This window comes from Elgaria multicarinata, chromosome 1, assembly GCF_023053635.1.
Source record: "Elgaria multicarinata webbii isolate HBS135686 ecotype San Diego chromosome 1, rElgMul1.1.pri, whole genome shotgun sequence".
In the NCBI taxonomy this organism is placed as follows: domain Eukaryota; kingdom Metazoa; phylum Chordata; class Lepidosauria; order Squamata; family Anguidae; genus Elgaria; species Elgaria multicarinata.
In genome coordinates this window covers 190,825,728-190,930,969 of record NC_086171.1, presented here as the reverse complement: position 1 = coordinate 190,930,969, position 105,242 = coordinate 190,825,728, and the positions used below count along the sequence as shown (strand labels likewise).

Here is a 105,242-nt window from a genome sequence, read left to right as displayed (position 1 = left end):
GGTTTGTTGTGATGTGTGAACCAAGTAGAGAGACGTAACATTTCTGGAAATTTTGAGACCAGGGAGAGAAAAACGGATTTTTCCATTTTTTTTTCTTTGTGGAAAAATTGAAAAGTGAGCAATACTTTTTGGGGGAGTGGGAGTGCTTTTTACAGATCTAAAGTAACTTTGTTGCTTTAAGACAGCCTTCCCCAACCTGGCACCCCCTAGGTATTTTGGATGTCAGCTCCCATCAGCCTCAAGCAGCATGGCCAATGGTCAGGAATGTTGGCTACAGATCTGGAGGGCATCAGGTTGAGGAGGACTGCTTTGGGAATATAAAGCAGCCTTTCTGTTCATAAAGTTATTTTATGTATAACTTACCTTGCTCATAAAATCATAAGATTTTAAAACATTTAAAAGTAAATTCAGTATATTTGTAATTATCTGAATAGATTAGAACTACATTCAGTGACTGCTACAGCATCAGAAAAACAGGACTCTATATAAAAAAACAGCCAAACTGTCAGGAATGTGCAATGGTGACTCTTGTGTTGGGAAACTGAGCATAAATGTCTTATCAGTAAAAAAAAAAAAGGGGGGGGAAAGAATTTTTAACAGTGTATACTATGTTTTTAATAGTATTTTATGCTTGCTGTTGTTACCTGCCTCGATCCAATCAGAGGCGAGTAAGAAATTTATTATTATTATTCTTTAGATCAATAATTTTAATAAGGAATGGGAATCTTACAGAGGATTAAAAAATATTTTCCCCCGTGGCTTCATTATTTCCAGGCAATTTATATCTCTAGACTTTCTATAAAAATGTTATGACCTAGTTTTTAGATTTTTTTTTTGTTTATGGAGTGGGGGAGCAACATATAAATACTTTATCTTAAATGCTAAGAAAATCTTTCATAATCCAAAGCTATTCGATTTTTCAAAGAAAAACAAAAACAATCATCAGGGAAAGTACTTTCCCCCATTTTTTTCTGGGGCTTTGTATTTCTAGAAGCAAGCCATATAGAAGTATAACATTCATGGAGGACTAAACTACTGCATCCACCATTTTCTAGGGAATAATACCTTTGCTCTGGAACAGGCCTGATGAAAATATCCCTGGACACCTGCCAGGACCCTGTCACCTCAACAAGGCCCACCATTGCCAAGACCTGTCCTCCCACCTCCTCCACGATGGATCTGAGACCATTTAATTTACCACTATGACCCTGATGCAGTGTTTCCCTGAAGCGTTGTGATAAATGTAAATGGCAGCTGTCATTGATGAGAGTATTGCTGCAACTGGGTAAGGGTAAAAGGGGTTCACATATGTAGGAGGGGGTCCAATGGAGGGCACTTTAATGAGTGAGGACTCCTTCAAACCTGAAACCAGCCCTGCTCTGGAATGTGCACAGAGCCATATAAAATGGACAAGATAAAACTGTCTACCATCATGAGTTGTCCAGTAGTAGAACCAAACACGTTTATTTTAAAACTTCAAAACAGTATCAGGAGCATAGAGTGACTTATAGTGTAAGAATCCAGCTTTGCGACTGGAGCCTGAGGACAGAGATCTTAAATAAAGGTTCTGTGGCCAGCTGTTCTTCTCTATTCAAAATCTCCAAAGGGAGGAGCAGTTACTAGTAGATCTGTCTTGTATCTCTCAGTGCAACAATAACAGCAGTCATTTTCTAAGGTACATGCTCGTAGCCTCCACAACACAGGTCTGTGTGAAGAGGCTGCATGCAGAGCTCCCCACACCCCCAAATCCAACTTTAAAGGCAGGAGCTTTCAGGCAATAAAGAAAACTGAGGAAGCTCCAGAGTGTTTTTGTTCACCACATGGAGAAAACTACTATGGTAGGAAGAATGCTAGGCTAAAATCCTCTCCCCTCTTACTATCCAGTTCTCTAAATCTTTCTGAACAATCAGTCAAACTGATCCTTTATACTGCACGAACTTATCTGCTGTTTGTGAGAAGCAGGGCTAAAAAAGCTACTTGTTGCAGGCAGTTACACATATCCTTGCACATGCAGGCTCCTCCAGCTGAGTACTTCCTCCTCACTATGCCCTACAACTACTACTTTGATATGTGTTCAGGAGAGGGGGTGGGGAGGAAATGTCCAACTGTAGTAAAAGGCATGTACAACATCTCCTAAGAGGTATTTAACCTAAGAATATGTAAACTGGGCCTAATCAACAAAAACTCCATTTTGAAAAGGTACACACATTATAAGGGCAACACAATGTACCAAGCTCTTTGGTAAAAGACAAAAGCAGCATTAGAGTCATAAGTAACATTCTGAAGACCAAACACTCCCTTGGAGCCTAGTGCATAAAAGTTAAGGCAAAGCAGACTATGTTTGAAACTCTTACTTCCATCTGCCACTCTATTAACTCAAGGCTTCTGTTTGCACTGTCCTGGTATCTAAATGAACAGGCAGCCACTAGCAGAGGCTTTGAGTAATGTTCTCTCTGCAGACACACACCAGAAATATCTTATTTGACAAATGCTGCTCCTAGAATCTTTAAGTGCTTAAAATCTGTAGTTCTGCTAGCACAAAGATTTACAGCACAGCTACCTCTCTAGAATTTTGCTGGGAAGTTGCGAATCTCAAGAGGTCACACTAAACATTCGGAAGGCTTTAGGAGGAAGAATGAACAACTTTTATAAAGCAAGGAACCGGAGAGATGACAGCAAGCCTTGAAGGTGAATTTTGCACCTGCATTCAAGCTGGTCCCTGTGATTTTTTAAAAAACAAAAAACTTATCAGGAGAGCATAAGGCTGTCTTTAGCCTCTCTTATTTTAAGATTTTGTTTAAGTCTTGCAGTAGTTTCTTAGCAGCACTGTTTTCTGGTTCAATTCTCAAGAGGCTGTTGATATCTGCTTTGCTGGATTTGTAGTCCTAGAAGTAAAATAAAATTTAAAAATTACATATTTGGTTTGGGGGGGTGGTTGATAGAAGTATTTGTTAGGGCTGTGCATTGCTTTGGATCCGAATCCAAAATCCAAGGCGAATCATGGTTATTTGGATGGCTTTGAAACAGATCCGAAGCAAATCAAAACAGGTCCGAATCAGTCCGAAGCGATTGGCATGATCCGAATCGATTTGGACCCTTTTCCAAGCACGGTTAGACATGAAAATTGGTACCATAATAGGGCATCAGTAGGGTTTCATCTCTGCCAAGTTTGAAGTATATTGGTTCATCCCCTGATTTTTAGGAATTTTTTAAAATTTGAGGTTTTAAAATTAAGTTTTTGAAAATACACAGTCATTTTTAATGATAAAGAGGGGAAACTTAGCACCATGATAGCTCCTAAATAGGGCTTTAGGCATGCCAAGGTTGGAGCATATCGGTTCATCCCTTGTTTTTTTTTGGGGGGGGGGGAATTTTTAAAGTTTTAGGAGAGGCATTTCAACCTCTTGGAATTGGGAAAAAATTGCACAAAGCAGGGAAACTACCAAATAATTAGCAGTTTTGGGAAAGGTGTGTGACATTCCACGGAATCCTGGAGAGTCAGATTTGGCCTGAGGTTCTGCACCCCTGCTTTAAAGCCCTAAATGGCTTGTGGCCATGTTGCTTGAAGGATTGCTTCCTCCTGTGAATACTCATCTTATCCTTAAAATTTTCAGAGATCCTCCTCCAGGTGCTCCTGCCCAATGATGTGAGGTAGAGAGAGGTCCTGTTCATGAGCTGTGCTCTAGTTATGGAATTATCTTCCTGGAGAGGCTCACCTAGTGCCCATTATGGTATTTCTGGCACCAGGTGAAGCCTCTCTAGGAAGGGCATTCCTGTTATAATAACCTTTCTATTTTCCCAGGCTTGTTAGTTTCATGTCACTAGTGCATTTCTAGATTTTGGCAGTAATTCCTCCCCTTTGCTGTTTTTAGACTGATTTTATGCTGATTTCTGAGAGTTATGTTGATGACATTGATACTGTTTTGATGTTATATTGTGATTACATTTCATTTCTATCAATTAACTATTTCTTGTAAACTGTCCTGAGGACCTTGTTGATGGGCAGTATAAACATCTCACAAACAGATAAAGTTCCTCTAGCAGATAAAATAATAAAAATAAAATCATCGTCATCCCATGCCCCTGCTCTTAATTTTCCTTAGTGACAATCCAACACTCAGCATATTTTGTGTCTGCCTTTAGCTGCTATCCAAAGTTTGACACCTTCTAGAAGCAGCTCCTTTGCAAACTTCTGGAGCAAAGGGAGTGGGACTGGAAATAATAATAATAATTAAAACAAAACAAAACAGCAAAGCCCTCAAAATCAACAAGTCATCCCCTGGCCAGCAGAAGTGAGCACACCAGGATTCAGTTGGTTTTCTGAAAAGGCCTGAGGCCCACCCCAAACAGGATATAGCACTATGAAAGCGGTATATGGTATGTGTCAATGGGCCCCAACAGTTGTCAGTGCACTTCAATACCGCTATAAAGCAGTAGTGTGGCTCCTGCCTTTTATATATGGCATTCACACTGCAATATCCTGCTTGGTGTAGATTAGGCCTGAGAGTTGGAAGCACAGGCAGACAGAAATGCAAGGTATAATCCTTTTTCTGTCTAAACATGCATAGGATTATTCTTCTTTTCCTACTTCCTAACCACAACACTGCTTTAAGGGAAAGTCTAGTTAAAAGGAACAACCAACGAACATGTCAGGGAGAGAGGGAAAGGTGGCTTTGCCACTGCCCTACCCAAATTCTGCAAGTAGAGTAAATCCTGGGGCAGACATAGGAGTTTACAAAATCATTATTTTTCAGACTCAGTTTTCTGTCTGTAAAGTAAATGGCTTACCTCTTATGAGTGTAAAAAAAAGTACTGCTAATAAAGTGCTCTGCACGCTAAAACTCTATTTAAAGTGATAAAATAGAGCTTAGAGAACAGGATGTTTCCTATACTGTACCTCAGTTACCTACAATTCCAGGAAGTTTCTTACCTTGAGCTCCTTGTATGCTTGCGCTCGTCTGTAAAATGCCTTGACACTCTTTGGGTCTATCTGAAGGGCTTCTGAGCAATCTTGAATTGCTTCTTTGTACTGCTTAAGGTTCAGGTAGCAAAGAGCCCTGGAATGTAGACAATGACCTATAAATGTATTTGAAAACAGCCGGTACAACGATCTTCGGTTTGAAATTATCTAATTCATGTAATAAAGAGTGGTGATGCAAATGTTCCATTTTTATTTTGAAACATGTTTTTTTCTTATATTTCAACACTATGCAAGTGTTAAGTTCAAAATCACATAGTATCTTTAAAGAACTCCTCTTACACCTAGGAAGGCTGTGCATTTGGAATACATCCTGCAACGTATCTACATTTCTTCTAAAAAATCTTGTCTTTCGCATCTCGCCCAAAAGCTGACATGGCTGTAATTTGCCTGTGTTAGCTGAACTACCAGGGTCTATGAAGATTGTATGTTCTTTTTCAACTTATAAATATAAGCAGCAATGTGTGTCTGAATAATAATAGTAACAACAACCCAATGCTGCACCGAGGCAATTCAAGAGCCAGTGTGGTGTAGTGGTTGGGCTGGGACTCAGGAGATCTGGATTCCAGTCCCAATTCAGCTATGAAGCTCACCAGGTGACTTTGGGCCATTCACAGACTTACAGCCTCACCTGCCTCACAGGGCTGTTGTGAGGATAAAATGGAGAGGAGGGTCATGTAAGCTGCCTTGGGTTCCTTGCAAGAGGAAGAAAGGCAGAATATAAATGTAACAAATAAATCCAAATTCTGCAACAAGAAACATTGGATTGTGCAAGTTATGTCAACAGAGAAAACCAGCACAATTTCCTATAATTTGTTTTGAAATCCCTACCATTTTGCATAACCTTTCCTAGTCTATTCTTTTAAACCAAGTGCTTCGTGTTCAAGATTTTTTGCCAGGTTTGTGCAGATGTTTACAAGACATCCAGTTTAAGGTTTGGCTTTGATGTTATCTCATGTGGACAGAAACTGGGGATTCCCAAATTGCTGAAGCAGTGTGAGGCAGCCACGCTACAGCAGCTCTGCTGAAGAACTACACTAGTTCTAAGTCAAGGGTGGGAACATCCAGGGCCTCCATCTATCTCCAAAAGGCTCTTTGCAATTTCTCACATGCCCTCTATTGATATGGCTCCCATCCTGTTGCTGGCCTGATCCAATCCAATCTCCTTGAATGTTGTGAATGAGGAGTTTGTCTTTTTACGAGCATGGCTTAGCTTAAAGAGGAAAAAATAGAAGCATGTAGAGACAGATAAATGCAGTATAAGTAGTAAGAGAGAGCTGTCATGTTTTCTTGGAGGCTCTCATCAGTCCCAACCAAACAGGCATAACTACAGGACAAGGAAAGGGGGACATGCAGGTACATGTTGCATATCAGTGAAATGTGCATGAACACAAGACTCTTGCTGTTGTTTCCTGCCCACAGGAGAATTTAAAACTGGCAAACATAAACATTCTCCAATACCCCTACACAATTGTTCAGCAACTTGATCCGATTTTTTTTAGGAGGTTGGGGGAGGGTAGAGTTACTTGTCACAGTTACATGAGCATTACCTGTTAGTGTATGTTGCACATTCCAGCTTATGGAGTTTTAAGCTCTCTGTGTACTTTTCAATAGCTTTCTTATAGTTGCCCTTCTTTACAAATTCATTTCCTTCTTGCTTCAAAGCATTTGCTCGTTCAGTTGCGGCAGCTAAGAGCAGCAGCATATAAAAATGAAAGTAGCAAGTTACTTTTTATTGTTATTATTGTTTTAAGGGGCCATGCTAGAATGAAAACCCAGCCCTGGATGTTTTGGGCTGTGGAACTTCAGCAGTTACAATCCACTTATATTACTTTAAAAACAACAACACAAGTTTCTTTCAGTGGTCGTTCAGCAGGACTTGAGGACATAAATTTAATAGCTACTTGAACCAACCTATACATAAATTTAATAGCTACTTGAACCAACCTATACAATGTAGTAGTACCAGAATACATCAGCGAGTTCTTGTGATAACTGCTTTAAAAAAGTCTTTCCTCTAGTATTCCCTCTGGCAATACTAGGTTTTGCCCTCAGCGCAAAAAGATTGCGTACTCCTGCCTTAAAGTAAAGTCTGAGAAGAATTCTAGCATAAAGCTTTTCCCGATATTCTATAGTTTTGAATACGCAGGTAGGTTTTGGAGAGAGAAATATTCAATCATGCAGATCCCACACCTGCAGTAAGAGGTGGTAAGTCTTTGAAACCTTTTGCCGCTTCCGCGGATGTTTTTAAGAATTAAAGCCTCGGACACACAATTTTCACTAAATATCAGCAGAACTGTGTGCATAAAGCTGTAATCCTAAGCATGCTTTCCAAGTAAATTTCCAATGAACTCAATGGAACCTATTTTTTGCTTATATTTAGAATTAGGTTATGTCTTTTTTTTTTCTTGCCTCTAAACATCCTTCCTCAAGTAATTTGCCCAATTTCACAAAGGGAGCCTGAGACAAAGATAGTTTAATGTAGACCTCTTTTAGTTGCTTTAGGTAACACACTATGTGCCTCCTAGTAAAAAAAATATCTCAAGATTATCAATAGCATAAGTATTTGCAGTATGTGCTCTGTCATATTTATTATAGTCATTTGTCACCCGCGTATGAATCCCCACATGGCATTCCAGAATGCACTTGGTGGCTCCCAAGGAACACAAGACAATGACAATGAAACTGTACAACACTGTTTGGAAATCTTTGTGCACAACTCCATAAAGTATGATAAAATGCCTGAACTGAGGTACATCTGCCAGCATTTACCACATCTACAAAGAATTAGGGAAATGATTTTCACGTTTTCTAGATTGATAACAGTGTATCAGAGCTAGGTTAATACTATAAGAATACAGCATTTATCTTGTGACAACAACTAGTAACACAACAATATGAGTTATCTGCCTCCATCTTTAACAGATACTATGGTTACTTAGGTAAGGCTCTGGGTGCTCTGTTCATAGCCATTAAAGAAAGGGAACTATTCACCTTGCTTTGATACAGGTGCAATATCCTTTGCTTTACTTCTTGAAGCTTCTTGGCTTCCTGGTGGAGGAGGCTCCCACCTTCTCTGAGCAGAAGCAGGAACAGATGGGATGGGTGGCAGCTTCTGACGCCATTGAAGACCATCCTTTTCCAATAAAGCCTTAGTCATTCTGGAAGAGAAAAGCTATTCATTTAGCTATCTCCTGAAACTGTTTCAGAAACAGGTGGCTAGCTGGTGTGGTTTATATGGTCCTGTTTCACGACTGATGCACACATTTTTTTGATCTGGCAACTGCATGAAATCACAAAGAGCTTCTACCCTTCTTCCGTGCCTGGACACCAGATGCAGAGGAGAATTGCAGGGGATCCCCTAGGTGCTGCACTGAATGTTGGAAATACTTGGAAAGCCATGGGATGTCTTGCTGCTTTCTGAGTATTTGAGGCTTAGCGCCTCAATTTGTCAAAGCCAGTGGAGACAAGAACAAATTTTGGCTGACTTCCAAGGCCATCTGAGATTTGTTGACCCCTGAATGGAGTGATGTAGTTCCCAATCTTCCATTGATTCAACTGAAACTTTTCTATTCCTTGACCCACCCACAGGTGGGCTATTAGACATATTGCCAAGAAATTTTCTTGGTTGCTAGGTGTCTAAAGATGATGGTGTTGCATTTGTATACTTTGTTCCGGGCTTGAGGCAAGCTCATTCTGTTGCCATGGTACAGTTGTTATATAACTGAAAACTGAATTGTGTCAACTACTTGACCCAAGGCAAGATTTTTGGCCTTGCATTTCAGATGGGTGAACTAGGTGATGCTACCAAGAAGGAAACTTTAGTCCATGGATTTCAGAGATGTCCATTATCATCATCATCTCTATACCATCCCATAGCCAAAGCTCTCTGGGTGGTTTATAAAGATTAAAAATCATTAAAGATACAGTATGCAAAGTTTAAAAAATAAATTACATAAAAATTCAACAAACAGACAGTAAACACAGGGACAGCATTTATCTAAAAACAACTTTAAGCATCAACCATAAAACAAATCCGGGACCTGATTAGAACTGATTATTTACGTTGCCAAATGCCTGAGAAAAGGGAAAGGTCTTAACTTGATGCAGAAAAGATAACAATGTTGGTGCCAGGCGGGCTTTGTCAGGGAGAACACTCCATAGTTGGGGGGGCCACCACCGAGAAGGCCTCTTCCCTTGTTGCCACCTTCCAAGCCTCCCTCAGAGGCAGTATCCAGAGGAGGGCCTCAGATGCTGAACGCAGTGTACAGGAAGGTTCAAGTACCCAAACCACATGGATAGTGAACCTACATCAAAGAAAATACTGTGCAGTACAAGTGTAGATAGAAACTGCTGCCACTGAGACATTTTGAAGATTTTCAATGATTGCTGTGAAGTCTGATAAATAATACCAAGAGGAAGACTAAAATTAATGGTGCATGGAGTGGAATATTTAGTGGGTCAGGAAAACCAAAACTGTGCCTATTTATTTTCAAATACAGAGTCCAAAATGCCCAGGACACAAATTATCTCACTTCCCATGCCAAATCTATATAGGTAAAACATCTCCTTTTGTACGCTTATGAATCAAGATCAGTAAATCAAATCCTAACCTAACTTTCAGGGTACTTTTAGCTTACAGCAAGGTTGGTTTCTGGCCAACAGTTGTGCACCAGATTTTTGTGCATTCATTTAAAACACAGCGCAAAGGGTTACCTATTGACTCCATCGTGTGCAGCCTGTACAGTGCAGTCGATCTGTAATACAGTTTTGTAATCCACATAGGCTAACTGGTATCTCTCGAGAGCTTCATAAGCTGCTGCTCGCCTCAGCAGAGGTTTGATCCCAAATGGAACCAGATCCAGGGCACTAAATCAGCAGAAAATAAGGCAAAATGTCACTCTATCAGGAGAATCCACAATGCTCAAATTCAGTGGAAGCGGGTTCATGTACAAAGCACCCATTTATCTAAATTTCTGGTTATCTGAATGGTTTGGATCTCTGTTGGGTCAAGCCAGCCTTCCCCAACCAAGTGCCCACCAGATGTGATGGAATGCAACTCTCATCATTCCAGCCAGAATGGCCCTGGGCTAGGTAGCTAAAATGAACTAGTTCACTGAACCAGAGAATTTTTAATGTAGGAGTTCCTCTGATCTGTTGCAAAATTGTAGCTTTCCATAATAGTTTTTCATATGCAAAATAACACACTTTAGAAAATCTACATATGTATTACAAAATATTTATTTCAAAATATCTTCATGTCCCCTTTCCTTTCAGCAAGGGATTGCAAGGTGCAGATAAGTAAATGAAAACATATTAAGATAACTAAAAGAAATACTGTGCTTGTGGTATTATAGGGATGGCCACTGCATCCAAAAAGTAAACATAGAATGGACTTTTTCCTCTAGTTTTTGTGAAAAACATTTGATAGAATTAGTTTTCTAATTCGCTGATAGTTGCAAATTAGGGCCCTGTTCCTGTCAGTCCACCTGCCCTAGAATAAGGCTTGCAGTGTTATGAAAACATATTTTGCCAAAAGTGTTCAGCTAAACCACTACTTAACATGACAGTCTTGTCCTATAGATTTGCTGTTTCCTTAACATAGGAGTTACAGCTAGGAAGCCAGGTGCTAATCCTATGCACACTTACCTGGGAGTAAGCCCTACAGAACAAAATGAGACTTACTTGTGAGTAAACATGCACAGGATTGTGTTAGAGAGGTAGGGTCCTAGCTTGGTTACCAAGGTCAGCCAAAATTTGTAGACTCCTGAACCTTGGAGAGGAGAGCCACAGTGGGTCAAACCCAGGGCAATAGCTCCTTGCTGGAGGGAAAGATTCATATAGGCTTTGTTGCTGCTGGCTAGGGGTAGTGGGTCACCTTCTGGTGCTATGCTTAACCTGCTAGTGTTCCCTGCTCCTTCCGTAATTTTGATAGTGTAAACATTAGAAGCTAATCCTTCTAGTTTTCCCTGTCCGTAGGGACAGGAGTGGGAGGAAGCCCTTCAGAGTTCTGAACAGGCAGAGCCAGCCACTTTTCACATGAGCAACTGTAGCCAGACTCTGAGAGGCATCAAGTGTTGAGTAATAAATTGGTATGCGGGAGTGATGCGTGAACAAGTCTTTTGTTCTCCTCTCCTTGGGATAGCAGCTACTTACGCAGAACAATCCTTAATACAGAGACTACAGTTCCCATCCTTCAAATAGCAGGCAGCACGATTGGAATAAAGAACACTCTTCTCTTCTGCATTCTTATCTCCTATACATAAAGGCAAGCAATGATCAAGTCAGACTTCTAAATATAATGGAAAGTATTTGGTGGTAGCAAGGTTTGCAGCTATCTCCTCTTCTTTTATAAGATGCTTTGTATTGCCTTCATAAAGCTTCAAGCTCAGTAACTATTATGGGAGTGGAGGTCATAACTAGAAAAATAAAAATGAATGGAGTGGCTCATTTGTGACATTACTAAACCTATGTTCAAATCATACTCTTTCCCATCTCTTTATATACTATCAGGAGAATATTAATTTTCATCCTGCTCCAACAAAAGGACAGACCTTTTCCAAGACCCCCCAACTAATAGGGATGTCTTTATTGGAACCTATTTTTGAGCTGTCCCTCCATGTTCAGTCCCAAATATTTATCCTGTGCTCCTGCTCTTATTTACTTCCTAAATTTTTATGCTAGCCTTCTTCCAAGGAAGTCAAAGAAGTATACATCAGTTAGCAGATACTACTGCTATTGTAAATTACATTGCACTAGTGAAAATGAACTCGGGCGCAAAGACAATAGTGCTGCTGGACTGACAGGTTTCCACAGAAAACCCGCTGCACCAGCAAGCACTATTGCCATTTTGCAAGATGTTGTTCACGATAGTAACATCTTGTAAAATAGTGCAACATAATTTACATTAGCAGTACCATCGCTCTGGATACTGCCCATGGTTAGAGATGTGAAGGCCCAGAAAAAACCCGGAAAAATTCAGAAAAAAATCTGAATGTTTTATTTTAGATGAAGAATAAAATGTTTAAGACAAAATGTTCAGATATTTATTTCTCCAAATGATTTCTAAAAACTGTACAGTATCAGATTATTACAATGTCTGTGCACCAAGGACAAGCAAGTCCTAGGTTGCAAACTGAGACTACAACTCTCACATGCAAGAGCAAGATGCATTTCTCCCTCTAGGAGGCACTGCCATTGAAGCAGAGACTGAAACTAATAGTGATAGCTATAGGTCAGAAAATGAGTCTGATTAAATTTCATGCATATTCACTTTTCTCAGCTCTTTTTATAGGAATGGATGCTTTATGTCTTGACACTAGAGAAATAGCAGACACATAAATAACTTTCTTTGTTACTAATGTTGGTGGTTTCTTCTGTTGTCTTTTTTTTAAATTGTTTTTTGCCTGCTCCTCATAAATTGGCAGAACCAAAGAGGTTCCTTACAGTTCAGATGTTCCTAACAATTCAGGAGCTCGTAGCTCCATTTCTTAACAAACAAACAAAAAATTAAAAACATTTTAAAAAAGTAAATTAAATTTGTAATAATTGTTTGAATACACTGTACTTTTAATATACAAAATGTAATAATTTTATGCCAAGCCAACTTGGTTATAATTACATTTTATGTTCCTAAAGTAGCAAAGTGACTTTCAATCTGTAAAAAGTGCTAATATTGCATTATTTCAATTTTTCTGAAAATTTCAGTTTTCCGGGGAAAAACGGGGGTTTCCATGGCTTCAAAATTTCCGGAAGTTTTACATCTCTACTCATGGTCTCTCACCCCCACCATCCATTTAATCCTTACAGCAGCCCTGTGAAGAAGATTTGACTGTGTGTGTGTGTGTGTGTGTAGGATAGTCCAAGTTTCCCAGTAAATTTAGTGGCAAACCTAGGGGATCTGCACTTGGCATAAAGCCACAGTTCAATGGTAAAGCATGTGCTTTGCATGCAAAAGCTCCAGGTTTAATCTCCGTCATCTCTAGACAGGACTGGGAAAGGTCTGTCTGAAACCATAGAGCACCGCTGCCAGGGTGTTTAGACAACACTGAACTAAGATGAATCAATGGCTTGACTTGGTATGATGCAGGTGCTTACATTTCTACGTCCAGCACTACCCACTGCCACATACTGTCTCTCAAACTTCTTTCTGGATGTTCCTGTAAGCATGACTAATGGCTAGTTTGGACTGAAAGGTTCTTTGTAATTAGGTCTGGGTACTGAAGGACAAAAATGTATGTACCTTCTATGCATGTGTATATAACTTTTGATGTGTTCCATTTAATATATGAGAGGAGGATTTCAATTGTTGTCCATGTATACTTTATAGTGGAACTTGGCAAAAAAAAATAAAAAAAAGAGTGCACACGTCCCTTTTATTCTTGAAAGGCAGCGCATGTACTTCTGTATCCATTATTCCAAACTAAGTGGGGGGGGGGGGGAATCCTGTCAGAAACAGTGTTTGGAGACCATGCGATACCTAAACTAATGAGGACAAATTCAGGTGCCACATACTTATCTGCCCTTTCCTGTGCCCAGTTGTAAGCATTTCAAATTCTTGTCCTGCAGAATAGGCATCCCTAGACTTAAAGGAACAGATATTCTGTGTTCTTCAGAAAATGGCTCCTATTTTATACAAAGGGCCCTCAGCACCACACAATGCTGCTTCCTTTAGTTTCCTATGATAATTCTGAGGCTCTTCGCTGTGTCCCCCATTTCAGGATGTTTTGCCCTTTACTTAGGAAGTCTTTTATCTATCATGTTAAAGAAAGCCTAGAGTATGCAGGAAAATAGGGGACTAGGCCAAAGCCAGAGTACAGTTAAAGTAGTTCTGTCCCTCACCTTAAGTCCAAGAGGAATGCAGGGGACAGAAACAAAACTAAAAGTAAAGTAAGCTTCAGCCTCTCCCATTAGGCTGAGGAAGATAAACAGAGAAGAAAAGAAACAGAAAGTGTTTCAAGCGAGCTGTCCAACTCCTGGCTCCCAGTCAGAGGGGATAATATTTTCTGCTGGTAACCAAAACTCACTCATTGTGACACAACTACTACAGTAGACAGCTTGCTGACATAATAAGTCCAATGCTGTGGAGGAGGCTTCAGGGGCTACTAGTAACTTTAAGACCAGGGCATTATGAAAACTTAAACGTCTTCCACTTGAATGCCCACTTCAACCTGCCACATTTGGTGTATGAACTCCATGGGCTGCCAATTCCAGGAATATGTAGCGTGACAAAGAATGCTGTTCCATAAAAATCCAGAGGACCATACAGCAGCTCTGCTCTACCTAAGAAGTTGGTAAAAAAAAAAAAAAAAAGCCCAGAGCACCCAATACCAGCTAATGGGATGGAGCTTTTATATTCTGCCATCAGGTACTGTTTTAAAATATTTTGGGTACCTAATATATTGAGACTAAAAGGCATCACTGCAGGCAGTACTTGTACATTTGCACTTTAGAATCTTCAAGCCAGGACCTCATATTGTTCTTCACCAACACGCAAGGGTGTTCTGGCATTTGGGAAAGATTAAAATCACCAAGTTAGCATGAACCTTTGTTTATGCTAGACCTCATATGGGAAAACTGAGTTGGGATATAGCAATCTGCCTAGTACCAAGTCAGGTTAGCGCTCCATTCCAGTTCAGAATTATCTGCCATAATTGATCAAAATTTCTCAAGGTTTACCCAGCACTAGCAAAAATCCTTTAACTAAAAATGGTAGGAATTAAAACGAAAACTTCACACTTATCACCGACAAACACAGCCTTTTATACTCTCAGCTTCAAGTCTCATTTCTACCACTCTCACCGTGCTGCTCTCTCAACCTTAGTTTCACCCACCTGTGCAATGGGTGTAGCCACTTAGCACAGATATTTTGAACGTGACTACTATAAAGGCCTTTAGTGACAGTGCAAATTAAAGGTAGTATATACCTATAGACCAGTAGGATACATACGTTTCCCCAGCCCGCTCCGAAGGGTGTGTTGCTGTGAAGCAACCGGGGCTTGGAAGGAAGGCGGTTTGCAAGACAACAGTCAATAATATAACTTGGCTTTGTAGCCTAATGTCAACGTATTTGTATGCAAGATTTTAAATCCAAATACCCCATAGATGTAATTTGTGGCAGGCCATAAATGAGTCAGGCTTTGAGGCTGAAGACTGCATATAGCAAGGTTACAGCTTAGACTGGAGGGGTGAGAGGACACTTCACTTCGTCCATAAACAGCAAATAAAAATTATACTATTGGAGGCACACCTGGGCCGCCAGATATCCGCCCTAGCTCCCCAGCGCAAGACCCCTTGCCTTTCGACTCTCCTCCCAGGATCCCGAGGCCTTGTCGGGGGTTCGCCCTTCGCCGCCAATACCTGCCGCTTCTAGTAACTCCAGCGCCCGGCCGTAGAGCGTAGCCGCCTGGCTGTACTGCCCGTTGCGGAACTGTTCGTTCCCCGCCTGCCTAAGGTCTGCGATCCGCGATGCAGGGGCCATGAGGTCGGCAGGATCCGAAAGAGCCGGTGCCGGCTGCCGGAACAGAAAGTAGTAGCAGCAGCTTCCTTCCTCCGTGCTCGATTAAATTAGGGGCGGGCCCAATCCGGCCGGGGCTCCTCCTCTTTCCTCCAGGGGCGCCTGTGCGCGCCGAGCACCCAACTCTGCGGTCCCGTGCGCAGTGTTTAGCAAAGGGGCGCGCCGCCCGAGCATGCTTACTCGGAAGTAAATCCCAAAGTGTTCACTGGGACTTGCTTTCAAATAATATGCACGTACTTACCTGGGAGGAAGCCTCATTGAATTCGTTTCCGAGTAAACATGCACATAGGATCCCCCTGTCTAACTTTGTATACGATTAGACTGCATTGACGTCCTATGCTCCCCCCCCCCTTGCCGAAGAAGCTCGTTCAAAACGACTTGTCTATTAAGGTGCAATATAGGATATAATTATGGCTTCTGTGGATATGTGCATATGCTTGGGAGCATGCCCCATGGAACTCTTTGGCTGCTTCTGCTGACTAAATATGTTTACAGTGCAATCCTCCCATACGTATCACTCACGAGTATGTTGCATTGGTTTCAGTGGGGCTAACTCTTAATCCCAGGTAAGTGTATATAGGATGGCAGCCTTAGTTAGGGATCGTGCTATTTTCAGATGTGTGGCAAAGGCGGCCATCCTATGCGAATGTCCTTGTGAGCAAATCTCATTTACCTCAGTGGGACTTATTTTGACAGATGATGGCTAAAATCATATGCACGCTTACATGGGAGTAAATCCTATTGAAGTTGCAGTGCAATACTGTACATGCATTGAGTTCAATGACACTCCTACGGACATTTGTGTTTAATTTCCCTGCTCTTTACCTCTTGGTTCCGTTTTTCTTGTGGGCAGTGTCTTTTTATATTCTACGCCTGTAGGCAAGGGCCGTCTTTTTATTAATTAATAGTAAGTTGCCCCAGGAGCAGATTTGGCTGAAGAGAAGGATAAAAAATCCTCTCAAGGGACAATCCTATGTATATTTAGACAGTAAAAGGCTGGGGCATGCTGCGAATTATAGGACTTTTTCTGTCTAAACATTCAGAGGATTGCACCCTAAATAAATAATACATCTTTATAGTATTTTGAACCTAGTTACTTTGGCAGAAGTGAGGGAACACGTTTCAGCCTCTTGACAGACAAATTACATACCACCTGGTCAACAATCACTTTTTCAAAAAGGCCCATTCTGAAGACAGCTCAGAAGCTGAGAGGCTAGCCTCCCCACAACAACCTCTAAAGTGGACTATTGGTAAATTCAGTTGCTACAGCCACCAAAACCTCTCTTGCCTCTGCGTTGAGTAAGGGCTGATTCTCTTCAGGTTAATGATTTGGCCCTGAAACCTCAAGTTGCTTATCCTGAAATTACATAGTCATATGTGGTACAAGCCCTGGAAAATAAAGACCCTTAAAGTTCTGGTCACTGCTCCTCAAAAAGGATACTGTAGACTTTGAAAATGTACCGAAGAGGTTAATGAAAATGATCAATGGCCTGGAATAACTCCCCTATGTGGAACAGTTACAATGGCTGGGACTGCTGAGTTTAGAAAAACGGTAAGGGGAGAAATGTTAGAGGTGTATACAAATTTATGCATGGTGTGGAAATAGCGGATAGTGAAACATTTTTCTTCTCCCATAACACTTGAACCTTGGTATATCTTATGAAGCTGACTCCCTAGCAAGTGGATTTAGGGTTGCAGCCATGGCACTAGAAATGTACTCCTCAGGAAATGTGTTTAGATCAGTTTTACAGTGCAGTCCTATGCACATATACTAGGGTGACCATATGAAAAGGACAGGGCTCCTGTATCTTTAACTGTTGTATTGAAAAGGGAATTTCAGCAGGTGTTATTTAAATATATTGGGAACCTGGTGAAATTCCCTCTTCATCACAACAGTTAAAGGTGCAGGAACTATACTAGAGTGACCAGATTTTAAAGAGAGCAGGGCACCTGCAGCTTTAACTGTTGTGATGAAGCAGAAATTTCACCAGGTTCTCCGTATATACAAATCACCTGCTGAAATTTCCTTTTCAATACAACTCTTAAAGATACAGGAGCCCTGTCCTCCTTTTCATATGGTCACCCTATCATATACTGAGAAATAACCCACCCACACACACACCCTGCCCCACTGTTTCAGTGGAGTGTAGTCCCAGGTAAATGTGCATAGGATTGTATCTATGCAGTGCAATCCTATGCATAAGTACTCAGAAATTAAGCTTATATGTAGTGGTTAGAATATTGGACTAGGACAGAGAATACCAAAGTTCAAATCCCCACTCAGCCTTGAAGCTCACTGAGTGACCTAGGGACAGTTACTATTTCTTTCCATCCAAGGTAAATCATGGGTTGTTGTGAAAATAAAAGGAGGGGGCAAAAAAAGTATCCACCTTTGAGCTCCCTGGACAAAATGCGAAGATATAAGAGAAATAACAAATAAATAAATAAAGCTTAATCCCAAGTAACTGCGCATAGGATTGTAGCCTTACACTGCAACTGTATGCACGTCTAGTTGGAAGTAAGTTCTACTGAGTTCAGTGGAACATTTCCCCAGGTAAGAGTGGATAGGACGGAGCCAGAGGGTTGGATCCAGATTTAGTTGCGCGCACTGAGCTGACAGAAGAAGACTTCCCTGCCCACACCTCCCCACAGAAGCCTCTCTAGCCCCCTGAAAATGCTGCAGAGGGTCCATCCTGCTGAATGGAGGGAGCTATGCTAGATCTGTGGGAGGTGGGGTGTCTCCGAAAATTAGGCAGAAGCACCTTTCATGCCATGAACAGAGACCTTCCATCAGCGGAAGGTGGATCTGTCTTTAGTTGCTACAATACTCACCACCAGCAGCTCCCAAATTTACATTTTAATCCTATGTATATTTGCTGGGTGTAAGCCTGTGTGTTCATTGGGTCTTACGAGACAGGCTGCCTTGGGCAGTTGATTTTGAGTATTGTGAAAAGGCAGGAATTTTTTATTATTATTGCCTTTGGGGGAAGAAGTGCTTGTAGCCCCTCAGTTGCCAAAATAATTTGGCTGGTCTAAAGTAAGAACATAAGAAGAGCCATGCTGGATCAGACCAAGGGTCCATCTAGTCCAGCACTCTATTCAGTGGTCAACCAGCTGTTGACCAGGGACCAACAAAGCAGGTCAACACCCATGTTCCCCAACCTCAAATACTAGAAGTAGCACACAACCATCAGGGCTAGTAGCCATTGATAGCCTTCTCCAGGAATTTATCCAACTCCCCTTTAAAGCCATCACTACATCTTGTGGTAGTAAATTCTATAATTTTACTATGTGCTGTGTGAAGAAGTACTTACTTTATTTATTTCATTTTTATAGCGCCCAATAGCTGAAGCTCTCTGGGCAGTTCACAAAAAAATTATTTATTTATTACATTTTTATACCGCCCAATAGCCGAAGCTCTCTGGGCGGTTCACAAAAATTAAAACCATAATAAAACAACCAACAGGTTAAAAGCACAATTACAAAATACAGTGTAAAAAGCACAACCAGGATAAAACCACGCAGCAAAATTGATATAAGTTTAAAATACAGAGCTAAAACAGTAAAATTTAAGTTAAAATTAAGTGTTAAAATACTGAGAGAATAAAAAGGTCTTCAGCTGGCGACGAAAGGAGTACAGTGTAGGCGCCAGGCGGACCTCTCTGGGGAGCTCATTCCACAACCGGGGTGCCACAGTGGAGAAAGCCCTCCTCCTAGTAGCCACCTGCCTCACTTCCTTTGGCAGGGGCTCACGGAGAAGGGCCCCTGTAGATGATCTTAAGGTCCGGTCCATGAAAAGCATAATAAAACCTTTTATTTGTCCTGAATCTATCTACTATGACTGGGACTAGGGTGTATCCTTTGGTGCTCAGCCTCAGGCAGCCAAAATGCTATGCGCCAGACTTGCTAGAAAGCCTGCTTAGATTACAGCAAAAACAAGAGTTTATGAATTTTTTTAAAGGCGCAATTCTATGCCTGTTTAGACAAGGGGTAAAATCCTACAGCCCCCAGCATACTCCAGCCAGCCATGCTGGGAATTGTAGGGCTTTTTATTCTGCCTAAACACGCATAGGCTCTCGTCCTTAAATGCTGAGGGATTTATTTGTGGTCTCTAGAGCCCACTTCTTCAGAGTCATGAAGAAAAACAGATTCTTTTGTCGTTTGTATGAGGAGAAAGGGAAGGAGGGGGAGGGGAACGGTCAGCCACGTAGCCCCGCCCACCGAAAACACCGGGGGAATTGCCGCCAAGAACTGCGAGACCACGTGGGTCGGGTCGAGAGCTTCCCCTCTACATCCCCCCTCCTCTCTTTGGGTTTCTTGCTGGCAGCCTGGCGGGCGGGTCCCGGATAGGCTGCTGCTGCCGCCGCTTCTGCGAGACGGAAGTGTCCGTGTGGTGTGTGGGAGGCGGGGCCGAGAGCCTCACTCCGGGCTGGTAGAACAGAAGGCGAGCGAGGGAGATGGAGCGCCGGTGATTGCTGGAGTACGCGCCGACCCTCATCGCTTTCCCCAGCCGGCTGGCGGCTCCTCCTCCTCCTGCGGCCATGGAGACGGTGCAGCTACGCCACCCGCGCCGGTGAGGAACTGGACTGTTGGTGCGGGGGAGGCATGCAAGGAAAAGGGGGTGTGATGGGAGTGGTGCGGTGGAAGAGCTGTATGGGGGGTAGCAAAAGGGGAAGGCGACGCGGGTGCACTTCGTTTGCTTTCTTCCTCTTAGGGCCTTCGTTTTGCTCCCTCCTGGAGGACACGTTTATGTCACTCCTTTGCTGGCTTTGTGCGTGTGCGCGCGCTGTTCAGGGTTCCCATGCACGCTGCAGTGTTGGCCGATGCGGCTGGCGCGGTGCAAAAATAAAGGTTTGGCCGCCCGAGGGCAAATGTTTTGCCTTTTTGGAATTCTCTGCCTTCTCTGAACTGGAATCCCGAAGTGATGTCGATGGTAGAATTCTTACTGCCCGAAGGGGATAGTCCGAGTAGCTTACTTGCTTTTGTGATGCTTTTATGTCCCTCTTCTATTTTGCAACTACTTGCTTTTTAAATCAACTGGAAATATGAGTGCTTAAAAGTACTGAAACTGCTTTTAGGGTGGAATAGGAAATGAGTGCTTTGTTGGTAGCTTCTGTATGTGGTGTACAGCGTCCAGTAATTTGCAACTGCTGACTCAAGACCTGATGGTTACCTTTAACCCCAACCTCTTTATGGGGCTAGTTTATAATTGTTATTGCTGTTCATGTGTGCCTGATTTTGTTATGTATGTTTCTCTTAAAACCTGACCAGCAAATAAAAATGTGGTATTAGTGTGCAACTTTGGGAAGTCCATGGGCCATTGTCACCTCCCAGCTCTCCCCCCACCACACAGTCCACAGTCTGTTGGGAAACCTGAAAATGAATATAGTTATGGGGTGGGGGAATGGTGTCCATAACACCAAGGCGCACCAAGGAGGTTGAATTTAGTGTATTTGCTAGCTAAGTTTGGTCCTTTTAGAGCTCTTCCCCCATCTCCAGGGAGTGGGATGGTGGTGGCAGCAGGACTGACAAAATCTTAGAGCACCCTAAATCAGATTATTGATCTTTCTTTGCCAGTATTGATTTCTCTGGTAGCAGCTCTCCAAACTCTTGGTTAGGCGTCTTTCCCCAGCTGTTGAAATGCCAGAGGTTGACTGGGAATTTGTGAATGCAAAATGTGCTCTTCTGCTGAGTTACAGCCCATCCTCCAATTGAAGGCCAAATTAACATACCAGTGTATTCTGTTTACTGAAGTCTTATTTGCAAGTTACATATAGATGCTTTGAGTGCCATGTTCTTGGTAGAAAGACAGGGTAAGCAGCAAATAAATAATAAAAAAATGGCTACATTGAAATGCTAAGTGTGAAGCTAAGAATAAATCATCATGCACAACAGTTACACATGCATGCATTTTGCTGCATGTAGGAAATGTGTTAGGCCCAAATAGGAAGTGTTGATCTCCATTTGCCAAAGTTCATTTATAAGTACAATAAGCAGAAGTGAACAAGGAATGCAGAAGTACATAAGAATGTTCAATTGTAAAACCCCAAAATATTGAAAGCTAGTCTCTTGGTGTTAAGTGAGTTTAAATGCTGAAATAGTATTTTGAGTGTGTAAAGGACTTCGTATATGCATGTCCCACATGATTTGTGAATTTTGTAGTCAGCTTACTGAAATAGAAGAAGCAACAGTTTAGCTTTGACTCTAAAATAGAATTGAAACCAAGGTGAAGTTTATGTTGAAGATAAACGCTTTTAGAACATGATAGCTTGGATACGTGATCTGTCTTCTGTGGACAGAAGGGCCTTCAGTCATAGGTGCCTTCCTCCTGTACCCCATTCAACATGGTCTCTTGACCCTGTGTGTAGCATTTTTAAGGGGCTGTAGGGGGCATCTTTTGGGGGGAGAGTGGGTGGGGAAACCCACTTCTACCTGCCTAGTTGTATATGCCTAAAAATGGATCCAACCCTGCATATTTTATTAGATGCTCAAAGTCAGAGATACCTGAACAGTTAAAATAATGCCCCCAAGCTTTACTAGAGTATTGGTAGCAATACTGATCAGGAAAAACAACAAAAAGCATTGTGGCACTCAAGATACAAATATCAGGTGACAAAATGTACCCGACATTTTAATAAAACCAGTTATTTTTAATATAGAAAAACTTGAGCATATGTAATGCTGATATCTCCCAATAAGATAGTTGGTGGTAGATACTGATGGCGGATGGAGAAGAACATTTTATTTCATTCAACTGTGATGTCTTCCAGCTTTCTTCTCAAGGTGGTTCTGCACGTACATTCAGTGTGATAAAGTCTGTGGTCTTAGCATAATTTCCTCCCGTCCCCCCATGTCTAAAGTGCACATTCATACCAGTCATGCATGATAACATGCTCTGTAGCTGCTTTTCAGTCATGTGGTATCTTTAGGTGTGTTAATATAAAATACTCCTTGGGATGCATCGGTGCAGTGGGGAAGTGCTAGGCTTATGAAAGAGATAACTGAAGATACAGGTTTAACTTTCTCTTAAGTAACTTGGAACAACCTATTAGGGAGTCTTTTTCCTCTTTAACAGTGGTACACTATGGCTGTATATATGCTAGCAACCATGGCTTGGCAACTTGTGGGCCTCTGGCTGTTTTGGCCTACAACTCCAATAATCCCTCACTATGTGTTGTGTTGGTAAGGGCTGGTAGGCCAAAAATCTGAAGAGCCACAAATTGCCTATCCTAGGTTTAGCGTTACAAACCTTGTCTCAGGCTCTCATGTTCCATCTTCCCCTCTGCTCCTCTTGTGCAACTGTGAGGAGATTCAAAGCTTTCACTTTTGTTTTAGATTAACCATAATTTATCATGTCTAAACTCTACACTATTATTATTTTAAAGTATGGCTAAAAAAACAAGCCAGCTTCATAAAGTATTGTTTGAAGTTGCCTTGGTTTTTACTAACTCTGGTTAAGATTAACCATGGTGTGACTGAATTCAGATTACATGGTAAACTATGGTTAATTCCAAATGGAAGTAAAAGTTTCTGTATTTCACTTTGCAGCTGGATTGAGGCACAAATCTGGGAGGCTTATTCGTGTAATGCTGAGCTATAGCTTGCCATTAATGTCTGAACTAGTCATATGTTTGTTTCTGTTTTAGACACAAATATGATAAAAAAATACTCATTATTTGTCTGAGTGCTCCAGTTCAATTAATGTGGTCATTTGCAGACCATAAGTGAATAACCCCAGGTCATATAAACAACTCCAGTCTCTTGAGTAGCTCACTGAAGTTCCTCTTGGGTTAGAATGGCTATTGGAGACATGCAGCTGTTTTTCTTTTTTCTTTTTGGATGGAGTATTGTGTGAGCAAAAAAGGCTGCTTCCTTCGTCTTGTGGTATATAGAGAACCGCACATTTTCTTTCTAACCCCTCTCCTGCAATGGTGACAATTACGTTAGTTTCCTATATATTTGTGTGTATGTTTCTACATGTGTTTTGTGATGACAACATAAATAAAATTGAACTGAAGTTTTTAACTTACTCTTGAACCAGTTTGGGTTGCTGATTATTACAGACGTGCCAGTCACTATTTCAGTCATGTTATCAACTCACTGTTCAGCTTCTGTCTCCATACTTCACATGTTTTCCAACATTCAGATGGCTCTGCTAAATAAACATGGTTAAATTTTGCTGTTTAAAAATGCCCAAGTTTATAATGATGGAGTACAACAATTTTAAGGAGCGAAGGGACACCTGTTGACTGACAATAATTTGACCTGACTCAGTTACTTCATGAAGCCAAGGGCGGTGAACATACAATCTTTGTGTGTGTAGTTGAGGTATAACAGTACTTAAAACTGATTTTGTTTAAGTTGCTCTTCTGGTATATTGTATAAATTGACTTAAAGAAAATTTGTTTAGTGGGATATTAATGGACATTGTCTCAAACATATTTTTTTATTCATATTTTTTGCTACCTGGGAATGGCAATCTATCTGTTGACTTCTGTTTCAAACAAGAACAAATGTTGTGGCCTTAATGCTTATAGCTGAAGCTAGTTTTTGTATTTCACCATTTCCTGAGTTGAGGTCTGCGAAATCTGCATAGTGTAACTCAAATTCTCTTACTTTTGTTTCAGGCAATTAAGGAAGTTAGATGAAGATAGTTTGACGAAACAACCTGAAGAAGTATTCGATGTGCTAGAAAAACTTGGAGAAGGGTAAGTATGTCACAAAAAATACAGTTTCCTTTCACAATATAAGAAATGCACTGAGCAGAAAGGCAGCAGGTACAGGATGACTCTTGCAGGAGATAGAAGCCCTGGTTGTATAGTTTGCAATACAGTGAAGTAACACCACATATAAGTCTGGAGTTTTGCCATGGTTAACTTTGGAAAACAAAATCCCACCTTTGCTATCTGTAACTAGTAGTTCTGCATGCACAGGGCTTTGGATCATAGTCTCTCCAGGTTGCCTGCAACATGCTTTGGTTTCCTTCACGTAGTGATGTGTAGGCCTGAATTGTTATCCCTAAATTTTCTCAAGTGCAGTTTGCGTGGGTGATGATCTTTGAGATAAAAAGACCTAGATTTTCGGAAACTTTGAAAGTGCTGCTGTTTAAGCCTAAACTGGATCCTTAAATCTGACTCATAAAGATGGGGCAGGCAGCAGTTAGTCTATTCCATCCCCCACCCAAGTCGTTATCATACATGGAGAGAGCTGTGCTTCGAGCTGTTATTGCTCCTGCCTCCCTTTAATTTCTCATGGTTCTAAAGATAAGCTTGGCAGTATGCTAGCAATAGGTTCAAAGCGCGAGATGAGAAGGATACTTAAATTGTTCCAAATATACTTCCAAATTTGATTTCTAAGTTGATCTCCTTATTTTTGATGGCTAGATTCATGGTTTTGGTCCCATAGTCATCTCAGCAAGTTGAAAAGCTCAGTTACTGAAAACAGCCTTATTACATTTCACAAAAATTCCCAGCAGTATGTTCTTAATATGACCCTTGAAAGAGTCATATTAAGAACATATTGAAAGAGTTAGCAAGGCTGGTTCCAGATTAAGTTAACATAAGTTCTTCTTTGGGGGGGACTCCCAACATAGAAGTCACGTGTCTTGCCTCTTTGGGTGTTCTATGTCTGTGTTTGTTGTTGCAGGTCCTATGGCAGTGTATTCAAAGCTATCCACAAAGAAACTGGCCAAGTTGTTGCAATTAAGCAAGTTCCTGTTGAGTCTGACTTGCAGGAGATTATTAAAGAGATATCCATAATGCAGCAGTGTGATAGGTAAGTGCCAGGATTCAGTGCTTTCACTCATCAGTGGTGAGGGCTCCTCCCCTCTCTTGTTCCCCTATAGCTCTAGCAATAACCCAGCATGTGGGAGAAAAACCATCCTCCTTTCCATGGCTTCTCTTCTGCGTGCTGAGTTTTTGTAGCAAGGAAGAGGAAATGACTCCTTCCCTTCCACTCCCACATGTCTTTGAAAAAAGGGGGAGGAAGGCATATTGCTCCAGCAGTGCCTTGCTGATGTCACCATCTGCAAAGCTGATAGAAAGAGATGGAAACCATCTCTCCTTTCCTCCAAGGGAGGAAGTTGTTTCTTTTTTTCTAGATTTTCCCAGAGATTATGGCAGTGTAGCACTACTGGCGCTTTCTGCAAGTGCCCAGCCTACAGAAGAAACAGGCTCTTCTTTTTTCTCCATCCTCTGTGGGTGAAATGTGTATGCCTTCTCTCCCTTCTACTGGACTTTTGCAGAAGGCAGCAGAAGTACAGCTTGATAAATGTCTCTCCCTTCCTAACATCTCTGTACCTGCCACAGGTCTTAGGGAAGGCTCACAAATAATGTCTTAGCTGTTACGATGGGAGACAATTTGTGGACCCCTCTTAGGTCATGTTCTATTTGAATTTGTTAAGCTGCCTTGAACCTTTGAGCAAAGGCCCAGTCCAGAGATTACCAAGGTGTGTTTATTCAAAGTATACCATGGACACCATTCTTACTTTGAGGATTATCATTGCTTTTAAAGAAAAAAAAAGCTTAATTTTGCAGGGTTGGGATATCTTTGCCTCCACTTGTGGAATTTGCCATTTCCCTACCAGTAAGTGATAATATGACTTGTAGGCCAGCTGCCAATACAAGTATTCTGAGAGACCCTTGCATAATGGCTCTGTACTGACTGACTTGATCACGTTAATGTTTTGTTTTATGTTCATAACATTTTAACTGATTCATTTTTTAAAAAAATATTCTCAGACTTGCTTACATTTTGTTCACATTGTGCATTTATTTCATCTTTTCAGCTGGCATAATATAGTGGCTAAGCACATGAGGTAGTGATTCAAATCTCAGAGTTTGTTTATAAGGCAAGCAGAATGTGGGGATATTATTAGTAAACCCCCCCCCCCCAAACTTGGAGAAATGGAGGAAGATGATCTTTGTTGATTTCTCTTTCCACTTATGCTGACCCAGAGGGTCCCTTAAATTCTCTGGAGACGATTTTTAGGGCGCTGCAGGGGAAGCGAAATTGCCGCCTCAGCTTTACTCTGCCAGGTGTCCAAGCCATTGTATGCATTCATTGTTACTAACTAATTGTATGGAACAGTGGCTTCTTGGTAATGGATTTTTTCCCCAAAGAAATATATATAAGTGGAACACCTTTATTATGGAACTTTTTTTGCCCCACATCTCCTTTCTAGAGGTATTATGAGGCTTACAATGATGAAATATTGGGAATACTTGGAACACTTCAATTGTGCCATGTGAATATTAAGTAATGTGTGTTTCACATTTGGTGCAAAGCTCCTTTTTGAATAAATTATTTTGATGCGGAAATAAAACGTTCCTAATAAAGACCAGTAATACATTGTAGAGTGCTGCTGCTATCATAACTAAATATTTGAATCTAATGAGAATTACCACACAATTCTCAGCTTTGTCACTGTCTAACTCTTCTTCAAAGGACATAATTCCTATTGAATGGTTTTATTTCCTATTAATAGTATATTACTCATTAGATTATTGGATAATCACTGCAGGCCAGATAAATCAAGTGTTTTCACTCTAAAGAGCAGCCCTTTGTATGTATTTTGTTTGGGTTTCTAAAATGCATTCTTTTGACACGAGTGAAATTGTAGATCTCAAAGAAGGCCAGGAATTCCCTTTTTCTGAGCCTGTGCTTTTAATAGGACCCATAATAATGCACTTGGGATTTAAGTCTGACCCTTGGCTTGCATTTTCATAAAGTGTGTGAAATGTGTATTCAGTAACATATTCTCTTAATTTTCCTTAGTCCTCATGTAGTCAAATATTATGGAAGCTATTTTAAAAACACGGACCTCTGGATAGTCATGGAATATTGCGGTGCCGGATCTGTGTCAGATATCATTCGACTGAGAAATAAAACGGTATGTGCTCCTTCCGCATCTTAACTGCTGCTTGACATTTTACAGATAAAAGTATCAATGGTTAATAGAAATTTTGGCGTGAAGTAACACTAGACTTGATACCAAATTACGTTGTAGTGATGTTTTTCTAGCCTGATTTTTGAGTGGCGTGAGATGTGAAACTACACAAATTATGTATTTCTTCTCTATGTTGCTATTGAGATAGCAACAGCACCTTGGGTCAGTAGCCTCTCTACTGCCTCTTCTCTTGGCTTCCACTGTGTATACAATTGCACAAGGCAGCTCTGCATTTGTTTGCACGTGTACTTGGTAGCATGTGGTATGTGTGTGCATGATTGCTGTTGATTGTATTAGGATGCTGCAGGATATGTTGGCTATCAGTTACTTTAGAACAGCCTTCCCCAACGTAGCGCCCCCCAAATATGTTGGACTGCTGGCTGGGAATGATAGAAGTTGCAGTCCAACGCATCTGCTGGGCACCAAGTTGGGGAAGGCTGATGTAGAAGATCCTCATGGCTTAACTTGCCATAGTCCACAGACTCACCAGCAGTGGAAGTAGCAATGTCTGGGGCAGGGGGGGAGACTTTGAGTCTTCTATGCCCCCCTCCAAATGCTGCTTGTTTTTAGTACCAGTTAATACGACATACTAATTCTTGTAATGAGTCCTAATTACTTTATGAAAATAACATTGGAGATGAAAGTCAGTTGTAACATCCTCTTAATAGGGCAGTCTTTTTACATTTTTATGGGACTGTGGCAGTCCTTCCACAGCAGCTGGGTGTTCGCATCTCCTAATCAGTAAGTTTCTATTTTCAGTTGATGGAAGATGAAATTGCTACGATAATACAATCAACACTCAAAGGACTAGAATACTTGCATTTCATGAGGAAAATACACCGTGACATCAAAGCTGGCAACATATTGCTCAATACAGAAGGGCATGCTAAACTTGCAGATTTTGGAGTAGCAGGCCAACTTACAGTGAGTAGAAATTGCCTGTTTTAATCGATTTTAGAGATTCTGGGGATTGGGTCACCTTTGCTAGGGCCCACCACATGAGTGCCTTGGGAGGGACTTACACAAAATCTGGGATTTGTTTGCAGAGAGCCACCATTTGAACAGCTCCTTTTTCTCCTACGGTGCTGGTTCACTTTCTGGCTGTAAGCTTTGCTGTATGGTCATGGGGCACTCTCATGTAGTGCTACCAGCTGGCATGAGGAAACTGATTTTCTAAGTCTGTGAGCTTCATACCTTCGAAATAATGCCCAGTTTTAATTTGAATCAATTTCTATTGACTTAAATGTGTTATTTAATACACCTTATAGCAGTGGTCTTCAACTCGTCCAGACCAGAGACCCGACTTGGACTTCCAACCTGCAACTCACTTTCACAATTTTCTCCATGCCCAACACGACGGCAACAGCTTTGCTGCAACCCATCTGGACTGATCTGTGACCCACTTTTGGGTCACGACCCTCCAGTTGAAGACCATGGCCTTATAGCATATCTAAAATACTATTCAATCCTGGTCAGCGAATGTTCTGAATAGCATTTAGGAAGATTTCTGCTTGTTACTATGCATATTTGATTAGTAACTAACTTACATTTTGCTTTCCTTTGCTTGTGTTAGGATACCATGGCCAAAAGAAACACTGTGATAGGGACTCCCTTTTGGATGGCGCCAGAAGTGATCCAAGAAATTGGATACAATTGTCTGGCGGACATCTGGTCTCTGGGCATTACTGCCATTGAAATGGCTGAAGGAAAACCACCCTATGCTGATATTCATCCAATGAGGGTAAGTGTTGGGTAACCACTTCACAGTTTTAATGCACTAGGTAAGTTGAAATCCATTTCTCATGACAATGGGTAGATACAGTTCAGTACACACTAGCAACCTGCATACGCACAGTGAAGAAACACACCGTGAACATATTTTATTATGTACATAGAATGTATGGGTGCCTCTGTTGCAACTCCTGCCAGCCTTAGCCAGCATAGCCAATGGTGAGGATGATGGGAATTGTAGGCCAAAACATTTGGAGGGCCACAAGTTGCTCACCCTTGATCTATTGGCTTCTGTTACCTCCTGTTAGGGAATGAAGGGACCATCACTCCTGCTTAGGCAGAGTACAAATTTTGTGAGTTAAGTGGGTATGTTTGAAGGAGGATAGGTTCTTGCTTGGCATGTGGGTGTAGAAAGCAGCATAAATGAGAATTGATGCAGTGCATCACTGGAAGCCACTAAATTTCCTAGTGGACCCTCTGAGGTGAGGAGTTGTTGGGGTGAGTGGGCACAGCTCAGGTTTCATGATTCAGCCTTGGATCCTCCATTTGCCAATCCCTACAGAACAATGCGAGGAGAGCTTTGGCCCTTAAAGCTCTTGCAAGTAACTCCTTGAGTATGCTTATCCTGTCCTTTCCTTTTTTATAAGAACTGCAGAGGATATGTATATTGTTAATTGCAGGCAATTTTCATGATTCCCACAAATCCACCTCCAACGTTCCGAAAGCCAGAATTGTGGTCAGACGAATTCACAGATTTTGTAAAACAATGTCTTGTAAAGTCTCCGGAACAAAGAGCCACTGCCACGCAGCTGCTTCAGGTTAGTATCTGCTCTGTTGTAATGTAAATAAATAAATTGAGAAGCTTGCTCCCCACTTGGCTTTATCAGACAAACTAACACGCATGCAACATTCCTAATGGCACACTTTGGAACACTTGTTTTTTTAAATTTTATTAGTTACATTTATATCCTTCCGTTTTTCCTCTTGCAAAGAACCCAAGGTGGCATTCATGATCCTCCTCCTTACCGTTTTATCCTCACAACAATCCTCTGAGGTAGATAAGGCTGAGAATCAGTGACTGATCCAAAGTCACCCAGTGAGTTTCATGGCTGAATGGGGACTAGAACTCAGGTCTCCTGAATCCCAGTCCAACACTCTAACCACATTTTTGCATTCCTGAAGAGCGCCTTGTACTTCATCAGCTTTCCCACTGCTCCCTTGACATTATGTTTGTTTCCTTATGCTGGTGGTGACATACATGCGCGCGTGTGTGTGTATCGTTTACACATGCATGTGCACGCCCATATATATTTTTATTGTGCAGCTCTTTTGTAAATTTCTTCATGCTGGTACAATTTTCACTGAAACAGTTGGCAACCATTGTGCAAACAAGTGAAGCCTGTTCCTTTGTATGCTTATTCAGAAGTAACTCCCACTTAATTTACTGTGGCCGCCTCCACAATAAACATGTAGAGGATTGTAACTGGCATATGCAGCAGAGATTTTGGAGGTCAGGCATACCTTAGGTATCTGAACTGTAAGCACTGATGCTGCTAAAAAACCCTGAGGTAGACCAGGCCCAAGTCATGCTATTTTCATATTAAAATTCACCCATTTGCAAAATTAGGTACAACTCTGTGTGTCTTCGGCTATTGAAGTATTTTAACATAGTGCTTTGGAATCTCATTTGCCTTACGAATTGCGTAGCTTGGGCAGAACTGACTTGGCTTTGAATAAACCTGTACTAGTTTGCCATTAGCACTACCTACAGGGTCAACAGAAGTAAACGGATTACTGTAGTTCTGGGTTAAGACTTTTTGCTACTACATTTTAGTTTGAAGTTCTTAATTTTAAATATGTGTTTTAGCATCCATTTGTAAAAAATGCCAAAGGAGTTTTCATTCTGCGAGACCTGATTAATGAGGCAATGGATGTTAAACTGAAAATTCAGGAAGCTCAACAGCGCGAGATGTATCACGATGATGAAGAAAATTCAGTGAGTACTACAACTGCTTAAACCACTATGCTAATTGTAGAAGCATTGTTAACCTTTCCCCTCGGTATGAGCTGGCTTGACTTTTTATAATTCTTTCATTAGACCTTTTCTGTCTGCTCCTGATTTTCCTTGAAATAATTTGTTTTGAAGGCATGACAGCAAAGTGAACTGCCAACTTCGCCCTCTCTACTTGCTGCTGTTTCACAAGCTAAGCTGGGCTGGGCTTCTCCTTTCCCCTCACTGAAGCCATTGATTCAGAACCAACTGCCCTGTGAGGTAGAACAGCAGGACCGTCTGCTGTGCAGGTAGTAGGTGTCACCTGGGTCCAACAACCACAAAAGGTATTTTAAAAAGTCAGCTGTACCCATGTATTCCTGTTGAGTTTTTTAAAAAAATCTTCCTGAGGGGAAATTCTTAGACCTTGGGCAGGTCAGAAGTGAAATAATCTTAGTAGCCAATTGGAAATTTTAGAACAGCCTTCCCCAACCTAGTGCCCTCTAGATGTTTTGGACTATAAATACCAGCATTCTTGACCATTGGCCATGCTGACCAGGGCTGATGGGAGTTGAAGTCCAAGATATTTGGAGGGCTTCAGGTTGAATGAAGATGAAACTAATTTTCTTTGATAAAGAGATTTTCTTGAAACACATCAGGAGCAACATGTTGGTGCAGCTCTTTTTTCCTTCTTTTCATTGAGCCCCACTGGGCTACTGCCACAGGGAGTGACAAGATTCTAGCAAGGACTTAGAAGGTTGAGGGCCTACCCTGTAACGCTAACAGTGTCTGGCTGCATTACAACCACTTCCAGCTTGAAACACAAAGCTTGTTCTTGAACTATGAGCAGCAGGTTTCATCTTGTAACAAAGACCTATTGTCTGAGTTTGCTTTTTTCCTCCTCCCTCCTAATTACTTTTCCTCTTGTGTTGTCTTCTGTGTTGTAAGCCTGAGGGGAGTCTTATTATTGACTTTTGTATGCCACTTTGAGAGTCTTTTTCAGCTGAAGAGTGGGATAAAAGGGCTTTAAATGGGTTCTTCAGTTGGTCAAGTAATTTTAGAATCAGCTATAGCAGATGGTCAGGCAAAGTAACTTGAAATAAGGCTGTTTTCTTAGACTGCCCTGATGAGTTACATGGTGGTGAGAACATCTTGGATATTCTCTCTGAAATTAAATGCAGTGCTTGGTATTACTAGACTATGAGCAGACTTATGGACTATTCTTTGAAGCTAGAATTCTGATCAAATGCAAAGTTAAGATGATAGTTTTAAATGAAGTTAAACAAATAGAATTACTTCTTACTATTTATATTTCTACCCTGGCCTTCCTCTAAGGAGTTTGAAGCAGCATACACTTTCCCTTTTGGCAAATATTTCATTAATTCCGGACTTCATTAACCAAATTTGCGGTCTTTGGTGGTGCGTTCTTTGTACATCAGTTAAAATGCTGCCCTCTGCCACAGTCTTAATTTTGGAAGGTAACATAAAACATCAGTTACGCAAAAGTAGGACTTCAGTGGTTTGGTCTACAGTTAAATAAATCCTGTTCAGATGACACCGTAAGCCATGGTGGTTAAGCATCCTGAGCTACACATTATGGCTTAGCAGGGCGTGTGAACCATTCCTAACAATGGTGGCTACATAACCATGGATTAAACACACTAACCATTTGCTGCGAAAGCACTAGCAGTGTAACCATGGCTTAGAGTGTTGTAATCTTTAGCTTTGCTTATGGTTTCATTAATTTGTTCTGCAGTTTATTAGATACATTTTAAAGCTTTCTATCATCCCTTGTTCATCTAACATATATTATTTGCATTGTGACCAAATAGAAGACTTCAGTCCTCGAACCTGCCTGCCCAACATTTTGATATGTATTTGAGAATGAAAGAAGAAAACGCAACAGGTTGTTACTTGGTGATGGACTAGAATCAGATTTGTAAACATAACACACCCCAATTGGAGAGATGCTAATGCCTTGCTTAGATTAACTGATTCAGAAATATATCTCTTGCAGGAAGAAGATGACACTGATTCTAGGACCATGGTGCGAGCAAGGGGACAAGAGACTGGTACAATCAGAGCTGCTTGTGGAATGAGTGACGGCATCAATACCATGATAGAATACAATGACACGTTAGAGTCACAGCTGGGAACAATGGTCATAAATGCAGAAGATGAGGAAGATGAAGGGACAATGAAGAGTAAGTGCTTCAATTTTAGTAATATACAGAGCAATGTAGAGATAAGTGTGCTTCAGGAGTTCTGTGGAGAGAAAGTAGTCTCTAATAGAAGGACACTGGCAAAAAATATAGCAGGGATGTAGGATGTCTTTCTTCCTAAGGGCTGAATTCCATTTCAGAGAGGCTTTTGGGGGTGGGCGTGTCAAAGGGGTGGAGCCAGAATACCAGCATATTTTAGGTTAAAGGCATTCCAGCATTTTAGGATAGTGGGGAAATGCACCCAAGCCAGGCAACCACCAAATGATCAGTAGTTGGGTGAAACTCAGGTTGGGCCAGGGGAGGGGGGATCTAGCCACCTGGGTCACCCTGGAGGACCAGATTGGGATCCTAGGAGAGCTGGATTTGATGCCGAGCCTGAGGTTTTGCTCCCCTGAAATATAGTTATCAACAAAGTCTTTGTGCTGTTGGCCATTGCTCTTGACTTCTTTTCTGCAAGGCCAGGTGGTATTTTTTGGCCTTAACATTGGAAGAGCAGAGCTGCTCTAGGAAACCTGGGATTTTCCCAGACATTGCTCAGCAGACGAGTCCTTAAAGTGTGATTTGTCACAAATGAATTGTAGGTCTAGAACACTTTATGAATGATCTTCCTCTGTAGCAACAAACTAGTAGACATTTCCTTACTGGCCATTGGACTAAAGCCTAAGGATCTGCTACCATTCCATGCAAACAGCCTCTCTCCATTGGTTTTCCTAGCTTGTGTTTTACCATATATTTAAATTACCATTAATACTATCAATTATCATGGTATTCATATAGTTAATGGGTCTTTTAATCCAAAGCAAGTTTGGCTTGCTTGTAATGTAACCCAGGCCTCTAGAAGTGTGTTTACTCTGATATGAAGTTCTGCCTTACCATTAAGAAAATAATCTTTAATTAAAAACTATATTTTAATGTGCATTCTTTGAATGTTCAGCTCCATTTTTCAGTTGGGACATTGCAGTACTATTTCCGCCGCCATAGAAAATGAAAATTCAAAGGCCTGTTTTGTTCCATCATGTTTCTTCATATTCCTGGAAAAAATATTTTTCCATTGTTAGAGGGAAAATAACCCAAGAAAAAACTTGTATTTAGCAGAAAAATCAAATCTTTACAAAAACTGTTGAATTGATGCTTGTAATATGCATTCCAATCTCTCTGTATTTGGCGATCAAGCTCTGGAAATAGAAATCAACTGTTCCCAATTAGCTGTAGTCCTTTAAAGCTATGTAATACATGCTCATGACATAAGTCTATTGAGCAAGGCCAGGCCAATAGAGACCATCAGCTTGTGTTTCATAAATAGCCTTTATACCCCAGTATTAACAACCTAAAATAGATCATAGCATGTTTATAATATATACAACCCTGGTCTGCACATGAGGTGGTGGAATGGACTGCATCAGTTCAGGCTGCAGGTGGGGGTTGCTGTGTTTGTTTATTTAACAATAATTTATTTATTTATTTATTACATTTTTATACCGCCCAATAGCCGAAGCTCTCTGGGCGGTTCACAAAAATTAAAACCACAGTAAAACACCCAACAGTTTAAAACACAATTACGAAATACAGTATAAAAAGCGCAACCAGGATAAAACCACACAGCAAAGTTGATATAAGATTAAAATACAGAGTTAAAACAGTAAAATTTAAATTTAAGTTAAAATTAAGTGTTAAAATACTGAGTGAATAAAAAGGTCTTCAGCTGGCGACGAAAGCAGTACAGTGTAGGCGCCAAGCGGACCTCTCTGGGGAGCTCGTTCCACAACCGGGGTGCCACAGTGGAGATTATGAATTGCTTATATTAAAAGCAGTTTCTAACCGAGAAAGTCTTCACACAGGAGACAAAATGATCTTCCTGGGAATGAATGCCTGTTGCAAAATGCTAAAATACATAGCATTGACAGAATTTAACCAAGAGGTGGAGCCCCAGTACAGTTTTTAATGTAAAACTGAGATTGTGGGACTTTTATATCGCACACACTAGAATGTCCTTCATCTCAATACTTGCTTTCTCCTTTGGTGCTGTTGGTAATGAATGTTGATCAGAATTTCTACCCTACAGTAGCTTTGCACAAGGACCACTTGGCATTTTGTAGAGTGCCCCTAAAATGTAACGTTATGTGAATGAGAGGTGTATTTAAAATATGTGAGTCATATTCTGTGACTACACTCAGCAGAGAAGTTTGTTCTATGGCTTCCTGTTTGCCTTGGTGGAAGACCTAGATTTTCTGCCATGTAATTTGTGAAATTGCTCTAATTGTCATCTGCTGTGCTGGGTAAGAATTTGTCGTACGTTCACTACATGTATGGACATTTACCTGTCCTGTATGATATAAGTTGATCATTTGTTACCTTATTGCAAGGATGGGGAACCCCTGGCCTAAGGGCCAATTTGGCCCATATGGCTTCTTCCTGTTTAGCAGAGAGAGGGATTCCCATTGTTATTTCTGGTGGGGAATCCCCTCAGTTGTCCTGTTCAGACAACATGCTAAACCATGTTTAGAGTTTTTTGCAGCAAATGGTTATTGAGTGTATTTAAACTGTAGTTATGTAGCCACCCTACATAACTTCACATGACATGTGAAGCCATAATGTTTAGCTTAAAATGCTTAAACATGGCTTTGCATGTTGTCTGAACAGGGTCTGTGCCACTCCTCTTCTCTTCTTCAAGTGGCATCTAAGGGTTTTGCCCACCCCATGTCCTTCCCAGTGGGGATGGTGGGGTGCAGGGAAGCCAAAGCCAACTAAGATATCAACTGGAGGAGTTCCAGTTGACTCTTTAGCCAGGGACTGATGGGACCTACAGCTACATGTTGCCATGTGGAGTACTCCAATATAGGGTTTTAACCATCCAACCCTGCTTTCTTCCAGGATATACTCCATTACCCCTCCCCATTTTCCCCATCTTCCATTTTTAAAGACCTTTCTTTTCCAGGATGCCTTTAACCTGACACTCTCGCTTGATCTTATCCCCTTCTATGTCCTTCACATTGTCTTGTTGTATTAAATTGTTTTCATGACCTCTAATGTGATTGATAGCCATCTTTGGGAATGGGTGTTAAAATGGGCAGGTGAGGTATACACATTTCCATAAATATTTGCAGACCTCTGTGAAATTCAAAGTCCTGTTTTTTTTGCAGTCATTTTCCTAGTGCTTTGTGCGGCATGTGTCGTTCATCAAAGCCAATCAAAAGTGTGTTGGGGTTTGGAGAATGCCTGTGTCCTCATGTCTGTATTATTCCAGCTCTTCCTCCTTGGATTCAGAGGGATGTGGTGGCGTTGATTCTATGTTTCCAGGCGGTTAAAGCAGGGCTATATGGTCCAGCTACATCTCAGGCTTCCATCAGTATATGAATTGCTGGGAAAGCGAAAGCCTTGTGCACTGTTCCTGCAAATTCTAGTGAGGAGGATAAGAGTGTGAGACAAAAGAAAATACAAAGACAAGAAAGAGGGATGTAGAGAAACCAATGAACAAGATAAGAAATGACTGAAGGGATAAGATGTGGAAGTGTGTGTGAGAGAGAGACCTGGGCTTTGGAGAGAAGAAAGTGTTATGGGGTACGAAGAGTGGCTTAACAGAATCAGTTAAAAAGGGCATGCATGGTCTACTCTGAGGTGCAGTTGCAGATTCTTCTTGAAGCTGGAGATGCTGTTGATTAAGCCTTAAACCTTCTGTATGTAAAACTGCTGCTTCTGTCATTGAGTTGTAGTCCTCCCATTACTACTTTTCAACAGAATAGTCTCTGTTGATGACCATTACCTGTTAAAATTGCTCTAAACTCCTTGGTCTAGTTCTTACTCAAGCCTCGCACAGCTTGATATCTTTGTTGCGTTAGTTTGTCTTGGTATAATTGCTTTTTGGCAAGGTGACCTGTGCCATAATTGGTCTGTGGAGGCTCTATATGCATATGTCCCTCTAAATTGCTTCAAGTACTCCATTTTTTACCTTATCACTTCTACAGTAATGTTCCTTTCACATTCAGTTTAAATCGATTTAGTTGTAAAAATGTATCAGCCTTGAGTAGGATTCTTCTGAGGAAAGAGTTTTTAATAATCAGCATAGCTGAATTGTATTTTAAATGCAATATAATTGAGGTCATTAATATAATCAAAGTGCTGCCTATTTCATGGCTGGTGTTATAGATGGTAAAAAAAAAAAACCTGGCTAAATCTCAGTTCTTTTTGTGTGTGCATTTCATGTATTACAGAGCAGGATTTTCTACATCTTTTCCCCCCTTTAGACTGGGGTGAAACTGAAGTGCATATATCAGTTTTTGGATTCTGTGTCCCAAAGTGATTCTTTCAGAATATCAGCACAGGAAGTTTCCTGGATCGCTGACCCTTGTTCATACTTTAATGTGCAGGTATGCATTTGGTTCCAGAGAAAAAGTACAGTGTGGCAAGGGATTTTTTGCACCAACATTTCATCATCTGTTTGCATACTGTTGTTTCTGTTCACAGTCTGGGAATTCCTTATGTGTGCTCTCTGGTTAGTCAAGAGATCTGATTGGGCCTGTATGTGGACTTCCTGATCAAATGATGCAGAAGTGCCCTTGGAAACGTTTTGATTTCTGTTTGAACCACTAGGAGTATCCTAGTGCTACAATTCAGAAAATATGTGTCATCTCATACCTAAAAGAGCACCTATTCCTATATCAATTCTGCCCATTCTTGATGATCATCTATTGAGGCTTTTCAGAGATGCCAGTGGGAAAGCTTTCGCAGCAGTGGTACCCTGTTTATGAAATGCCCTCCCCAAAAAGGCTCATCTGGTCTTTTAAAATGCCATCCAGGCATTTTAATAGACCTCACTGATTCAATTGGGGAAGTGTTTGTCTCTTTTCAAGTCTTATATGCTGTTGTCTCATTTCTTTGTTTGTTTTATGCTATAATCAGGGTCAGGCAGAATATAGATCTGAATCTGCTGGTAGATCTCTGGGTGTTTTGTAGAAGATCACGAAGGGTTTCTGGCTCCCAATAGTTTAATAATACTAAGTAAAATTGAAAGTGGAAGGTGCTTCAAACCTTTGCTCACTACAGTTGGTTCTTGAGAACTCCTTCCAGCACTGTAATATCCATTTTGAGATGAGGTGACCAGAACAGTATACAGTAAATGGTAGAGCACTTGCTTTGCATGCAGAAATTCCTGGATTCAGTACTTGGCAGCTACAGTCAGAGCTATGAGGAACTCCCCTTGTCTGAAACACTGCAGAGCCATTGCCAGTCACACCTGCGCCTGCCAAGACCTCCCAGAGCACCTGTCTGATCCCACACAGCCCTCTCCTCACATAAGATTATCTCTCCTCACCCCTGCACAGGTTCTACCATCGCTGGTTGTTTCCAGTAATGGTCCAAGGTGTCATGCCACTGAAGTCATCTTCAGAGCCAGTTGGCCCCTCAGAAGACCCTGGCACTAGCCAAGATGGTCCAAGACCCTCAGGGCTAATGCCTTCATATCTGCCTCTTGGAGAGGCAGAGCATGATGCTGGGCCACCACCTAGCCCCTGAGAACGCCGACGCCTTTAGATCTGTGATAGGCCGATGATCAGGGGAAGGAGTCCTTGCTTACTGAAGAGTTGGGCTCTCGTGGCAAGCATCTAACATAATGCAGCTGAGCACTGTGTAGGGCTCTGGTAGTTGTAGCTATATCAGCTCTCACTTGCAACTTGAGAGCTTCTGGAAACAAACTTGGATCTTTAGCTCTCGTCTCTGCATACTGTTTTCTCCCTGACTTTCCTGTGTGTTTGGACTTACATGCTACTGACTTCTGTACCCCTCTACCTGACTCTGCGTTTGGACTGCATTTTTACTTGATTGATATGCTGGCTTTTGACCTTGGATGTGCCTCAGTCCTTGCTCTGGAAAACTCCTATGTGCCTGGTAAAACTGTGCTTGACCATTTGCGTGATAAATTGACCACTCCATTGTAAACATCCCTGCATTTGCTTAGCAAAGAACCAGGGCTCCATTAAGAGCAGGACAGTTTCCACGGTTCCCAGAAGTTCAGCCTCCCCCCCTTCTATTTTCCTTGGCCAACTATGTCTCTTGCTTGGTTGTGAGTTGTTCCAGGAGCGAGAGATGCACCTTGATGAAGGAGATGCTTCCCCCAGCCTGAGATCTTCTCCTGCTGCCCCCACCACCATGCTCACCTCCTTCTCCTGAGCTACATAGACCAATGGTCTGACTCTGTATAAGCCAGCTTTCTATGTTTCTAATGCCATAATTCATTTTGATATTTTTTAAATAGATTTTAATTTGTAAAAAAACGATAACCTGAGTTTTCTGGGCAGTGTACAACACATTAAAAACATAAAATACCTAACAAAATGAAAATGAATAAAACCAGCGCTTAATAAAACCAAAATAAAGCCATTAGCAAAGAATAATAAACACTACAGCACGTAAAAGCTGTAAAACCAGCAGCAGAATGAAAATGCAATGATATAAAAGCACTAAAAACAGTTCTTAAAATGCTTGGGAGAATGAAAAGATCTTTCCCTGGTGCTGAAAAGACCAGGTGAGCCTCTTCTACAAACAGGGTGCCACCACTGAAAAGGCCCTCTCTCTTGTAGCCACCTGCCTCACTTCATTTGTTGATAGCACCTGGAGAAGGGCCTCAGATGATGACAGTGTTGGAGTAGGTAAGTATGGGGGGAGGAGACACTTCTTCAAGAACCTGCCCCCAAGCCATTTAGTCCTTTAAAGGTTAAAAATGTGTAAGCTGCTGTGAGCCTTTGAAAGAGGCTTAGATAGAAATCTCACTAACTAAATACAATGAACATTTCATGTCCATCTCCTATTGTGAAAGTTTTGGGATAAGAAGAATGGAATGCAGTTCAGAACAAATCAATGTTGATGCTTGTGCTTTATTGTTCGCTGCTCTTTGCAGATCGATCAGAGTGATGCAATCAATTAAGTCATATCTTTTGACAAACTCTTTCCCCTAATTCCCATTTCAGCAGGTCCGTCAGTAGTTACTCAGTGTTAAAGGAAAGGCCCCTCCTAAGATGCACTTTACCTTTCATTACTTCATGTCTCCAGGGGCAGCTTCCATTATTCAAAATAGTATCCTTACTAAGTTCAGGTCCTAGTTCTAACTGAGCCCTTAGTGGGGCTCCTTGCAGCATTTCCCCCCTGAGCTATTGACATAGACAAACTTCTGCATAGAGGTAGCTTTGAGCAGCAAGCTCTAGGATTTTGAAGTGGTGGGCAGGGCAAAAGGCAAAGGAGGCAGGGTTGAAGGCAAAAGGAGGTGGAGCCTAAAATACGGATAAAACATATGAGCATATTTTAGCGTAAAACTCTTACTGCAAGTAACTAAGCCTTAGCAGAGCCATTTTAACCTTTTAAAATGGGGAGGGGGAAAACCCCCAAATGATCAGTAGCTGGCGGAAGTGGTATAGGGCCAGGGCTTGGCCCTCTGGGGAATTCTGGGCAGGGTGGATTTGACTCCCAGGCCTGAGGTTCCTCATCACTTTGCTAATGCAACCTGCTATCTTCTCTGAAATCAAATGCTGGTTAATTGGGGGGGGGGGGGGGGAAAGGTCCTTGTTCTTGTAGTTTCCAATAAATAATGTGTCCAGCAGAACACAGAGATGTAGCTTAGTGACTCCAAAACAGTTCTTTGAAGGAACTGTGGGACCTAATTCTTTGCTTAACTAGAAGTGAAAGTACTTTTGTTTTACATTTGATTCCAACAGCCACTGCTGGATGCCTATTTGAACTAGCAGAACTTTATTTGGAAATAAATCAGTTTATTTACCATGGGAGCCACGTATTCAGTAGTGACAAAGCATTACTAATGAAGGTGAAGCAACGTGTGTGATGTGTGCTATGTGAACATGCTGTGGTCTTGGTAGCGTCATATTGGGTCTTTGCAGTTATTTTACCTGAAGTTTTAGTAGAAAACTTAAGCTACAGTGCTTCAGTTCAATAAACCTTTCACTCTGCAATTTCTCATGTAGAGCAATGGCTGTATTTTCTCAGTAAAATCAGAGATCAGAAACAGAGCGTAATTAAATATAGGCGCCTCAGAAGGAGATCCGTTAAATGTGTAGCTGGGTTACAGTTTCAGACAAAGTATTATTGATCTGTTATTTTATATAAGGAAGAGATTATGGTGGTTTAATAGCAGAAATCTTTCTTTGTCATGGCATTGGTTCTTAGTATTATACATGGTTCTTTGCACTGAAAAGGAGGATGGCTATTGTAGGAAATGGCTATTTGGTATTGCAGTTAGCTTTTTCTGTTCCCTTGGAATAGGATCTCTGGGTATTTAAAAAGTGTACCATTCAAGAATAATTAGAATATTAAGCACTATTGATGTTAACCTTCATGAGTTCAGTACATAACATTAATCTCTCTAGCCATTTACCATTTCTGTCATCACTGCATTTCTTCCATTCGTTCATGGAGAACATGATGGGGAATAAATGAGACTTTGCCGCCTTGTAACAGGCATTCCTCTCTGTGCTAATTATGTTATGATTTTGCTGCATGCAAGGGATAGGCCTACCATACAAAGCTGATCTTTTGGTTTGAGTAAGCACTGTACTGCAAACACCTGCTTAAATTCATTAGCATAGCCACATCTGCAACCCAAGGGGTTCACTGCACTTTTTGTTTGGTTCCAGTAAAACATCATTTTAAAATTTTAATTTTAAATAAAACTGAAACGATTTAATGTGCTTACAGTCTGAGTTAATGTTGAGCATCCAATTGTGTCTTCAAATATGTAATTGTGATGACTTGTGCTGATCTTTCACATGTTTCTTACACCTAGTCAGAGCTGTAAGCATGAGTATTATGTATTCAGAAAGGTAAACTTTTATGTACTCAAAGGTAAACACTTTTATGGAGCAGTGTCCTGCAAGTACGTGTTAAACATTTTTGCAAAGGTGGATTTTTGACCAAACCAGCCTTCAAGATGAGCTTTTGTAGGCCATCTATATTATTATGGTCAGCATTATAACAATTCTTGATTTTCAAACTTCAAACAGTACCATAAACTTGGGAGATTACTCAGCGAAGAACAGTAAGTGCGATTAATCACAGAACACTAGATTCTTAAGTTCCAGCAAAAACAAAGAAGAGAAAGCTGAATGACTTAGTATTGTTTTCACATGACTTGGTCCCCATATATCAAGTAACATTTGTAAGAGGAAGCATATAGGCAATACTTCTTAACAGTAATTATACATTAGCAATGTGGTGTAGGTGGCAGTTTCTGGGACCCAGATGGAATTTTATTGGACCAACATCAGTTGGGATAAGTGTAAGCAAGCATTAGATTTATGCAGAATTCTCCATTAGGTGGAATATATACGTGTCTGTTGTTTGAAAGCTTAATAATTGACCAATTCAAGTTAGGGTTCACCTTGAATAAGTGGCTGTATGGTTTGGCCATTTCAATTAACCGCTATTAGTATTTTAACATCTAGAGCCCAGTTATGAAGGTTGTAGAAGCAAGAGTGGTTTACTCTTCTGAGTGGGCATCATGGCTCATGGCAAGCTCTATTAGCTCCATCTGCATTGCAGCTTGGGATACTTCATCAGACTAGTAACATGAAGTTCAAGTTACTCATACTTCTACAACTCTGCCCAATTTGCCTCTACAATGCAGTCTTGCAGGAGTGTGGACAGCAAGAAGTGCCTTTCTTGTACTACAAAAAATATAAATAAGCAAGAGCCCTCTGTTATGAAGATTAGAAAGAAGCTGGAGTTTAAATTTTGTGTGATGTAGAATCACTACCCTCACTTTCTTTCGATTTAAGTATTCTTTCCCCCAAGAGGTTACAGAGGCCCAACATGGACCTGTTTAAAATATTGGCCTCTATAGCATTAAACACATGCCGTGATTAGTCTTTCTTTATGAAGGAAATATCAGTACCTATTGCCATTAGGATTCTGTGTGTTCACTTTAATAATGCAAGAGATTTGGCTATTGGGCCAAAGTAATGTAATAAATAAATAATACTTTGAATAATTTCTTTCTGATGTTTTAATGACGTGTGGAAATGAGCTTCTACTGTGGTTAGAAATTATGGGCTATTTGGCCAGTGATGGTGTTCTGTTAGACAACAAAGTACTCTGAAAGCTGTCAACTTGAGATATAAGACTGGTTGCCAAAGGACTGCTCTTCCTATTGGCAGACATTGCACATTTGAACCACTATTACTGACTATGTTACTGTGCTGCTACTTTTCATACAGGACCATTTACTGGCAAAAATCTTTTATGAATTTGTAGTAAAAACAACAAAAGAGTCTTGCAGCACCTTAAAGACAAACAAATTTATTATAACATAAGCTTTCGTGGTGACAGCATCTCAAATCTGAAAGGAAGCCGTGCTGGTCACAAAGTTGAGTATTCTACTTTTTTTGTTCCAGTGTTGAAACAATGGGAAAATAGTGTTGCCCTAGCAGAAACTTGGTTCTGAATTATGTACAAGAAGAGAATCCAACTAAAGTTACATTTGTGCAAGCCCGGTTGTGCGATGGAAAGTTTCTGTGGAGCTCCGCTAGTGCTATTTGAGGTTGCAGATTGATACTGTTGGATACTGCCCTGTCAGACACTGAACCTTAAACTGAGTAGAATGCATGTGATACATTTTTAAAGAAGTGTTTTCTTTTACCCATTTCTAATGAATAGGATTTTCTCGTACAGTTGGCCATCTTGAAAAAATGATCAGGTCTGAAAACATTTGTAAAAATCAGCCCCCCATTTTGGCTCAACTCTATTAGATCAGGAGTAACTTTGATTGTTTGAGTCATTTATTGGTTGTTAGATTTATTTTTATTAACTTGTGTTAGTTTTTGTAAGGTACTATCCTAGTAGTTTATCCAATGACATAGGGGTATAATAGACAAATTATCATGTGCTAAATGTAAATACATTAGATCTATGATGGTGGTTTAAGTTTCTGATTAACTGAATCCAATAGTGTGGCAGCATTTTTGTACTTTTAACATATTCAGACCTCTATAGCTTTTCTTGATCTGATTGTGTGCAATGAGAACTGTTGAAAGGGAAAGCAGCAGTCAGCAGCAGAAGAAAATTGCTTCTCTTTGATAATTCAGAAGTTGCTTTATTTTTACACTTGAGTTCTCCTTTAACCCAGGAATGACCATTTACTTTCCACCGTCGTGTTTGAAGGCTTCTATTGATAGTTTAGACTGTGGCAGGAACTACACTACTGCTTTATAATGGTTTATAATGGTAGTGACAATGGTTGGGGCCCATTCCATACCCCATATACTGTTTACAAACCACTTTCAAAGTGTTATATCTTGCTTGGTGTAGCTCTGGCCTGTATGTACACGCTCCCTCACATGCCTGTCCCCCAACTCCACCCCCGTCCCCCACTAGTGTAGTGTGATGACTGGAGTGTGTTACCAAGTGACCATCTCTTACCTTTATCATACTTCACTTTGATGCTTGCCTTGGCCATGCACAGAATTAAAACTCCTTTTAAAACCTACTGAAGATGCATATGAGCACACTAGGGCTGTGTGCTCCACTCCAAAAATCTGAAGGTTTGACAAAGCTTCGAGTTTTTGGAACAGAGAGGGGACAGTTTAAAAACTGTTGAATACCTGCAGAGCGGAGAGGAGCCCTGTCAAAGCACAGCGCTCCATTGTAGTCAATGGAAATTAACAAAAATGCTTACCTCTCCGTCATTCTTAAAAATAAAGAGATGAAACTTGGCGCCATGATAGCTCTTAAATAGCTGGGCAGGGTTGTGTTAATTTACTCCTCTGATGCTGCATTAATTCACCCCAATTTATGTCCAAAGCTGCACATTTGTAGGATCTTTATCCTTTACTTTACCGATGCACAGGTGTGCATCTCCAGTTCATAAAAATAGAGATCTGACTGATGTTTGCTCTAATGGGGCAAAATTAGGGATGGGAGTGCTCTCATAGGGAGAGCACCCCTCCATTTCACCCCTAAATCACACATGCACATTCATAATCAAATAATAAATGGCAAGAATAAAATATTACAGTGGAAGATCTTTGTTCTTTGAGTCAAAATAGTACAATGACTAAAATCTAAAGTTAAAAATTGGGAAGATCTAGGTTCAGGTCCTTGGCCATGCTGTTTAGGGCAGAAATACACACTGGGCTGTATCTGAAGTTTACCTTTTTCCCTTTGAATCCATTATTTCTAGTTCCATTATTCTCTGCCCTGAGCATTTTCTTTTATCTGGTAATGTGATGGGAATGGGGCTGTTGTATTCTCTTCCATTTCATCTGTTTGCTTCAAATGCCCTTCTCCCAGGTGCTTTTCTTCTAGAAAGGGAGAAGATAAAGGGGCTGGTATCTTTTATCACTTGGGGGTGGGGGTGAGTGAGCACCATAGGCACTAAGCAAAGAGATGAGCGATAGTTAAATAGCCTCTCTCACACAGAGAGGCACCCAATGCCCTCCCTGGGCTGGTCCTCTGAAAGAATGATATCTTTACATCTTGTAAGCTCATTTGATTATATCAGAGGGCAAAGTCCTCATTGCCCTTGCTTTGAACAGAAATGGGGGCATGTAGTTATGAAAGGCTGCATGGCTGAGAAATATTTGCCCAATTCCAAACTTAACCTCACATAGGTGTAAGACTAAAATGACACAAGGATATATTATATCCTACCTTGAGGCCTCAAGGTAAGGGCATGAGTGCAACATCAAATGCTGAGATAATTGAGTCGTGTTTTAAGTTTTATTTAACTTTATACTTCTGCATGGCAACCAACATATGAAGCTGCCTTACATGGAGTTGGATGAGTGATCGATCTAGCCCAGTACTGTGTAATCTGCCAGTGAGGCTGTTGTGTAAATGTCTTTGCAGCCTTGCCACCTAAGGTCCTTGAAGTGAAGTCTGCTTAATGAGAACTACAGATGCCGAGGAATCATACTCTTACCAGCTTCATATAAAACATTTAGTTGACCACTGCATTGTGGTCCTTTCCCAAATAGTAGCCAGCACTGGTGGCCATTGAAGCAAGATGGGAGTCTGTGCGGCAGTGTGATTGCAGCATCTCTTTCTTTGATACAAAGCTGTGTGGAAGAGGTTCATTCTGTGAGGTGCTCTGGCAGATAAGTTAAACTTCCTGTTTCTAAATTGCCTACGTAGTCGTACAAAGGAGCCATGATGATGATGATGATGATTATTATTGTATTTATTTGTATCCCGCCTTTTGCTCAATACTGGGCCTCAGTAAAATATGACTAATTCTTGCTGTGTTTATCCTAGTCCTATTATCTGTTGTAACTAATATGTATAATTCACTTCTGATGCATTTTTCTTTTTCCTAAGCTAACATTTTCTGTTGAATAGGTTTAAAAGAGATCTACAGCACTAGGTAAAAACTGTGAAGAGTCTTGTGTCCCCTTAAAATATATTCTGGCATAAACTTTCGTGGATTATAGGTCATGAAAGCTTATGCTAGAATAAATTTGTTAGTCTTTAAGGGGACACAAGACTCTTGACTGATTTTGCTGCAGTAGACTAACATGGCTACCCTCTAGCAACTGCAATTTGTAAAAGACTTTAATTTTAAGAAGTCTTCTCTTTCTTTCCCCACCTATTTAAAATACATTAATTTGATCTTGCAGAAGAAACTCAGTGTGTCTGTATGTTGAAAGTGTGTGTTTGTGTGTAGGTGGAATAATACATGCAGCAATTCATCACACTGGGAAACAATAATTACATTTAGTTATGAGTCATCTTGGTAAATAAGCTTGGAGCATTCATGATTCTAAGATTCATCTTAAGGCTGCTCTTCATGACTCATTTTGCAGACACGTGATGGTCACTTACGTGAATTCCATACATGTGAAAATGTCTTACGAGGACAAGGAATACTTAAATTTGGCTCTCTGCAGACCTGTGAACTAGCCAAAGTACTTCTAGAGTTCCTGAGAGAGGCCCCAGCCCCTCTATTTGACGGGCTGTGCAGTTAAGAATACAACAGAGAAATGTTGACTGTATTATATTCTTCTGAGAACATAAACACTTTGCATCTTTAAGAATTGTACATTTATCAGTTCTTCATTAACACATAATTCGCATTTGTGATAAGCATGCTTGAAATCAGACAGAAGTAGCACCGCTTTTCATATATACATTGCTGGCCACTGAGGTAGGCTAAGGTGGTCTTGATTAAGATTTCCTTCCAGGAATTTTGGTTAATGAGGGGCAGGGGATGACTACACTTTCTCAATGATGTTGTGGAGCATCTAGCTCAGGGAAAGATATTTGGCCACTGCTCTCTCTCCTTCTGGGCAGACAGTGAAAACCTGGCTGTCCTCAGCAGGCTTTTGCATCTGTCCTAGACTGAGATGGGAGTTTCATGTAAACTGTCATTCTGAATGGTGTGCTCGCTGTGTTATGATTGAGTGGGTTTTCATCATTATTTTTAGATTGTTGTATAACGCTTTTGAGTGTTATGCTGTAGGAAATCATTTTATAAATGTTTAATAATATAAAAGAACCAGTACACTGGATGGATGGCAGTTTCTCTCTCCCCCACCCCCCATCTTCCCCAACCTTCCAGGTTGTGCGCATCTTGGCATGCAATATACAATCTTTGTTGCAGAAACTTTGTTTCTAGCTTGTCCCATTATGAAGGAGCTTGGCAACACATTAAATATAATAAATCCAGTGAGAGAAGGTATATCCATTAAGTTATAAAATACTGTGCTCTTAAGATTTCCTGTACCTGCCTAATAGCACAATCCTATACATGTTTGTCTAGAAGTATTTATTACTTACTGTTTTTTATGGTATAATTGTACACTGCCTGGAGAGCCTCAGCTATTGGGCAGTATAAAAAAATGTAATAATGTAAAAAAAAAAAAAGTCCCAACTACATTTAGATTGGGTTCACACGTCACTATAAGCCACAATGGTTGGTTTTTCTGAATAAGCTGTGATGGTTTATCTGCTAGTGGTTTTCCCCAATCATGGTTGCTTATTTAGAGAAAATAAGCCATCCTGATAAGCCATGGTCTACAGTGACGTTTATTTAAACCATCATGGCTTACTGTGTTGTCTGGTGCTCCACAATAACTTAAAGATTGCCTACTGAGTCACTTGGCAAGAGTGGTCAAAACCTCCACCGCTGCTCTGCTTCCAAGATCTGCCTAGCAACAGATTGTGCTCACTGCCCAACTCCACTCTAACCCTTCTCCTGATGGTGCTCTCTACAAACTCCCTAACGGGTTGGCAACTGTGCAGGCTTTTCGCCATGCATTGGATGCATCCCCATGACGACACCTGTGTGTGAGTTTTGGCTCCATCCTGCAAAGTTCTGCAGTGTTACAGCCACTAACTCCTCGGTTCTTGGCTGTTTTTCTCGCGTTGGCCTGTAATCAGTGGAGCAACCTTGAGCGGGCTTCTTTCCCTGTCACATTCAGTGTGTCTGTGACCGATGCTTCTCCAACAACCTCGTTCTGCGTGGTTCCCAAACTTTTTCTTAAACGTGGCAACCAGAACGCAATACAAACTGCACTGAACCCAAAAATAATCTGTCATCAAGGATTGCAATGGTTGCTACTCCAACCTTGTTACCTGTGTGTGATATCATACTTGCCCTGCAAATGAGCAAGGAGGATTACGTGACTCCTGCCTTATAGGTTGAAAGTTCTCATGGGTCAAAACAGGTCCCTAAACTATACTTCCCTGTTGCAGGTTAGCTGTTGTGGGGAAAGTTCCTGAATCTTGGGGCTTGTGCCTATTAACATCCCAGGCGAGTCTGGCAGTGCAAGGAAGATGTTATTCTCTTGGCCTACCGCTGCTCTTGGCCATAGATATCCAGGAGGAGGGTGGTCACAAATACTTGCCCTTTATCTTCTCAGTGGAGCTTTTAATGCAATCATTGCTCGTCACACAACTCCTGCTCCCCACACAACTGGAGGAGGGGAAGGAAAAAAAGAGAAGCTCGAGTTAGGGTGCACCGTTGGAGTGAAAGCGAGGTGGGCACATTCTTTGAACTATGGGGCAGGTTCCTTAAGAGGAGACGACAGAGCAGCCCTGGCCCTGGCAGCCCTACCAATGAAGGCAGCAGTAGGATTGGGTGCAGACATCCGGATGGCCATATGGACTGCTTTCCTGCCATCAATTCACCCAGTAGTGCAGGGCAGCTGAGTGAGAATGAGGAGCAGCTAAAGGCCCAGCACAGCATTCTCAACTTAAACCAGTGCATGATGCAGTCACTGGCACAGACTGGGCACCCCCTGGGGGATTTTGGTGGAGAGCTGGAGCATTCATTCTTCCCCAAGTTCTCTCAGGTGAGGTGGGGGGCTCTCTCCACCCAGCTACAAGTTGCATCACATCTTCACTGAGCCCAACAACTAAACCTCTGTGGGATTCATGAGCTGTGAGGCAGATGAGCCGGTGGAAGGAGGCAGCGGGGTGGTAGAACAGGAAAAAGAACCAGAGGAGGGTACAGTTGCAGCTCCACCTGCAGAGTTCCAGATATTGCTGGAACACGCTCCACCTAGAGAGATTGGTCAATCGGTGCTTCTCCTCCGCTTGCCCAGAGTGCTCGTCACCAATGTGCAATAGGCAGTTCGTCTGAGGAACAAGCGCAAAGCAGACCGGCTCCAGTTTGCATGTGATTTGGTCATTGCCACAGAAGTGTTCGGTGAATGTATATACGGCCTCTTCAAGGAGATGGCTGAGAAAGAGGAAAGATGCTGGGTCAATGAGTGCATCCTTACTCTTTGTCCATGTGCGCAATGGGAGACAGCATCCAGGTGTGTGCACAGGCTATCTGTGAGTCTGGGGAGTCCTGTGCATGCAAGAAACTGGTGAGGCAGTCTGTGTAGGGATGGCCACCTCTGACCTTGTCTTGGAACATTCATTTGGTGAGGGCATGGCAGCACTGGAATGTCAAACTAACAATTTAGTTTTCAAAATAAGCTATAGTGAGCATCTTATAAACCATCATGACTTAAAGTGACATGCAAACTGGCCCTCAGTATGGCTTAGTGCCACATAAGTGTGCATAGGATTGCAGCCTAACTAACTCTGTTTTGCTACTAAAAGTCTTATGCTTCCAGAAGATTATCAGGCTTAGACTTGTCCGGGGATGGAAGTTGCGGGGCAGCTGTGGAGAGCTTCGGAATGTGACCTATGTTGGATTGTTACCGAGTTAGATGTGGCCAGTAATGCACGTTATTGAAATGTGGGTCCTGGGATTTCTTATTGATATACTGTATTGTATTTTTAAGGTTTTAATATTTGTAAACCACACAGAGAGCTTTGGTTATTGGGCAGTATAGAAATGTAATAAACTGTATTTAACAGCATATGTTGAGTTTTAATCGACCCCAGATCTATCTTTAGGTCTGGCTGAGAGCTCAAAGTTGTTTTTAAATGGATGTTGTCTTTGTATGCTGTCTTGTTTTTATGTTTTTAAATTTTGTGTATCGATTTTTAATGTTTAATGTTTTAATCTTTTGTAAACTGCCCAGAGAGCTTTGGCTATGGGGCAGTATAGAAATGTAGTAGTAGTAATAGTAATAATAATAGACAATGAAAGGATCTCTAAACTAGAGTCATGGTGCATGGACTGGTCTTCCCCAGTGGGAAAAGCAAATACTGGACCTTTGCCCAGTCTCTTCCTTTGAATGGGGAATTTGCAACAAGACAAGAGCCAAAGATTAGAACAATTAAATACATTATTTTATTTAACAGTTAAATACATTATTATTACAAAGATGCAATGATTACATGCATAAAACTGGAACAGGACCAGCAACAAATTTAGTCCGTAGAGAGTTCTGGGGATGGGGAAAGAGAGTCAAGGATAAGTAGAGCAGAATGCAAGTGGTTTTAGATGGATAGCAGGGCGCCTGCTTCCTCGTAAGGAGGAGGAGAAGACCAACATGAACTCGATAGACACGCATGGGCTCTAATTAGACTTTGAAAGTGCATGTAAACGCTAGCGGCTATGCAGTTGAAGAGTGAAGAAAAGGTTCAGGCAGAAGAGAGAGAACTAATAAGGAGAGAAGGGTTGAAGCACAGATATTGCCTCCTCCAATATGAGAGGAATAAATGGTGATTCTCAGTCAAGGGTTTGCTGTGGATTATCTAGTAAAACATGACAATGGAATAGTGACTGTAATACCTCACAAATTGTAGATCACTAAGTATCCTAGTGTACGAAGTATACTCTGTCAAAGGCACAGAGGCAATGATGGGGAACCAAAGGCTGGAAAGCCTTGTTAGGTCTCCTTGAGCCCTAACCTTTTGAGTACAAAATAATAGGAATAAACCGGGGAGAGAGACAGAGGGAGGCAAAGTGGAACTAGTTACAGGCAGAGGTTCCTCCATAAGAACAAAGAAGGGAGTTAGTAGGGATGGTCTTTTTTAATACATTTATATCCTGCTTTTTTCTATTTACAAGGAGCCCATGGGGCTTACATAGCCCTCTTCCTCTCCATTGCATCCTCACAACAACCCTGTGAGATAGGTTGGGCTGAGAGTCTGTGACTGGCCCAGAGTCACCCAACGATTATCATGGCCAAGTGGGGATTAGAACCTGGATCTCCAGCACACTAACCGTTATACCACACTGGCTCTCCCTTAAGAATTTGTGCAAAAATGCAGAGTGTAAAAGGGATTCTGTGGGTATACCTGGGTGAAAGTGTCTGACCTTTATGGATGCTGATGAATGTTGATGTGTTTATAGGGGAAGGCTCTTTGGATTGGAGGTTTCCTTCCCCAGAGCTCAGGGACTGCCCAGTTAAATCGTTGTGCTTGAGTTGATGCGATTGCAGTAGGAGCTATACAGAGAGTGAGGCGTTTGCATGTACTTGCACTTCTCACACCTCTTTGCATAATGAGCGTGGGCCATTCCTAGATTACATGATAAAACAGGGGCAGCAGCTACATACTGTTGTGCTATCTTGCCCTTGTTCCTCAAGCCTCCATTTGATTCCTGTTCCCCAGGAGAAATGGAGATAACTGGAAGCTTAAAATGGCAGTGATACAGCTCCTTGGTAATGGGATGATATCTTCAACAAGATCTTAATTTAAAAACTGTGTGATGGAACACAAGGGCAGGGGGAGTGCTCTCTAAAGTATTGTAAAGATTTATAGGTCAAAACCAGCACCTTTGAATGGTGCCAGTTGGAAGACAGCTGGGGCTACTGTTTCAGCATCTGAATCATTGGAAGGGTCAACATTTAGGGTATAGAACCAACGTGTGTCGCCCAGGAATGAAGACTTTCTTAAAGCACCCTTACCTGTCAAAATCATACTATAGGGGCACTGCGGCTCCGATATCTCGTGATCCATTCTTTTCAGGAAGAACTCTGAATCACGTTGTGAGCCTGCTGGCGTAAGTAAGTATAGCTCTGATGTAAAGTGCATTACAGTAGTGTAGTCTTAAAGGTATAAATGTTGATTGCCATGTCATTATGTGAAACAAAGGCTCACCACCTTCTCAGTAGGTAGAGCTGGCAAAACACATCCCTGTTGCTGGAACTTGGGCTTTGAGGTGCAGACATTGATGTGAGAACAGACTAAAGCTTTGGACATGAGTGATTAAAAGAAATAGAACATCATCTATGATATTCTTAATCCTCCTTCCATTTCTAGATTATAAGACCTGCTGGTCCTTTCTGTGTCTCTGATTTCGTTTTCAAAGTGGGAGTTTCTTTTCTCTTAGAGGAATCTTTGAGCATTTATTTCCTGTTCAGAAGTTTTTTAAATTAACAGCTCTATTTATCAAGTGTGGATATTGCTGGGAGCAATGTGTTAGGCAGTTACTATGTTTAATGGGACGTAAAATATCTTGCCTTGAGTTAATGAAAGTGATACTTCTGTCTTTGTAGGGAGAGATGAAACAATGCAGTCCGTCAGACCATCTTTCCTTGAATATTTCGAACAAAAAGAAAAAGAGAATCGGAGAAACAACTATGGGAGGCAGGTGCCTGAAAGATACTCCTCAGATTGGAGAGTACCTCAGGATGGTGATTACGAATTCGTAAGTAAAATACTTTGGGCATATAATTCTAGGATCCTAGTTCGCTTGTCTCTTTTCTCTTAATACAGAAAGAGAAAAGATCCCTGAGCAAAATAAACATGGGCAGGCGAGTCCAGTTGTTTGTTCAGAGCGCTCCAACATTTCCTACGCCCTGCTATGCTACCGCCAGCTGAGCAAAATGGAGTGAGGATTGTGGATTTTCTTTAATAAAAATAAAAAAGGAAGGAAGAAAACAATTTCCCTCCCTTTGTGAGCAGGGTTGGGGACATAGAATCATAGAATAGCAGAGTTGGAAGGGGCCTACAAGGCCATTGAGTCCAACCCCCTGCTCAGTGCAGGAATCTACCCTAAAGCATCCCTGACAGATGCTTGTCCAGCTGCCTCTTGAAGACCTCTAGTGTGGGAGAGCCCACAACCTCCCTAGGTAACTGATTCCATTGTCGTACTGCTCTAACAGTCAGGAAGTTTTTCCTGATGTCCAGCTGGAATCTGGCTTCCTTTGACTTGAGCCCGTTATTCCATGTCCTGCACTCTGGGAGGATCGAGAAGAGCTCCTGGCCCTCCTCTGTGTGACAACCTTTTAAGTATTTGAAGAGTGCCATCATGTCTCCCCTCAATCTTCTCTTCTCCAGGCTAAACATGCCCAGTTGTTTCAGTCTCTCTTCATAGGGCTTTGGATACAGTGTACCCAGACCCTCCCACACGACACCCCTTGAGCCTTACATTTCTGCCACTTTGCACCATCAGTACTACAATGTCAGAGAGGGAAAGAACGTTGAAAGGTCCATGGGGCTGGGGATCAGGAATCAGATGTCCTCTGAGGTTGGAGTGAAAGTTCCAATCTCCTATGGCCCCCGGGGTGCAGCTTTAAACACTGTACAAAATACTTTACTATTACGCACAACAAAATAATCTAAATATAGGGTGAGCAGACAATCGAATTGATAACCCTTGAATTTAGACAAAGAGTAAGTTCAGATTGCCATTGAAAATAGTATACAATAGTTTTGATTGCTAAATTTGTTTCAATCCTATGGCCTTCTTTAGTGGCATATAAAGGTGTTTCTGAATTTAGCTAGCTCCTTTATTACCCTACATACCATTGGGGGATGGGTTGTAAGTCTAGAAGAACTGAAATGCTAATGGACTTGGACTGGCGACATCTAATTTATCTCCCTTCTGAAAACTTCCCTTAAATTTTCTGCACCCTGACAATCACATAGCAGTGACTCTTACCAAGAAACTTGCAAAATCAGAATAATCCTGCGCTTAACTGTTGTCAGTTAGGGAAGAGAAGATGATTTTTAGTGGGTGGCAGCTGTAACATTTTTGGTGGGATGTTTCCCTGGCCTGAGCCATTCCTTCAGGCTGCAACAGGGGCAGAGAAGGTCAACACGGCTGCCATGAGCTATGTTGAGAAGTCATCTTCATTGGGTTTTTCCTCTCCCCATCGTCCAATACTAATTCCATCAGGCTGTAGTAGAGGGAGAGAAAAACAAGCTGAAGGCAGGGGTGGAACCAAGGATATCTTCTGCAAAGTATTGTTTGTATAAAAAGGTTTAATAAAAGTGCCTACGCGTTTTGGATACGAATGCGTCCTTCCTCGGGGCTTATTTTTAAGAAGGTTTTTTGCAGTTGTATGCTCCGTGAAGTCAAGGGCTTAACATCTCTCTGTACCAGTCAAGCCCTTGATTTCACGGAGCATACAACTGCAAAAAACTTTGTTAAAAATAAGCCCTGAGGAAGGACGCATTTGCGTCTGAAACGCGTAGGCACTTTTATTAAACCTTTTTATGCAAACAATACCTTGCAGAAGATATCCTTGGTTCCACCCCTGCCTTCGGCTTGTTTTTCACTCCCTCACAGGGTTTCCTTTTTTTCTGCACCTGTAGTAGAGGGAAAGGCAGGAAGCAGGGCCATTCCATCAGTTTAGCTGAGAGACGAACAATTTTTTGGTTCCTCCTCCTTTATCTGTTTCAGATTGTCGTGATGAGACCAACAATGTCCTGAATTGTATTACATTAAGAATCTGTGTCTGAGTTTTCATATTTTCCCTTTCTCTTTCCATCTCCTTTTTTGTTTTGTGCTTCTGTTTTTAGATTTTATGCCCAGGGGCTTTCTGCAACCTGGTGCCCTCCAGATATTTTGGAATTCAACTCCCATGACCCCAGCCAGCATGGCCAATGGTCAGGAATGCTGGGAGCTGTAGGTCTGGAGGAAACCACTTTGAGAAAGGCTGCCTTAAGTAAACAAATTTACTGATATTTACAGAGCTTTGGAAAGCCTCAACTCTGTGATAGTTGGAAGGATTGTAAGAACTGCTGGATCTGTGTCAATCAAGCCTTCTCCTTTTGATATGGACAGCAGTGCTAGCACTGAGAATCTAAATAAGATGATTGTGATCCCCACTCCAATGTGACCCTAACAACTTTGCCCCTGTAGTGGGTCCACCTGTATGTTCCACAAGGTCTTCTGAAACAGGATAACCCTATTTTCAAAATAGGGTTGCTGACACTCCTCCATTCTTTCTTTTCCAGTATAAGTGGCTTAAAAGATACGTTGACAGATTGGGAGCTATGTTCTATAGCCTAATTAAATGTTGAAGGGATTTTGACAGTTCTTTCATTAACTGTTTTAGATAGATTTTTCCTATGTTTTGGTAAAAATAATCAGTCTTGCAAACCTCGGTGTTAATGGTAACTGGTGTACATGATGAGCAGCTGCTGGTTACTACATGACTCTGCTTGCTGATCCCAACCATTACCTGAGCACATTCGACATATACCCCCCCCACCCCCTTACCACCTCAGAGCTCATATTCCTTGACTGTACAGAATGTAAAAGGTGGAACAGGGATATAGGAGGTGAAGCTCACAGAGGCTTCCCATCCCTCATAATGGCTTGGCGTGCTGCATGGCTATGTTTGCACGTAGGCTGAGGTGGAAGGAGATGGGGGTGGGGGGAAAGTACGGCAGTGTTATGCTCTTTGGAGATCCCACTGCGCATGCACAGGTATCATGCCTTGTTGGTACACCCACTAGTGTTTAATACCGCAACTCTTTTTGTGAACTTTGGTGCTGCTGAAGGGGCCATGTGGATTCCAATCCAAGTTGTATGGGCATGCCTAGTAGCTATATATAGGGAGTGGGGGTTGCAATCCAAAATATTACTTGTAATGGTAGACACCACTTCCACCCATCACCAGTGGTGTATTACAAACTGCTTTTACAACTCACCTTGCTTTCAAAAGCTATCTGTCACGAGGCAGAAGAATATAGGAAGCTGCCTCATACCAGATCAGACTATTTTTCCAGCTTCTAGGCTGAAACTGCCTTACCTTACTTTTACTAGCTCTCTAGGGTCTCTGTCCGAGGTCTTACCATCTGCTGCTTTTAATCAGAGATGTAAGGAATTGAAGCTGGAACCTTCTGCCTGCAAAGCACGTGCTTTTCCACTGAGCTATGGCCCCTTCCTATAGTTTTCACTTGCAACCATTTTTAATTCACACACCTTTCAGTGGACATCTTTAAAGACAGAAGTGAAGTCTGTTAACAAGAACTATGTTGTTTCTTTAAGATACAGACTTGTTCATGTAGTGTTTTGTGTATCTGGTATTTGAAGGGAGGCAGTGAAACATTTGCATGGAGCTCCATAGGTGATGGCTGTTGGGTGAGAGTTGTGCATACAAAATTTTCAATTACAGTAATCAAGAGCAGTTGTAGTAATTCAATAGCAGAGGCTTGAATACCGTTGCACCAGTGCATGTAATTAGTCACATACTGTTGCAGATTTAAATAAATTATATTGCCCTTTTTATCCTGAAGGTTTTGCTCATACGGTGCTTTAGAACCATTTTATTCAAGCTACGTATAGTATAATCTAGGTTTTACGACTTGAGTTACTTACTACATTTCTAATCTTCTCACAGCATCCTTAAGCTAATTAGGTCCACTTTCAGGTTTCATTTATTTGTCAATTGGGAGATGTCTGAAAAAGCTTGAGAGGCTAAAATGCCACTCAGTGCAGGTTTACCCAAGATTGTCATGGAAATTCACACTGGCAGGGAATACTTGGGCCTTTATTACATTCATAGAGAACCTGTTTGTGTGTAGATAAAAATAAATGATGTCAGGGTTTGAGGCTGTTACGCCTAATAGAACAGCTTTTTTAAAATATAGCTCCTTTCCCTGCTTAGTATCTCAACAGTATGTGAAACGCAGCCACTAACCCACCCAGTGTGTAGGGTGTTGTTGAACCATTAGTTATCCTGTTGTGTGAATGCAGCAGTGGTTATTGTGTTGTCTGAATGCAATGCTTTTTCTGTGGTGTTGTTCGTGAACCATGCTGTATGGTTTGTTAACCACCCTGAACAACCCAACAAGCCATGGGTTCTCAAGGTAGCTTGTTTGAGAAAAAACACGCAGCATGATTTAACAAGCCACCCTGTGGAAAATGACCTACACTCAGACAACACTTTAAACCACACTGCAGAAACTGCACTGTGTTCGCACAACACAATAACACATGGTGTGTTAGCGTGTTGTGTGAACCTGGCCTCTTTCTAGGCTGATGAGAGTATTGGGAGAAAGAAGGTAAGAATAATTGGCTTTGTTCCTATTTAATTTGCAGTCCTTGAACTGCAGTACAAGATGTTAGGTATTCCTTCATTACATCTCTCATCTAAAAGCAAAGAGGCACAATTCAGTGATTGTAATGTTAGTCTGTGACCTGAATCAAAGCAGCTGTTTTCTCCGCTACAGACTAAGTACTGTTTTAGCATGTCATCTTATAGCAGAGATTTCTGTCTATGTAAATGATGTTACTGAGGATAAACACATTCTAAAATGTGAGGTGCTCAGAGGCTGTAATGCAGTGGCTTTCCCATTACCACACCACAGCATCATTAGTATCTTGCATTATAGAACATAGTGGAAAGAATCAAAGTGCTTGTTGAAGGATTCTTCAGTGGTGTCTTTTACGAGCCCTGCTACATCAGACCAGAGGCCTATCTAATCCAGCCTTCTGTTCTCAATAGTTTCCCCCAGCAACTTGGATAAAGAGGCCTGTGACAGTGGAGGTAATATAAACTTCATGACTAGTAGTCATTGATAGCTTTATACTACATTTTGTGGTAGCGAATTTCATAATGTAAATATTTCTCACCTCAGGTATATCCGCACTGGTGATGCTGTGCTCCTGCTTAAGGTTTAAACCACATTAGCAGGAAAGAGCATTCCCTTTCAAGGAGGTGGGAGAACCTCATATTGGCATTAGTCCTGCCAACTTTGAAACTGTACTCACCACTGTTGTACCACTTTGCTCTTTAGAGGAGACTCAGATTTAGCATTGCCCTCAGTGTGTATCATGGAGACCGGGTGCAATCTCGTACCTGTGTATTTGCAATAGTATGCGTATGCCTTTTTTTAAAAAAAAAGTACTTCCTGCTCCTCATTTTGAGGGATATTGTCAGGGTTGCATATCTCCCATCATGTAGCCTAAACATAAGATTTAGCACCTTGAGAATTTTGAGAAATTATGCATGGTGTGGAGAATGTGGATAGGGAGATATTTTTCTCCCTCTCTCAAAATACTAGAACCTGGGGTCATCCCATGAAGCTGATTGGTGGGAGATTCAGGACAAATAAAAGGAAGTACACAGTGCATAGTTAAATGATGGAATTTGCTACCACAAGATGTAATGATGGCCACCAACTTGGATGGTTTTAAAACGGGGTTGGATAAATTTCTGGAGAGGGCTATAAATGGTTACTAACCCTGAGGGCTATGTGCTACCTCCCTGTATCTAAGGCAGGAAGCCTATACATACCACTTGCTGGGGAACATGGGTGGGAGGGTGCTGTTGCACTGTGACCTGCTTTGTTGGTCCATGGTCAAAAGCTGGTTGGCCACTGTGTGAATAGAGTACTGGACTAGATGGACCCTTGGTCTGATCCAGCATGGCTCTTCTGATGTTCTTAAGAGAACAAATATTATACATAGAGCCTATACAGTTGTAAAGATCAGCTGGGGAAAGTGTTAAAAATGGTTCATAAAGTCCTTGAAACATTTTGGGGCTTTATTTTTATTTATTTCAAACATTTCTTGGCCGCCTTTCAGGACAGAAGCCCTCGCAAAGTGACTTACAACAATAAAATATATAAAAACAGTTAAAATATTAAAAGCAATAAAAGCATAAATAGAATAAAATAGCAATTAAAACAATAAAAGCCAACAATAAAACCAGCAACAATGATGGCAATAGCAGCAATGCCAGTACTCCTATCACAAGAAGACCACAGTAAAATAATATGTTTTTAAGGCCTTCTTAAAAGCCTTCAATGACTGAGCATGGTGGTCCTCTAATGGGAACTTGTTCCAGAGGTGTGGGGCTGCTCTACAAGATCTATCTTCAAGCACGTAAGAAATTATGCCGATTCAGGGCTGGCCCTACCGTTAGGCAAAGTGACCCAGCCACCTCAGGCAGCTGATCTTGAGTGTCATGAAAGGCAGCAACTTGTTAGTCGTTTAATTTATTACTGTGGTATTTTTACTACTAGGGAGAGGCACTTGTAGCATTTCTTGCCTCAGCCTTGCAAAACATGTGCTCTCCTATTGAGCTATTGCCCTTTCCTTAAATTTGTGGTAGTTTTTTACACATCCCTGGCCCATGACTGTATTACTTCAGGATGTTTTTACAGCTCAGGTTCAGAAGTATTGACATTTCTATGACTCCGTGTATGCTATTTGTTCTCCCTTCCCCTTTTCCTGCAAACACTGAAAAAACGAAGTGCTCAGCTTTGTGTTGTTTTTAGGTTTTGCTTCAGTTGTGATTTGATTTCTCTCTCTTTTCCCCCATCCCCAAACAACTTTGAGTCATTATGCACAAAGAACTCCGCCATATTAAAACAAAGCAGTTCTTTGGTTCTGCCAGCAGCATCCCTTTGGACAGCCCTAAAACTATCTTAACTACCTCTGCTTCAGGCCTCTGGTGTAAAAGACATCTCAAATCAAAGTAAACAGTTTGCCTTTTATGAGCAGAGAGGACTTGCTTGATAGTTGTATTTGGGCTGCTACTTCTGTGTGCATTGTGGGGAGATAAAGTGGCAGCCCAAATTTCCTTTCCTTTCTCTGGCCTAATGGTTTTCTGGGCTTAATGTAAGGCAGAGCTTTGTCTTGGAAGCTGTGTTTTAATGCATCCATCTGCCCAGATCAGAGTACTCAGTGCATGTGCAGAGTGCACCCCTCACTCAGATACACATCAAGCTAGATGTGACACCATTCCCAAAATTAGCAATTGCATGAATGTTTTTAAAATAAAGAGCACCCATAGCCAAAGTCCCTGATACGGTTTGGGAACACAGCAGGGGGAATGGGTTAAAAAACCCTCCCAGGTCCTGATTCAGATCAGGCCCCAACACCTGTTATTTGTACTTTATTTATTTATTTTATTTATTTAAAAATCCATTGCTGCGATTGCTGATTTTGTAGACAGGGTCACAACTTGTTTGGCCCTGAGTAACCATAGCCAGCTGTACCCACACCTCTGGAATTGAGCGACAGAATGCTTTACCAAGGCAGAGGGCTACACACATTTGAAGCCTATAACCTAAAGACATTTTAACATTGTTTACATTTAATTCAAGATGTGAACTGCTGGTGGTTACTTTTACTTTAGTAGGTTTTGGAAAAGGGGAGAAGGCATATAGGAACCGTAGCATTTTTTGCAGCATGTGTGTGTGTGTTTTCTAAACTTGCTGCATGTGAAATTTTGCTTTCCCTGACTCACTTTGTCACTCAGAAGTTTACATTTTTTTTAAAAAAAAAATAATCTTGTATAACTAGCACTTTTCTTTTACTTTTAACTCTTCAAATTTGTTTCTGTTATGCAGTAGTACCATGACCGCAGAAAATAGTGAAGATTTTCAGCACCTTCAAGCATGTTTCACATTCTAAGAGTTGATGCATTGGCTTCTTTATAACTTCCTCTGAAGAATGTTAATGGTCTCAGCAGTTGTGCAGAGGAAACATCTATTACGCTTTCTGGAAATGATTGATAGTGAGGGACTGCGAGACACCAAATGATTTATTGCTTATTGATCAACAAAAACATGCTCTGGTTTACAATGACCGGTATGTCTGCGATATTACAAGCCTTGGTGCTGGCATCATTTGTCTTACGAACAGGCTGGTATCTTGATTCTCCCCCTCCCCTCAATAGTTTATTTTCTCTCTTCTATGCACTCATGGTGGATTGAATATTAATGATGTAGGGGGTAATTCTGTTGTGATGGCCTTAAGCCTCTGAACTCAGAGGTTTATGGCTGTCCAGGGCAGAATGAGAAGAGCAATGGAGGTGAACTTTACCTCCCACTCTGTGTTTTAGGAAGACGGATTTATACTCTCATCTAGTTGTGTTCTGTGGAGTGGGAGGGAAGGAGGTTGTGGAGATCTGGAGATACTGGCCTCTCCTGTCCCCTCCTCGCCCCTCCCACTGGCACGCCCCCTTTCCCTCCTCACCGAGGTTGTGGGCTTGGAGAGGCAGCCAACTCAGATCTCTCTGTGCCAGCTACAAGAGAGAGGGAGCAGGGAGCTTGGATTCTTGGCTCTGACCTCGGATCCAGAAAACTGAACTATCCTATGACCCACCCACCCCAAATTTTGGCTAGGGGCTGTTGGATTGCTCCCTTAGAAATCTCTTTATTTCTTCCTTGCCCTATGTCTGTCCTTGTTTGGCGATTAGCTCCATTAGAGGCTTGGGCAATATAGACTTTTCCACATGTGTACAATGTTCAAAACTGGAGCATTTATCTAAACATTATCCCAGTGTCTTAGTTTATGTTGTATAAATAGTGAGCTTTATATTAACACAGATATTTTGGCCTGGCCCACCGTGGCAATTCCAATGGTCCTATTTAGGAAGTAGATCACTCTAGAGAGCTTGGTACTGAAAAATGCACACATAGCTACTGGCGGACTCCTCCATTGTAGAGAGAACTCACTCTGCTTCTCTGCCCCTGGTCTGTAATTCAACATGATTATATCAATAATTCTGCTAGCAGAAAGAAGTATCCATTAAAGTAAAGTATTCCTTTCGGTGCACTTAACATTTTATGACTAACACCCAGCACTTTCACTGGGTCTGAAGGGATTTCTGTGTCCCAATGTTTTCCAACTTTTGCACTAGTACATTGCAGGAAGAAAAATGCAGCTTAGACAGTAGCTATACAAAAACACACTACATCTCCAGTATCATGCTTTGAACATTCTTTAAGTCTGTGCTTGATTGCTTCATATTTTAAACTAGAGGGCAATGAATTGATGTGTCTTGAGCATAGCTTGTATTAGATGATTCTGTGTTTTAATGGGATAATGTTTTAAAGTGACTATGCTCTGCTCCATCCACAATGGAGAAGTTCTATCTGCATACCAGCACTGCATAATATTGGAATTTGGGAAATGAGCTTGAAATAAGATGAATCCTTAGACCTTCTTGTAAAGTGTGGTTCTTAATTAAACATTGTATGAAAATGCATTGTGTTGAAATAGTTTCTGATGGAAACATCTGGTGCAATTTCATTGCATAGTGTTCATTAATTTCAGTATTTCATGACATGGACAGCTCTTCAGATCAGCTAGGGCATTTTCATTCTGTATAGATAGGGCTGTGTGAAGTCTGTGCTAAAAGGGGAAAAATATCAACATTCTGCATCAAGGTAGCTGAAATTCTGTGATAAGAAAAGCAAATTTCTTGTAGCTTGTGTAAATTGTGCAAATTGTATATGTTTCCTTAATGTATGTGTCTCTGCTTCTGCTTAAGGCAAGGAACAGTAAGGTACTGAAATATCACTCCCTGTGTAACTTTACTCTACTGGCTTCTGAGACTTCACTTGGGCTTGAAACTATAAAAGTTAGAAATTTGATTTATTAAGGCAGCAATTCTACATGGCAATTCTACATGCAACTCCCATTGAACTCAATGAACCTTACATCTGAGCAGATAACGTATAGGATTACACTGCACAAATCAAGATGCAGTATTTTATGCCTTTCCGTACTTGAGGTTTTTGTTTGTTGCCATTTTTAGGCCACATTTTTGTCAATCTTTCTTCTAGGATGTCATAAGAGCTTAGGGCCCTGCTGAAATCCTTGCTTAGGTATACAGTGTGAAGTGTTCTTTTTTCTTTTCTTTTAATGTTGTATTTAGTATCCACAAGACAGTCCCGCCCTCCCCCCTTTCAGAGTCTTCTTTTCCCCAGAGATGATCTTTTGGATATTGCAGAATCTCACCTGCAAATTCATGACTGTTTCTGATATTCATCAGGTCCCTCCTATATGTGCTTACTGCAGAAACTCTGAATTTCAGTTCATCCCAAAATGGGTGTGCATCCCATTCATATTTATAAAAAACCTGCTTGTATTTAAAATTGGGAAAAGTCAGATAGCAAAGGGCTTGAGTTGTTTTTAACTCCTGTTGCCAAAGATATTTTTTCCCTGCTATACCTCTCCCTAACTGGGAATAAAAGCCCCACTTCATACGATGAGCTCATCATTCAGAAGTTTTAACTGACACTGATCTGATTTGTAAACTGTGTGTGTCTGTATTTTTGGGGCTAATATCAGTCTTCCAATTCTTTAGAAATGTCACTTGCGTGAGTTTAAAAAAGACTGTAAAAGAATGTTCTGTTCTCCCTGCATATGTAGACTGATTAACTGAATTGACTGACCTTAAGCTTGCATGGCACATACTTTAGCCTAGTAGGGTCATCAGTCCAATATGTTCTCCTCAAGTTTTGATAGTAATGAGAGTGAGTTGTAAGGCATTGGAAACTGGGGTCAAAGGAGCACTTGCTACTTGCGAAATTGGAGAGAATGTGTAGGCCTGACTAATGCATAGATCTGGTTGAATGATTTGACAGTGGTTTTTGAAAAGGACTCTGACTTGACCTTGGTGAGTCTGGGTTCCAATTAACTACTGTCAATGAGGCACTAGGCATTTTGAAAGATGGGGTTTTGAAGAAATAATACACCAAACCTTCCATCTGCTATGCAATAACCATTAAACTTTGCCTGAAAAGTTTACTTGGTTTCCTTTTCAAATAAATTCCACAAGCAGGGCATAGTGGGCCAGTTTGCATGGCATGACAGCCCAATGTGTGGCCGCCATTTTGCATATGCAAGCATGGGTTATTTTGGACTAAACCATCACATAACTCCCCACACAACATGTTATAACTCCACCATTGTGTGACTGTGGGCTACCGTGGAGTTGAGTAAAATGCATCACGACGTTTGATTGCTAGTTCCTCCACCTTCTCTCCTCCCCTGGTCCTCCCGATGGTATCCCATCAGCCATTGCTGCTAAAAAAAATCCCAGTGGCTCTCCTAGAGTGGCACTCGCTTCTTTCGCCACTCTTGCCAGGGAACTCTGTAGCCAGTGGGAAATGTCAACTCAACGCAATGGAAAACCACGGAGCCCACCACACAACATGCAACACAATGGTTGTGCAGGAACTCTCCTCTGCACAGCGTGGATATTCTGTGTGGAGTGTTTTCCTAAAAAAACCTCCACCATTGCTTGGAGTTTTTCTGCCAGACAACACATTTCTCATGGTGGTATAAAAACTCCACCGTGGAGTTCTAAAACCACCGTTGAGAAACGTGTTGTCTGAACTGAGCCTGTGTCTTGCTTGCTTTCTCGTACTGATTCTTGTTCTGCTCTTCTGTCTGTAAAAGTGCCCTACATACATAAATGCACATTGTAGAAGAGTTATATAACCTTGGCCAAGAGCAATATGTAGGTTAGCTTAATTGAATTCCATACTCATGAATGTAGCCTAGTGTTATTGCCAAGTGTTGTATTTCCTGGCTTGAAAATATGAATTTTGGCAACTTCTAATGCTTGCCTCTCAAACAACGCAGGCATTACAGCCCAGGTTTTTATGCCCTCCCTGCTTCCCTTCCCAGCCATCACTACCTGTTTTGATACTCTGCCAGCAGCCATAGGGTGGTTTCTCTCCTGGTTCTTTCCTCTAAAGCAAGGCCAGGCAACCTTTTGGGGATGTGGGTACATTTGTTGTTGTTTTCTTGGTGTCTGTTTTTTGAGCTTGAGGGCACATTTGTCCCACCTACATTTATTTTTTTGGATTCTCTCTTTTCTTTGCCCCCTCCCATTTCCTCCTCCAGAATTCTTCCTCCCACCTCCTCTCCTTTGTCCCCCTCCTTCTGCCACCTACTGCCATTGCCTTTCCTCTCCTCTCCCCCACCTAACCCTGAGGAAGCAGGAAGTCTCTGGGTGTGCTGACTTCTTGCTTCCTGACTGCAGGGTTAAATAGTCCCAAGGAGGTAAGGAGAAGTGGTTAGCAGCGAATGTGGGGCTGGTAGAGTTGGTTCACATAGCAGAAGGGGGTCTTGGCAGGCACAGTCAGGGATCCCCGCTGGTGCCAGTGCACCAGCGGGGTATTCAGGGGTCTTGGCGAGTACCAGTGCACCCAAAGGTGCCACATTGCTGATACCCTGCTCTAGTGCTAGGAGATATAAGTTTTGCAGCACTGCCGTGCAGTACCCACAGTAGCATGCCAGGAACCAGACATTGCAGGAAGAAGTTTTCATCCATTCTGCCACTACTGGAGCAGCAAGTTAGCTAAGTAAGGTGGCAGAGGGATCACACCCAATAATGCCCCCATATCTGGGTGCATACTGGAATCTGATATAACTCAGAATTGGTTTTAGAATGAACCCAGCTAAGTTTGATGGGAAATTTGTTTTCTGAGCCTGATTATGGGAGTCCATCCACCCTATTGTAAATATAGAGCCTGTTGTGAAGAAGCAGAGACTGGGCAATTGTTCATCAGGATAGATAATTCAAAATCACTAGAGTTTAGTTTATCATACTTTGAGCCCTGGTTTGACTTAAACCAGAATAAGTGAAGTTAAAATTAGAGGTGATGAATATTGGAGAATCAGCGACAAAGGAAACAATTACATTGCAGCTGCATGTAAATTTACAAAGCATCCTAAGAAGGGTACTTGACCTTCTCTACATTAACCATTTTCTCCTGACTGCTCTTACCCACTACTAATTTTCTGATCCTATGTTTTTAAGGTAAATATGGTTTTAGAACCTTCTACACAGGTTTAATGTTTTGGTGGGTGGGGAGGGTCACATATGGCCAGAGGTAGTGGTAAATTTTGAAGCTCATCACGGCACTCCCATAGTCAAGGAAAATCCATAGTCACAGCCCCATTTGTCCTGCTTTTGTATTATTTGTACTCAAAGCAACTAAAACTCTGTTTAAAAATTCTATAATAAAACAGTCAACTTACCAAACCACTAATAAAATCTCACATGTCACTTTTTGGGGTGTGACTGCAATCCAGTGCATAGTGCCTGGCAATAAGCTCCATGGAGCTTAGCGTAGCTTGCGTCTGACTGCACAGGTTCAACTTATCAAACATACTGAACTTTTAACAAAACATCTTCAGCCAGCTGAAATGTAATCTTTAGCTTTTAATTAGAAACAAAGCAATTTTGCAAAGAAGTGTTACCGTTTAAACTGCTAGCATGAATTAGGGACTCCGTCAAAGAAAAGGAAGGAAAAAAGTATCCAGCCTCTGTTTATTTCTTTCCTCCTTCTCTGCAATGCCCCCTTCCCTTCACGGCCAAATAGGTCCTGCTTCCCTAACGGTCAATTGTTTGGTGGTTTCGCAGGTTTTGTGTGGTTTTCCCCCCATTGTGAAAGCTTGAAATGCCTCTTCTAAGGCTTAGTTATTGGCAGTAGGAGGTTCAAGCTAAAATACACTGGCATTGTTTTTCCTTTGGCCCCGCCCACCACTGGAATGTGGCTCCCTGTCATTTACTCTGGTTCTCCAACAGGTGATGTGATGTCATCATTCCTGTTCTGGAACTGCACTCCCCTTGCGTTCCCCCTTCACTACACCACTGCATACAATAACCTGAATGGAGTAGTTTTAAAAACCCAATAAAAGCACCCCTCCCCCTTGAAATCTTCAGGTGGTATTCTTGAATACCAGGGATTACCAACCTTTTTGGACCCGTGGGCACTTTTGGGAATTTTAGAAACTACAGGGAGCACCCTCACAACATGACTCGTATGGAGGATATGGTTGGTCACATAATGGCTGCCATGGCAGGGGGCTGGCTAGTCGAAAGTGAGCTAAAGAGGTGGATTGGTAGAGATAAATAGTGAGGCTAGAGCTTGGCTGGGTGGGGTGGGGTGGGGTGGATAACAAGGCAGTGGGGTAGAAGGGCAGAGAAATGGCCAAGCTAGAGGCTGGGAGAAACAGCAGGCCAAAGCAGTAGAGAAAGAGAAATTCTACAGGCTAGGGAGTGGGGAGAGACAGAGCTAAAAAGGGTCGAAATAGTGAGGCTAGAGGCTGGGAGGGAGAAGGAACAGCAAGGCAAAGGGTGAAAGAAAGAGCAAGGCTAGAGGCTAAGAAGGGGAGAATCCATGAGCTGAAGAAGAGGGGGAATAGCAAAGTTATCCTTAACCTTCTCCAAGGTTTTAACCAAAAAGATTTTTTTGAAGGGGTCAGAGAGTGGAGAGCTTTACAGCACCATTAGGGATTGAAACTGGGACTTTCTGCATGTGCTCTACCGCCAAGGTTTGGTCCCAATCCCATGCAGTTCTATAAGGAGCAGGAGCAATCACAATGTGGATGCAACAGGATCATGCTTGCTTGTTATGAAAAAGCACTTGAAGTGAAACCTTAGGGTAGAAAAACCATAAGATACCAGACCAAACATTGCAATAAGGGCTGAGTGTTGCATCAGAGTGAAATATTTCAAGATGAGTAAGTGGATAGATTCAAAACATTTCTCAGCTTCATGAATCTTAAGTTCTTATTTGTTTAAAGGGTAGGTTAGGTATAATCTTTTTGTCATGCACATGAATGAAATCTTTAAACAAATGAATGTAATTAAATTCATTAAAGCTATCACATGGGTCTGATGCTTTTTTGCTGAAGGCGATTGATTTGGAAGCTTTCAAAAGCTCAGCATAGTTGAAGTGTCGGTAAATCAGTATTACATTTCTCATCAATTGTGAGCATCACCGAATCAGTTCCTGTAGCTTAAGAAGCATGATATGGCTTAAGAGGTTTGACAATCACATTGGCTCCTAGTGGTGATTCTTCCCTGTTAAAAATAAATTTGCATTTCAACATTATTTTTCATCTGTATTTGTGGATTAGTTTACATCTATAGGCTGGCATCACCACTTCTGCCACCTGATAATTGTATTGCATGACAACCTGCAGACTAGGCTGATAGTCGGCCACTGTGTGAACAGAATGCTGGATTAGACCTGTGGTCTGATCCATCATGGCTGCTTTTATGTTCTTACAACGATTTTAGACATAATTTCTTTGGAAATAAATATGCATAATGCTCAGATGGCATGCTTTGAACAAAAATAAAAGTATCTAAACCATACACATGCATGACCTTCAGAGTCTAGTAAGTTGATTTATGGCTCTGTCAGGGTCTTAAGCACTCTGCTCACTAAAATTGGAAAAAGGAGTAATCATTTTAAAGGAGAAAATATACCGTCTGTCATAAAACTGCAGAAGTCGGCCACGGTGTAAGCACTTTTAAGCATCAACTCCAGCAAATAAATATCTGAAGGAAAGTCTCTCTGTGTGTGTGTGTGTGTGTTCGTCCGTCCATCCGTCCATTTTTGTTGGTCAAGAGAAATTGACATTTGCTTGTCATGTAATTCAATTATAGGGTAGGGGTGAAGAGAGAGATGCCTTGTCCTTTGTGTGCTATTAGATTAAGTCATCAGAGCCTTTTGATGTCCTTTAAAGATTTAGGGGATGAAATGTTTGTAACTGGCTGCTGTGGAACAAGACAGCTGAGACACCTTGACATTTCATTCCTTTCAATCAAGTGTGCATAGAATTCAAGATACCTGTGGAAGTGAAGCAAGCTGCCTGCAGTGCATAGCATTATAGGTCTAGAAGTGATTTGATTTGGCTGTCCTTGTCAGTGGCCTGGTTTGGACATATGTTCCCAGGTGTCAGAGCTTCACACTCCTTCCTTGCTTCTTCCCCTTGTGTGGCAGCTTTGGGGTGGAGATCCTGGTTTGTTTTAAATCAGAGTTCCCTTTAACATCCAAAACGGGGAGCTCTGGTTTAATGCCAGTTAATTAACTAGGGTAAGCCAGGCTTATTATGAATTAAATTAAAGGTTTTATAAAACTGCAAATGGGTGTCTAAATCAGGCCGGTATAGAGATAATACCACTTTGACCCTAACAAATTGCCCCTTATCCCAGTTATAGCATGCATAAAGCAAGACTGAACAAAATTCCTGCTTCAAACTATATTTCTCCCACAAGATCATACCCAGGGATAAATCTGGAGCAAGTCTTCCCTTCCCCCACCCCCTGCAACCTGCACTTTACCTTGCTATGGAAAGAAGTGAGTGACTGAGCCAGGAGATGGTGCATTTTAAAATCTTCCTAAATTTGCAAAACTGAAAACTGATGGAAAGTTGGGTGTTTACCTGCCTCTGGAGCAAGAGGCTCAGAGGAAGGCCGGGTGAGGAGACTGAGCACAAAGCCTGTTGCTGATCTCTCCCTGGAGATATTGCCTGAAGGAGGGAATAAGGCCAAAATTTGCCATGATGGCCATGATGGTCTTATAATAACAAACCAGTGTTTGTCTTGCAAGGGACCCTTGTTCTTAAAAGGCAATTAAGGCTGGGTGTAAGCTCTAATATAAGATGTCACAGTGGATGCAGAACCTAGCTTCTTGAGAACCTAACCTTTCACTTTTTTTTAAAAAAAAGCAAACCATATGAAACTACCTGTGCACTTACATCTTCAGTGGAGGCTCTGTTCTGTTCCACCACCTTTTGTGGTGTAGTAGACAGGCACACAAGACAAGGCCATTCTGGTGGTGGGATTCTCTGCCCTGAAAGCCTCATCTGGCTGCTTTTTTACCTCATCTGGCTTCCTCTCTCTTTGCCTTTCATTGTCAGGTCAAAATGCCACTGTGTAGAAGTGCCTTTGACTGTAAAGGTTCGGAGTTCATGCGTGTTCACTCTCTCATTCTTCCTCTTTAGTATCTGCTGACTGTTGCTGTTTTTACTGATTGATTTCTGATTTCATTTGTCTAATTAGATTGCCTACTAATGGCTTTTAGCTGTTATTGAGTTGTGGGGGTAGTTATGTCTGTTAACCACCACTAGTGCTTTATTAGAACAGAAAGGTAGCGTCTAAATGTTACAATAAAATAAGTTTCTTTATCCATAGGAGTTCTAAAGATATGTTTGACAGTGAGTTGAAATCTTGGAAGCCAGAAAAGTGACTGGGATAGATTTCTGTTTGTGTGTGTGGAGGGATGCTTCCTTGCTCCTTCCCCATTGCTAGTAAAATCAGAGAAAATTATGCAGAGCAGTAAACTTTGCCAAAAACAAAAAGGAGAAGAATTGTACACATTTTCTCAATTCGCATTGAGTACAGAATTCAGCATTTCATGGTGCAGAATTTGCCTGGGTTATAGGCTTTACATTTTTTTCACGCAGAAGTTCTCAAAGCCTGAACATGGTATAGGCAACTGCTCAGATCTTCAGTGATTTTAAAATGTCTTTGTATTTTTAGTCATTCTTGCTGTGTTGAATTTAGAGGCTGTAAATCTCTGTGCATTACTCCCAGTAACATTATATGGGAAAGCTTTCAAGTATTCCTCTCTTTTAAGGGCTTTAGGTGTTATTGAGCTCAAATTCTTCAGCTTATCAGAAGTAGTCAGGGATGCTCCTGTTGGTGATGCAGAATTGAAAGGTGTCTCCCATTATGCGGCTCCTGCCTACACTCTGTGTGGGTGTCTGATTTGCATAATCATGTAGACAGAGTTCTCTAAACCATGGGTGAATATACAAATCTCTTTAATACAGGTACTACAGCAGCTGTGTTGTGATGCACTTCTACGAGTCTGTCACAAAGTCCAATAATGCTACTTAAGTTTCTCTGCATAAAAGATGTGAAAAGCAAATAGATTGAAAGCATCAAATTACCAAAAAGAGAATAGACATCACAATATTTCTTCTTTCCTTGTTCTTAATTTTATATCTCTCCCTCCCCCCCATTTTACTAAATCTTGTCTGTGGCTTAAAAATTCAGCCATCCCTAGCAAATCCCAGTTATGCTAATGAACTCAACCCAGATACTTTACCACCTTGACTCAATGGTTTCAGTGTTTGAATGGCTGCATTTGAATGTCACAATAAACAACGGTTTAGGAAGATATGAGCCTAGCTTCCTCTTGGACTCATACTTTCCCACCCCCTTTTCTTCCTGTACGGCTGGGAGGAAGAGGAGCGAGCTGTAAAATGGCCAAGTTTGCTGATGACACCAAGTTATTTCAGGTGATTAAAAGGGATTGCGAGGAGCTCCAAAAGGATCTCTTCAAACTAGGAGAATGGGCATCATATGGCAATTGCGGTTCAATGTAAGCAAGTGTAAAGCGATGCACATTGGGGCAAAACCTCCCAATTTCTAATATAAGCTGATGGGATCTGAGCTAGCAGTGACTGAGATCTTAGGGTTGTAGTGGACAGCTCAATGAAAATGTCACCCCACTGTACAGATGCTGTAAAAATGTTAGGCATAATTGGGAAAGAAATTGAAAATAAAACTGCCAATATCATACTGCCCTAATACAGATTGATGGTGTGATCACACTTAGAATACTGTGTACAGTTTTGATCACCACACCTAATAAAAGCTATTGTGCTGGAACAAGTGCAGAATAGGGCAACTAAAATGATCAAGGGGCTGGAGCAGTTCCCCTATGAGGGAAGGTTATAATAGTTGGGATTGTTAACTTTGAGAAAAGAAGAGTAAAGAAGGACATAATAGAGGTCTACAAAATTATACATAGTGTGAAGAATGTGAATAGGGAGACATTTTTCTCCCTCATTACACTAGGACCTGGGATCATCCCATAAAGCTGATTGGTGGGAGATTCAGGACAGATAAAAGGAAGTACTTCGCACTGTGCATAGTCAAACTATGGAATTCACTACCACAAAATGTAGCAATGGCCACCAATTTGGATGACTTTAAAAGAGGGTTAGACAAATTCCTCGAGAAGAAGGTTATCAATGGCTACTAGTCCTAATGGCTATATGCTATCTCTAGTATAACAGAGGCAGTATGCACTTGTACACCAATTGCTGGGAAACATGGGCAGGAAGGTGCTGTTGCACTTGTGTCCTGCTTGAGATTCCCTGGTCGACAGCTGGTTGGCCACTGTGTAAACAGAATGCTGGACAAGATGGGCCCTTGGTCTGATCCAGCATGGTTCTCATGTTCTTAACAGGCAACCAGAGTGTTAAACAATAGGCAACCACATTTTCCCCCAGCCTTGTATACAATAGGCTTTCATATATTTGCTTATTTTGCCTTATTCCAATTTTCTAGTCACAGAAGTGTAAGGAGCTACACAATATTTTCCTTCTGCCCCCATGCTAACTCCTGGGATTTTTCCAATGAATCTCTGCAGCTATAAGAGCTAGGAATGAGCAAAGCTGGGATTCTCTGGTTGCTGAATTGTATACAGCTCACATTCCTAAAGTTTTCTGTTTTTATACAGAACTGCAGAATACACGCAGCGTGGTCAATTATGCTTACTGATTTGTGAATTTCCAGTACCCCATTCTACTTAGCTCTGGTATATACTTAGTTCTGGTATATTTTACATGGGACTATCAACATTCTGGGTTCAAAGCTAGATTCTAAAAGCAACTTCATGTGTGAACATGGTTCCAGTTTAACTTTATGTTGGATGGTCGTACACAGTGCTGGAATTTTGTGGGTCTGACTGCTACTCTTAAACCTTAATTTCTTTTCTGAACCAGGTATTCCGTCTGTGCTAAATAACATTCTTCACTGGAAAGAGCTCAGTTGGTAAGAGACAGGGTGGTTGCCATAGCAAATTATACAAGTGTGCAGGGTTCCTACCTTGTATATGTCCCCCCTTTTCATCTGGCATCAACTCTCTTTGGCCAAACTTGCAATGTGTAAAAGTCCCTCAGGTCTTCCTAAGTATGTCTCTTAGTCCTTGTTAAGGGAGCTGTGGTTTGAGCAAAGTGGTTCCCCTCTACTGCTTTGAACATCTTGAATCAAAATCCAATGTACAGTCTGTTAGGAATTGCCTTGCATGCTGCAGCCCACAGTTTCTCCTTATCCAGCAGTGTGCCTAAATAATTAAGTTGCATTAAAAGCAGAAGCTTGTGCTAAGATTTTTATTTTTCAAATCCTCTGAAAGATTAATACCATCCGTGTTGTAAATTCACAGGAATTTCTTCATGGTCGGCCGTTCACATACCTTTACAATTTTCTCCCTCCAATCCATGATAACTTCTGTGCACATACACACAAAAAGGTGTATATCAAACTTCTGAGATCTGGTGTTTGTGGTTGAGCTATCTTTTAATGGTTTTATTCAGCTAAAATAGTAATAATAAAATAATAAAAATAACTTGACACTTTGTCAAGTTGTAAATGTTACCTGTTTTATTTAGAAAATTTATATTCACTCCTTCAGTAAACACTCTTATGATTTCATACATAGCCATAAATAAAGGCATAAACATGTTGGAATGCCCAGGTAAGTATTCTCCTGATGCTGAAATAACACCAGGCAAGTCTTCCATAGACAGAGCACCAAAATTGAGTAGTTCTTCTCCCCAGTCACCACCCACTTGGCTTCAGGTGGAGATGGGGACTCAGGAGAGGGACTCTGACCCCAATGTTCAGGCAGGGTTGTCTGGCAAAAGATAGTCTTCAAGTACCCAGTCCCAGACTATTTATGGCTTTATAAGTAATTACTGCACTTTTAATTGTGCCCTGAAATGGACTGGCAACCAGTGTAGCTGTGTGAAAACTGGTGAGATATGATCCATATAGTCAGTTGTTAGCAGAAGTTGTTAACTGAAGTTTCTAGAAGTCTGCAAAGGAAGACATGCAACATATAATCGCAGTAGTCTAATCCGGAGGTTGCCAGGGCATCATTGACTGTGGCAAGACTTTCTCTGTCTAGGAGTGTATGTAGCTGGCCGACTAGTGTAAACTGCTGGAAGGCATTGCATGCTTGGACCTCCGGTTTGTTCTAGCCACACCCTATACTAGTCCTTCAGAGGGTGACCCCATCCAAAACAGAATGAACCCCATCTCTTACTGTCAGATGCACCACTTAACAACAGAGCTTCCATCTTGTCTGGATTGTGCTTCAGTTTGTTAGCACTCATCCAGTTAATTTATGATCACAAACATTGACCTGGTACGGACGAAATGACAACCCAGAGTATGGGTTGCCATTAAGTCATGGATTGTTACGTGCAAACACTGCACTGAGGTATAACTATGGGATAGACGTGAGATAGAACCATATGGGCTCCATGATACAAATTCCATGGGGCTGAGCAGCAATTTTCTAGTTTAAATATCTGGAATTGTTTTTCTAGGTCAGAATGGAACCACTCTCCCACCTGGTATAGTTGATTCTGTGCCAAGGCTTAAGCCATACAGAATTGGGTTCAGATAGTTTCATCAAAGAGTGTTTGGTGCTATCATGGCCTGTGTCTATGTTGACTACCATTTTATATTCAATCAGTCCTTGCGTCTGAAGTTTTGCATTCATATGATTTCTTTCAGTAGTTCAATAGATAGATCTAGAACAGCATTTGTCAAGCTTTCTACCTTCAGAGAGTCTGTTCTGGATGTGTTGGTGCCCTGATCAAGGAAACCCTGTACACTGTAGTCCTAAGGGTAGGCAACCTGGTACCCTCCTGATGTTTTGTACTATGGCTCCCATAATCCTGGACCCTTGGCTGGGGCCGATGAGAGTTGTGGTCCAAAACATTTGGAGGGGACCACATTGCCTACCTCTGTTGTAAAGATTCTAGGGGCATGTTCCTTGGGTGCAAATTTGATTCATACTAGCTGGTGGCCTGTTTTGTTGGATCTAGTTGTCGCCTGGGGGAACTAGGGTATATCCTAGTATGTGCCCAATAGTCTTCTATGGCTGAGAGAGAACTAGTAATGCAGGGGGAAACAGCAGAGGAACGTCATAATTGTGGACAATCTGTCTTTCAGTTATCTCGTCTACTATTACTAATATTCTCAAAGAACACCCAATAAGCTTCTGTTTCATGGAATGCCATTTTAGGACCTGTTTTTTGGTTTTGTTTTTGTTTTAAGATGCTAATAGCCCTACTGAATATGCAAACAAGGTAGCACTGGCACTGGCCTACAGAAACAAAATGGTATTTAGCACATCAGTTCCATCATAAAGGCTGTTCTTCATAGATGATGGTATGGGAAGAGGGGCTAGGGGTGAGGAGGAGATGGAGTGAGGGGGAATGGGAAGTGCTAGATCAAGAATGGGGTGGTTGTGAAGGGGCCAAGGGGAAGGAGGTGAACTGGACGATGGGAGAGGGACACCCACACACTGCCAGCATAGCTAGTAGAAAATGGAAGACCAAGTTCATACATCTTTTATTTGAAAGACAGCTTGAATGTATTGATTACAGAACTGTCTTGTAGCTAAGGTTATTGATGTAGAGGTGTTTGTAATCTTGTAACCAGAATATCTTCTACCCCAAGGGAATATGCAAGCACTTAGCAAACTATTTAAAGGAATCTCCTTGCCAGATAGTGAAATATAGCCACTTCTAGGGTCAAATGTGGTGTTTTCTTGCTGCGTGGTCTGTATTGATTGGTGTGTACAGGACACTCGGATATGTCATGGTGTTTGTTTCTTACATTATGCTACAAACTTCCAAAAATGTTCACTTGCTGAAGGTGTGGATCCTCTGGCCAGTAAGGTTAGTGCCATATTCAGCCTTCTAGTATGCATTCCAATGTGGGCAGGGACCTAGAGCATACTCCCTATTGACACTAACTTCCAAGTTGTATCTTGACTGCTGCATCATCATGGTGGGCAGACTCAGGTCTGTAAAGGATGTAATGTTGGCCTCCTTTCCAATCACCTCACTTGTTCAGGAAGTGCATCTTTGTATGTGCCCTTCAGCTATGAAACATCAGAGAAGATTGGTGCCAGGAGAACACGGCTGCGTGCTCTTCAGCAGATGCAACAGACTGCAAATACCTGCACAAGAAGGTTTTGTCTCTGTCCCAAAAATGTCGCACTGTCTTGCTTTAAATAGGAGGCGTTATTCCAATAGGAGAGTTTCCTCTAAAAGGCAGGTCTATAAATCTTCTAAAGAAATAAATGCATGCTGTTTTCACAATTTCTTTTCTTTTTAGGCATTTAAGGCACATAACTGGACTATCGTTCAACAAAATTGAAGGTTCTCTGTACCTTTGGTTAACTTTTTTTATCATCCTTTTATACTTTGATTTGTGCCCATTTCCTTCCTTCCAATCACTGATCCAGCATTTCCTTTCAGTGCTGCTTATGCTTCACTTTGTTTAACAGCACCACTTGCTCCCTCCTCGCTGCCAGTCCCCAGCTGCCAGTCCCCAGGGAGCCTCGTAGAGTACTAGTATAATCAGTGCTGCTTAAGATGCTTATGCGTAGATTTTCAACTGAGCTGTTTCGATTTAAGCTCCCTTTACTTCTGGGAGACAGTTTCAGTAAATGAGTTTTCTCACAGTGATCCTGGTTTTCTTCAGTGTGCCACTCCCCCAAAAGCAAAGCAGCTATAAGCAACCCCTACTTGCAGGACATAATGTGTAGCTGTATTATAGGAAATGTTGAAAATGCTACAGTGCTGGCATTTGATGAAAGTAGATCGGTAATTTGAAAGGTTTCTTCCTGATCCATATCTCTGCTGCTTCTGTGACGCAAGTAAATAATCAGTTTTCCCATAGACACACAAATGAGAGCTGACTTGAATTTCCTTACAAAATTTAGATGGGTACATATAAGCACTTAAAAAGGTTCTTGCCAATGATTGCAACAAATCAAGCACAAAGAGGGAAATATCATGTTTCTTAAAAACAGGAAAAGATTCCTTGTTAACAGTTGTATTTTTCTACTGTTGGCAAGCTTCGATCCTTGTTAAAGTAGATTGCTTGCTACTTTGTCCTCCCCCCATCCCCCCATTTTTTTTTAACGAAAGCTTTTGTGGATGCTGTCCACTTCATCAGATGCATGGAGTTTTAACCTCAAATTGCTGGGAGAGTGAGGGAGATGCAAACTGTGTTGCCAGAAGGAATTGAAATGTAGAAACTACAGTCAGAGCTAATTACCTTAACAGCTGTTATTCAAACCCTTGTTGGGTGTTATCATCATTGCAATGGTGAGCCGAGCGATTAACATATATAGCGTGATGAAAACAACAGCACACTTTTGTCATTCAAACCACAGGAAATAGTATTGAATCTCTTGATGAACTTTACTTCAGCAGTTTTGCATTGATATCTGTCTTTGAAATGCCTCTGTTCAAGAATGGGCATCTTAAGGTCATTAACAGCATGTCCTGGGAAGTTGAAATGTTTCCCTACTGGTTTCTGAACATAGCCATTCCTGATGTCCAGTTTATGCCCATTTATTCTTTTGTGTAGAGACTGGCATGTTTGTCCTATGTGAAATGCAGTAGTGCATTGTAAGCAAGTAAAGGCATATACCACATTGGAAGCTGAGCAATTTTCTGAGCCGCTGATGTTGTGGATTTCATTAGAATGATTTTATTAGAATGTAAGCCTATGCAGCAGGGTCTTGCTATTTATTGTTTTACTCTGTACAGCACCATGTACATTAATGGTGCTATATAAATAAATAAATAATAATAATGATGATGATGATGATGATGATGATGGATGGCATTATTAGGGCCTGTACTAGTGTTGCCAGAGTAGGTGTGGCATCTGTGTCTGAAACAAGATCTGGTTCTTGTGTCTATATTTCAGTTGCTGGTGAATGTCCTTTTTCGGTTGGGTATCTGTAAACAATGTAGGCCTACCACCCAAAGCCTGTGAGAGGAAAGTGTCATTGTCTGGAATGGGTTGTAGATCACTGATGATACATTGGAGTGGTCTTAGCTGGGAACTACAAGTGACCAGAAGTGCCACCTATCGTGTTTTGGTTTTCTCTTCTGGATCTGTTCTGAAATATATTATTCCTGGGTACCCGCCTGGACTATTTGTTTATTTTTCCCTTTGTTTGGTGGGTATTGTAGTCCAAGAAATGCCTGGTTTGAGTCTTCATTTGACAAGTCTGAGCAGATGCAGCTGTATTGTAGGGCTTGGCTGTGGATTTTGTGGCGTGTTCTGGGTGGGAGCTGGAAGCATGTAGGTATGTGTAGCACTTCTGATATGGTGTGATGCTTATATGTTCATTATATGGTGCACTGTCATACTCAGAAAATGAACTGTCATGTTGATTGATATAAACTGAGCTCCTGTCCCCAAAAGCCTCCTGTGTACCTGAACAGTCAAGAGCCTGCACGTTTGTTTGCTCCCGAACAAGCCAAATTTAACAAACCATGTTTTGTTTCATGGTGCAAACCAGGTTACAGTGGCCCCATTCAGAAGACACCTTAAACCACGGCTTTAACCATGGTGGTTAAGCCAGAAAGCCAGACCATGTTCAGAAGACACCTTAAACCATGGCTTTAGCCATGGTGAAAAAGGCAAAAAGCCTTGTTCACCATGGTTAAAGCCTTGGTTTAAAGTGTCTTCTGAATGCAGCCCTGCTTTCTGGCTTAACTGCCATGGTTTAAGGTGTCTTCTGAATGGGACCAATAAGTTACTTTGCATTTGTAGTAACATTTCCCATTAATTACAGAAGTAGCTTTAACTCTGAAACTTCTCTGCTTTCTGATCCACTGCCCCCTAATTTAGGAGACCTTTCAGAGTAACATGTTTGTGTTTATACCTTCTCACCCTGTGTCATAAGTGAAGCTGTTTTGTTGCACATTAATCATGAAACCTGTTTTGTGTGCAATGAATGACCATCAGCTGCAAGATGCATTTTAAAAAAATTAATCTGAATCTTAAAAAGTCTGATATTTTAATCAGTAGGCATTAGTCACAAAGCTTCTAAATTAGATGAGAGGACCTTCATTTAATTTTGAAAGGAACCGACATATTCTCTTTCCATTTGTGATAAAACATTAAAGTATTAATCATTTTTGACTGAAGGGCAATTAGTCATCCAGATGAAACAGGCTCAAATGATGTGAAGTGTTCCGTTCATTTATAGAATTCTGGGAATATGTGATTTAAAGTAGTTTTGCACTTTATTGAAACTGCCTTATACTGGGTCAGATTTGGGTCCATCTTGCCCAATATTGTCAAATAACTGGCAGTGGATCTCCAAGGTTTCAGGCAGAAAAGAGTCCTTTCCAGCCTTGATACCTTTTAATGGGCAGATGCCAAGCACTGAACCTGGGATTTTCTGAATGTAAAGAATATGTTCAGTCCCCGTGCTTGAGTTCGTGTCCATAAAAATTGTTATCGTAGTAACAGATATTTTAAACATATGTGTAGTTGTGAAATTTCACTGAAGAGCAAGGACATTGAATTTTAACCAGAACTAATTGTCTGGAAATCAATAAATAAAATAGCTGGTGTTGAACTTGGAATGGAACAATGGTTGAAATCAAGTGGCGACTGTGAAGGTATGATAAGGTGGAAGTCGCTTACAGGTGTTTTCTGTTAGTAGGAATTCCTCTTGTCTCATGGGCTGCAGCTTCAAAGAGTCTCGGAACTTGGGTTGGTGGTGGTGCTTTGGGTGGCTGACAAGCGTGCAGAACAGCATGTAAGACACTTCGGATCCCTATCTGAGTTAGAGCAAGTATAATTCATAATGTCAGATGGCATCTGAGGTTGTCATTAAAAATAAAGAACAAAACCAAATCTAAACTGTGATGGTTGGTAAATACTATTTGGAACTTACCCAGATAATTCATCAAACTATAACCAGTTACATTTTAACCCTTGGAGTGTAGTCCTACAGCTTTATTTATTTATTATACTTTTATATTGTCCAATAACCAGAGTTTTCTGGATGATATCTAGGTAAATTAAAAATATAAAATACAAAACAGTAAACACTGATAAAAAGAGTACACAATAAAACCAACAGCAAGGGGTAAAAATGGCATGTATAAAACCGAAGTAAAACGGCATGAAGATCCAGAAGCATTAAAAATAGATATTAGAATGCCTGGGAAAATAAAAAGGCACTTGAAAAACCATAATGTAGGTGCCAAGCAAGCCTTTCTGAGGGAGTGTTCCAGGGTGTTCCACAGGTAGGGCACCACCACTAAAATGACCCTTTCCTGACAAGCCCTATCCAGCAGTCTCAGTAGAATTGAATCCAATCTCTTTTATGGAAAGAGAGATCTCCTTGCTACCATTTGCTCCATTTAAAAAGAGAAACCTATGCACTACACCTGTGTCATAAAGTGATGGACGTATTGCTGGTGAGAAATGAAGAGTAAGTCTCTGCACCTGAAAGAACTACATCAGCATCCTCACTTTACAGCTGTTAAGTGAGAAAATACCCATCCAACAAAATAAAATAGACTCATAGAATAGCAGAGTTGGAAGGGACCTACAAGGCCATCGAGTCCAACCCCCTGCTCAATGCATTGAGTTGAACAAGAGAGATAATGGTGAAGTGTGTTCTGCCGTCACCACTGCGATACAGTTCTTAGCTCAAAAAATGTACAAAAAAATGTATTTTAGGTTAATGTATGTTTTAGGTTAAAATGCATATAGAAGTGCATGTTTTGTGAAGAAAATAATGCACTTCTGTGCAGTTTTTTTAAAAAAATGCAGATTGCAGAAATGGGACGGAATGGACTTGCGAATGAACAGATGCAAAACTTAACACAGGCAGGGAATAGTCTGATCCATCCATCCCTATGCCCTATTTAAACGTTAAGTGCTAGAAGATAGCACTGGTATATTTGAAATGGGGCACTGCCATCTGTGATTCAGTGTAATTCTGGACGGGTCTGTAACCCACCCACCAGCAATTATACACTTATAGTTGAGCTCTTTGCTTTGCTGTTTCACCGTTGCCCCGCCAATGCATAGGCAATGGATTACTTGCATTTTGTATTTAACCTTTTTTTTTAACAGTTAAGGGCATTGAGAGGGGAAATGATTTCCTATCTTTGGTTTATGTTACAGTAAGTCTCTTCATGAAAATTGAAATTAGCCCATTCCATCTTGAGGAAACAACTATATAGCTGTTATAAAATGGTCTCTGGAGGTCAAAACAAGACTGTGATGCTATAAAGTTACTGAGCAATGTGCCCTTGAGAATATGAGCTGTGACTAATGTGTCTGCTTAGCTCTGTTATGTATTCCTCTTCACTGTTTAGTTTCATTGAGATTCAGTAAAGCTCAGTGTTATACTGGCATGTTATTGTGACAGATGAAAGACTATTTTAAGAGAGAAATAGGGGAAAGAAACTTGAAAACACTACCTATGTCAAAATCCCAAAATTTCAGGCAGCCATATATTTCTAAGGTGTGAGAGCAAAAAAAGAAAAGAAAACATGGTAAGCAACTTACCTCTTGGAAAGAGGATCCAAGATGTACTCACTCGCCTTGATCTTTAAGGTCACCCTTGCACAGTTACTTTCCTCTATCCTTTTTGTGTTTTCAATCACTGAAAAGTGTGGTGGTGTCCATAAATATGCAGAGGGATGCGTTGGAGGGAGTGTGTGGAGGCTGGTTAATGGCCTAAGTTAGTGCTTACAGTTCTATCAGAATCTAATTTATCAAGCTACCTTTTTGACATACCTATTTTGCTGTTGGCCACTTTTAATTTAATGAAACTTTAAAGAAGATAACACTCTGCACAAGCACTGCTGTTTGTTCTTTCAAATAGGCATGCTAACAAAAACATGTAAAGTACAACTTGATGTTGCATCATCATCTTCTACTGATGTTGGCAAGAAGAAATGGCTCAAGAGGAAGCTTATTCTTCTTCGCACCGGAGAGATGGGCATTGCTGTTGGACATGAAAGAGACCTGTTTGTCTCCCCAGCATGCACACTGTTACAGGAATAGACAATCTATATGCACCTCCCATCTACCTGTCCACCACCGCTCCTCTTCCACTCAGCCAAAGAACATGAGCTCAGAGCATGCCTATATGAGGGGCATGTACATACCTCTCATTCTTGAATGGCCTGGCGGACTGAGTACCCATGCCAAGGGCAGGTGTGGCGGGAAGGTTAGAGCTCTCATACCTTATGAAGTACCTTCCCCTTGTAGGCACTATAGCCTCATGGGAAAGGACTGTAGTCTCCCAAATTCTTTTCAATCTAGGCATTTGTCTAGTCTTTTTTCTTTCTTTTTTTAAAATAAAAGCTACTAATTGGCAGGGATGCCCTAATACACACAGGAAGAGGATATTGGAGCTGCTGCCCTTTTGCTTGCAGTGTATTTTTGGATACCTTTTGGAACGTACACTGTTTGGCAGCCAAGGATGCCCAGAGCTTCAAGGGCACACTCAATTGATCTAAACACTTCTTCATGAGCAGTGATAGTGCCACAGCTACACTCTGGTTTCTCAGCATGTAGACATTATGTCTGCGCTTAAGCAATAGTGTGAACATCTACAGAAAGCATTAATTTGGAAAAGTTACAGATTAGATCGCTTCATTTTTGTTGTGAGTAACTTTGGTTGGAATGAAATTTTTGCCTTATCTTCATTCATTTATTTATTACAGTTCTATACTGTCCAATAGCTAAAACTTTCTGGGCATGATAAAACAAGATAAAACTTTTGACATTCAGGAATTTAAAACAGTTTTAAAAACATTAACAGTATAACTACCAGGTCCTGATAAACAACTAAAATGCCTCATCGTCACATGTCAAATACCCGGGAGTAGAAAAAAGTCTTAATCTGGCACTGAAAATATAACAATGTTGGGACCAGACAGACTGCGCTGGGAAGAACATTCCACAGTTCCAGTGCCACCACTGAGAAGTTCCTCTCCCTTGTCCCCATCCTCTGAGCCTCCCTCAGAGGAACCACTTGAAGGAGGGCCTCAGATGTTGCTCATAGTGAATAGATATCAGGCTATCATGTAAAATGCATCTTTATATTATTTTTAACTTGCAATTTAGTATCTTGCTTCAAAGTACAATGTTGATTTCAGGAAAACAAGTTGATCACAATATGCATAGATTTTCCTTCATACAAGTGTGACCAGTTCTCATGACTATTATATAAACTAAACAATCATTTCTCTTGATCTAAAGAACTTAATTGGTGAATTTTGATTTCATTAAAATTGCCTGTGTTTGTGTATGTATTGGACTGAAGAGATTAGAGCAGCCTTTCCCAACCTGGGACCCTCCAGATGTTTTTGCCTTCAACTCCCATCAGCCCCAGTCAGCATGGTCAGTGATAGTAGTTATTGTAAAGGAAGTCAGGGTGGACCTGACAACCCTGCAGGGTAGGCACCTGGACCAAACGTCCTGAACTCCCAAGTTACCCACCTCCCTGCCCTGTCCACAACCTGAATGAGCCAGATGTTCACGGGAATAAACCACAGATGCACATTTAGGGACCAAAGCAACTTTATTGCAATCACTAAAACTAACACTTAAGGCCTTGGTCCTAAAACAGCCCCTTAAAAGAATAGGAAAGGGAAGGGGAAGGGGGATGTGGACAAAAGGAGTGAGGAGAGAAGGTGAGGAAAAGCTCTAATACTTAGCCATTACCCCAAGAAGCAGTCATACGACCCCACACCCAGCCAACATCTGGCTGGCCTTCTGCAGAATACCCACACACATTAAAACATAAAAAACCTTTCTATCTCCGGGCAACTAGCATAGTTGCCACGGACCTGATATTCCCACTTGTCACACGCACGCACCACCGAGGAAGATGGAAGAGCTTCGTCATAAAGCTTTTTATCTCTTTTTGGGACCCCTGGTCCCATGGCCTGAATAAACCAACCCATGCCCTTCTCGGGCTCTTGCCCACCCTCCTCCCAGAGGGGCCAGGCCACCTCTTTTTCCCACAGCTGAATCCTGTTTAGTGTGTCCAACGCCCTGATAATCTCCAGGTGCCCGTGGGAGTTGGACTGGCTCGGGACAAGAATGACCTTGGCTGGCAGCCACGAAAGCCTGGCACAGCCAATTTGAACAATAGACCATAGATCCTACCTAGGGGCAGATCTTCCGCCCTCATAGCAATAGCAGGTTAAAGGTACAGGCTTGCACCCCTATCCTTCACAGTTATCAGGCAAAAGATCATTGGGGAAAGCAGGAGTAGAGTTTTGTTTCCTTTTGGGATCTCAGCTTTCTCTCGGAATTCCTTATCTAATTTGCTACTATGAGTGATGTGTGCAGCTATATCTGCATCATGTAGAGCCATTGATCTGCTTTCGCTGTTAGTGGGATGAGTAGTAGAAGTTCAAATTGTGCCTGACAAGTACCGGGAGCAATGTGTTTAGAAACCATGCAGGTGTCGGAACAACCCTAATCTCTTCCTTCCTCATATGTGGTAGCTTTTGGCTTGTGAGCCTTTAGTAGCATCAGTTAAACCCCCACTGTTCTTCTCATTGAGAGCCAGAGCTGTATAGTGATTAGAGTATTGGGCATAGACGGGAAACTGAGGTTCAAATCCATGGTCAGCCATAACGTTCACTGGGTGCTCTTAGCCTAAACTGCCTCACAGGATTGTTGTGAGGACAACTGGGGGTAGGATCATGAATGCCCCCCACCCCTGATTTCTTGAAGGAAAGATGTGATTTTAAAAAAGGCAGTAAATTCCTTATATTGACTTAATTACAAATTGGCAGTCTTAGACAGGGGTTTGTATTTTAGTGATTTGTATTACATCCAATGCAGTTTCAGGTGCTCCCTCAACAAATGAATGATCAAGACCATTTCTACTGTCTGCCTGTACAATGGGTGTTTCAGGAGGCCGCTTGCATCCTGGTCCTAACTGCCTTTATCTCTCCACATGTGCCCAGAGCGGTGGTTTTTCAAACCCTTTTTTATGGAGGAACCCTTGTTAAATGTTGTGATATCCCATGGAACCCTAACTCCCTCTCCTTGCTTTTCCCCATGCAAACTAAACAAAGTAAAAACAGGTAATAAGTAATTTATTTAACATTTGCAATTTTATCATGAAACCCTGTTTGGAAAACACTGACCTATATAATATCCTAAGATGTGTGATGCCTGGAAGCAGCCACGGTATAAGCAAGAGGAGGAGGATGGGAGGGGAAAGGGTCAGTGAGGCTGACATGGCTCTTGGGACACCAGTTGAGAGGGAGAACAATGAAACTAGAAACCACTTTGTTTGTTCTCACTCTCGCTGGGCATGTCCGCTGGGCATGTCCACACCAGCCCTTTTCTCCAGGGTCATCCCTGGATCGTCCCTGTGTGTCTGAATGATGCACAGGGGATCCTGGGCATGACTAGAGACTTTCCCCGGGATATCTGGGACTGCAGAAAACCCAATTTTTCCGTGGTCCCTGAGGAGCGCGGGCCATATGGCCGCTGCTCCAGGGTTGTCCCTTCCTCTCCACAAGGAGTGGGGCTCTTAAAATGGGCATAGTGCTGGGCAGGGGCAGTCCATGCCCATCGGGGGTGGGGAGTGGGTTTATGGGTTTTTTTTTAAAAAAAAAACTCACTTTTCGGTGGAGCACAATTACTCTCTGTCTCCCCTATAATTATTTTTAAAATGGCGGCCACGACTTCCCTCTTTCCTTTCGGGACGTCGTGCAGCCGTCAAGATGCTGGGAGAGGATCGCGGAAGCAGGTAAATCCGTGATCTTCCCTCCCTCTACAACGTTAAGGTGTAGCTATGCCCTCTCTCACACACGTGCATGCAGCTACCTACCTTAAGACAGGATTCTATTTGAATGGTCTGCTGGCAAAAAAACAACTACTAACGGGAACCTTTGGCTTAATTCCTGAAACACAAGGTGCTGCATTTTATTGGTTGAAGGAAACTTTAGCTGTAAAAATGGAAGATGGTGGACCAAGTGGAACATCTGGTAGCCTTTTAATGGTTAGAGCTGACTGAGCTCTTGAATCTTACACACTCAGCACTGACTTAATAGTTTCTCGTTTTCTGTTATACTTTATTATATTCTTTCAGCTCCTGAGGGCTGTGTATTGAACAATCACCTTCTCTGAAACAGATGTTATACAATTAGCATAGAATTGTAGCAGGTCCCATACATCAACTTAAAGGGCTGTCAGCTAAAGCTGTGTTAATGTGCATACATAATGCATCCGATAGGGAAAGTACTTTTTTCTAATGAACAACTTCCTTAAAAGTTAGGCCGAAAAGAAGTGTGTCCTCTTGCTAAAATACTTGTTTCCCTTGCACTATAATAATCTATACATTATTAATAAGTTTAAAACAGTGGCTAGTGGTGGGAGAAGGGGAGGGGAAAACGTACCTTTCAAATAATAACGATGATGAAATTCCACAAGGTAAGTTATGCTAGCTCTGTTAGAGTTGACAACTTTGGGACCTCTCCTCTATGAAGGAACTTTGTAGCACAAATGTATTTAGAGGACAATCTACAGGTGTTCCTTTCTCTGCTGAGATAGTGCAACTCACCCCTTCCCTTTGTTAGCAAATGTGAACTTCAGACGTACCTGGGAGCCAGGTGCTGTGCAGCCTGGAAGCTGTAGATTTGCTTCTGGTCCTGTCTTGTTCCTAGTCTGTACATGTTCAAACTAATCAGAACAAGACCAGACGTTAGTTTGTTTTTTTAATGTACACTTCTTATCAGATTCTCATGAACTTATTCAACAACTAGGCCATGTGGTGATGGAAGATTGTATTTCTCCCCAGCACATCACACCCTATTCTAACCCAGTTTGCCCATCATTGACTACACAGGAGATGTCCAGTTTCAGAAAGGAGTCTTTCCTAGACCTACCTAATGATGCCAAGAATTAAGGCTTGGACTGCAGGAGCCACAAATTCCTCCCCACCTCCATGATGCCACTGCCACAATTTTGTTGGGAAAGCTTGTGCATAAAGAGCATCATCCCAGCACAATTGCACTCACGACTTTCGCTGGTTCCTTTTCCCTCTGCAACCCTATTCCTGAGGGTTGAAGGGCCCTCTAGAACAGCATGGAAGAGTTGGCACAGGTTTGCAGAGAGGAGGAGGAGGAATTGGTGGAAATTCCCTTTCAGCATGCATAAGCCTCCGCTGGATCAAAGGCCCTTCTGTGAACGAAAGGATCCAAGCCACAGTTTGTTCCTTGTGTTTGTCAGTAAATTTAATTGCACTTTATGCTGAACCATTTACTCTTGCAGTAAAACATGTTCACTTTCCTACTTAGAAGATGTGGAGCAAACTTTACAGTGCAGGGATGGGTCCATCTTACCATTTCTTAATCTCTTTTGAGTTTTCTGCCACTGCAATCTCAACGTGTTTGTGATCTTTGTGTGTTTCTTTAGTTGAGGAACTGGACCGTTGACGAACTTCAAAGGAGACTCGGGGCGCTTGATCCCATGATGGAGCAGGAGATAGAAGAGGTTCGCCAAAGGTATCAGTCAAAACGGCAGCCAATTCTTGATGCCATTGAAGCAAAGAAAAGACGCCAGCAGAACTTCTGAGGGAAGCTTGGCAGTAGAATAGATTTCCATCATCCCTAACAATAAAACTGTGCTTCTATTACTACTGTGTAGGTGGATTTCTGTTTTAAATATGTTAGAGAAGCAGGCAGATGTCTGCTCCCTTCATTTACTGTAGCACCTTTTTGAACTCAGGAACGCCGTTGCGTGGAGTCCTTGTGAACAGATTATGTTGTGTTTCGATGTTAGTTGTGTTTCAAGTAGCTTGCATGTTGCTTTCGAGGAGTCCTGTTACCATTTGGAGCTAGTCTTTGTTTTTATGCATCCACAGAACAATCAGAAATGGACTAAAGAGCATTTGCGCTCAAGGTTTTCAGCCAGTTTCATACGTTTGTTTTCTACCAGATGAACTTATTCTGCACTATGATGTTGAACTGCTGTGAAAGCTGAATGATATCTCTTGTTTGGGTTCATTTAGGTTGGTGTGCAAGGATGCAAATATGTGCTTTTTCATGAAAATCTTGAAGTGTTTGTTAAACACACTTCTCTATTCTATTAGATTGATCCAGGAAAAGATGCATCATTTAACTTGTTCTGTATTGCCTATTCCACCACTGTTTATTAAACTACCCTGTCTTTCATCTTTGCCCTGTTACTGTTTTAATGGTACTCTGGAAATAGTTTTTAAAAGAAAATTGGTTTAGTGTCAAGAATATGCAAGAATATGTTTCAGTGTTTGAAAAGGAATATGAACTTTTTTTGTCCCTTCCAAAAGCCTCTAAAAGCCCCATGCCTTACATTGTTCCTTGTAAAGCATTGTGTTTTAAGCCTGCATTTCTGTCATTTCTACTGTGTATGTACTTCGAGTGAAAGCTAATATTTTTGAATGATTTCTTGGCATTTTAATATATACTTCAGTGTGAAACTAATCCATTACTCAAGAAAACATGAATCCTGCATCCTCTGTATTTTTTTAAGATTCCCTTGCAGCGAAGGAATGTCAAACTACTTTCAGCTCAGGAAATTACAAACTCCCTCGAGATAACAAGATGTTTAAAATATTTAAGGAATTGTAAACGTTTATGGACCTTGCTATTTTCAGTTTAATTCGTTTGAGGCCTCCAATATTAATTTTAAATTTAAACTAGTGTGTGTTTTTCGGTTTATTTGGAAAGGCTATGGATGTCAGTTAAGATTAAAATAAAGTTCTGTTGACCCATAAGAATAATTTCAAAATGCCCTTTTAGTAAAAACGTTGATGTGTCAAGTTTAATAAAGCAATAGCATTCATCGGCAGCAGGAATGCTACTGAAGTAAGTGATAAGTATGCAAGAACATGCCTGATGTCTTCTGCAATTCTCATTACTGTTGGATTTGCACACGGAAAGGTTTTGGTTGAATGCACTTGTGGTTCATTGTGGCCTCCCTGGGTTTCAAAAGTGTCCATGGCATTGCTCCCTTTCCCTTTTTCATGGCATGTATAAAAACATGGTAATAGCCAAGCTCCAAAGAGGCTTATGAACATATGCAAAGTGCTTCAGTATGTGAATAGGGAGCTTGAGATTATTCCATTCCTACAACACCCTCTTGCACCTAGGAAACTTGGCCTCAGATGGTCTCTTGACTTTTGGAGGGTGCATAGGAAGGGGGTGGCTGAAAGGTCATCTTTGTGCATGGAAAACTGTGGGTGCACTTTGGATCTTAGCTAATGTCTACAATTATTGACACTGCAACTTGATAAATTTGCACTGGAATAAAGTCAGAAGTATGCAAATACAGTCCACACTTGCTGCTCAAGGCCAGAAAATGTGTGAGAGCCCAGGTGTAACTTCTTTTACACTTGCCACAACAGACTTCCATTCACCAGATTCTTCCCTCTATTGAACTCTATTATCTTTTAGAGCAGAGGGAGAAGAGGTTCTTATTTGGACTACAGACACTCCGCGCTCACTCCTGCGACACTTAATTGTGGGCCCACCATGAATTCTTTCCAGACCCACACATATTGAGAGTGAACTGACCCAACCTCAAATTTTTAAAAAATGGGTAAATTGAACCCTTTGTACCGCTGATAAGGATGAGTCTGATTGCCAGTGAAGCCTAGCTCTTTTCAGTATTAATGTTAGGGAAACATTAACTTTCGTTTTGCAGCAGGCACTCTTAAGTTTGCTGGTGATTATAAGGACCTGGCCATTAATGACGTTAGCTTGCCTTTGAGTTAGAAGTACTGAAAAAGCCAAACACCTCATTCACAGAACTCAACATACAAGTTATAGAAGTTCTATGATGGAAAGAGAAGCATTAAATAATAAACCAACATAACTATCTTTTATGCAGAGCCATGCAGTTCAGATACTGCAATAGTGTCAGTTAATGAAGTAACCTTTTTGAACAAAACCAATAAATTAAGACAGGTCAGTTTGCAACAAAAGCTAAGTTTTGGAAATGTTGGTTTCTGTTGACACCTGCCATGAAGAATAGAAAGCTGGCGATTTGCAATGTAATATGCTAAACTAAGGAGATGCTCTCTGCAGTACAAATGAATTCTGTACTATTTTTACTATTCAAATAGGTTCTGTTTCCCTGGCTTTACAAACAAGGTAGGAGGACCAAGCCGGACAGCTTCTAAAGTGGGTGCATTTTGCTTCTGGTGATGATGCTTACACACGGTGTGACTCAGGCATGGAACAAGCTCAGTAAATTGCTTTTACATAAAGGAGATGGTCCTTCGGCTGGTAATGTTTGTCTTTACTGTACCATATCTGCCACTGATTCTCTACCCCCACCCCCAACCCAGAAGTAGGGACGGATGCATTTGGTATATCTTGTGCTAGTGAAACTCCAATCAGCTTCATAATGAAATAAAACAATATGTGCTGTGGGGAAAAAAGCACAGCAGTCTCTGTAACTTAGTTCCCACCCCCACCGCTAAATGAAATAAGGATGAAGTACACTATTTTTGCTCTTGTAGTCCAGCATGAGCAAGCCAAATTGGTCAGTAACTTCTTTCTAATCAAGAGACTCCTATTCTCATCTTGGAATCTTCTTCAAGAATATATCACTTCATCTGTCATCCAGACTGTAATTTCAGAGATTTCTCCTGAAGGAATACTGCCCAGTACAAGTATTCATATACTCGAGAAACCTCCTTCACACAGCTGATGGTCCCATATTGCACAAGCTAGAATAAGCTGCCACCTTTTCTTTTTGCAGCTGTAAATCAAATGTCTGGTGTCAGTTATGTGAGAGACTTAATGTGGAGTTAGGAGGTTTACTGCTTTGTAATAAGTTAACTCATCATACCACTGTAACTTGAAATTCTCTTTTGTAGAGATCTGGCTGTTTTGTATGTATATAATAGATGGAATCCTTAGTTTGTATATGTATGAAAATAACTTTTTATTGCATATCCTTTTTTGAGTTTGATACAGGAAGTTTTGTTTTGGATTTTAAACTTCTTGCCTTATTTGTTCAATAGGACAAAATAAACTGTTCTAATAATAAAAGTTGTTTTTTATGGTACTACTTGTGGAGTTGGATTACATGTGCTTTTAGAGACACTAAAACAAGCCCAAGGTCCATGTGCCCCAGCATCCTCTCTTCAACACTAATCTGTCCCATCATCCTTCAAGGAAAGTTCAGTGGTCAACAGTTTAATCAATACCTATCAGGTGCTTCCATCTTTTGTAGACACATTTAGAAGTATAAGGTGTCCTCTAATTTCGCCCTTCAATAGCTAGTTTACATATTTATGTGCTCTTTTATGAACCAAAGAATTGCTAATAGATGGCTGAAGCTAGCAAAGCTAGAAACCTTTTACTAAAGAACAAATTGCCTATATTTATCCAACCATTATTCCTGCAAAATATACAAAACCAACCTAATGAAGGCTTATGTCTTGTGTTTGAGTCGGCTTTCTATTTGCATGAGCAGGAAGTGTTCCCAATAGGAGCCAGGTGAGAAACCAGCTTCTGTTCTTTCCTCTAAATTTTGCTTCTAAAATTCTGGTTCTAAATTTTGTAGGTCAGATGGTGCATTACACAAACTAGTGAGATCTGAATCTACAATGGGAACAAAGGATGCTTTTGCATATCACAAAAGTCATGCCAGGACAGACCAGTGCACCTTTGCGCTCACCATATTTACATGATTCACAAGTCAAAACTCATCCTCAGTTCTCTTACTTTAATCAAGGATCATATTTTTTAGATATTTGGATCTAAAGGGGGATATAAGAACAAAACATTGTAGAGAAGCCAAAGAATGGTAATGGGGGTGATTATGTCTATTGACTTGTTTAGCCCACCCCGAAAATGCTCTCAGTTCTTTGAACTGGGCATGTGTACATACGCCTATATAAAATAACATCAAATTCTACCTTTAATAATATCTGGTAATGTTAGCCAAAGCAATAGCTTAGATGGACTATCAATAAGCCCCTAGCCCCAGCTGGTGGTTAAAATGTGGATTTTTAAAATAAATAAATAAATCAGAGTTTACATGACATGAAAAGGAAGGAAATATTCAAAACTTGGCACAAAGACATGAAAATAGAAATCACAAGCTCACTTAGGCACCATTCTTCATTGTTTCAAGAGGTGTTACCTTGACAAGGCCATTTACTTTGGTCCAAGATGATCTTTGTTCATCCATTTTTTCCTAAAAGAGCCAGTGTGGTGTAGTGGTTAAGATGCTGGATTGGGAGTTGGGAGATCCAAGTTCTAGCCCCCACTCGGCCATGGAAACCCACTGGGTGACTTTGGGCCAGTCGCAGACTCTCAGCCCAACCTACCTCACAGGGTTGTTGTGAGGATAAAATGGAGAGGAGGATTATTATGTACACCACCTTGGGTTCCTTGGAGGGAAAAAAAGGTGGGATATAAATGAAATAAATAAAAAGTATCAGTATATGCTGACACATGGAAAAAGTGCAAGAAGTGGCAGCATATCAACTTTTGACAGAACACCACCACACCCACACCTGGACACTGTAGGAAAAAAAGGAAAGGAACCTCTCATGCAAAGCACTTGAGTCATTACTGACTCCTAGAGGGACGTCTGCTTTTGCTGATGTTTTCTTGGCAGACTTTGTAGTGGGGTGGTTTGCCATTGCCTTCCCCAGCCAGGGTGCCACAGCAGAAAAGGCCCTTGTACCATTTATAAGCCACCCTGTACCTGAAGTTCTCTGCGTGGTTTGCAGGGATTAAAATAAGCAAAATTTCAATAAAACAAAATACAATGAACAACACCATTTTACAAACATAAAATTATTTAAGAGAAAGAACAAGGGGGAAATTTAGCAATGGGAGAAAGGATATCAAGGAAGTAAATTGTGTGGTGGAGGAGGCTAGTTTAGAAACGGGTAGAATTGCTAAGACAAATTTTATTGTTGGGAAGGAGAAATGAAATGAAGGGAGTTTTATGAATGCAGGAAGCAGAGGAAGAAAAAATGACAACACAACTTTACATATTAACAGCCTCCCCACCCACCCCAAATGTGAATAACTACATTAATTGAATTCAATTGTGTACGGGTAGATAAAATAGAAGAGAAATCGCTTTATCCAAAAGGTGCTTTTGGGGTTGGGGACAAATAGGGAGGGAAGAGAAGACAATCCCTAAAGCAGAAACTACAGTTAGGCTATAGATCTATCTACACTACTGCTTTATAGCGGTATTGACGTGAACTGATAACTGTTGGGGCATAATCCACATTTCATATACCACTTTCATAGTGTTATTTCCTGCTTTTTATTCCACATTCGTAACGATTTGATACACAGTGTAGAATCACACCAACACTTTCAAGATGATGCTTAACCCAGCTTTTGCCTGCCCAGTCCTGGGCAAAGCCATCCTGGAATTGCCACAAATACTGTCAGTATTGCCCTTCAGATGTGTTGGACTTTAACACCCATCATACCCAGCCAACAGAAGCAATTACTATGCTGGCTGGGGATTGTTTGAGTTGTCATCCAACACATCTGGAGCGCAACATGTTGGGGAAGGGTGCTTTGGATAGGATCTAGCCGGGCTGTGAAAAGAAGCCAAATTGAAGAGTATGGAGGAGACAGCCAAGCCTTGACCAGTACTTCTACTGCTGCTGAGGCCAAGAGAAGGGTTTTGAAAAGTCTCTTGACACTTTTCTGCTTGAGGCAAAGAACAAGATGATGCCTGCTCCCTAATCCTAGTCTAACCTTGGTGGGAGATTCAAGACAGATAAAAGAAAGGACTTCTTCACATAGCACTTAAACAATGGATTTGATCTCACAAGATGTAGCTTGGGCCACCAATTTGGATGGCTTTAAAAGGGTGTTGGATAAATTCCTGGAGGAGAAGGCTATCAATGGCTACTAGTCCTGATGGCTATGTGCTACCTCCAGTATCAGAAGTCGTATACTTCCTCTGTACACCGGTTGTTGGGGAACATGGATGGGAGGGTGCTATTGCACTCATGTCCTGCTTGGGGGTTTTCTATGGGCCCCTGGTTGGCCCCTGTGCAAACAGAATGCTGGACTACATGGACCCTTCGTCTGATCCAACATATATCTTGTTATGTTCTTAATATTCTAAGCACTATCCCCCAAGTACTAATATATGCTTGGTGGTGTGTGTATGTTGAGTGTGTATGTTGAGTGTGTGTGTGTTTTGACTCTTAAAGCATTTCCAAAGGCATGTCGAAGCCTGAATTTACTTCATTTGAAATGAAAACAAAAGAAAGTAAAGTTTCTTGTCTCTTTGGGAAATTGGTGCTGGTAGTTCTTTACTTTGGGTACATAAAGGACAGAAGAGATTATACCTAATTTTCATTTTAACATAATCTTTAGCAACATTACGAGTTAATTAAGTCACTTCCTCTCTGTCTCTTGGGGCTAAACTGTAATTGTTTCATCAATCTTTTTTCTTTAGCATGGTCAGCAGCTTTGAGAGCAACAAGCCAGCATTGTGTTGAATGGATCAAACGTGCACATTCAGTGATAACATTTCTTAGGAAGAAGTGTTCTAGGAGTTCATTTAGCAAAATCTTGCAACTTGTACCATCTTTTCAATTACAAAAACCAGAGTCGTGGTGGAGCAAAGGGAGAGTGCAGGGTAAGGGGTGGGGTTAGCCATTGCCTGCTCTATGAATTACCAAGTTTGGTGCTAAATATAAGAATGCGTAGTACAGATTGGATCAGTTTTGTTTATATTGAAAATGTTGGATTTACAGCACAATTCTATACATGTCTACCATGAAATAAGACCCACTCAGTCAATGGGGCTTACTCCCAGGTAAATTGGTATAGGATTACAGACTGGGTTCAAACAACACGATAACCAATGGTGGTTTAAATAGTTGATGGTTGGTTATTTAACCCACCATGGGTTATTGTGTTGTGTGGAGGGAGTTCTTAACCAGCGTTTGGTTATTTGGCCAAAATAACACACATAAATATCTAACACTGTGCAGAGTTGGCTATCTGAACCACATTGGTTATTGTATTGTGTGGAGGGCACTATTGGTTATTTCGTCAGCCACAGAATTGCAAGGCAATATGGAAAGATAGATTTTCAGCAGCAATGGCTGATGGGATACGAGCGGGAGGACTGAGGGGGAAAGAGGGCGGGGGATGAGTGAGTCAACTCTGCGTGGCCTCACAGTCAACTCAATGCTGATCCTAATCCACACCACAGTTGATTATTGTCATGTTGTGTGGTGAGTACCCCATAGATAAACAACTGCTGAGTTGATTATTACCCCACCTGAACGCAGCCATAATCTTGGTAAATGCAATTTTCCATGTGCTGAATTGATGCACCAGTTAATTTTTGCACACAAAAAAGTTTTGGTAGTCCCCTGATTAGAAAGAATAATGACAATGTAAAAGATACTTCTTCAAAAACACACATTCTCATGATAAATGAATGTGCATTTCGTGATTGCATCCAATGATTACAAGTGCCATAAATTCTTCCAGATGTTCTGCATTAGGAGCCCACCACTAAAATGCTGTCACAAGAACAGCCAATCTTTACAACTGCTTTATATCTTATTGCCTTCAGGGACCCCTTCTAACTAACTAGAATTTACATCACAAATATGGAGAAGGATGTTAGAGCAGTCAGGTAGCCCCTCTAGAAAACATAAACATAATGAAATTCCAGAACCACATACCCAGTTCATTATTTTAAACAAGAACATATTTATGAATACAGCAGTGCATTAGAAAATATAGGTGACTCTAATATTAAATGCTTTGCAATCGTTTGGGGGTTGGGTGGTTGTTTTTAGATGGACTGGGTCATTCAAGGACCAATGAAATTATCAATGCAGAATATCCAGCTGCAATTCAATGTGCCCTGTTCTGCCCCAACTTATCAGCAATGGTACTCTGACATCCTGTATTAAATTAGACACCCTTTTCAATTGTCAGGTCCTTTAGGAATATACTTAAAAGTACTATTATGCAATTCTTGCAGCAGATTTTTAAAAAAAGACAAGTGAGGGTAAAGTACATAGAAGATGGACATGAAACTATACTCTGCATGCCTCAAAGACAGCCCATCTTTAATAATCCAATATGTGCTAACATAGAATATGGATCGGATGCACACTGACCTTGGAAACTCTAGACACTTATCTGGGAGTATGTCCCATTGCACACAATAGGACATCAGTAGACATGCACTGTAAATTGGTCACACTTCATTCCCATTGAAATAAATGGGACTGAAGTTAGTCATGACTAACTTCTCATATTAATTTCAATGGGACTTAGGTATGACTAACTTAGTCTTGGATCATACTCTACGTTTCTAATGTGTGAGCTTCAAAAGACACATAACCAAACTTGAAATGTGAACCAATACGGAAATACATGGGAAAACTTATTCAAAAGGTAACGGGTGAGAACTAGGGGTGTGCTCCGCTCCATTTCAGATCCCTGAATCTGAAGCAGAGCGGTCTGATCCTGACCTCCTAAGACCAGTTCTGGAACAGAGTGAGGAGGTCTGGATCAACCTGAAGTGATTCGGACTGTTCCAAAGCTTCAGAGCCAGGTAAGGGTGGAAGGGGGCTTACCTGGCTCTGCTACCGCCGCTGTCCGTGCGGCGACAGCAGCCGAGCCAGGTAAGTGGGGGAAGAGGCTTACCTGGCTCTGTCGACAAGGGGGACTTATTCAGACCCCATTTTGTCCCCCTTTCCCCACTTACCTGCCTCCGCCGTCTGCTGCGGAGGCAGGTAAGTGGGGAAGGGGGGGAAATGGCGTCCGAATATTGAGCCAGACCTCCAGATCTCATTCCGGTTCTGGAGCAGATCGGGGGAGGTCCAAATTGACCCAAACCGGTTTGGGTCCAATCTGGAAGGTCCAGATCGGGATCCAAAGCAGTTCGGAGGAGGCGTGCACAGCCCTAGTGAGAACCTTGTGGCCCTCCAGATGTTTTGGTCTTCAACTATGGTGTGGGTTGATGGGACCAGTAGGCCAACATGTTTGGAAATTGCGCACCCCTGCTGGGGCTGATGGGAGTTGTAGTTCAAAACAGCTGGAGCACTCCAGGTGGGGAAATCTGCACTAAGTCAATGTAAGAGCCCTCTTGGATCAGACCAAAGACTTATTTGGTCTCCTGTTTAAAAGACCTATTTTGTATTTTGTTCTTCAGAGTGCCCAGCTAGATACAAGAGCCCTCCCCACCACACACACACACACTGGGAAGTGCACAAACCTTTCTGGATCCTAGCCCATAGATTGTGGCACTAACTCTATGGAATTCATGGCCCAGGAGTTATGCCATGTGGTCTCACCTTATTCATTCACTGACAGTCAGAATCTTCGGTTTTAAATGAGGTTTTCTGCTGCTGCTCTTTTTAGTGTTGGTTCGGGGATTTTCTTTAAATGAAATGTCATTTTATCTTGTACATTTGATCAACGGTCCATAGCTTTGGCTATTGTTTAATAGAAAAGTGACTTGACTTGTAGGTATTATAAATAAATGTTACTGCTCATAGCTTTTGTTTCACGCAGAGCTTTATACTTTCATTTCTTCACAGCACCTGGCTCTGGTTACATCCCCGATTTTAGCTGAAGAAATGCATTGAGCTGTAGGGACTTCATATTAACCTGCCGTGTACAATTAGTACAAATTTCTCACATCATAACAAATAGCAGGAGGCTTCAGTCACTGCTAATTATTCAGTCCTGGCCTCTAAAGCTCTATTCCACATCAGACATTTGGTGCTGCAACAAATCTGCTTCTCAAACAGTCTTGTTTTACCCCCCTCCCCACATGCTTCCTTGAGTCATGGGAAGTTCTGGACATCCTCTTCACAGGTGTCCAGTTCTCTTTGGAAAAGAGGGCACAAGAGAACTAATCATTGTCATGGGCTGGGACCATGGTCCCTTTAAGAGAACATTTTTTGCTTCATCCCAGGGAGAGGGAGAGGGGGTCCTTTGTGTCTGAAAAGGGAGTAGCAAGTGAAATGCCAAGGCCGCACTGGGCGAGAAGCGCCTGGCATCTGATAATGCCTCCCTGGGCTGGTACCAGAGGGGGGGGGGAGAGAGTAATATGTTGCAGCTGTGCAATGTGGGAGCATTCCCCCCTCCCTTCGGGAGAGGTGTGGGTTGCTATGGGGTTTATATTGGTCAAGGTGGGTCTGGTGACAAGGGGGTCCCAGAAAGGGATAAAAAGCTTAGGCACCTAAGGGTCCTCTCTCTTTCCTGTGGGTGTCAGGAGTCCAGTGTGTGCATGGTGAGTCAGAGTATCCAGGCCAGGCCGGCTGGATGGCAGAGGCTCCACGCAGCCGCTGAGGGAAGGAGTCTTAATTCGAGTGGCGTAAAGCTGAGTCGGAGTGAGCAACAAGAGGTTGAGTTGCAGAGTTAAATGTTTGTTATGTTTTAGTCTAGGTTTGGGTACAAGTGGGCAAGGGACCTTGCCGGAGTTACGTCTGGTGGGTGGTAAAGTGGGGAGAAAGTGTGCATTCCATTGGCTTGAGTGTGTAAAGGGGGAGAGGGAGGTATTAGTCCCTGCTGTCCTAAGAGTGTCATTCCTTTGTCCATGTTTTTCCCCAAAGCCTCTTACATGTTTACCTTAATGTGTGGGCCCTTATGGAAGTGTGTAATGTGAAGAATAAAAGTGTTTGGTCCCTATCTCTGGAGTGTGGTGGTGTTTCCTTGAGAACCTAGACTACAAGCGGCAGTGAAGGGGCATGTGTCTGAGCTGGCTGAGTCAGACACCCCCTTCTCCGGCCGGGGAATCGCTGAGTCAAACCAAGTGACTCCATCACAATTATGTCTTCATGAAAATTCATTTGTTTACAAATGTACAGCTTGGAGAGGAATCAAATCAGGTTAAACACCATCAAACAGTCAGAGCAGCGCCCACTTAATGAAAAAGATGAATCCCCCATTTTTAGATGAGTGATTCATTAGAATCTGGGACATGACCAAACTCACAAATATAGAGCTAATGAAGAACAAAATGGAGAGGAGTAGGACTACATAAACCACCTTGGGGTCCTTGCAAGAGGAAAAAGATGCAATATAAATGTAATAATAAATACATATGGATCTCAGGTGACACCTTATTCAGCAAAAAAAAAATTGCTCTGTATGTCTTAGTCATGACAACATCTCTTTAATAAGGGTTTGTACAAGTCAGCTAATTGCTGGAGGTGTAACTCAGCTAAAGCTTCTTTGAATCATATGTTTTGGCAATGACTAATAATTGCATCTTTTGGAGAGGAGGTCACTATATGGATAAACTTTGCATTGGAAAACTTGAATATTTACTGAGTTACATGTCCTACTTCCTGGAAGTTAATGCACAATCAATACAAATGGATCGTCCATGCCCTTTTGACAGCTAAAAAACTGATTTTATAACATTGAAATGATAAACACACACCTTGTATAATGCAATGGATTGCAGACCTAACCCACACTCTAAGCATTTGAGCAGATGGTATACAGATGCAAATGGATACTTATATAGATATTTGGTCTGCTTTTGTTGAAGTTTATGTATAATTCTTTAAAAATCATATCATGAAATGTATAAAACATTTCATATGCCCAAGTTGAAATTGATATACTCAAATCTATGTAGGTGCATTTTTTATTTTTTATTTTCTTTTGTTTTGTTGAGATTTTTTTACAATAAAAAATTAATTAATTGTAAATAAATAAATAAATAAATAAATAAATGTAACCAGTTCATTGAGAAGTGATACCTCTTCATCAATTATTGGAACAACAAAATTCAGGATAGGACTGAGCCTCACTATTTATTGGTTGTAATATAAATTCACATATCCAGTAATTGCAAAGGGTGAGTTTTGGCACCCCACCCCACCCCGAACCAGTCAAGGAATTATGCCAGCCCTGTAGCTAGCATAGTCAAGCCCCACTCCCATGGTGGTCAATGGCAAGGAAATTAGAAGACACAAGTCCACTGTAGGAGAGGAAAGGAACAAGGTACTCCCCCATGTACACCAGAATCTCTCTCTACACACCCAAACTCCACAGGATTGTCTGCTCTTGTTGCAGACATAAAAAGAATGATAATAATGGGCCTGTTCATCCAACATGCTATGCCATGGTTAGGCCACTAACCCTTTTGCAGCAAATGGTTAGTGACCATGTTTAAACCATGGTTATGAATGGTTTGAATTGGTTCACATGACACACTAAACTATAACGTTTAGCTCAAAATGCTTAACCATCATGGCTTAGCGTGTCGTCTGAACAGCATCTCTGTGTGGTACCATTCTACAGGGAGCACACAGTTACAAAGGGTGCCATCCATATACCCTTTTTCTTCGATTCTAAGACGCACTTTTTCCCCCATATAAACATCTCTAAAAATGGGGTGCGTCTAGTTTTTTATCTGCAGCGGTATCTTGACCTGTAACTGCTGAAGGGCAATGATAACACCCCTCTTCTCTCCTCTTATGGTACTTTATCTTTAAACTGGAGTCAGTCTGGACAGCCCTCTAAGTAGAGGGCGCTTTCAAATCAAGAATTGTCCCCTGTAATGTAAGTCACACAGCCACCCTAACGTGACTTGGCAAATGGTAGACTGCATTCATCCCTTGTCTTTTGGCCTCTCAACGCTCTACATCTTGACTCGTGTGCCTTACCTAACATCTTGATGGAAAGCTCCCTTTTGTTCCAGGAAGGTGGATTCAAAGGCATCAAGTCGGCATGCCAACCCTTTGTTATTTGAGCAGGTTTTCCATGGAGCATTTCAAGGACACTGTCAGTCAGCATCTGAGCAGCCAGCCAGCAACTAAATATCTCAGAATAAAAACTAGGAAGGGAGGGAGGCATGCTGGTGATGAAGAAGCCATTGAGAGTGAGAAAGAAACCAATCATTGCATTCCCAAAAGAGCCTCCAACTGCATCTGTGCATTGCTGAACCAGTAAATTCCTGTGCATCCTATTTGAGCTGGAGTGGGCAATGGCAGGGGTTCCGGGTCATTTTCACCAACCCCAGGTCACACTTGGTGACTCCGCAGGGTCACACTCCACAGGGTGATGGGGACCCACCCTCAAGAAAAAGCAAGGAAATTAAGGAAAAGATGGACAGGATTTCAAAGACTTTAAAAGGAAGATTCCTCCTCATCAATGGTAACCAATAGGTGATATGCAGAAGGCCCGAGTTTTTCCAAAGTAATTTCTCCTGGTGTCCCGCCGGGGGTCAGAAGAATTCATTGCAGTCAGATTCAGATGAAATGACTGCTGGCTGGCTCTCCTATGTGACCTTGTATTAAATATTGATCTGGATAAGACACAACATTGCTGACTGGGGAATGCTGTGAATTATAGGACCTTTTCGGTCTAAACATGCATAGGATTGTGCCCTAAACCATTAGGGTTGGACAAATCTGTCACTTTCTATTTCTCCTGCATTTGAATTTTTAAATTCTGAAATTCTTTCTCTCTCAAATATGAAGGATATTGCAAATTGTGTTTTTATATAAACAATCTGAAACCCAAATCTGCACCAGCCAAATTCAGTTGGCTTCAAATGCAAAAGTGAAGCCAGCTTGAAGTCTTGCATTAAAGTGCAGAAGCCCGGATTACAACTTCTTTGGGAAAACAGTTATGTAAAATGCATGAAACACCTGTCCACTCCAAGGCACCAAGCTTCGGAGCAATATACTCTTTATGGTTAGGGAACCCAGTTTTGAAGATTAAGAAAAAAACTTGAAGAGAGTAAAATCAAAGCAGCCAAGCTCCTGAATAAACTACAAAGGGAAACAAAGAAACATCTTAACACTGTTCCACATTATGGATGTACTGTAGGCCAGTAGTGAGTTGCAGCTAGGGATGTGCAAACTCACCCAGGTCCGATCCATCAGACGCTCAGCCCCGCTGCCGCCCACTGCCGTCCTTTGCCCTCATCCAGAGCCTCCATTGTGCGCGACAATAGAGGATACAGAAATTATGAAATTTCTCCATTGTGTAAATGGCAGCCGTAAAGGCCCCATTTACGCAAGAGTAAATGGGGCCTTGATGGTTGCCATTTATGTAAAGGGGGAAATGTGCAATTTTCACAGCCTCAATTGGAGGTTTCAGACTAGGGTGGCTGGCTGCCAGGGGCTTGTTGGGCCACACAGGCATTTGACCTGTGGGCCCATGAGCCTGACTGGGTCTGGGGGTGGGTGGGCCTGGGGGAGTCTGTTAGACAGCACCTTCCTACCCATGTTCCCCAGCAACTGGTATATATGGGCTTACAGCCTCTGATACCTCAATTGATGCACCCCACCATGTAAAGTTCCTGACCTACATATCTTTGGCTATGCCCCTGCATCAATCCTGCTGGGCAAGACTTGTAATTGTTCTCATTGTTGGTTGGATCACGATGAGACACGTGTGGGAATTTCCCTTTGACAGGGCTGCTCTTTCCCCAGTTCAGGACCTTAACATAACATCGTAAATAAACCCCCAAAGTTATTAGCCTGCATCTGTCTGTCTGTCTGTCTGAGTTTGGATGACATATTAGGCAATGGAGGGAGGAATAGCACACTCACCGTGCATTATTTTGCTGGTACTCCCCACAAGACGTATTGCTCCTCTTCCCGTCACGCAGCTCAAAGTCCCAGCGTCCTTCTGGGCTGCTGGTGCTCCTCCCTCCCTCAGTCCACCTGGGTGTATCCCATCAGCCATTGCGAGTTCTAGCGGCTGTACAGGCCGCTCCTGCTGGAGAACTCTATGGCCAATGGAATAGTGCACTTGACGGGGGGGGGAGATTATATAACGGAGCCCTCCACACGGCATTTTAATCAATTGATTATTTGATAAACAATGGTGCAGCCCATTGTTTTTCCGCATTTTTTTTTAAAAAAGTACTGTGCATTGTGTATCTGTTGTGTGTGTCTCCCCACCCCACCCCACCCCCAATGGCACAATAATCAACTCAATGGACGGTTGACTCCTCCCCACCCCAGTTGATTATCGTGTCATCTGAACTAGGCCTCTATCTCTCGGTCTATGTTACTAACTTTCTAACTGCAAAGGGATAGATGGAAAGCTACAGTTCTATACTTAGTGTGGAGACAGGGATTTCCCCTGAGCACCTCACTCTGGTTACATGCTGGGTTCAAAGGAGGGATGGAGCGCTCCTGTAGCAATTTCTTGCTCGCTCACCTTTATGAAATTTCTAGTCACCTCTGGCTACCAGGCTAGTGTTCAAATACGACACTGACTTAACATGTGTCTCTCCTAATGAGAAAGGACAGGTGTGATGATTTTTGAACCCAATTTAGTTCAATCCCTTCTGTGAGTGAAGGCTACAGGAACAAACACATCTACAACAGAACGGCCTTTCCCAGCTGTCCCGACCCTCTGTTTAAATAAAGGTGCCTGACTGACAAAAGGCATGAGTTCCAGCGAAATTCATAATTACAGAAAATCATCTAGCTGCAACATTTAATGAGCACCAAAAATACAAAGATTTTACCTGCATGAAGTGAATACCTCTAAAAACCAGATGCATTTTCTGTTCCTTTGATAGCTCCTTGATAGGATGTTACTTGTCCTTCAGTTTGCAGAGTCCCTGGGGGTGGGTGGGTGAAGAATAGGCTGCTGTACTGTTTATTGAATCTCCCCTGTCAAGTTAGACTTTCTTGGACCTAGGTTTTAATTCCCGCAATACCTGCAAGGCATCCATTTTTAATAAGGACAAAGAAACTAGTGCCAGAAGGGATATATTTCTTATTTGTGTTTATAAGTATTGAAACTTTTATGACAGTTGTTGAAATTGCATTCCATTTAATATCCAAAGATGGAACATTCTGTAACTTTGAGAGAGCACCTTGCTTGGAGGTAATCAGCAGAGAAAGAGAGAGCCATTCTTCTACCTTATATGAATTTTATTGAAGATGGAGAGCTTTCATTCTCCTACAAAAATTGTATGGGTATAAACTTGCCAATTTCCCAACTGCCTTATGCGTCTGTGTTTTGAAAAGTGTCTTGATCTGCAACAATTTCACACATTTTTGAAGCAAATATGATAGTGGAGTAATGGTACACACAGCTGGCAAATTGCGAATAAAATACTGCTTGTCTCCGGCCTTTGTCAAAACAACTGCTAGGCACTTATTTGACTTTGCTGTAAATTCTCCAGGGAAATTTAAGACAACATGGATTATGAAAGCTGGCAGGGAGACCTGGCAAGAAGCAGATACAAGAGGTAATAGGGTGGCCAAGGTTTCAGCCAGCCTCTTGTATGTGTGCCTTTAAGATGCAAAGATCAGATGAAGCTTTAGGTGGCAGGAAGACAAAAATAAAAGGCAAACAAAGCAAAAATGGTCACTTGCCAATTGCTGAAGATCAAACTTTTTTTCTTTTTCTTTTCTTTTTTTTAAAGGCAGGCCTACCAAAGACTGGCTGAAAAGCAGATAAAGATGATTGTGTTGGACACAAAGGACAGAGGATTCTTGGGCCTCAGCTATACTTACCGTAGGGTCTAGCGCAATGGAGGGTTGAACGCGGCGCACGATGACCTCAATGGGAGAGGACGTCGCACCTGCCATTCTTTTTTAAACAGGAAGGAGCGCACGAATGCTTGTGTGCAAAAGGTAAGGTTTTTTTTAATTATTATTATTTTTCCCTGCTCCCCCCCACCCCACCCCCGATGAGTGCAGAGCTACGTGTGCGAATCCTGGCTCCTCACGAGTAATCGCGAGGAGCCGGGACAAACCATGACACCCGCCCACACGTTCTGCGGCCTCGGGATTAGCCCGAGACCACGGAAAAAGCAGGCCTAAAGTGTAGGGCCATATCCCGGGGCAAAGGGGGGACCCCCCTCCCTGATCCTGGGATCCCCTGCCGTCATGTGAACGCATAGGGACGATCCCGG

General features: G+C 41.5%; 2 protein-coding genes across 3 annotated transcripts; one reads left to right on the top strand and one right to left on the bottom strand.

Moving 5' to 3' along the window:
• Nucleotides 1–1,437: 1,437 nt before the first annotated feature.
• On the bottom strand, nucleotides 1,438–15,525 carry TOMM34 (translocase of outer mitochondrial membrane 34). Of its 2 annotated transcripts, XR_010026374.1 has the most exons (8): nucleotides 15,338–15,525; nucleotides 11,135–11,234; nucleotides 9,695–9,847; nucleotides 7,973–8,139; nucleotides 6,529–6,667; nucleotides 4,931–5,057; nucleotides 1,659–2,885; nucleotides 1,438–1,619 (listed from the first exon to the last, which is right to left on the bottom strand). XR_010026374.1 is itself a non-coding variant. In XM_063145575.1 (7 exons), exons 1-7 carry the CDS (start codon nucleotides 15,456–15,458, stop codon nucleotides 2,781–2,783), a joined length of 912 nt encoding a protein of 303 aa, XP_063001645.1. In that variant the 5' UTR covers nucleotides 15,459–15,525; the 3' UTR covers nucleotides 1,438–2,780. The 2 variants fall into 2 exon arrangements, 1 of the variants encoding a protein (XP_063001645.1); XM_063145575.1 differs by having other exon boundaries at nucleotides 1,438–2,885.
• Nucleotides 15,526–19,985: 4,460 nt separating this feature from the next.
• STK4 (serine/threonine kinase 4) lies at nucleotides 19,986–88,854 on the top strand. The gene is made up of 11 exons (XM_063145569.1): nucleotides 19,986–20,067; nucleotides 24,122–24,202; nucleotides 25,140–25,268; nucleotides 27,270–27,384; nucleotides 28,201–28,365; nucleotides 29,015–29,182; nucleotides 29,853–29,990; nucleotides 31,040–31,168; nucleotides 33,180–33,366; nucleotides 53,223–53,374; nucleotides 87,786–88,854. The coding sequence occupies exons 1-11, from the start codon at nucleotides 20,036–20,038 to the stop codon at nucleotides 87,942–87,944; spliced, it is 1,455 nt and encodes a 484-aa protein (XP_063001639.1). The 5' UTR covers nucleotides 19,986–20,035; the 3' UTR covers nucleotides 87,945–88,854.
• Nucleotides 88,855–105,242: the final 16,388 nt, after the last annotated feature.

What these genes read in the sequence shown, in the direction of transcription:
- TOMM34 (XM_063145575.1), bottom strand. Translation starts at nt 15,458, where the DNA reads ATGGCCCCTGCATCGCGGATCGCAGACCTTAGGCAGGCGGGGAACGAA. An exon ending in TGTATTAAGGATTGTTCTGC is followed by an intron (nt 9,848 to 11,134) that starts GTAAGTAGCTGC and finishes CTGCTGATTTAG; the next exon opens with TGCCCTGGATCTGGTTCCAT. An exon ending in TGTGCAACATACACTAACAG is followed by an intron (nt 5,058 to 6,528) that starts GTAATGCTCATG and finishes TCTACATTCCAG; the next exon opens with GGCTCTTTGCTACCTGAACC.
- STK4 (XM_063145569.1), top strand. Translation starts at nt 20,036, where the DNA reads ATGGAGACGGTGCAGCTACGCCACCCGCGCCG. An exon ending in ACGATGATGAAGAAAATTCA is followed by an intron (nt 31,169 to 33,179) that starts GTGAGTACTACA and finishes TATCTCTTGCAG; the next exon opens with GAAGAAGATGACACTGATTC. An exon ending in AGGATGGTGATTACGAATTC is followed by an intron (nt 53,375 to 87,785) that starts GTAAGTAAAATA and finishes GTGTTTCTTTAG; the next exon opens with TTGAGGAACTGGACCGTTGA.